The sequence below is a fragment of the Triturus cristatus genome, chromosome 4_1 (assembly GCF_964204655.1).
Source record: "Triturus cristatus chromosome 4_1, aTriCri1.1, whole genome shotgun sequence".
Taxonomy (NCBI): Eukaryota; Metazoa; Chordata; class Amphibia; order Caudata; family Salamandridae; genus Triturus; species Triturus cristatus.
In genome coordinates this window covers 617853008-617997186 of record NC_140585.1, presented here as the reverse complement: position 1 = coordinate 617997186, position 144179 = coordinate 617853008, and positions in this window count along the sequence as shown.

The following is a 144179-nucleotide window of genomic DNA, read 5'->3' as shown; positions in this document are numbered from 1 at the left end:
GTACTACTTTTGGCCATTGCAGCTGTCCAGAGGCCCAGCTAAGACTACACGGAACAAACCGTGTTTCCAGTATTGCAATTAACTCTCAGCGGTGCTTGTAGCCTGTTAGCACTTAGCAGGCCCGCACTGAGGAGGAATGTATTGCTTTGTTGCAGTTAGAGCCTTTTAACAGCGAAAGCTGTAAAAACAATGCCAGAGGATTAATAATTCCCTATCCAGGAATTGAATTCAAGTAGCTGCAGGCACAAAAGGTGAATTTGATGCTGTTCCCAAATACGGAAGTTTTAATCCGAATGATTATGGAAGTCGGACGAACATGCAAGAACTGGTGAGCTGAGAGCATGAAGATTCATAAATATGAGCTCACAAAAACGAATTTCTGTACTCATGCACTTTTCTTGTATATCCAAGCCTTGCTTCGCTGACTTTCCCAGAAAACGTGCATACTGGCACCTTTGCCCAGCTGATTGCAGCCTCCTTTGGTAAAATCAGCCATTAGTTCTTTTTAGCCCATCATGTACTCCCAGAAAAGATATCAACTGTCAAATAAACAAGCATTTACAATGCAACAGGTCTCGCATTTGTAAATTTTAGAGCTATCGTACACTAAAACTACGGACCCAAATCACTCCATTCCAATGCTCGCAAGACTCCAAGATTACATCAGGTGTGATAATGTAATGTTAGCACGTATTTGTTATCTTAGCTCATCCTGCTATCCTTACACACTTGGAATATATTATGACATTTATTCAGAATTAATAAGGGCAGAAGTTACAACTAAAAAAACTGCCTGCAGCACTGAGCCCATATACACTATAAGACGAGCATATTTTCAAATACAAATGCTGAGTTTTAAGCACGACGGCGTGCTTGTCTACAAAATCAGGAATTTTCACGCTCGCTGCTAACATTAGCTGCAATAGTAATTACGACCCAAATCACTCCATTCCAATGCTCGCAAAACTCGCAGATTACATCAGGTGTGATAGTATAATGTCAGCACGTAATTGTTATCTCAGCTCATCCTGCTATCCTTACACACTTGGAATATAATGTGACATTTATTGAGAATTAATAAGGGCACAAGTTACAACTAAAAAAACTGCCTGCAGCACTGAGCCCATATACACTATAAGACAAACATATTTTCAAATACAAATGCTGAGTTTTAAGCACGACGGCGTGCTTGTCTACAAAATCAGAAATTTTCACGCTCGCTGCTAACATCAGCTGCGATAGTAATTACGAGCCAAATCACTCCATTCCAATGCCGCAAAATAAAGACAGCTAAACCCTTCTAGTAAAATAAATACAACGACCTAAATAGCAGTACAACTCTTCCCGAAAAATAAATTAAAACAAAATAAATAGCAGAAATGGACCATCGTACACTAAAACTACGGACCCAAATAACTATATTCCAATGCTCGCAAAACTCGCAGATTACATCAGGTGTGATAGTATAATGTCAGCACGTAATTGTTATCTCAGCTCATCCTGCTATCCATACACACTTGGAATATAATGTGACATTTATTGAGAATTAATAAGGGCAGAAGTTACAACTAAAAAAACTGCCTGCAGCACTGAGCCCATATACACTATAAGACGAGCATATTTTCAAATACAAATGCTGAGTTTTAAGCACGACGGCGTGCTTGCCTACAAAATCATGAATTTTCACGCTCGCTGCTAACATCAGCTGCGATAGTAATTACGACCCAAATCACTCCATTCCAATGCTCGCAAAACTCGCAGATTACATCAGGTGTGATAGTATAATGTCAGCACGTAATTGTTATCTCAGCTCATCCTGCTATCCTTACACACTTGGAATATAATGTGACATTTATTGAGAATTAATAAGGGCAGAAGTTACAACTAAAAAAAATGCCTGCAGCACTGAGCCCATATACACTATAAGACAAGCATAGTTTCAAATACAAATGTTTAGTTTTATGCACGACGGCGTGCTTGTCTACAAAATGATGAATTTTCACGCTCACTGCTAACATCAGCTGCGATAGTATAGTTACAGCACGAAATTGTAACATGAAATCATCCTGCCGTCTTTACATACTTAGAACATGGGATGAGATTCGAGAGGGATTAATAAAGTTAGAGCTTGCAAGTATAAAACACCCGAAAACAGTGAGCCCATGTGGTTACAACAACAAAATAGCACCAAAGGCTAAACTGATGTTCCTTATAACACGAGCACAGTTGTAAATAAGAAACGTTTGTTTTGGGCAAATGTATACCATTTTACACATCAACACGCTTCACGCTCGCTGCTGATATCAAGTATGATCGTATATTTACGGGACTTCATTCACACATCAAATCATCCTGCTATCCTTACGAAGTCAGTACATGGTGTGCCATTTGTTATATATTCATAAAGGCACAAGGGACAATTATAAAAGAGCCTGAAGCATTGCGCCCATGTACACTATTATTCAAGGGTTTCCTACCCGCATCCACGCTACGCGCACACAGCCACTTCGCAGTGCCCTTCAATTGGGAATAATGTGTGAAAAGGGTAAAAAAATCGGAAGACAGAAAGTCTGGTATGGTGTGAAGCGTCAACTTGTTTGTGGCAGCTAAAAAACGAAAGAAACCAGGCCAAGATAATTAAGTACATTGAGATGGGCAGTATAGATTGTAATCTCTTCGTTCCCAGCTTCAAAGACATGCAAATGAAGACACAGAGTGATGCGAAAGGTCTTTTCCATTCCAATGCCGCAAAGTGAAGACAGCCAAACTCCCGGGAAAATAAATAAAAATAAGCCCAAAAGCAGAAACGGACCATCGTACACTAAAATTACGACCCAAATCACTCCATTCCAATGCCGCAAAATAAAGACAGCTAAACCCTTCCAGTAAAATAAATACAACGACCTGAATAGCAGTACAACTCTTCCGGAAAAATAAATTAAAACAAAATAAATAGCAGAAACGGACCATCGCACACTAAAACTACGGACCCAAATCACTCCATTCCAATGCTCGCAAGACTCGCAGATTACAGCAGGTGTGATAGTGTAATGTCAGCACGTAATTGTGATCTCAGCTCATCCTGCTATCCTTACACACTTGGAATATAATGTGACATTTATTTCAAATTAATAAGAGCACAAGTTACAACTAAAAAAACTGCCTGCAGCACTGAGCCCATATACACTATAAGACGAGCATATTTTCAAATACAAATGCTGAGTTTTAAGCACGACGGCGTGCTTGCTTACAAAATCAGGAATTTTCACGCTCGCTGCTAACATCAGCTGCGATAGTAATTACTACCCAAATCACTCCATTCCAATGCTCGCAAAACTCGCAGATTACATCAGGTGTGATAGTATAATGTCAGCACGTAATTGTTATCTCAGCTCATCCTGCTATCCTTACACACTTGGAATATAATGTGACATTTATTGAGAATTAATAAGGGCAGAAGTTACAACTAAAAAAACTGCCTGCAGCACTGAGCACATATACACTATAAGACGAGCATATTTTCAAATACAAATGCTGAGTTTTAAGCACGACGGCGTGCTTGTCTACAAAATCACGAATTTTCACGCTCGCTGCTAACATCAGCTGCGATGGTAATTACGACCCAAATCACTCCATTCCAATGCTCGCAAAACTCGCAGATTACATCAGGTGTGATAGTATAATGTCGGCACGTAATTGTTATCTCAGCTCATCCTGCTATCCTTACACACTTGGAATATAATGTGAAATTTATTGAGAATTAATAAGGGCAGAAGTTACAACTAAAAAAAAATGCCTGCAGCACTGAGCCCATATACACTATAAGACAAGCATAGTTTCAAATACAAATGTTTAGTTTTATGCACGACGGCGTGCTTGTCTACAAAATGATGAATTTTCACGCTCACTGCTAACATCAGCTGCGATAGTATAGTTACAGCACGAAATTGTAACATGAAATCATCCTGCCGTCTTTACATACTTAGAACATGGGATGAGATTCGAGAGGGATTGATAAAGTTAGAGCTTGCAAGTATAAAACACCCGAAAACAGTGAGCCCATGTGGTTACAACAACAAAACAGCACCAAAGGCTAAAGTGATGTTCCTTATAACACAAGCACAGTTGTAAATAAGAAACGTTTGTTTTGGGCAAATGTATACCATTTTACACATCAACACGCTTCACGCTCGCTGCTGATATCAAGTATGATCGTATATTTACGGGACTTCATTCACACATCAAATCATCCTGCTATCCTTACGAAGTCAGTACATGGTGTGCCATTTGCTATATATTCATAAAGGCACAAGGGACAACTATAAAAGAGCCTGAAGCATTGCGCCCATGTACACTATTATTCAAGGGTTTCCTACCCGCATCCACGCTACGCGCACACAGCCACTTCGCAGTCCCCTTCAATTGGGAATAATGTGTGAAAAGGGTAAAAAAATCGGAAGACAGAAAGTCTGGTATGGTGTGAAGTGTCAGCTTGTTTGTGACAGCTGAGAACCGAAACCAGGCCAAGATAATTAAGTACATTGAGATGGGCAGTATAGATTATAATCTCTTCGTTCCCAGCTTCAAAGACATGCAAATGAAGACACAGAGTGATGCGAAAGGTCTTTTCCATTCTAATGCCGCAAAGTAAAAACAGCCAAACTCCCGGGAAAATAAATAAAAATAAGCCCAAAAGCAGAAACGGACCATCGTACACTAAAATTACGACCCAAATCACTCCATTCCAATGCCGCAAAATAAAGACAGCTAAACCCTTCCAGTAAAATAAATACAACGACCTGAATAGCAGTACAACTCTTCCGGAAAAATAAATTAAAACAAAATAAATAGCAGAAACGGACCATCGCACACTAAAACTACGGACCCAAATGACTCCATTCCAATGCTCGCAAGACTCGCAGATTACAGCAGGTGTGATAGTGTAATGTCAGCACGTAATTGTGATCTCAGCTCATCCTGCTATCCTTACACGCTTGGAATATAATGTGTCATTTATTTCAAATTAATAAGAGCACAAGTTACAACTAAAGAAACTGCCTGCAGCATTGAGCCCATATACACTATAAGACGAGCATATTTTCAAATACAAATGCTGAGTTTTAAGCACGACGGCGTGCTTGTCTACAAAATCAGGAATTTTCACGCTCGCTGCTAACATCAGCTGCGATAGTAATTACTACCCAAATCACTCCATTCCAATGCTCGCAAAACTCGCAGATTACATCAGATGTGATAGTATAATGTCAGCACGTAATTGTTATCTCAGCTCATCCTGCTATCCTTACACACTTGGAATAATATGTGTCATTTATTTCAAATTAATAAGGGCAGAAGTTACAACTAAAAAAACTGCCTGCAGCACTGAGCCCATATACACTATAAGACGAGCATATTTTCAAATACAAATGCTGAGTTTTAAGTACGACGGCGTGCTTGTCTACAAAATCAGGAATTTTCACGCTCGCTGCTAACATCAGCTGCGATAGTAATTACGAGCCAAATCACTCCAATCCAATGCCGCAAAATAAAGACAGCTAAACCCTTCTAGTAAAATAAATACAACGACCTAAATAGCAGTACAACTCTTCCGGAAAAATAAATTAAAACAAAATAAATAGCAGAAATGGACCATCGTACACTAAAACTACGGACCCAAATCACTCCATTCCAATGCTCGCAAGACTCCAAGATTACATCAGGTGTGATAATGTAATGTCAGCACGTATTTGTTATCTTAGCTCATCCTGCTATCCTTACACACTTGGAATATAATGTGACATTTAATAAGGGCAGAAGTTACAACTAAAAACACTGCCTGCAGCACTGAGCACATATACACTATAAGATGAGCATATTTTCAAATACAAATGCTGAGTTTTAAGCATGACGGCGTGCTTGTCTACAAAATCAGGAAATTTCACGCTCGCTGCTAACATCAGCTGCAATAGTAATTACGACCCAAATCACTCCATTCCAATGCTCGCAAAACTCCCAGATTACATCAGGTGTGATAGTATAATGTCAGCACGTAATTGTTATCTCAGCTCATCCTGCTATCCTTACACACTTGGAATATAATGTGACATTTATTGAGAATTAATAAGGGCACAAGTTACAACTAAAAAAGCTGCCTGCAGCAGTGAGCCCATATACACTATAAGACGAGCATATTTTCAAATACAAATGCTGAGTTTTAAGCACGACGGCGTGCTTCTCTACAAAATCAGGAATTTTCACGCTCGCTGCTAACATCAGCTGCGATAGTAATTACGAGCCAAATCACTCCATTCCAATGCCGCAAAATGAAGACAGCTAAACCCTTCTAGTAAAATAAATACAACGACCTAAATAGCAGTACAACTCTTCCGAAAAAATAAATTAAAACAAAATAAATAGCAGAAATGGACCATCGTACACTAAAACTACGGACCCAAATCACTCCATTCCAATGCTCGCAAAACTCCAAGATTACATCAGGTGTGATAGTGTAATGTCAGCACGTATTTGTTATCTTAGCTCATCCTGCTATGCTTACACACTTGGAGTATAATGTGACATTTATTCAGAATTAATACGGGCAGAAGTTAGAACTAAAAAAACTGCCTGCAGCACTGAGCCCATATACACTATAAGACGAGCATATTCCCAAATACAAATGCTGAGTTTTAAGCACGACGCCGTGCTTGTCTACAAAATCAGGAATTTTCACGCTCGCCGCTAACATCAGCTGCGATAGTAATTCTGACCCAAATCACTCCATCCCAATGCTCGCAAAACTCGCAGATTACATCAGGTGTGATAGTATAATGTCAGCACGTAATTGTTATCTCAGCTCATCCTGCCATCCTTACACACTTGGAATATAATGTGACATTTATTGATAATTAATAAGGGCAGAAGTTACAACTAAAAAAAACTGCCTGCTGCACTGAGCCCATATACACTATAAGACAAGCATATTTTCAAATACAAATGCTGAGTTTTAAGCACGACGGCGTGCTTGTCTACAAAATCAGGAAATTTCACGCTCGCTGCTAACATCAGCTGCAATAGTAAATACGACCCAAATCACTCCATTCCAATGCTCGCAAAACTCCCAGATTACATCAGGTGTGATAGTATAATGTCAGCACGTAATTGTTATCTCAGCTCATCCTGCTATCCTTACACACTTGGAATATAATGTGACATTTATTGAGAATTAATAAGGGCACAAGTTACAACTAAAAAAACTGCCTGCAGCAGTGAGCCCATATACACTATAAGACGAGCATATTTTCAAATACAAATGCTGAGTTTTAAGCACGACGGCGTGCTTCTCTACAAAATCAGGAATTTTCACGCTCGCTGCTAACATCAGCTGCGATAGTAATTACGAGCCAAATCACTCCATTCCAATGCCGCAAAATGAAGACAGCTAAACCCTTCTAGTAAAATAAATACAACGACCTAAATAGCAGTACAACTCTTCCGGAAAAATAAATTAAAACAAAATAAATAGCAGAAATGGACCATCGTACACTAAAACTACGGACCCAAATCACTCCATTCCAATGCTCTCAAAACTCCCAGATTACATCAGGTGTGATAGTGTAATGTCAGCACGTACTTGTTATCTTAGCTCATCCTGCTATACTTACACACTTGGAATATAATGTGACATTTATTCAGAATTAATACGGGCAGAAGTTACAACTAAAAAAACTGCCTGCAGCACTGAGCCCATATACACTATAAGACGAGCATATTCCCAAATACAAATGCTGAGTTTTAAGCACGACGCCGTGCTTGTCTACAAAATCAGGAATTTTCACGCTCGCTGCTAACATCAGCTGCAATAGTAATTACGACCCAAATCACTCCATTCCAATGCTCGCAAAACTCCCAGATTACATCAGGTGTGATAGTATAATGTCAGCACGTAATTGTTATCTCAGCTCATCCTGCTATCCTTACACACTTGGAATATAATGTGACATTTATTGAGAATTAATAAGGGCACAAGTTACAACTAAAAAAACTGCCTGCAGCAGTGAGCCCATATACACTATAAGACGAGCATATTTTCAAATACAAATGCTGAGTTTTAAGCACGACGGCGTGCTTCTCTACAAAATCAGGAATTTTCACGCTCGCTGCTAACATCAGCTGCGATAGTAATTACGAGCCAAATCACTCCATTCCAATGCCGCAAAATGAAGACAGCTAAACCCTTCTAGTAAAATAAATACAACGACCTAAATAGCAGTACAACTCTTCCGGAAAAATAAATTAAAACAAAATAAATAGCAGAAATGGACCATCGTACACTAAAACTACGGACCCAAATCACTCCATTCCAATGCTCGCAAAACTCCAAGATTACATCAGGTGTGATAGTGTAATGTCAGCACGTACTTGTTATCTTAGCTCATCCTGCTATACTTACACACTTGGAATATAATGTGACATTTATTCAGAATTAATACGGGCAGAAGTTACAACTAAAAAAACTGCCTGCAGCACTGAGCCCATATACACTATAAGACGAGCATATTCCCAAATACAAATGCTGAGTTTTAAGCACGACGCCGTGCTTGTCTACAAAATCAGGAATTTTCACGCTCGCTGCTAACATCAGCTGCGATAGTAATTCTGACCCAAATCACTCCATTCCAATGCACGCAAAACTCGCAGATTACATCAGGTGTGATAGTATAATGTCAGCACGTAATTGTTATCTCAGCTCATCCTGCTATCCTTACACACTTGGAATATAATGTGACATTTATTGAGAATTAATAAGGGCAGAAGTTACAACTAAAAAAACTGCCTGCAGCACTGAGCCCATATACACTATAAGACGAGCATATTTGCAAATACAAATGCTGAGTTTTAAGCACGACGCCGTGCTTGTCTACAAAATCAGGAATTTTCACGCTCGCTGCTAACATCAGCTGCGATAGTAATTACGACCCAAATCACTCCATTCCAATGCTCGCAAAACTCGCAGATTACATCAGGTGTGATAGTATAATGTCAGCACGTAATTGTTATCTCAGCTCATCCTGCTATCCTTACACACTTGGAATATAATGTGACATTTATTGAGAATTAATAAGGGCACAAGTTACAACTAAAAAAACTGCCTGCAGCAGTGAGCACATATACACAATAAGACGAGCATATTTTCAAATACAAATGCTGAGTTTTAAGCACAACGGCGTGCTTGTCTACAAAATCAGGAATTTGCACGCTCGCTGCTAACATCAGCTGCGATAGTAATTACGAGCCAAATCACTCCATTCCAATGCTCGCAAAACTGGCAGATTACAGCAGGTGTGATAGTATAATGTCAGCACGTAATTGTTATCTCAGCTCATCCTGCTATCCTTACACACTCGGAATATAATGTGACATTTATTGTGAATTAATAAGGGCAGAAGTTACAACTAAAAAAAATGCCTGCAGCACTGAGCCCATATACACTATAAAACAAGCATAGTTTCAAATACAAATGTTTAGTTTTATGCACGACGGCGTGCTTGTCTACAAAATGATGAATTTTCACGCTCACTGCTAACATCAGCTGCGATAGTATAGTTACAGCACGAAATTGTAACATGAAATCATCCTGCCGTCTTTACATACTTAGAACATGGGATGAGATTCGAGAGGGATTAATAAAGTTAGAGCTTGCAAGTATAAAACACCCGAAAACAGTGAGCCCATGTGGTTACAACAACAAAATAGCACCAAAGGCTAAACTGATGTTCCTTATAACACGAGCACAGTTGTAAATAAGAAACGTTTGTTTTGGGCAAATGTATACCATTTTACACATCAACACGCTTCACGCTCGCTGCTGATATCAAGTATGATCGTATATTTACGGGACTTCATTCACACATCAAATCATCCTGCTATCCTTACGAAGTCAGTACATGGTGTGCCATTTGCTATATATTCATAAAGGCACAAGGGACAATTATAAAAGAGCCTGAAGCATTGCGCCCATGTACACTATTATTCAAGGGTTTCCTACCCGCATCCACGCTACGCGCACACAGCCACTTCGCAGTCCCCTTCAATTGGGAATAATGTGTGAAAAGGGTAAAAAAATCGGAAGACAGAAAGTCTGGTATGGTGTGAAGTGTCAGCTTGTTTGTGGCAGCTGAGAACCGAAACCAGGCCAAGATAATGAAGTACATTAAAATGGGCAGTATAGATTGTAATCTCTTCGTTCCCAGCCTCAAAGAGATGCAAATGAAGACACAGAGTGATGCGAAAGGTCTTTTCCATTCAAATGCCACAAAGTAAAGACAGCCAAACTCCCGGGAAAATAAATCAAAACGCGCTAAATAGCAATGCAACTCTCCCGGGAAAATAAATAAACATAAGCAAAAAAGCAGAAAAAGGAACATCGTACACTAAAATTACGAGCCAAATCACTCCATTCCAATGCAGCAAAATAACACAGCTAAACCCTTCTAGTTACATAAGTAAAACGCGCTAAATAACAGTGTAATTGTTCTGAAAAAAAAAATGAAAACAAAATAAATAGCAGAAACGGACCATCGTACACTAAAAGTACGGAACCAATTCACTCCATTCCAATGCCTCAAAGAAAACACAGCTAATAAAACACGCTATGGACCCAATTCAAAGTAAACACAGCTATAATAATAAAACACGCTACTGACCCAATTCACTTCATTCCAATGCCTCAAACTAAACACAGCTAAACTCTTTCAGCAATAGCCACGAAAAGAAACAAAAGAGTTCCAACTGAAACACTTCATGCCACATAAAGCATGTTTACTGTAGTTAGGCGGTGCTGCGTGGGCGTTCTTAAAAAAGTAAAGGCTGATCGACAAAGGGCATTAGCCTGTCAGAAACCAACACACTAAAACAGACAAGCTCAGGAACCAATTACTGACAAAGAGCTGCAGTAGGCGGAGATTCAACACATTTACAAATTACTTAATGCCTCGGAGAGGCAGCGCATGCGCTGCCCTATGCGAGACCTAAAAACTAGCGCCACTTCCTAAAAGAGCTCGCAACAGGCGCCTCCTGCTTTTCATCTCAAATACGCTTTAATGAGAAGGTGAGGGCAGGCGCAGTTTAGAAAAGACACCCTTCGCTTTCCAAATGCACTCAAATTTGTACGGTTTTATAGCCTGGCTGCAGCACTCTTTGAAAAGAGTTGTCTAAAGTGATGTGAATGACAGCGGCAGTTGTTCGCAAATCAGCCATTCTCACAGCTTAGTTGAAAAGAGTTAGTAGAGTGCGTATGGTCTTTTCCACGTATCTGTTTAATTGCTTCCAGAACCGTGAGAGTGTATAAGATGTAAAACTGCATTAACAGTAGTAGTAGGCAGTAGTTGGCAGTGCAGTGGTAGATGCAATGTTTTTGTATTAAATTGATCCTTAGTCTTTGAGATTCGTCTGTGCTCAGGAGAGATGGCAACAGCAAGCGACCCCCACCTTTTGGTACACCCTTTTTTTTCTACTCTTAAAATACCGAGGGTAGATAGACTCCCAAACATGGGAGAGAAAGCGCTATGAAACCCAAACAAAGCCCCCAAGAATGAATACAATGTACCTGTATAGTGCCACAGCTACCCTGAAAGGGCGTCCTTTCGCTCTATACCGTAAAGGTAAGAAGGGAGAGACAACTCTACAGGAATAACCAAGTCTTAATCTTTTTACGATTCGGACTGTCAGGAATGAAGTGAGACCTGATGCCTGCAGGTTCTTTTCCTAAGAGTGCCTGGCGACACATACAGATAGCTCTAAGCCCTGAGCGCTTTTGCACTGGGAACCAGTGAAGAGACTGGTTTAGTCATATGGTAACGTGGAGGTATGCCTTCAGGAGCATGGCCATGCCGTTTTAGACCATCCAATCTCATTTTATAGCCCTATAGGCCAGGTGATCGAAGGGACTGGCATGTGCGGAATCTGTTTCTCAACACCACCCTTGTTTTTGGTGTACCTTTGCAGGACAGCTTCTTCCAAGTGCTTATGGCAACAACATGTAGATGAAAGGGGCTAGTCAGTCTGCAGGCCTGTAATCCAGGGGTGTCCAACTAAGGCTCATGTGCACTGGCTCTATGCTAGGCTTATGACAGCAGCAAGGAGAAGAATTGGGCTAGTCATTCTGCAGGTCTGTAAGCCAAGAGTATCCAACTTAGGTCTATGTGCCTTGGGTCCGTGCTGGGGCCATGACAGCATCAAGAAGAGGAAAGGGGCTAGTTATTCTGCAGGTCTGTTACCCAGTGGTGTCAATTTAGGCCCATATGCACTGAGTCCGTGACCAGCTTATGACAGCAGCAAAGAAGGGAAAGGGGCTATTCATTCTTCAGGTCTGTAAGCCAGGGGTGTCCAACTCAGGCCCATGTGCACTGGGTCATATCTCCTTTAGAGGCAGCAGCTTCGGGGAGGCCCTGTTTTGTGTCTGCTGCTTGGTAGACATGAAAATGTCTTCAGGGATATCTGGGGATCACCTGCTTTGGGCCATATTCTGAAGGGGTTTGTCTGCAGGTACTACAGCCTGGCTTTGTATGCCCCTTTCCTTCGTTGTACAGAAGGTGGAAGCATTTCCTGCTTCCCCAAATTCTGTAAGGTGATGAGAATGTGGGCTCTAGGCACAGGGGATATGCCAGATCCAAAAAAAGCGCAACGTGTCTGCTTCCAAACTATGGCGTTGGGTCGATCCCTTAGAGCAGATTCCAGCTCACTCACATTTTTGGGTGATCTCCACTTTGCTTTAGGTGAGGCTGTCTGTGAGTTTTGATAAACTCAGTAGGTGGGGCCAGTCGAGGAAGTGCGTGGGGCCAGTATAGGAAGTGGGTGTTGTCTCCTAAATAAAATTGAGCACCTGCACTCAATATTTTACAAATTAAGCACTGAAAAGGATAGTGGAAAGATGGAAGAAGGAAGAGTTTGCATTTATATAGCACTTGCTACCCTTGATCAGGTGTCGAATCGCCTTTCAGTGGGAAGCATGCTTCTCCAGAACCCTAACAGGATTAGTGGGAAATTAGTTTATGGAAATAAGATATTAATTTTAGCGGTGGACGTGAGTCTGTTAGTTGGATTGAAAAGGATAGTGGAGGGAAAGAATAGGGCAGGGTCTAGAAAGTGTTTTTTAGAGATCATACAAGTAGGAAGAGGCTTGGGATGAGTACAGGGGAGGTAGAGTGCAATCACTTTTATTTTGCAAACTTACATGTATGTTGTGTATAGATGTTTTTCATGATTTTGCAGCTTTTCCGTTGGGGGTGTTCTTAGGTGGAGCTGGTGTTTTGTTTTCTGTAGGATGAAAAACAAACGTGAGTTTCACTTTAATTTGTTATTATTTTCTAGACTTTGAGGTTATTAGGTTTATTTTTGCTTGCTATTTGGGTAAGTTTATACTTTTGTGTTAATCTGTAAATACTTACTTTATTATATCTTTTTGATGCTTCTTGAAAGTTGTTATTTAAGGCAGTTTATCACTGTTTACAGGCATCGTTTTTTTTTTTAGGAAGTCTATGTAAAAAGGTAGAAGTTGTAAAGTACATTACTAAATATTTGTTATTTAAGATTTTTGAGTTTAACAACAATTACGTCTTAGTGCAAATATAAGTTTAACTTACTTGGTTAAGTAGTTGTTGAAATGTATATGTTTTTTCTGTAATGGTTTAGTGAGAATTCCGGCAGAGTTTCCTCAACTTGTAGTGTTTCTCATTTTTGAAGTAGTTAGTTGTTTAACCCCTTCGCTGCGGCGCGAATTCCGCCGCAGCGCTGGGGGGGTTTGGGGGCAGCACGGTGGCGCGGTGCTCATGACGGAACCGCGCCGTCATGAGTCACGGGCGAGCTGTGCTCATGCCGGCGTGGTTCCGTCACGACTCCGCCCACTCTCTAATTCGCCCGCACAGGCGGGGAATTCGAGCCGCGTGGGAGGAGCGGCCGCTCCATGACGGAACCACGCCGTCATGAGCACACGGTGCCCGTGGCTCATGACGGCGTGGTTCCGTCAAGGGCACACAAGGGGTTAAATCAGTGTGCTTTTTATATTGTTCATTTCATTGTTTGTTTGGTTGTATTGGCTAAAGTTGGTTATAGATTTATTTCCTTAGTTGGTTCAGTTTTAGTTTGAATTCTTTTTGTTTGTTTGGTCCTTCTAAAGTAAACTCTAATGTAGGTATTATTTTTGTATTATAATATATAGTTTGCTACTTTTGAATATATGTTAATTATCTATCTATCTATCTATCTATCTATCTATCTATCTATCTATCTATCTATCTATCTATCTATCTATATACATACACAATATATATATATATATATATATTCACTGAAAAAACCATAGGTTTCACACACGTTATAGTTAGGAATTAGCATTTAAAAAACCTTGCAAATTCACTGAAAAAACCATAGGTTTCACACATGTTATAGTTAGCGGAAATTTTACTGATAAAAAACCAGTGAAATTCCCCCGTTATAGTTAGTGCAGGCAACTATAACTCACGCGACCGCAATCCTCTGCTGATGCTAATACTGTATTTAGACACTTATTTGCCCATGTCTTCTTCCATACATTTTTAGCTATACATATATTACAAATATTTTTTTTTCATAAAGACACATATGTCATCAGCAGAAGATTGCGGTCGCGTGAGTTATAGTTGCCTGCACTAACTATAACGGGGGAATTTCACTGGTTTTTTATCAGTAAAATTTCCGCTAACTATAACATGTGTGAAACCTATGGTTTTTTCAGTGAATTTGCAAGGTTTTTTAAATGCTAATTCCTAACTATAACGTGTGTGAAACCTATGGTTTTTTCAGTGAATTTGTACGGTTTTTTAAATGCTAAGTTACTTTACGCCATTCGTGGCGTGCGCGCCCACTTAACGCAGTTCGTTCCGTGCGCGCACGGTGCGCTTCGCGCACCGTGCGCGCACAGTGAGCACGCGGTGCGCGAAGCGCACCGCGCGCCCACTTTACGCAGTTAGTGCCGTGCACGCACGGTGGGCACGCGGTGCGATGACAAAGCAAGAAAGCACGTCAACAAATCTGTTTCTGCTTTCCTCCGTGACTATGGTATGGGTGCCATTTACCACAACAACTTGCGTTATGACATGCAAGACATTTATAGAGGAGATGGTGTGCACTTCAATGATGAAGGGAACAGAGTCTTCCTCTTGAACCTTAGACTCTGCATCGGTACTTACTTGTAGGTACCACTAAAAAATCATTTCATAAACACAACGGCTCTTTTTAGAGCCCCCTAATATCTAAACACTTAAATCTGATTTTCATTTTTTTTTTTTTTTTTTTTCTACCGTACGCTTACCGTAAGCTTACCGTACGCGTACCCCGTGATTTTTTTTAAAATCAATAAATGTTTTCTTTGTACTTTACAGTCCTTCTTTGACCCCCTCACAAATGTAAGGGGGTCTGTAACTCTCCTCATTGCCCCCTTTTCTTGTTTTCACTCTTTTTTTTCTGAGTGAAATACACAAAATGGCGGCCGCCGCTTCCTGGTTTCGGCCGATTCGAATGTTTACTAAGATCTAAGAGCCAATCAGAATCGCGCTCGCGCACGCCACCGTACGCTTACGGTAAGCGTACGGTAAGCGTACCGTAAGCGGGCTCAGATATATATATTGATTTAAAGGCTATTTTCTCAGAATCTACTGAACAGATTTACACCAAACCTACAAAAGGCACTTCCTTGACCTAGGGACTACCTCTCTGCCAAATTTCGAGTAATTCTGTTCAGCCGTTCGGGCTGTAGCTCGTTCTAAAGGTCCTATGGAAAAATGCATGGGGAAAACGCGTTTTGGGACCCCCCTTTTATCTCAGCCCCCGCTTGACGGATCCCCCGAGACTTTCAGGGTAGGAGCGGAGCGTAGCGCCCCACCTATTTTGAGAAATTCGCGAGGATTCATCGACCGGCGCCAAAGTTATTCAAAATAGAATGTTGCGGATTTCCTATGGAAAAGGGGTCCTAACTATAACTACCTACTGGCGACCGCCAGTAGGTAATATATATATATATATATATATATATAGATATATATATATATATATATATATATATATATTGTGTTGCTGTATTAAGGTTGTAATTTAAATGTTTCAACTTTATGATTATATTTGTTTGGGTTGTAGTGTTATCATTTTTTGTTACATATTTTTTGGGGTGAAAAGTAAATGTAATATATTTTTGTATAATTTAATTATGTGTATAAAATGTCTGGTTTTATCATAAAAGTGTTTTTTCATATATTTATTAGTGCTCGTTTAGTTATTTTGGCGATATTATTGTCATTCATGTTGTGTGTTTCGATATTTTTACATACATTTTTATTTAAAAGCTACGCTATTTTATTATCCGATATTTTAGATTTCGATATAGTATGTTTGTTCTTGAAATTTATGTTTTTACTAGTTAAGTATAGGAAGTCGATATTTTTGTGATTGATATTTCATTTCCAATATTTTTGTGTTTTGATATTGTATGCAGCGATATTATGTCAGTGATCCGTGGCCGGAAATAGGCACTATGGAAATTATGCAATGACATTCAGAGTCCACTCAAAGGAGGAGGTTAGTGTGATGTTGTTCCATATGAATAAAGCTTAAAAGTGAATTTACCTCGATTCTCAAAGTTTTTAGTGCTTCATTTATGGATCTACGTAGGTAGAAATGTAAAGTGAAAAACTAGCTATTAAGCAAAAGTGTACTGCATAGCAGAAGAGGATACAATGCAGAGGAGGTTGGGTGAAGATAGAGGGGACACAGGAAAGTGTAAAGCTAACGAGGGCTGGGGGAGAGAGCAAGATAGAGGCTGGAAGACAAGTGACTTGTACTACAGCAAGGGAGTAGTGTCGGGGTAAAGAGTTGAAGGAACCACACTCTCCAGATAAAACTGGTAATATGGGGGTAAAATGAATGAGATGACGCTTGAAGATTTTGGTCTTCATCGTTTTCCAAAGTGAAGGAGGGATGATGCTTGGCGGATTTTGACTGGTATTAGGTTTCATATATTTGGGTATAACAGCTTGATTGACACCTGGCTAGTTCCTTTCTGCATTTCCTGATCTCCGAGTGGAGATAATATTTTTTGGGCAGCCAGTCTTAGCCTTCCTGTGAATTGTACAGGAGTGTCAGCTTGACAGACAGCTATCAAATAGTGCTTTGGGTACAGGACTCATGGTTTTAAATGGAACTCTCTGCTGCTTTGTTGCCAATAGCACATTATCAGTAAGTGGTGTGTTCTCTCTATTTTAGTGAGGACTGCCATATAGTGACACCTTTTCAGTCAAGTCTACAGTTTTCACTGAATACTTACAAAGACACATTATGTTGTTTTCAAATTTCTGCATGATCCTTTAATGAGGTGAAAATCTTGAGATGGAAGTCTGCACACATGGACATTCATGCAAATATATGGTATTTCATTGAAGAAGAAACCAGTTTCATCCCAAAGAATCACAACAAAATGATTTGCTGTGCTTTTTTGCTGACACCTGGTCACAATAGGATTTAGGGAACTGAACTTCCAAACTTGGGGACCGATTAATCAAAATATCACGCAATGCAGCGCAGCAAGACATCTTACTATGCTGCGTTGCATGACAGGGAGAGGGCAGGAATGCACCATGCTTAACATTATATGGCACATTCATATCCTATCCTATCCTATCCTTGAGCCAGTGCACTATTTGTTGCCAAGTGCCAAAATGGGCACCCTTCCACCAATTGCAGGCAGGATTGTTTTCTTTCTATGTGGGCTGCAGCATATAGCACATGTAGAAAGAAGAAAAGACAAGGAGAAATAAACAAATTTCTCCTCATTATGCCTTCCGTGGGAAGGCGTAGCATTTAGATGCATTCCCAGGTCTACCATTCATAGTAAATCTGGGACTGCACCAAAATCCATGGGAGAATGCATGGGAACACCCACACTAGAAAACCTCCCTGGGGCAGAGTAACGCAAGGCAGGGACTTGCACTGCCTTCCGTTCCTCCAGATTTACCAAGCCATGCAGGGCCACGCAAGGTGGCTTTCCGTGTATTGGTAAATCTCACTCTAGGTTTTGCATCACTTGCGTCTCCTGGTGTGGCACAAGGGCAATGCAAAACCTTAGATAAATCTTCCCCTTGGTTGTTAGGAAGCACATAATTGAGACTTTCATTGGTAGTGGTTCCCAGAAATGTGGATTTCCAACCTTGAGAAAAAATACCATGGCCCAAAGTATTCTGAAAGTTAGTGGGGTTTGTTCTCTAAATGTTTTATTTATATATGGCAGCTACGGAGCAATAAGCTACCCATTGCTTGACAGCTAGTCTCTTCATTTTGTTGTTCTTTCAATAAATAGCCAGCTTTAGATCTTTTAAGCCAGTAGAGAACCAGTTATTATTCCTTCTATGACTAAGAGATCGTGTGCGCTTCCTAACTAGCAATGGATCATCTTGGATTGCGGAGCAAAATAATTTAGTAAACCATTAAGACTGCATTGAGAAGGGCATGAAGGGGTTTGGATAGGGACTTAAAGAGGCCTTAGGCAACTAAACCATAACCATATTTTTCTTTCAATTTGGTGAAAGAGCATTTCTGAGAATTCTATGAAATGTAGGTCTTCCAGGCAGGCTTACCTTAAAAGGAGCTCCATAAGGATCTTTCTATACAAAATAAATTGTTTTGGTAATTAAAGCTATATTGCTAACAGTAAAGATGGGGTCTAATTGATGACTGGCTGACTGTGTGGGCTGAGGGACTGGTGGCTTAATGCTGAAGATTTCTATATAATTTACGACATTAGGTGCAGAGGCTGTAGATGCTTCCTAACATAGGTTGTGGTCTCCCTGGAAGCCTAAATTGTCTTTGGTCAGTGCCTGTGTTGCAATTTCTTACCCAAGCTAGGAGTTTAGAGAGTGCCATGTTAGGGGGCTAATATATGAGGACAACATTTAAAATCACAGAACCTGTTTTAAATGATAGTTCAAATGTTGCATTGTTATTGTTTATTTGTGTCTCCTCTCCCTTGAAAAAGAAAATCACAGGTATGTTAATTTATTTCTTGAAATATTAGCTTTGCGATGAAGTCTGTGTTCAAATTCAACTTGCCAGCCCTTGTAAGTAGGGGGGGAGCTTTTTTATACAATCAGTGTATAACGTAGATAGAAGTTCTGCAAATGATTGCAAAATGACTACCCATACAAACAAGCTGGTACCTTAGTCCTTTTGCAAGAACTTTGAACACTCAAGCTTATTTAAGCATATCTGGCAATTTGATGAATTTATGTACTATAATACCTAACCAGAAGGTGCTTTTGAGTTGTAAAAATACTGGTGTCAGATGAATTTCATTTCACATGACTCATCCAGGAAGTGCATCATCAGAATCTGTGTCTCTCTAGTGTTCACACATGGAGCGCTCTCCAAGGGTTTATGCATGCCCACTTGACAGTCGTTAACTCAAAACACTGCTTACTATGCCATATGTGTTTGTCGACATATCACAATTCCATTTGTATAGACAACCATAAATGTAAAATTAATTCCAGAGGGACCTGACAGCACACTGATGCCATAACTGTGAATCATCTCCTGCAGGGTCACACCCACGGCCTCACATTGCATCTCCACCTTTCATGCCTTAGTATTGCTATCTTAGTTTAATACTAGAGCATATCACCAACAATACTTTAATATCGACTTCAGAATATCGTGCTGCCAAAATATTGCGGTCAAAATATTGAGGATCAAAATATAGAGAAAGTAAGTATGTATAGTTAACTCCACATATCAGTCAATAAATCATGAGTTGGTAAAACGCAACTACTCACCCGCAAGGGTCTCAAGGCACTGGAGGGGGCGGCTCCATTGAGTGCTGAGGTCATCCGAAGAGCCAGGTCTTGAGGTCCTTCCTCAACTGGAGCAGTGTGGGAGCTTGCCGGAGGGGGAGAGGGAGGTCGTTGCAGGTCTTGGCTGCAAGGTAGGAGAAGGACTTTCCTCCATTCTGGTCTTGTAGATGCGTGGAACGGTAGCCAGAGAGAGGTCGGCTGATCGGAGGTGTCTTTAGGGTGCGTGGAAGACGGGGCGCTTGTTCAGGTATTTTGGTTCGGTGTTGTAGAGGGCCTTGTATTCGTGAGTGAGGAGTTTTAAGGTTTTTCTTCTTTCAAAAGAGAGCTAGTGGAGATCGTGGAGGTGTTGGGTGAGGTGGCTGTAACAGGGGATGTCTAAGATCAGTCTGGCTGCGGCGTTGTGGACCATCTGGAGTTTGTGAAGTTGTTTTTTGTTTATTCGGGCATAGAGAGTGTTGCCGTAGTCAAGTCTGCTACTGATGAGAGCGTGTGTGACAGTTTTTCTGGATTCGGATGGGATCCATCTGAACGTCTTAAGGAGTATGTGGAGGGTGTTGAAGCAGGCCAAGGATACGGCGTTGATCTGGCGGTTCATTGTGAGGGATGAGACTAGTATGATGCCTAGGTTTTGTGCGTGGTCTGTTGGGGTGAGGGGGTTCCGAGGGTGGGGGACCACCAGGAGTTGCCCCATGTGGAGGGAGGGGAGCTAAGGATGAGGAATTCTGTCTTCTTGGAGTTGAGTTTCAGGCAGCTCTTCTTCCTCCAGGTGGTGACAGCTTTCATCTTTTCTTGGAAGCTGTGTCTGGTGATGTTGGGTTCATTGGTGAGGGAGAGGATAAGCTGGGCATCGTCGATGTAGGAGATGATGCTCAGCCTGTGGTTCCTAACAATGGTTGCAAAGGAGGCCATGTAGATGTTGAAGAGGGTGGGGCTCAGGGAGGATTACTGGGGCACTCCACAGTTGGTCTCTGTTGGTTCCGAGAGGTAGGGCGGGAGTCTTACTCGCTGAGTTCTGCAGGTGAGAAATTAGCATATCCAGTTGAGGGCCTTTCCACGGGTGCCGGCGTCGTGGAGCCTGGTGGCTAGTGTGCGGTGGGAGATGGTGTCAAAGGCAGACGAGAGGTCCAGGAAGATGAGGGCTGCTGTTTGGCCCTGGCTGAGGAGGGGGCAGATGTCGTTGGTGCTGTGGTTGCTGTGGAATCCGGATTGGGAGGTGTCCAGGACGTTGTTAGCTTCCATGAAGTTTGCTAGCTGGGTGTTAACGGCCTTTTCGATGACCTATATGTATCTTTATGACATATAACTTCAATGTGCATTGATGGGAAGTTAAGAATAGTAAATTTGTACTTATGTATATGCACATACCTTCTGAAATTTTTGTTCCCTATATTTTGGCCATAATATTGTGGTAGCACGATGTTTCTGTAGTAGATATTTTGACATGCAACCCATTAAAATGAATCAGTGGATTTATTTTCTACTTCTATTATATTCTGCCTTTTCAGCAAATATGCACCATTAATATGTGCTATTATGCTAATTTGTATGGCATGCATGACACCAGGGAGGAAATCATGGAGCCTAAGTAGGGCATGTTGGTCTGTCTGGGGCTTATTGAAACAGCAAAGTTTTAGTTTCTTATAGAACTTTAGGATAGAACTGGTTGCTCTGATGTGGAGGGGGAGATCGTTTGAGGCTTTGGGGGTGAGGTAGGAGAAGGCATGGTCCCCAGCTCTGGCTTCACAGATCTAGGGGTCAGAGGCAAGGAGGAAGGAGGCTGAGCAGAGGTGTCTGGCCAGTTTGTGAAACTGCATGTGGCTGCTGAGCTATGCTGGGCCTTGGTTGTGTAGGTGGGTGTGAAGTTTGAAGAAGATGCATTTGTGGATTGGGAGCCAGTGGAGGTTATTCAGGTGTTTGGATATGTGCTTGCAATGTGATAGTTTGAGAGTGAGTCTTGTGGCTAGGTTCTGTATGACTTGGAGTTGGGAGGTGATACTGACATAGAGGGTGTTTCTGTAATCCAGTCTGCTGATGACAAAATCCTGAGTGATGGACCTGCAGGTGACCAGCAGGAGCCATTGGAAGACTTTATTGAGTAGTTTGAGGGTGTTGAAGCAGGTGGATGCGACAGTGTCCATCAAGATTTGCCTGTCAATCTTGATTCCTAGGTTTTTGGCTAAGTAGGATGAGTGTGGAGTTTGTCCTAGCTCTGCTGGCCACCAGTCTGAAGATCAGTTTTATTGCTGTTGATTTTCAAGCAGTTGAGTCTCATCCAGTCTGTGAACTCAGACATGCACATGATGAAATTTACTTGGGTGTTCATGAGCTGGGTGTCACCGGCGTATGAGATGATGCTGAGTCAGTTTGCATGAATGATTTTGGAGAGAGGAGTCATAGAGATGTTGTAGAGTGTCGGGCTCATCAGGGAGCTTGAGGGATGCTGCAGATCAGGTTGGAGGCAGTGGATGAAAATGAGACTACACTGTCTTTTTGTGTGTGTCCTGAAAGGAAGGAGCTGATCCAACGATATACCAGTCCACTAATTCCAGTCTCATAGAAGTATTGGCTAAGGATGGGGTGGGAGATGGTGCCAAATGCTGCAGAGAGGTCTACTAGAATAGGTGCCACTGTGACCCCCTTGTCCATGATGAGTTTGATGTTGTTAGTGGCCACTATGAAGGCAGTCTCTGTACTATGGTTAAATCTGATTCCAAATTGGGAAGAGTCCAAAAGGTGGTTGGCATTAAGGTGGTTGGCTAGTTCGCTATGATTCTGACCATTTAGGGTTGGAGTGAGATGAGATCTGTAGTTTACCAATGTTATTGGATCCTTTAAGGGTTTCTTCAGTAAGTGTAGGATGGTGGTGTGTTGCCAAGAGTCAGGGAAGGTGGTGGCAGATAGAGAGGCTTTGAGAATGGGAATGAGGGCTGTGCAGATGAGCTCAAGTCCTTTGGGCAACATAAAGTGTGGACATGGATCCGAAGAGGCTCCGAGTCGCTAGAGCGCATAATGTTGGTGGTGTCTGGAGGAGGGATAGTTAGCCAGCAGGTCAGGGTGGATTCCATGGAGTTCATGACCTTAGAGAGGAGGATTTTGAGCGTGCAGGGGTCTGGTTGATTTTGTTGGTGAAGTACTGCAACGGGGAGGAGAGTTATTGTGTTGGGTGATGTGTGTGGAGTTGGTGGAATTGGATGTGAATTCCTTCACAAATCCAAAGATTTCTTTGAAGGTGTTGGAGCTGTTTTGGATCCGATCGGTGAAGGATAGGTGCTGTGTTGTTCCGTTTTGTTGGTGGTAAATACGAAGGACTGAACTGTAATTGTCTCTGTCAATGTTGTAATGTGGGATGTCACGGTCGTTCCTTCTGCTTGCAGGGACCCCTGGTGAGTCTAAGGTCTTCTCTGTACAAACTAGCCTGTGGATCTGTCCAGGATTTGGAGTAGGTTTTAATGGGAGCCTTGGAATGTGCACAGGTGATGATCCATGTGTTCAGGTTTGTGATGAAACAGGTGAGGTTTTGTGGTATAGGGATGTTGTGACTGAAGCTTAGTGATCCAGATGTCTTCGGGGATCTTGTTTAATTTGTGATGGGAGGTCTGAGTGCGATAGGTTCTAGGCTTATTGGGTAGGTGAAGGCTGAAACTGACGATGGAGTGGTCAGTCCAGGTGAGCAGGGTTGGCTTGCCAACTATGATAATGAGAAAGTTAGAGAAGATGGGGTTAAGGAGTTGTCCTGCTGCATGGGTTGGATCATTTACTCATTGGGTGAGCTCTAGCATACCTAATCTTCCAGAAAATTAGTGGTGTTGGTGTCAGCCTGGTCATCTAGGTGAAAGTTGAGGACGGCGAGTAGAATGAAGAAGCTGGATGCGGGTGCCAGAGGGGACCTGAGGTCCACGAGTGTGAAGTTGAAATTGGATTTTGGTTTGGAGGAGGGCTGGTAGATAAGGGCCCCTACCAGGGTGGTGGTGCTGGACATGCTGTTTAAGGGTTGTTGGCAAACTCCGCTACTCCAGCAGAGTTTGCAGAGTTTTACCAACTCCGTGCTCAACTGGGAATGTGGAGTTCAGCATAAACTCTGATTCTGGGGCATGGCAGAGTTTTCCCCTGCCACCCACCCCTAGCGAGGCCACCGCGGCTTACCTGGTGCGTTCTCACCATACTCGGGCTGTCCTCCTCCTCCTGGCTGTTTCCTCTCTTCCTCTCCAGTCTCGTCTGTGCAAAATGAAACCCCCTACGCTGTACGTCTTGGGAGAACTGCGCATGCACACATGTGCGCGCATGTGCAGTCCTCCTAAGACATACAGCGTAGGGGTTTTGTTTTGCACGGACAAGCCTAGAGAGGAGACAGCCAGGAGGAGGAGGACATGGCAAGAATAAACCATGTAAGCCAAGCAGGTGGCAGTCTGGGGGTCAGGAACCCTCCAGGTCATCTGCCTGCATCATGCTGCATCCAGTTGGGGGAGGGGAGTAGAATTCCAATGAGTTTTTTAGGCAAATCCGTGGAATTCCGTGTAGTGGCACTCCGCCAAATCCACTCACCCCTGGGTTTGAAAACCATGTGTTCTAGGTGGTCGCTGCTGTTGGCTGAGGTGCTAGACCAATTGTTTTCCTCTCTGTAGATGATAACAAGGCCTCCTTTGAGTTTGTTGGTTCTATCTTGTCTTCTGATCTTGTAGCCAGGTGGTCTGACCACTGCAATATCTGGCACTGATGCTGAGTTAAACCAGCTTTCGGGGAGAAATAGAACCTCCAGGAAGAGATTGTTCAGAAGGTCACAAGTCGCTATGACATGTCTGGTGATCGAGTGACTGTTGAGGAATAGGCAGGCAAGGGCGGGGTCTGTGTTGTATTTTGTGGTCTCTGGCTGGATGAGGTTGTGTGCGCAAGGAGCGGTGGCTAAAACAAAATCCAGGTTTAAGAATCAACTAGTGACCCTGCCGGCCTTGGGGCAGGTATATAGTCCAAGAATACAAAATTCTAATTAGCATAAATCTTGACGGCTGGTGAGGAAAGTTCGGGTAGTTGTGATTTCCCTTCAAAAAGTAACTGCAGGAGAGTCTCAGAACATATGCTTGATCTATGCATTGAGTGCAAGGCAAAAGAGACAGTTAGGGTTAGATGTGGGGTATATTTTACTTAGGCACGCTGAGGTTAAATAAGTGCATTGTAGTATGTTAAATTGAATTGTTAGACCTATCATCCTTAAGGTGGTTTTCTCCCAACTTTTTGCCTGCTTTCCTCCACTTTTAGCTGTATCCTTTTGTTTGTCTTTAGAGTCTGAGCACTTTACTCCTGCTAACCAGTGCTAAAGTGAATGTGCTTCTGCCCTAAACATAGTGACATTGATGTATACCTTAATGGCATATTTAGGTTACTTGTAAGCCCTGTGCAAAGTGGTATACCATATACCCAGAGTCTGCAATCTAAATGCTACTAGTGGGCCTGCAGCACTGATTGTGCCACCGACACAAGTAGCCTTTCAAACTTGTCTCAGGCCTGCCATTGCAAGGCTGTGTGTGCAGTTTACTGCACTGCGACTTGACATTTAAAACCACTTGCCAATCCTTAAACTCCCCTTTTATTACACATCGTTCATCCCTAAGGTAGGCCCTAGGTAACCCTAAGGACAAGGTGCTGTGCAAGCAAAAGGTAGGACATGTACTTTTAAGTTTTACATGTCCTGGTAGAGAAAAACAGCTAAATCAGTTTTCCACTACTTTGAGGCCTACTCCTATCATAAGTTAGAATTGGGAATTCCTGATCACTTTTAAACTGTAATTCCTGAATAGAAAGGAGTAGTTGCATCATGTTTCATATCTTTGGAATGGTAATGATAAATCCTCTTTAGTGGTAAAGTTGGATTTAAAATTACTATTTTAGGAATGCCACTTTTAGTAAGTGGACATTTCTCTATTCTTAGGTTAGCTCTGAGTGCCTGCAGCCTGTCACCAATACATGTCCTGGGGTGGATGACAGCTACACTTTGTGCATTCCCTCAAGACAGTCACACATACAGGAATGGTGGCTATGACAGAGGACTCATCTGCATTCATCTGAATTCTGATAGCCTTCCTGGGCAGGAAGGTGGAGAGGGAACTGATATTTACATCTGAATAGGCTGTGTCCTGTTCCCACACAAAGGGAGGATTACCCCATACAGATAGTCCGGCAGACACAGCTGGGATGAAACGGGACCTGTGCACTTCAAGGAGCTGCTTTGAAGTCATCCCCTCTTCAAAGGCACATTTAGGTACAAGTATTGGGGCTCTGACCATACCAAGAGAGTAAACTACAGGATGTGTGAAGAACTCTGTCACGAACAAGGACTGCTGTGTTACAAGAATTGCCCCTCTGCTGGACGGACTGTTCTGAGCTACTGCTTCACTGCTGTGCTGAGTAGTCCCTGCAGCTGCTGATCTCTGCCCTGATGAGGACAAGGACTGGACCCATCTCACTTGAACCTAGAGTGACTCCAAGGGCTTGCTGGCGGGCCTCCTGTTTTCTGAAGTCTCAGGGTCATAAAAGACACCTTGCAATTCTGCTGGTGGTGCTGGACTTTGCCATCTGCGTATCCTTCGCTTGCCCACTGTGGCCGGTGCAGGTAAGAGCGATGGGGCTGCGGGGCCAGATGGAGGGGGATTGCGACAGATGACGACGAGGGAAATTAATTATTTATTAAATTTTCCCTTGTAGTCGTCTGTCGAATCCCCCCCAATCTGGCCCCACTGCCCCTCTGCTCTTACCTGCACGGCCCGTGGCTGCTCTTGTCTGAGGTGCCCCCTCCAGTCGTGGGCCTCATAAGTGGATTTTTGCAGCATTGTGTACATCCAAGCCAATGCAGCAGCTACTTTGTAATGATCAGAACCGAAGCATCGCCCTTTGATTCCAGCACAGTGGCTGCTCGACAACAGCAGTTCTACAGCTGGTGCGGCTCGATGACAAGGTCTGCACGGCTCGATCACAATGCAGTGCCTGCATCATAATAAGGGTTCATCAATGAAGTTCCATCCACAGTGTGGATCGGTGCCGACGCTCGCCTCCATCAATGGATCGATGGCGATGTGGCGCCTCCTTGACTTCTCGCCTCAAGTCTTTGGCGTTGACGCTTTGCTCCATCCAAGGTATTTTGTTAGAGGCACCTGTCTGAGTCCTGTAACCGGCCTGCCCTTAATTTTGGTAGGCCTGAACTTTGGATTTACCTCGGCCTAGCGCGACCTCAAGTAACCTTTTAGCGTTAATGGCTTCTAAGCATTATTTTTGGTTTATTCAATAAAGATTCAGAAGTCCAGTTCTACTTATTGGATTTTTGTCATTTTGGTCTTGATTTTCCGTAAAATATTCCCTATTTTTCTAAACCGGTGTGGAGCCATTTTTGTGGTGTTTTCATTGTGTTAGTGTGTGTGATGCATACATACTTTACACATTGCCTCTTTAGATAAGCCTGATTTCTCTGTGCCAAGCTACCTGAGCGTGAGCACAAGTTATCTTTTAGAGTTTATCTAGCTTACCATGACTGGACTGGTGGTTCCTGCTTGGACATGCTGTATACCTCTGCCAATCAGAAACCCCATTTCTAACGTGAATATACTAGAATCTGGTGATATTTGAGATCTTGTGGGGATGGGAAAGTATTTTATCCCATTCTTTTTGTGTAAATATACACCCTATATCTACTTCCCACTGTGCACGTAGATTACCAATCAAGAGAACGGTCTCATTGGGAATTGCCCTAACCAGTCAGGAGATCAAATGTCAACCGGATCCTGTTGTATAGAAAGTATGATACAGTGAGTTGGTTTGGCGCGCCCTGTGATTTATATTTCAAATGTTATGAAGGGCCGTCAAAGGGCATCCTTGTGTCAGAAACTGACCAGCAGGCAGATCGAATTGTTTTTTTAAGTTCAAGAAAAGGTTTATTGAAAAGATTAATATGATCATAAAAACAATACTTCGTATAAGCAGTCATTTGTTAATGCATGAATACAAGAAGGTATAATAAAGAACAATAATGATATATAATACCCACTAAAATAGTAAAAGGATAATATAGAAGATGATATGAATATGGTCAAAGGTTCACAAGAATCGCAAATAACAGTACATGTCAAAAATACACAATTTTTAAAGATGTTATAGGAAATGATACATTAAGCATAATTCTAAACAAACAATAGGAGGTCAAGGAGGCTTGGTAACTTCTTGTTGTGAGGGAGCAGGTAAAGACGTTTTCTTCACGGTATCATCTAGAAATTGTGTGAGTGGGCCCCAGCGGTGTAATCATTTTGTAGCAAGAGAGATAGGATGAACATGTGCTGTATCAAGGTGATGATTGTGACATACAGCATACCACCAAGCTAAATAAGACAATTTAGAGGAGTTTTTCCAGTTTTGTGATATCTGCTGAAAAGCTACAGCTATTAACAAATCAATAAGTAGTAACTGGGACTGACCCCTTTTCCAGTCCTGTGTTATGCTGCCTAGGAAAATGTTTGTGAGGGAGAGGGGAATTGTGGTGTTAAAAATAGTGTTGATTTGGTGCCAGATCTGTTTCCAGATTATAAAAACGTGTGGACAGGTAAATAGCATATGAGAGAGATCAGCGTCAACCTGGGAAAATGTCCAGCATGTGTTGAGATTTGTGTTGTGTATTTTATTTAGGTATGCAGGGGTAAGAAACAATCTATTGTAAATAAAGAAAAGTGTTTGTGTTGTGCTGGCCGCTCTGGATGATTTCCTGAGTGTCGTCCAGATTCTGTTAAAAAAAGAAATAGGCCAATTCTTTCCCAGATCGGATTCCCATGAGAGTTCCACTTTGGTTTTGTCACGGATCTCAGGAGGTGCCAATAAATGGGAATAAATGGTGGACGCTTTGGGGTTTATGAGCAAAAGGTTATGTCATGGGAAAAGGGGTCAGGAGGGTGAGGATGGTGAAGATTTGAGTTTAGCTTAAGTTTCGAGTATTGCATTCTGTAAGGTCAAAAATGTAGTTTAAAGGAAGAAGGCAGATGATGAAGAGTTTGTAATTGCATAAATTGAATGGGTGAACCCTTATCTAAAAGTTGATGAACCCAGAGCAGACCTTTGTTTCTCCAAACCTTCCAGTATATAGGTGTCCTATTAAGAAGGATTTGTTTATTGTGCCTAACTGTGGAATTTAGAAAAGTGTCTAAATTATGTACAGCTAAGTGGGGTGCAGTGGATAGTAATTTACAGGATTGCTTAATTATGGGAGTAGAGAGCTTTTGTGGTTTGCGGGTAAAGGAAAGATATTCCTGAAAGGAGAAGGGAGCTAAAAATTAGGTCTCGAGATCAACCCAGTGAGGTTTATACTCAGATTGGTTAGTAATCCAATTCGATAATTGAAAGGCTTTATGATAATTAGAGAAATTGGGGAAATGGACGCCGCCTTCAGATTTTGGTCTTGCTAATTTCTGTAACGCCATTCTTGATTTTCTAGCATTCCATAAAAAAGAAGTCAAAATAAAATTAATCTTTTGAAAAAATTTAGATGGAATGGATAGTGGAATGTTAGAAAGGATATTCAAAACTATCGGAGTCAGCATCATTTTGATTGTGTCTAGACAACCCCACCAAGAGAGATGAAGGGGATGCCATCTTGCGATCAGTGTTTTAAGTTTGGCAGAATATTTGTCTTTGTTTAAACAGATAGATGTCTTTTTAGACGGAGAGAACCAAATGCCAAGATATTTTATATGTTTAGGGTTCCAAGTGAAGTTAGAGATCTTAAAATCATCCTTAAAGGTGTATTTGGTTAAGGGTAGTATCTCACATTTTCTCCTATTCAGTTTATAGCCAAATACCAATCCATAGGCCTCCACCTCTCCCATGAAAGCTGTGAGTGAATATTGTGGTTGGGAGAGAAAAACTAAAATATCGTCAGCATATGCTGCCAGTTTAATTTGTTGAGGATCTGAGACAAAACCTGTGATTAAGTGATTCTGGCGAATTCTTGACAGAAAGGGTTCTAAGGCCAAATTAAAAAGAAAGGGGGACAAGGGGAAACCTTGGAGTACTCCTCGTTTAAGATTGAAGTAGATGGAGATGAGGCCATTGGTGGAAATGGCAGCCTAGGGGCAGCCTTGGGGTCAGAAGGGCAATTAAAGAAGTGATTTTTGTTCCAAACCCAAACCATTTGAGAGTGTGGAAGATGGAAGGCCAGTATACCCTACCAAAGGATTTTTCTGCATCTAACGCGATTGCTGCCAAAGAGTCCGGGTAATGTGATGATTTAGATACAATGTCAAAGAATCGTGTATTGTCAGTGATACTGCGAACCTTGACAAAACCTGATTGTTCCTTTCCAAGCAGCATGAGAAGATGTGGTTCTAATCTTAGGGCTAGAGCTTTCGATTTTTTTTTTATAATCTAAGTTGACTAATGATATAGGTCTATAATTCTTACAATAACGTAGATCCTTATCAGCCTTCGGTATTAGACAGATCAAGGCTTCAGAAAAGGAGCCAGTGGAATTACGGGAAGTGATGAAGGAAGAAAGAAGAGTGTGCAAGTGTGGGAGTAATAGATGAACAAAATGTAAATAAAATTCCACTGTGAAACCGTCTGGGCCTAGGGCCTTGTCTTTTTTAAGAGTTTTTAAAGCATTTAACAATTCTGTTTGTGTAAGATCAGCTTCCAAAGAAGCTGAATCCAATTGGGGATTAGTATGTTTTTGAATTGTGGAGAAATATTTGGATATGTCTATATCTGAGGGTGTGTTTTCTGGTGTGTAAAGGGATTGATAGAAATGTACGAATTCTTGGAGTATTTCAGGGTCTTTGAGTTTCGGTGTTTGGCTATCGTCTATAATGGAATCAATATGAAGATTCTGTTGTTTAATCTTTAGGTAATTGGCTAGAAGTTTGCCCGATTTGTTTTGCCCACCATAATACTTCGCTGAGGATTTTAGTAAGTATAGGGAGGCCTGTTCAGCAGTGGATTCATTAAAGGCGATTTTTGCAGTGATGAGATCTTTAAGGGACTCCTTCCACTTGGAGGCATGGAAGGAGTGCTCAAGTTTTTTAATCTTAGCAAGAAGTGTGTTATGTAGTGAGCGGGAAACTTTATGTTTATTTGACACAAATCTAATGATGAAATCCCGGGCGGTGGCCTTAAGGGCGTCCCACACTGGGGACGATTCCGATAGCCGGTCGGACAGCTGTCCGTAGCCTTACCGTGCGACCGACACGTACCCGGAGCCGGTCCGTCCTTTAGAGCAAAGTACGATGCGCATAACTGCCAAAAACACGACCGACACGTAGGTTGTGATTCAAGCTCCATTCTCTGTCCGAGCCGTAACTCCTAACGCTGAACCGAGTCGCCCGGAAGCAGTATCCATAGCAGTTTTCGGCATGACAAGTACGATGCGTACTTCCTACGTGCCGGACGGGTCGTCACGTACAGCACGTCACAGCATCCGGAAAACAAGCATATCAGCTACGATTCGCGCCACAACTTAATACACAGCTATGAGACAGACCAGCTTGCAGCAGGTACGAGACGGAGCAACAAGCAGCGTGTACGACACGAACACATCATGAATCCCATCGCGCAGGTCATACCAGTGCTCTACATCTATGACCGGATCAGGAACAGACGCGGACGGCGCAGACGGTAAGTCAGACACCTACCACATAGACAAACAACACATACCCGCAAAATGGCACACACACATAGGGGATCCACATCCTGGCCACTAACAACAGCCCACCATAGGGGTTGTATGGCCAGCACCACTAACACCCCCACCCATAGGGCTCATTTTGCCCATCACTACTGCCACCCCCAGCCATAGGGCTTATGTTGCCCATCACTACAGCCACCCCCACCCATAGGGGACCTGTTGCCCATCACTCTTGCCACCCCCACTCACAGGGGACCTGTTGCCCATCACCCCTGCCATCCCCACCCATAGGGCTGATGTTGCCCATCACCCCTGCCATCCCCACTCACAGGGGACCTGTTGCCCATCACCCCTGCCACGCCCACCCATAGGGCTTATGTTGCCCATCACCCCTGCCACCCCCACTCACATGGGACCTGTTGTCCATCACCCCTGCCACCCCCACCCATAGGATGGGTGGTGCGCAACACATCCAACATACTCCAACATCAGGTATGTCCGCAAATTACATCCCCCCTAACATCATGTCAACATTGTGTAGTCTGTGACAAATGCCCACAACAGTGATTATGGCTACGAGCATACAATGTAAGTAACAGCACATGTGTGACCAACACATGAGTGTGACATACACAAGGCAAGCATCACCATAGCACTGTGGCAATGTAAAAAGAACACCTCCTCACTGTGTCGAACAGACGTTAAGTGGGGGCTTCCAAAATGCTGCAGATGTTGAGCATTGTGGTGATGGGGACTAAACCCACCTCATCACAGTGACCAAAAGGTAAGTGCCATCATGGTCAAAGCTGCAAATAACAAACAGCATCTATGATCCCTGCTCCCAACACATCAAACACTTCTGGGGCAAACTAGTGGTTGTGATCACAGAGATGCGGTGAGGCCAACAGTGCTGTGAAAACATAACACACTCTTGGCCATGTGCAGACAAGTACCACACATTCGGAGAGCGCGAAAATGTCAAAAATTCCGGTTTCCGCAGCTTGGCGATAATTTGTTTCTTGCTCGCGCTGTAAAATAATACATTCTCGCGCGCGCGCGATCGCCTTACCTGAATCCCTGCGTTCGCCGACAAGTTTTCTTGATCCGGTCGCGTTCTCCATGAGATGTTGTATTGTTTTTAGCCATTTGCGCTGTCTCGCGACAGTTCGTGCCCGCAGTGACGTCATGCGTCGCGCGATCACGTCTTTCTTCTCGCGATCATGCACCGCGAGACAACTCAAAACAAGATGGCCGCGCCCGCAAGCAACCACTTGGGTAAGTTGCCGACCCGCAACCATGCAGAAAATCTCGCGAACATGCCGGAAAAAAACTTCCGCATCTTCGCGATATTTCCGCTTGTTTGCGATAATTTTAAACATTTTTGCGATAATTTGCAAAAGTTAATTTCGCAAATTCCGCCCACCCCTAACAATGACACAACAGCAGAAGTGACCATCACCAAGCATGCACACATCTCGAAAATAGACAAACCAATCAAAACAACATGTGTAGACTGTAGGTGTCAGATCCCAAACTCACATTCCATGCCAGTAATGGCACCTAACAACCAGGATGAATGTGCACAATGATGTGATATGACTCACAGGGACAGCATGCAAAATCACAGAAACAGCATCCAGACAAAGGCCCACAACAGCAATACCAATGCACTGGTGCAGATGCACAGACACAAACAGGCAAACTCACACAGCATGTGTGTGTGTGTGTGTCACAGTATCCCCAGGCAACTACACAACACATGAGGGGGCTGAACCACAGTGACACAGATGTGGACACAGGGCCATGCAAAAGTAAACCATCATTGGGACACCCTCAGTGGGCAATCAGGAATTGGGAGATGAGAGGGAGCACAACAGACACATGTGACACAAGCTGGAATGAACACCAACTAACACTGCAAGAGACTGACACACAACACCACTACCCCCAGAGAACAGACATTGGGGTGACACAAGCATGCATGACAGCTCCACTGTGATGACAAAGGCAGATGTAGTACAAACTGGGAAACCCAGACACATGTCCTGTGCCACAAACGTACATCACACATACATGAACGCAAATCACACAGCATGGCCCCTCATCCATGGACAAACGGGAGGCAGGGGACCACCCATGCAAACATTCACATCAGTCCACCCTCAACACCACACACCCTGAACTGCAACAATGTGTATGTGTGAAGCCCACATGGACAGGTGACATTGCACATGCACCCATGACAAACACAGGAATGTTGGGAGGAACTAAGGTGCACAGACACATCACACAAAGACAGTTCACAACCCTGGGGAATGACAGACATACTGCACAGTATGTGGTACATGGCCATGACCTCAAAGCTCACGTAACCTTCAGAATCCCTGCCACAGTCCCAGGACAAGGCAGATGCCAAGGAAAACCACAAGGCACACATGCTGACACCTGCCAGCATCGCAGCCATGAACCCGACAAGTGAGAGCAGTCACACACACATACAAATGTCTCAAACACTGAAAACGACCACCTAGGACAACTACATGATTTAGCAAATAAACAGGTGCCTTGAGGAACCCTGACTGTGTCCCATCTGTGTCTGACAACATCATCACCACTCAGAACTGAAAACTCCCAATGATGATACACCAATTAACAGTAGTGTGTCATGCACCCACACATCTGGTAGCCCATTGGAAAAGTAGTGGGATGAACCCAGTACCACTCAGCAAGCATCAACAACAGGAACATATCAAGGGAACACTGTCTGTGTATGAACAGGGATGTGGACACACACACATGCTCATAAAAGACACACCATGGGCCCAGGCCATGTCACTGGACAACACACATACTTGAGGGGACCCAACTCCTGTGGGAGCCCAGCTGTGCCAAACATATTCACCGCAAGTCCCACTCATGTCTGCAGAACACTTGGTCAGTCAGCCATCAGTTACCACACAATGAAGGCTCTGGTCACAACAGCCTGGGTACGTGAGCCTCCCCTAAGTCATCTGCACATACCCAAAACATATGTCTAGCAAGTTGCACAGAGGCCCCAGTTGCTCCTATTACAATGATGCCCACACCTGTAGGTCCAGTGTTGATGAGCACAAAGTATGTGGAAGTGACAAATTGGACAATGTGAAGCACATCATATGTGCAGGGGTGCAAGCCACAGATGTGACCATGCAAATTAAATGCTCACAGAGAGATGTCCACAAATAGTAGATCCTGACACACCCAGGTAGCTGCAAAGGATGACATGGATACCCACCAGAATAGGATACATATCTCATGGACCACAGGGAGTACCTCACAGCAACTCATCAGAATTCAACATTGTAAACAAAGTATCACAGGTGCAAGGGCATGTTAAACATCATCAACATAATGTACAGCAAAATCTAGTTCCCAGGGAGAAAGACAAAAGCTTTATTCAGCATTTTAAAAGTTAAACGTCTGTGCAAACAAAAGGCCAATGGCCAGTCCATGTCCAAATGCCAAGGAGTGAAGTAGAGTGACAACTGTCACACGTTGCTTGCCTGCACTGCTAAGGACCGTGGTCATCCCCTCGGAGGGGCATACATGGGGCAGGCCAGGCACCACAGGGACAGGATCAGGGCGCAGCAGAAGGAGGCAGTGAAGAGGTGGGGGATGCAGGCGATACACTTGCAACTGCAGTGGAGCTGACTGAAGTGGTGAGTGCTGTCACAACTGTGGGGCACAAGTCAGATTGTGTGGGTGTCGGCACAACTCCAGTGGGCAGGTCAGATGGAGTGGATTGGCTGACCACTGCAGTGCCCAAGTCAGACGGGATGGTCGTGGACTCCAAAGCAGTGCCTTCATCCATGGGAGCGGAATGGGGGACAGGTGAGGTCCGCAGGGCAGGGGGGGACACACGGTCCCCACATCAGTGGCACTAACTGTCTGACCAGGTGTGGAGGAGCAAGTGCTAGGGGCGGATGGACTTAGCATTTTGGGTATGGTGTATCTGTGGGTGGGGGAACCCGGGGCAGGGAGTGGTGGGGGAACCTCTGGAGTGGTGGCCTGGGGGATGGAGGACGGAGACTTTGCCTTGGAGCTGCGTGGTGGCGGGGAGTCTTGCTCTTCTGGCGCCAGGGGGACTTCCGGGTGGGGTTCTCTGTCTGAGTGCGCCTGGGGGAGGGTATCCGGGTGTGAGGGGCACTCCCTTCTGTGTGTGGAGACTTCCGCTTCCCCTTGTAATCAGGATCTGCAGGGTCGGTGGGGGAAGAGGCCAAGGTCACAGAGGAAGAGCTTCTGGGGGTATGGGGTTGCAGGTGCGGCAAGGGAAGGTGGCTGGGAGGGAGAGGTCTCGGAGGACTACGGAGTGGTTGTGGATGACTGTGTGTGTGTCTGTGAGTGTGGAATCAGTCCCCTGCGCTTGCTTGTGTGCACGTCTAGACCTTGGTTTGGGGGTTTCTGTGCTTGGGACAGGTAGGGTGCTAGGAATTGTGGGTGGTGCAGGGGTAGGAGGGGTGCGGGACTGTTGGAGGAGGGACACTGCTGCCATCAGGGAGGAGGCCACGGACTGATTGGTCCTCTGTAGGTCAGACATGCCCGAGGAAATGCCCTCCATGAATGACACCAGTTGTGTCAACAGACCTGTGTGTGCTTGGAAGACCTTCAGCATCGGCGTCTGCCCTACATGCATCTGTCGAAGTAAGTCTACAGACTCCTCACTCAGGGCAGCAGGGGAAACAGGGGCAGGGGGTGCGGTGCCTGGCACAAAGGAGACATGCTCATGAACACGGGAGCCCACAGAGACCTCTGGGATGGGAGCTAATGGGAGGGGGGTGGTGGTGGCGGTGGCGGGGGCGGGGACAGCCTCACTAGCTGGGGTTTAGTGGCTGCTGACACACGCCTCCACAAGGGAGTCATCCTCAGAGCTGCTGTGGCACTCAGCTGGGGGTGATGGTGCTGACGACTCCTCTGTGTGGCTCCACTCGCCCTCCGTGATACTGGGTCCACACGACTCCTCTCCTTCTGTCCCTGTAAAGCTCTGTGGTCCATGGAGCGGTCCCCTCCTGTGGCCGTGGATGTATCTGGATAGGAATAGGAAGTAAGAGAACAACATCAGTCACCTGCACCGACTGCACACACCACAGTGAGTACATCACATCACAGGGCAAGCCCTGGCATCATCAGCTGAACACAGCTCAAAGTGCCAACACTGTTTAGGATAAGACAACTGTCATTCTCAACATCAACCATGGCACACATATCCCTCCTTGACTTTCACACATATGTCCGTTGCATGTTGGATGCTAACACCCCAATGTGCCAACATGCACCACCCACACATTAGTTGTACATGCAAGTGAACATGTTGGAGTATGTCACTATACATACAGCACATCTCTTGCTACTGACTCAGTACAGGTGTCCGGATGAAGGGATGGGCAGAGACTCATTTCACATGCTTGGGATGCATGCCAGCAACACACACTATGATGTACTCATGTCCTGATGGGCAATGCCACAATGGGGTGCATGGTGCACACTTGAACACAATGCAGGCTCACTCATAGCAAGTTAAATGCCATGGCACTGGGATGCCCTGAAAGTCAGTCAACACTGTCTCCTGTCACAGGGGCAGGGCATCCAGACAACAACAATATGCACTGACTCACAATCCTAGCTCAGGGGTAAAGCTAACTCTGCAGATGACCGGCACACTTTCCCATCCCATGCAAACAACATATCCAGGACCCAGAAGACCCCACATCATGCAAATAATACATATGAGTCTCAGCAAACACAAATCCCTGTACATTAACACATCACAGTCTGCCATGCATGTAACCCAGCTGCATGAAGGACACAGTTGCATACACCATTGTGCCCTGTCAGATGATCACACATCTATACGTCACACAGGTCTTGTCTCTCACAGTCACATCGCAGATGTCATGCTGACCCTCTGAATCATGGACACCCCAGTTGTACGTAGCAACAAGCCACACCCTAATGATACAGAGGCAGACACCTGAGGGCACATGTCACTAAGCACAACCTGCAATTTCATACACAGGAGTGGGATTACAGAGTGTTTCTAAATACCCTTGAGGGGGCATGACTGGCCAGGACTAAGTGAAACAGTGTTTGGCCCTGGACAGCAGTCAGGTGGCTAAGCAAGTGTGACGTACTTGATATACATACTCCTGAGGCCAAAAAATTGGAGTCCCCTGCTGCATGGGTTTGTTTGGAATACCCCAGCCACATGTTGCGAGTCAGACCAGCAATTGGTACAATCTCAAGGGCACACACAGATCACATGTCAGATCTCAGGCATTGTGTAAACAATTGACCCACCCATGAAACACACAACAGATTCACAGGAACTGATGCTGACCGGTACCTGAAGCATAGCTGACTGCAGGGACACAGTGCCCTAGTGACACAAGCAACAGACTGGAGGGGCCACACCTGTGGAACAGACGAGGAGGGTGCAACACACAAATGAGGGACCTGAGTTTGGGACTACAAGACCTACGTAATGTGGAAGTGTGACCAGGACAAAAGACTGTTATTTGCATGTCAGACATAGTACACAGATCAGACATGGACTCACCCCCTTCCTGCTGCTGTCTGGCCTTCAGCTGCCTATCCAGGTCCGGGAAGACCACCGCCAGGATACGGAGCATGTGGGGAGTCAGGGTCCGGTGTCCATCCCTCCTGCGTGGAGGTGAGAGCTTCAGCTGGACTCTAGCTATCCTCCGGGTCCAGCCCCGAAGGTCCTGCCACCTCTTCTGGCAGTTGCGGATCGGTGCTTGTAGACCCCCACAGAACGAACAGCCCGGGCGATGGCCAGCCAGATCTCCTGCTTCTGGTGGGCATCAACCTGTGAGGAGGACAAAGTGAAAAGTACATTAACACACATGCCCCCGATTTGTGCAGCATACATTTGGATATACATGTCATCATCACAAAGGGAAATAAATTACATAGGTAGTGCAACCATGGGGAAAGAAAAATCACATGCATGTCTGACATGTTAACAATGCCTGGATAGTTTAAGCTTGCAATAATGCACTTTAGCAGCAGGAAAACTAGTCATTACATGTACCTACACACTTTGGGGGATGAAAGTAGTCAGTGAGAATGCTTGCCACTGGTATACACACTGCTAGTACTGCTAGTCAGACAACATGTATAATTAGGAAGGCAGTGGACTGCACACTCACCTGCTCCCCTGGTTTCCCATAGAGCTTTCTGTACTCTGGAAGGAGCCCCTTCCAGCAGGGCCTGGTTCTCCACCTCAGTGAAGGCTGGGGCCCTCTCCAGAGTACGTGCCATAGCAGGAGCCAGAGGATGCAGAGACAGCATCAGTGGTAGCAGGGATGTGGTCCAGAAGCATGTAGTGAAGGCAAGTGAGCTCCCTGGGTGCCAGCCAGCCTTATATCTGTGCTGCAGAGGCAGACTCTGTGCCATGTGTCCCAAGTGATAGGTCCAACACGGTTGCATTCTAGGAATCTGGCCAATCCATTCAAAAGTACGACTCGTACACACCTTCCACATCGTTCAAATCTTCACCTTCATGGAACACTTGAAATTGCAACATTGTTGTAGGCATCCAATTGAATTTCCAGTGCACAACTCGTACAAGTTTTGAATCCGCATCCGTCTCCATGACAGTCCTGAGCCAATGAGTGCACCCGGCTCGTTCAACTGACTGTACAATGCGTATTTTGAATATACACATGCACCCGTCTCCATACGATGCAATGGCCAAGGCGTACGCCTGTCTCGGACCATGAATGTCCGATGCGTATGCGTGATAGTCATCCGCGTCGGACCTTACTGCAGTCAATGACAAAGCGTACGCACGGCTCGGACATGACCCATGCAATGCTTACGCAGTGTCAACCGCGTCAGATCTCATTGCATTCAATGACAAAGCATACGAACAGCTCGGACATGACCTGTGCAATGCGTACACATTGTCACCAGCGTCGGACCTCATTGCATTCAATGACAAAGCGTACGCACGGCTCGGACATGACCCGTGCAATGCGTATGCATTGTCACCCGCGTCGGACCTCATTGCATTCAATGACAAAGCATACGCACGGCTCGGACATGACCCGTGCAATGCGTATGCATTGTCACCCGCGTTGAACCTCATTAGTGTGACTATTATACGGATACAACACACATATACTGCCCAGGGACACCTGTGCACACCTACCACACTACAGGATTGGCCACACAGTGTCCCATGGCATGTAAGGCTGCATTACCTGGGTGTTTGGGGGGGCCACATCTGTTTTTTTGGCTGGCAATTTGTGCAGCCACTCCCAGGCTGTGCACGTGCACATGGGGGCAGAATCCTTTGTGTGTTGTGCACATTACCACTGTGGTGTGCAATTGGACAGTAATGGGCATGAGTCTCGGACACAGTGTCCTGTTGGATATGTTTAGGACAGGTCACATACACCCTTAGTCCTGGGGGTGATGCCATTTACGTCACAGTGAGACCTGTAGCCACAATACCGATGTGCACCCACAGTCTGTGTGCATGTTGTGTCTCAGATGTGTCTGATCAAATGTTACCAATGGGTGACAGTCTCCACATCCATGGGGTATATGCATCAACCTTGATGGGGTGTGTGTCTAAGAGACGTACATGTAGGGCCGGCAAGAACAACAGTGGCCACTACCAGTGGGACTTACGCTTGCCTTGTGGTGTGTACGTGCTACGCCATGTCCATTGCTGTGTTGATGTGGTAATACAGGGAGCCTGGGTTTCTGCATGGCAAAGATCTGTGATGCCTGGTAGATATGAGGCCTCAATTGTCACTGTGGTGTGTTTTTGGAAGGTTGCAGCGGCACATAGGTTGGGTGACACAGCCAGATGATTGGCCATTGCACTACATGGGACTCATGTGGACATGTGGAATTGAGATGTGAGGTGATGGTCTTGTAGGTGACATATGTGTCCATGACCAACAGCACACACCTCAGTACATTGTGTAATGTCATGAACTAGCATGTGATAGTGATCGTGGTCATGGCCACATGGGTGGATGAACTGACAATCTTCCTTTGTGCATCTCTGTACTGCAGGGCACCAGCTGTCTATCGTACGTTCCCAGACCTTGCAACCATGCAGGAACGTGACTGCATCAGACGGTACCGCTTCACCAGGCCACTGATTGCGGAGTTGGCGGAGCAGTTGGCGCCACATCTGCTACCTGGCCGGACATACCCTACAGCACTGACCCCAGAGGTGAAGGTGATGGCAGCCCTGCACTTCTTTGCTACTGGTACCTTCCAGTACACTGTGGCTACTGCTGGTGGGATGTTGCAAACGATGTTTAGTCGTACGCGATGTCTTGGAGGGGATGTTGCAATTCCTCGACCTGTGTATCAGGTTCCCGAGCCCAGCTGAACTCCCTGAAATAAAGAATGCCTTTTATACACTGGGGAGGATGCCGAACGTCATTGGATCTATTGATGGGACACATGTTGCCCTGATACCACCACAGGCACATGAGCAGGCATACCGGAACAGGAAGCCCTACCATTCGATCAATGCTCTGGTGGTCTGTCTCGCTGACATGTCGATCACACATGTGTGTGCATGGTTCCCTGGTTCTGCGCACGATGCCTACATTATGAGGAGTATTCGCATTGCAACGCTGATGTCACAGATGCCAGCTCAGCATGCCTGGCTTGTCGGTGTGTACTGACCGTTTCTCATTGTGTGTGTTTGTCAATGTTGTATTCCGCACTCTGACAAAACTCAGGTACTTGTTCATTTTTGTGTGTGTAGGTGACTCCGGATACCCCAACATGCCGTGGCTGCTGACACCCCTCAGGAACCCTGTGACACCAGCCGAGCTGCGCTACAATGAGGCACATGGTCAGAGCAAGAGGGTGATTGAGCGGACATTCGGCCTCCTGAAAAGCCGCTTTCGCTGCCTGGACAAGACGGGAGGGGCCCTCCCATATGAGCCTGCAAAGGTGTACAAAATAATCCTTGTCTGCTGCATGCTACACAACATGGCGGTGCGGAAGGAGGTGCCTCTCATCCAGGATGATGATGATGACGACCAACGTCCGGCACCTGTGGAGGATCCCGGCCTGGGCCAAGATTCCAGTGATGATGAAGATGATGGTGACATCCGCACCCAGCTCATCAACAACTTCTTATCCTGAATGTGAGTTTCCAGGGTTGTTATGTGAATGTATGGAGGTAGCCTGGAATGTGTTGTGCCTGCTCTGTTGCTGTCTGAATGTGTCTGTGTGCCACTTGACTGGATGCGTGCTGTGATGTGTCCATTCAGGTGGTGTGTACTCCACAATAGCATAGTACTGCTAACTAGTGTTTGTGTAGGTGTCTTGCAACATGTTTTGTGCATGTGTATTGCATTTCTCTCCTGTTCTTCTGTGCTTTTGACTGTATCTTGTCTGTCCTTCCCAGGGTACTTTGCCTGTTGTGTGGTCAACTCTGACCCCCAACACCCAGAAGCCAACACCAGCGTGGAAGTTGACAATTCCCATCAACTGATGTGCCACACATCCCTGGACTTCCATTCTCCAACACATTGGGAGCGGGTGTCCACTGTTACGTAGAATTACCGTGCAACTAGTGTGGAATAAACGTGTTGCTGATGTGTAATGAACCTGTGCTACGTTTTGTTATGTGCGTTGTCTGTCTTCCCACATCTGCGTGATATCTGCTTACCTCACCTGTGGACTTGTTAACACTGACTGGGCTTGGTGTTGTGTCTGTGCATGCCAATGTGTTTCAGGTCAACATCATTGTGTGTGATGAGTAACATGGCCATGGTGAGTACGTTTTGTGTTGCCATAGTGGTGTGTCTCCCTCACATGTGTCATATCCCCATGACTCACCTTACGTTGGCCACATTGTTGCAGTATTTGGCATGCACTGTGTTGTGTAGCAGATCGACATCTCCCTGAACATGACAAGTTGGAATCACAACAGAGGCAAGTATGGTGTACTGGTGAGTTTATTTTCAAGCATGTGTGAGGGAAGTGCACAGGATGGTGGGTGCTGTACAGTGGTTTGGGAATCCAAAGTTCACATTGGAGTTGGAAGTGCTGTTAGATGAAATGTCCAGAGTAAAGTCCACAGTCATTTTATACATTGGCCCAACATGAACCCTCCATGTCATGTGGGTGAGTTGTGTGCGATTGGACAAGGTGAACGGGTTGCGCACAAAGAACATTGTCCAGAACAGGTTTAGAGGCCCTGGGGGATGTGCTGGGACATCTGCCTCTCACATGTCCTTCTTCGGACGACCCCTCTTCTTCTGGGGGGGGGGATCCTCATGTGCAGGCCTCTGCGTTGCAGGGGACTCTCCGTCAGAGTCCTCCTCCCTCTCTGTGGCGCTGGCAGATGGTGTTGCGCCAGATGTTGTTGGCACACAGGGGGGTGTGGACAGGTTGGTGTTGATCTGGCGGAGGCATTGTAGTATGTCCCGATGCACTGCAGTGATGTCATCCCACTTGGCCTCCATGCGGGCATGGTGGGCGACCTGCTTGTGTTGCATGTCCTTGAGGATCCCCACTACCTGGCCAAATCCTCCGGTGCTATACTGGTACGCATCTAAGATACATGCCAGGTGGGGGTCATCATGCAGTCCAGACACCTCTGCAAGGTGCGCCCTGTGCCTCCCACCCCTCCCAGCACCCCTCTCTACACGGGCAGGACCAGCGGCAGGACGCACAAGTGACACTGGGACCCCTTGGGTGGTGTTGCTGGTGGTGTTGGCTGCAGCTTCCGGGGGGTCCTGTGTCGCTGTGGGTGTTGATTGTCCTTGATCTGTCCGTGTTGGCGGGGGTGCCCTGTCGGTGTCCAGATGCTGGAGGCGTGGGTACAGGGGGGGCAGATGTTGATGCTGCTGGTGCTGCATGATGGCTCAAACCGGAGGGGCCAGGTTGGTCGTCGTCATCCGAAGAGGACAGTGAGAGAGTCAGACCAGAGAGCTCAGTGTCTACCAGAGTCTGGGACTGGGTATCCTCATCATTTGGTGCTGGGTGCCCGGCACCACCTGTGTTTGGAAGAGACACACAATGTGATTTATGTTTCTACATGCATCGTTGGTTCACAAACATGACATTTTTTACTTTTCAAACTGATGCCTGCCTGTACACTGCTTTTTCCCAGCTTGTCACGGACAGAGTTTGATAATGTTGTTGGCCATTTCCCAGCATGGCCTTGTGCTCCCCACAACAGAGCCAAGTGTCAGACATCTTGTCAGTCCCTTCCCACTCCCTGTGAGGCGAGTATGGTTCAGTTTGATCTTGCTGGGCCATGTGGGTGGGTGTAGGTTGTCTGTGACTGCGAGTCCCATCATACTCTTGGCTACACCCCCCTTCCCGGCATGCCCATACTTTCTCCCTCTTGACTCTGCATCCCTGTGAGGGGGTGTGACAGCAATGGCAAGATGGTTGACTGTGAAGTCCTGATGTTTGTTGTTGGCCAGTTCCCAGCATGGCCTTGTGCTTCCCACAACAGAGCCCAATGTCAGGCAGCTTGGCAGTCCCTTCCCACTCCCTGTGAGGCGAGTATGGGTCAGTTTGATCTTTCTGTGCCATGTGGGTGGGTGTAGGTTGTCTGTGACTGCGAGTCCCATCATACTCCTGGCTACACCCCCCTTCCCAGCATGAACATACTTCTTCCCTCTTGACTCTGCTTCCCTGTGAGGTGTGTGACAGCAATGGCACGATGGCTGACTGTGAAGTCCTGATGTTTGTTGTTGGCCATTTCCCAGCATGGCCTTGTGCTCCCCACAACAGAGCCCAGTGTCAGACATCTTGTCAGTCCCTACCCACTCCCTGTGAGGCAAGTATGGTTCAGTTTGATCTTGCTGGGCCATGTGGGTGGGTGTAGGTTGTCTGTGACTGCGAGTCCCATCATACTCTTGGCTACACCCCCCTTCCCAGCATGCCCATACTTCCTCCCTCTTGACTCTGCTTCCCTGTGAGGGGGTGTTGCAGCAATGGCAAGATGGCTGACTGTAAAGTCCTGATGTTTGTGTTTGGCCATTTCCCAGCATGGCCTTGTTCTCCCCACAACAGAGCCCAGTGTCAGACATCTTGTCAGTCCCTACCCACTCCCTGTGAGGCAAGTATGGTTCAGTTTGATCTTGCTGGGCCATGTGGGTGGGTGTAGGTTGTCTGTGACTGCGAGTCCCATCATACTCTTGGCTACACCCCCCTCCCCAGCATGCCCATACTTCCTCCCTCTTGACTCTGCTTCCCTGTGAGGGGTTGTGACAGCAATGGCAAGATGGCTGACTGTGAAATCCTGGTGTTTGTTAGGCTACAAGTCCCAAGTGAGCCCCTGTGCTTCACACAGCAGCACCCAGTACGGGGTATCTTTTGCTGATATTTCAATGAGGTGTGTGTCAATGCATTGTACCTGGTGAGTTGTGTATGTTTGTGTTGAGGGGGGGTGTCTCCCCATGCTGATTAGTATGGTCAGAGCTGTCAGTGCTTCTTCCCATCATGAAATGTGCTTCCATTGTAGGGTGTGCAAGTTGTCTTTCAGGATGTCAGTCAGTGGTGTCCTGCTTCTGATTTGCACACAGGCCCTAGCAGGGCCTTGTGCTCCCCACAGCAGGACCCAGTGTCAGCCATCTTGTCAGTCATTTTCCACTCCCTGTGATGTGGGCATATTTCTGAGAGGTCTTGATGGGCCAATCATGAGGGAGAGCATTATCTGTGACTTCAGGCCCCATCATGCTTTTGTCTACACTCACTTCACCTGCATCCCCCCTATTCCTTCCTGATAGTCAGCTGCACTGTGAGGTGGTGTGTTTGTGGTGTCAAACTGTCTGGCAGGGTGTATTTGGCTGAGTGCCACTGGCTTGCTCTATTTGTTTGTAGGTTGGTGCATGTCATGACACAGTTCCCAGTCACTATGAGATGACAAGTATTGTGTTTGTCTGACTGGCATACACATCTTGGGCTGATTATCTATTGGTTAGTGTAGCTTTGCTTACGGTGCATGGTTTCACTGTCCCCTTGCCACACAATCTTGGGTATGTTGTTTGTGTACTCACCAGGCTCTGAGATGTCTGTTAGGTCATGGACGCTCTCTAGTGGTAGGATGTCCCGCACCTTCTCCTCCCAGGTCCTGAAGTAGGCTGGTTTGGCAGGAGAGCCACCGCCGGTGCACTGACTCAGGGCGTGATCTTTTTCGATGAGTTTCTTGACCCTCCTGCGCACGTCATACCACCTGTTCTGGATGTCATCCTTTGTGCGCCTTGCTGGTGCTTGGGCGTTCACCTTGTCCACAATCCTCGCCCACATCTTGGTTTTCTGTGAGATGGGGGTCCTTTGAACCAATGTACCAAACAAATGTGGCTCTACTCTGATGATCTCATCTACCAGCACTTCTAACTCACTTTCTGTGAACTTTGGATTCTTCTTTGGAGGCATGGTGATGGGTGGTGGTGGTGGTGAGGGATGTGTGTGTGAGGGTGCAAGTGATGGTGGGTTGGTGTTGGTTTTGCTGGGTGTATGTGTGTGTGCTTTTATATGAGGTGCTGATGGTGTGTGAGTTGTTTGATGGGTGAGTTGTGAGTGTGTCTGTGGTTGCTATGTACTGGTGTTTGCTGCTGGCTGTGTCTCCTGTTTACAAGGGATAATGGTAGTGATTGTAGTCCTTTATATAGTTGGAGTGGTGGGTGTGTCTTTGTCCCATGTTTTTATTTTGGTATTTATTGGCTTTGTCATTGCTTGTTTGGTCCTTTTTTTGTCTTTTTTCCTTTGTGTTTTGTAGGCATGAAGGAGACGTTTATGTGACGGAAACGGACGCTGCTGTTGCCTCGTGCGGGCTTCTCCACCTCGTTCACGCTGCCTGTCTTCTGTGTTTGGTACACGTCGTTCCCGGCGGTCTCTATTGCTTGTGTGCCGGGTTGTCTGTGCGTGTCAGTTGTGCGGCTTGTTCTCTGTACGAGTCGGTCTGGCTTTGCACGCATTGCATCGTATAGCGCAAATCGTACATCGCGGGTACCGGTCGGTCGGCTTCATTCCGGGTTCGTGTCGGTCAGTGATATTTGCGTCGGTTTTCCGTCCGGATCACTATTTTCCCTACGGTTCGGTCGTACGGCTTGTATTCCATACATGTCGGTTGTAATTCACATGCTTTGCATCGTACTGCACAGGTCGTACGGCGCTGGTCCGTTTCGGTCGGTGTTCGGTCCGGATCCGTGTCGGTCGGTTAGTTTTGCGGCCGGAATCGGAATCGGCCCCATTGTGTGAAAGGAGACATTATTCGTTAAATTAATGTGGAAAAACTCTTGAGCGAAAGAGACAAAATGTGAATTAAAATTAGGGTCAAGGAGTAAGGAATTATTGAAGCGCCATCTTTTTGGTATCGAGACAGGTGTATGATCCGAAATGAGAATAGGGCCTATGTCAGCAGAACGTAGGGATTTTGAAATGTTGCCTGAAATAAAAATATTGTCAATCCGAGATTGTGTTTGATGTGGAGGGGAAAATAAAGAGTATTCTCTTGTGGCTGGGATACAGAGGCGCCATGAGTCTAATAGGTTTCTCTGTTGAATAGTTTGTGTGAAAACTTTGTGTGGCGTGTTTGGGATAAAGAGGGATTTAGAATTTTTATCAATAAACGGGTCCATCACTTGGTTGCAGTCTCCTGCAAGAATAAAGTTTTCTGATGGGTATTTGAGCAATAACTGAGAAATAAGAGACCAAAACGTGGCATCTCCGTTAGTAGGGGCATAAATGTTAAGTAAAGGCAGAGGGGTCTTCCCCAGCAGGAGGTTAGTGAGAATCCATCTACCCTCTGTGTCGGATTCTTGAGTGACAAGCTTGGCATTCAGTGCTTTGTGACAAAGAGTTATAACCCCATTCCTTTTGTCATCTCCTGGCAAGAAAAAGACTTCACCAACCTAATTTCTTTTGAGTTTTAGTGATTCGCCTTCGGTGAGATGTGATTCTTGCAGTAACGCAATGTTAACATCTAATTTGGAAAGGTGGGATAAGACTCTGGCGCTTAATGGGGAAGTTCAAGCCTCTGACGTTCCATGTGACAATTTAAAAAAAAAATTGTGAAATGGAAGTAATAAAAACATAAGTGAACCAGTAAAATCCCGTATATTGTGAACAATGATAATTGTGAAAAATTCAACAATGAGAACTATAAAAAACATTGAATTAAACCTTATATTAGGTATGAAGATATTGAAAGTTAAAACCAATTGGGAGAAGCTGAAAAGGTAGGAAAGAGAAAGAAGAGGAAGAAGCAAGATTGGAAAAAGAGACATATGATAGAAACATGTTTGATAAAAAGAAAGAAGAGGGGGGGGCGGAGCTTGCCGGCATCAATGGTGGACGCGTGAGCGCCGCGCTCTCCGTCTCGACCCTCGCAAAATCCGCTTATCGATCCTGAACTGCTGAGCTGCCCGGCGCGCCTGACGGGGGAGACCCCCTGGACTCTGGAGGTGCGAGCTGCGGCCCTCCGCCGCCGCCGAATGAGCTGAACGGATCGCCTGAGGGAAGCGGAGGCAGGCGCGCCGGACTGGGCCGTCATCCCCGGGCTGTGGTGTGTGGCTACCCGGAGAGCGTGCGTCGACGTGCGGCCCTGCCGGGAGACGCTGATCCGGTCTCCCGGCGCTTCTGTCGAGGGGGCGGCGGCCTGAAGCGGCGGCAGTGAGGACGGCTCTGGGGAGCGCTGGAGGTCCGGGAGTCCCCACACGAGTAGCGGTGTGCCTGTGCTGCCCTGACCCTGGCCCGGACTGCAACCGATGGTGGTAACGACGCCTACATCGGCCCCAGAGACCACGACGGCGCGTGACCCCTGAGAGTTGGGGTACAGCGAGCGGCGGAGCCATCTGCTGTGGGCCCTGTGCATGGTCGCCGGGTGCGACGGGGCTGCGGAGACTGCCGGAGCGAAGCGGAACCTCGGCCACACGGGCGGTGCCCGTCGGGGTGCCCCCCCAGTGCCCGAAGGGAACCAGAGGAGGTGCTTGGGTGCATTAGACCGAGACGACGCCTGGGTGAGTGTTGCCTGCTTTGTTGGCCCCGGGGACGCGACGCCCAACTTGGACCAGTGGCGCCGGGGAGGCCCGTAAGAGGAGAGAGGGGGCCTCGGGTGCTGTCCGGAGGGGCGTGAGACGGGTCCACGGTCCTGCGTTGGTGCCTCGCAGTGCCACGACTCCGGACACGGGTGTGCATTGGGCGGTCGCCCTTGAAAAGAGCCCGGTGGTGCTATCCTGGTGCCCCATTGCTTCCCTGGGACCCCGGGGGTTCCGGTACTTGCCACGACACACTGACTGTGACGCGCAGACCTGGCGGCGCGGTGGCAGGGAGCCACCGACATGGGGAAAGGAGACAAAACGCAGCCCAAACTCACGTTTGACCCGCGCAAGCCCAAGGGAACCGCCAGCACGGGCAGGAGGCACCCGTCGGCGGCGCAGGCGCGGAGGGTGCGGCAGGAGCAGACATAAGGGAAATGCTGGTGACGATGGAGAAGGGCCTGCAGGGCAGCTTAACCGCAATTGATGCCAAATTGGATGCACTCACATACCGCATGGACCGCATGTCGGAGCGCGTTGATAAAATTTCGGAGAGACTGGACATGGCCGAGAGGAGGGTCTCGCAGGTGGAGGCAGCTCAGACGGAGTGGGACTCGGACCGCAAACAATTCAGCAAGCTGCTGCAGGTCATACAGGATAAGTCAGAGGACCTGGAGGCCCGTTCCCGAAGATCGAACATTCGTATCACGGGGGTGGCGGAATCGACCTCGTCCGGGAAGATGGAACTTTTTGTTGAAAAATTACTGCGTACCCTGCTGGGGGAGGATGTGTTCTCGCCCGTGTTTGTGGTTGAGCGAGCCCATAGATCGCTGGGCCCGCGCCCCAGGCCGGGAGCGCTGGCGAGGCCCATCATCGCGAAGCTCCTGAATTACAGGGACAGGGATGTGGCGCTGCGGATGGCCAGGGAAAAAGGCAAGCTGCGGTACGAGGGCATGGACATTTATATCTATCCAGACTTCACGGCAAAAGTCCAGGAGGAGAGACGTCAGTTCGCACCGTACAAACAACAGCTACGTGATCTTGGCCTGGACTATGCCATGCTCTATCCGGCGAGGCTAAGGATCAACAGGCAAGGACACTCGCACTTCTTCACGGACCCGAGGGAACTCCAGAAATCGCTGAAGGTATGGTCTCGGGAACGGCAGGGTAGTCCCAGGGTCCAGGGGACACTCCGGAGATGGCCTCGGGCCTGGATGGGCAGGACTAGTCACTGGTGGGAGGCCGGGCATAACATGCAAGCAGACTGTAGGCCTCATAGGCTGTACGCGGGACATGTACTGCCCTAGAGGTGATTGGGTCGCTTGGAACTGTACAGACACTTGCTGCTGATACACCGGTAGTTCGGGACTACGGGGTGCCCCTCCGGATGGGACTCTCCCTTTAGTGCCATGGACTGTGGGGCACTCTTCAGTCCCCTCGGATCTGTACTCATGGGACTCTGAGTATTGCGTTAGGCATGATGCGGGCTGGCCCGCATGCTGTGAGTAATGGAGCGGGAGCCCTAATGGGGCTCGCGTCAGAAGTTTGCCTGCTAGGGCTTGGGTCTGAGAAAGCCTGGGTGAGGGAGGGCCCGTGGGGCAGGCCTTTCGGGGCCATGTGCGCTGATCTGCCCGATAGTGGGGTTGACCTCGGGAGGGGGTTGTGGGGTACCCACTGACATCCTTGCAGGAGATGGGACGGCAGCTCGAGAAGCAGCAAGGCTACACGAGGGCGAGGCGGCTGAGGTGCGCTATTCTTTGGCTCGTTGCCAGGTTGTGATTGTTGCAGTGCTTGGTAACCTCGGCCCCAGCGCTATTGACTAGTTGGGCCCTTGTGGGGTCTGGTTCGGGGGATGTTTGAGGGGTGTGTTTGTTGGTTTGCGGGGTGGGAGGGTGGATGGGGGACCTGTCTGACCAGCTTGGGGAAGGTCAGCTGTGGGCGGGGGGGCGAGTTGGGACCGGGGCGGGGGGTTCGCACGCACTGTGGAGTGGTAGGTCGTTTGCTTTGTTGTTCTGTGTCTGACTTGAGTCGTCTGCGCATTGTCGGTGGGTGGCACTTTGCACTGGGACGATTGGGACGCACCCGCCGTAAGGCAGAGTATGAGTGATGGGAGACCCTAGTGAACTGTCTGGTGATAATGACACAGCGTCCCTTAGGGCGCTGACGTGGAATGTGTGGGGGTTGAATGATTTTCGAAAATTGAGGAAAGTGCTGAGTTTCCTGCGTAGGCACCACATTGATCTGGCGCTCCTCCAGGAGATGCACCTCCCACTCACGAGCCACATGCTTAACGCGCGAGGTTTGGCGGGTAACAGCGCTGCGGCGGGTTTCACCTCGCACTCCAGGGGTGTGATTACCTGGGTGAATCCCCGATCCCATTTGGCGCTGACGGTCCTAGAAGCAGACTCAGACGGGCGTTATCTGATAGTTCGGTGCGAAGGGAAGAGCCATGATTTAGTGGTAGTCAACGTGTATGGCCCCAACTACGACAACCCAGAGTTCTATGCGGCCTTGGCCGTCACTTGCCGTCGCTATACACACGCCCGCATGGTGTGGGGGGGTGACTTTAACTTCACGTTTGACCCAGCTCTGGACCGCTCCTCTGGGCCGGCGCGACGCCCGGCGCCTGCTGCCTTATGCATGCAGGCGGAGCTCACCAGACTCGATTTAGTGGATGCCTGGAGACAAGGACACCCAGGGAAGGGGGGATTTACGCACTACTCTGCATACCACGACGTCCACACTAGAATAGATTATTGGCTGATGTCGCGTTCGCTACTGGCCCTGGTCAGGGGCTGTGCGGTCCTCCCGCGCACGCTCTCAGATCACTCCCCGCTACTACTAATATTAGATACCTCGGTTAAACGTATCCCACCATACACATGGAGATTTCCGCCATACTCGCTCTTAGACGAGGTGTTCCGGGGTGACCTGGCAGAGGACATAGAGACCTTCTTCGACAACAACTTGGGCTCGGTCCAGAGTTTCCACACGGTCTGGGACTCGTTCAAAGCCTACGTCAGAGGCATGGCCATGGCCAAGCATTCTGGTGTCCTAAAATCTATACGGGGGAGCCTTAAGTCTATAGAGACTCAGCTAGCAACACTGGAGGAGAGCCGGCAGTCATCTGCGGACCCTGCGGTGGGGACCCTGATTCAAGAGTTGGTCGCGGAATATCACAGGGAGGCGGACAGGGAGGTGCAACATATGGGCAAGTATGCCACGGCCCGAGCGTACGGGGAGAGTGAGCGCCCGGGCTCACTGCTAGCGGGGATTCTGCGCAACAGCAGGAAGCCCCTGGTCATCGACGAGTTGGTTACGGGGGACGGCACGGTGGTCACTGGGTAGGAGGCGATCTGCGCCGAATTTAGGGACTACTACGCGGGGCTTTATACAGCCAAGTCCGCCCAGATGGAGGAGGAAATAGAGGATTACCTCAGTTATATCAAAATGCCCTTCCTGTCCGACTCTCAGAGGGAGTTCCTGGCGCTCCCCATACAGCAGGACGAACTCTTGGAGGCACTAGAGGGAATGAGGTCTGGCAGCGCCCCCGGGGGCCGATGGACTGACGGTGGCTTTTTATAAAGCATTCAAAGATAAGCTTCTCCCCCATTTGATCACCTTATTCGACGGCATATGCCAGGAAGGCTACATGCCAGACACTATGCGCGAAGCGCTTTTAGTCACTATTTTGAAACCGGGGAAGCCCCCTAACGTGTGTGGCTCATACCGGCCGCTCTCCCTCATCAATGTGGACGCAAAGTTGTACGCTAAGGTGCTGGCCACGCGTCTGGCGCTGCTGGTGCCGGAACTTGTGGCGCCGGAACAGGCGGGATTTATACCTGCCAGAAACCTAACATACAATATTCGCACGTTTCTGGGGACCATGCAACATGTGCGCCCAGAAAACAAGGCCTTGGCCATTTTCCTGGATATGGAAAAAGCGTTTGACTCGGTGGAGTGGCCCTTTATGGTACGGGTGTTACGTAAGATCGGATTGGGGGAGCCCTTTCTGCAGATGCTAGGAGCACTATATTATCAGCCCACGGCCAGGCTACGGTTGGGTGACTGGGTCACGGACGCCTTCCGGATCAGCAGAGGGACCAGGCAAGGCTGCCCTCTCTCCCCTCTCCTTTATGCCCTGGTGGCGGAACCCTTGGCGTGCGCTATCAGAGAGTACCATCGCTATGAGGGCATTAACTTTCCCACCTATCAAATTGGCATCTCCATGTATGCAGACGACACGCTGCTTTATGTCCGGGACCCGGAGACGAATCTCTCGTCAATACTGCGGGAAGTGGTCAGGTTCGGAGCGCTGTCCGGCCTCAAGGTGAACTGGAGCAAGTCACTGGCGTTCCCGTTGACGCCGGTTACGGTGCCTTTTCCAATGGACTACCCACTGCAATGGACTACGGACTCGGTTAGGTACCTGGGGATCCGGCTGCTTAAAGACCCTGAGGTGCTACTCAGAGAAAATTATGGAGTCGCGTACGCCAAGCTGGTGGAGGATGTGGAGTCGTGGAATCGACTGCCCCTATCCCTGCTGGGCAGAATAGCCATTATGAAAATGGTCATTTTACCGAGATTCCTGTTCCTCTTCACCAACATCCCCATCGTATTGTCTAAGGCTTTCTTTAAGCAGCTGACCCAAACTCTAATACAGTTGGCCTGGGGTGGCAAACAGCCTAGAGTACAATGGAAGGAGTTAACTCTTCCGTACGAACTGGGAGGGCTGGGGGCTCCTGACATGGAGAGATACTACAGGGTAGCACAGGCGGCGCACCTACATGCGTGGATACATGCCAGCGCTGATGTCCCACATGTTATCTTGGAGTGTCTGTTCGCTGATCCGCTCCCATTGCCTGCGGTCGTTTTTCAATCGGCGAGCCGCTCAGTGGGGCGACTGGACTCCCTCCAAGCCACGACTCATGCATGGCAGGCATTAATGAGGGCGCACGATTGCGCTCTTCTGTATTCCCCTCTGCTGCCGGTGGAATGGGTGCTTTGGCTCCCCCCACTGCGGGAGAGAGGAGTGGTACAGGCATTGGGCGCCTTGGGCATTACGCGGATGGAGGTCATTTTCGCGGATGGGGTTGCCAAGACATGGGACCAGCTTGGACTGGTGCATTCTGCCCACACGCTCCTGCAGCGCTTTCAGTTCCACAGGGTTCGCAGAGCTCTATCGGTCGCGCTAGGCCCGGGCATGGCAGAGCCCTCGGAGGTTCCGGAACTCACCTACATTATCAAAACGGTAGCGCCGCCTAAATTGATCTCGAATCTTAAAAGAATGGGAGACCGGCAACCGGCGCGTGTGTACACTACGGCGTGGCTAGCCTGGCAGGGTGACCTACAATTTTATTAGAGCTCACAGACGAGATGTGGAGGTACTGCTGCATCAGCACCAAGACGATATCACTCAACGGCCGGCACAGATTGGTGCACTTTAAGTACCTACAGAGGGTGTACTATACCCCGGAGCGATTGCATCGGTACGGGCTCAGAGCGTCTGCAGAGTGCGAACGATGCCATTTTCCGGTGGCGGACTTTATGCATATGGCTTGGCGCTGTCCTGGAATCGCTAAGTTTTGGGCTGAGGTGTTCATTGAGTTGAGCCGGGTCTTGGGCACCGAGATCGCCCCCGACCCAGCCTTGGCGCTGTTAGGGTACTCCCGGCCTCTCCCGGTGGCCTTGCGACGTTTAGTAGACATGGCGTTACTCATTGCTAGAAGGGTCGTTGCTGCCTGCTGGATGAGGGGGCCCCTTCCCACCAAGAAACGGTGGGCCAGGGATATGCTGTATTGCAGTACGCAGGCGGAGACGTATAGTGACCTGCTGCCGCCGAAAAGTCGTCCCAAGAATTTCTGGGGGTTATACAGAACGTACCTGTCGGCTGCGGCCCCGGAGCCGGCTGCCGGAGAGGCTGCCCAGGGGGAGGAGCTCGATGTACGTGCTAGTGCCGAGTGCGCCCCGACCCCTGATCCAGACTTGGGGTGACCGTGAGGAAGAGTGGTGCTGGCTTGTGAGATGGCAAGGACGATTGTCAGAGGGTTCTGCGAGAAGGTCTATAGTAGGACCCACAGGGTCATTGGGGCGGGGGCAACGTGAGAGTGATGGCGCGGTATAGATTGGAAAACTGACTGATAGTGGCGGAGTGTGGTGACTGGCAGAGCTGGGCTGACGTGACGGCGGACACACACAGATGGGGAAGAATGACCAGAGGAGACAGTGAACGTGCGATGGGAGGGTGGGGGGGTGGGGGCAGGGGATGTGAGTGGAGTGCATGGGAGTGTGGCTGGGTTAGCCAGTTCAGGCTGACAGTCTCTGATTCCCCGAGATGTCTACAGGCTTTTACATAGGCTGGCAGTGGCGTGGTTGCAATAAGCAGTCAGTCACTGAAGGATATATTTGTCACACGTTGGGCAACCGAGACGCCGCCGGTCCCCCGGTATGTCGGCTGAAAGGCTGTGTTAAATGCTAGTGGGGTGACCCACCCGTTTGGGCGGTGCCCAGTTATTGTCATGTGCACTGTGGGCAGCTGGCCCTGTGTATCTCCTACTTGCAAATAAAGGTTTTGGAACATTTAAAAAAAAAAAAAAGAAAGAAGAGGGAATAAAGGAGAAGGGGTAAAACTGTAAAGAAGAATATAAGAAAAAGGATCATATCGACATAAAAGTCAAAACAATGGAGGGATGGGGGGAGACCACATGGAACGATGACGTACCTGTACTCCATGAGGTAAGGCTGGGAAGACTTCAGGATATAAACAACATACAAAAGTAATAGGTCAGGCACATGAGGTAAGGTCCTGTGAGAAAAGAAACAAAATATGGTTAATCCGAACAGGATGGAGAATGAAATGACATATTGTGATATCCGACATTATAAGGTCATAACCTGAAATGGAAGAAGTTAATGAGAACAAACAAACCATTATACCATGACAGAATCTATTCTAAAAAATTCTGTAAGTAAAACAACATATTTAAAAGCTAAACCCTATTCAAGTGTATAACAGAAAAATAGCTATTTAATGCGAGTACTGGAAATGTCCATCTTTTCTGGGCATTGTGTATTAAGGAAACTCTTCAACTTTGTTGGATTCTCATAGGTCATGGTATTGTTGTTAAGAGTGACTTTGAACAAGCAGGGGTGAAATAATCTGAACCGTGCTCCAATAGAACGTAACGCTGGACGCATAGCAAGGAACTCTTTACGTCTATCTGCTGTGGATTTGGCATAGTCCTGTGAAAAAAACAATTGGTGACCTGAGAATGAAATACGCTTCAGGAGCCTGACTGCTGATAGTACTTTGAAGAGATCTGTATACTCAAGGAAATACAATATGACTCCTCTTAGTCTTTTCATACTTGAGGATGTTGAATGCAGTGAGCCCAATCTATGAGCATGTTGTAAATTGAGAGTAGTGTCCTCCGGTAAATTTAGTATGGACGGTAAAAAAAATTGAAAAAAGGAGATGGGATTCGACCCTTCTACGCCTTCCGATAAGCCATAAATGTGGAGGTTGTTACATCTGTTTCTGTTTTCAAGGTTTTCAATCTGTTTTTGCAAAGATGTAATTTGGGAATGAAGAGCGTCTACTTTGGTGTAGGATGCATTAACAGTTTCAACATTATGTTCAACCTTAGTGACTCTTTCTTCCAGTTTTTCCCAACCGTCAGTTCGAATTTGTATTTTGGAGTTTGTCTCTTCAACAAATGGTCGCAAAGCTCTAATTTCCTCCAAAAGAATATCCATGTAAACAGACAAAGATTGTTTCCGTGGAGACGGGGGATACTTTTTGAGACGCTTAGTTGTTACTTTATTTAGAGAAGAGGAACCATTAGCCATAGCTGAAGAAGCAGCTGTTTTGGGCGTTGGTGCTGGGGAATTCTCCATTTGAATGAAGTTTGCACGTGACTTTGAACGGATAATGAATCTACGATATGAGGATGCTTGCAGTCGAGATACTTTTTTTAACCTACCCATGCAATAGGAAGAGTTAAAGACTATACATAAGAGGTTGTGTAAAACTGCAAGATAGAACTTAAGTACGCAACTCCACTTAATAATAATAGAGAAAATACACTGCAATGGAAATTGTGTGCATTTGGCACGTGACAGGTTATTATAACACACATTTACCAAAAAGCATGAAAAGAGATATAAGAGTAGTAACTTTAGGCTTACTGAGCAGAAAGTGTGTGAAATGTAAGTCACCACAATTCATTACAGAAGCATGTCTACAGCAGAGCAAGCAACATAACATGCAAAACGTAATGCCATAGCCAAGAGACTCATTCTAAATAAATAACTGTTTGGTACATCCACATAACATTGCAGGCTCTGATAAAATCAACCGAGTGATGCAGAGTGTTTCACACAACCAGACTAGCAATTTAGAAATGAGGTTGCTAATATGCCTATTTAAAGCATATTAATGTAGAGGCTAGGCGAGTTGAAATAAGGCCACAATTCACTTTTCTTCGTAGCTCCTAGTGCCAAACAGCAATAGTCAGTAATCTGAAATCAATAAATCACTGCCCCCTTTGAAGAAACACAGCACGTGGTTTGAGCGATTTCCTCAGCGCGCAGGCAGCCTTGAAGTATCAGTTCCTGTTGTGTTTAGTCAGGGTGTAATAAGGACCAAAAAGGGGGTATTGCGCATTAAAATGAGGTGATAAATCATTGTAGCACTTAGCTTTGAAACTTTGCCTCACGCTGGTTAATTTCCTTGTCGACCTTAAATCCGTGCTGTCAGTGAAAACACAACACACGATAAAAAACGGTTCCCTCAGTGCGCGGACAGCAGTGAAGTGATGGTTACCAAAACATCAGTTGTAAGCGTAATGCATGTTAGAAGGGCAAAGCTTATCAGAAAAGAGCCAAACGTCCTTTCATCTGGAGGCGTTTACATTCCGACCTTCATTCATGCAACTTGTCGTACTTCAAGACACGGGTGGTGCGAGAGAATCCCTCAGACAGCCCCTTCTTCTCAGGCGAGTCACGGGAGTGTCGCCATCTTCCTCGGGCGCTAGCCACACTCCCCAGATCGAATTGTTTGACCAAAGAGTTGAATGGTAATAGTGGTCTATCCTGAAACAAGTACCCCATCAAATGAAGAACAGCACTGCCCAGGCTACAGCTGAGACAGCTGTGGCACTTTCTTTTAAATCCTTGTAAACTATGAAATGCAATCCCAGGGTTATAGCATTTGGAGGTGGATGAGAAGGTCAAAATTATTGTGTACTATGCATATCATTTTTGTGGGTTACGTATGGCATTAGGGTAAAAAGGTTTCTCAAACCAATTCTATAACACACCCCTGGGATGGGAACCCTACTTCCTGTAGCAGTATGTCGGCCAACCAGCGGAAGGGCCATTGGAGCTGAATCGCGAAATAATAATGTTCAAAGCCCGGGGTGCCCAGGCCTCCACAATCTGTCCGGAGCTTCAGTGTAGATAAGTCGACTCTATGCGCCGATTAGTTCAAATTAAATTCCACATCATGACATCAAATTTATGGAAAACACTCTTAGGCACAGGGAGAGGCAGCTTGAAGAAATAGCAAAGTAATCTCTGAAACATGACCATTTTCCTGAGGGACACTCACTGTGGGACTGACAAGGGTAGAGATTTCCAGAAATTAATTTGTGCCCTAGGTGAGGACATCTCTCAAAGTAGATTTCGATCAAACATGTCTTTATTTAAGTGGTAGATGTTCATGCTAAGATATTTAAAGGTTGAATCTTCCCATTTAATCTGATGTTCATTCACCACTATATTGTGCCAAGGACAAGCAGGATGTAATGGGAACATGTATCTGTTCACCAAATACACTTTATGGCCAGTGGCACTTCTGAAGAAATGAGTGCCTGCACTATAGGTGTCATTGCTTTTTGAATATCTTTGATGTACACTAGCATATCATTGGCATCTAATGACACAGCATGAATTTCATTATCCCAGGGATGCCCACTTCCCTTCCAAAGCAACATAGTTTTAGTGGTTGGAGCTCCATCACAAGTGCAAAGAATAAGGGGTAAAAGAAGCACCCCAGTCTAGTGCCTCATTTTATGTCAAAGTAATTAGAAATTAGTTGACCAGTTCTGACCCTGGCACAGGGTTGCAAGTATAACAGCAACATATTATTGCCAAGCCTTATGAGTAAGAGAATTGTGAACATATAATTCCAATCAAGCATGTCAAATGCCTTTTCCAGACCTAACACAAGGCAGATAGCAAGTGGACATTCAAGCGACCATTTCTCTAGTAAGTTGTGCAAATGACGTTTATTGAGGAAGGTGGATCTACTAGGGAAGAAATAATTTTGGTTGGGGTGGATCAACTCAGGTTAATCAGTAATAATCTCATTGCCAAAAGTTTACATAGTATTTTGTAATCTTTGTTAAGTATTGCTAGTGTTTGGTATGAAGTCATTTCTAGACCATTGCGGTACAGCTTGGGTAAAGAAACCAACAATGCCTCATGGTGGGCCTGGTCCGGTCTGCGCCATTTTTCCCAATCTTCCGTTGTTGTCGGAAAATGCCATGCCGATCGTGCGTCATCCTGCCTTTCCCCCTCTTCAGCCTTCCGGCATGTCCAAACATGCATCACGCCTGGGCCTGTCGACGTTGGCAGACTTTTATCCCGGCAACACATTCTATGCTCTCCCCGCCTCCTCTGGTCCTCTGGACACTCTCTTGTTTTATCAGCTACGTGCTATATACCGGGAGATTAATCCTTCGTTCCCTCAGCCTCCTCCCACGATGCCAGCCCTTGACTTCATATACACATCCCCGACACCACACAAACTTGTAACTAAACTATATGCCCTCACGTTGGCGTCCACTTCCGTCTCCACTGATCGGGCGTGCGTGGCGTGGGGAGTGGACCTGGGCGTGGAAATTGCCAGGCCGACTGGCTGTACTGCTGCAATCAGACGAGGAAACTGTCACCTAACTATCGACTCCGTCTTATTCATTTTAAGTATTTACATAGGCTATACCACACTCCTGCCCAGCTTCACAAACTAGGACTCTTACCCAGTGATGGTTGCATGTGCTGCGCTGCCCCTGCTGCGGATTTTCCCACTTAGCATGGCTATGCCCCAAGGTGTCAGACTTTTGGCGGGAGGTATGTGCCGCTATCTCCGAGATTGCCTCCGCGACAGTGCAGCCCGACCCTCCGCTCTGTCTGCTAGGCTTTGTAAAATTCTGCCCTGATGCTTCCCACCGCTTGATCGCAAGGCTGCTTGTGTTGGCTAGGCGTAGGGTGGCCATGTGCTGGGGTCGTCGACCAGTGCCTAAATTCGCTCATTGGCTTGAGGACGCCTCGAGATGTCAGACCTTGCTTTCGGAATTCTGGGACTTACTGCCTGCGAGATCTCGCCCAATAGAAATATGGGGTCCCTTGGTGACATATCTCCGTTCCCGAAGTCCCTTGAGTTGTGCTTCTTCCCCCGCGCTCCCTGCTGGCACTCCGCCCGCGGTGACTGCCGGTGCTGGTCAGTACTGGCTTCCCATATCCCTCCTTCTCCCCTTATTCGCTGCACTTGCCATCCTCATAGCTGTGGTGCCTCCATCCCCTTCTGTGAGACGTTTCTTTTATTGTCACACCAATAGTGCTAGATCTTTGTTTGCTGTATTTGGGGAATGTCTTTGCATTTGCAACAATGGACTCGGAATTCACTGTGTATGTCGATCTGATCTGACGCAAACTGTACTCTGACTGTTATGAACTTGTCAATAAAGGCATTAAAAAAAATAAAAAATTCCTCATGGTGAGCAATAATATCCCTTCCTGCAGAGAAGCATTATACAACTCGACCAGTCACAGAGCTCAGAGACCTATGTATGTTGTATAGAATTTGATAGGGACGATGTCCACACTAGAGTATTTGCAGGTTTTAAAATCCCGGATAGCCCCACAGATCTCTTGCTCCATCATGAGATTCACCAGGGATTCTATGCAATTGACAGGTACCCTGGGAAAAAACATCCCAGCCAGGATCTCACTAATGCCATAATGTGGGGGAAAAGCCTCAGGAGCATATAAAGTTCTATAGTAGGAAAGGAAGGAGGAGTGGATGTTGGCTTGTGGGAGATTATGATAGAAGGAGTGAGCCAGAGCCAGAGTCGAATGTAAGAGACAGGGGTTCTCGCTGTATCTTGTTTTATCAGCCAGGCAAGCAGTCTCCTTGATTTGCCTCCTTATTATGTGTTTTGGTCAAATGAGCTTTACAGTCCAGGCAATGAAGCCACACAATTAATTGTGTATGTTGTTTCCTGTCAACAGTGCAGTTTTAGCAGTGTCATCTGTGAGTGCATTACGTTCCAAAGTCCTGAGGGAAAGCTCAACCTTATCAAAATTGTATGTTATCGGCTGCCAAGGCCCTGTCAGAGTCTGTATACATTTCACCCTTATGACAGTTGTTTTGAGAGCATCCAATTCAATAAGTCTAGATGAAGCAGAACTGCTATTTCCAGCAAAATTATGTATAATAGCTTTTCAGATCTGCCCTCTGAATACAGAATCCTCCAAGGAAGTGACCTGCAGTCTCTAGGTAGGGACCAGGGGAATACGTCTGTCCCACAAAAGGTGTAACAGAAGAGAGTTATGATCAGATACAGTTTTTTCAAGGTATTCAGCACTAGAAACCACGAGCTGCAGTCCAGGAGGGCAAAGAAATTAATCCAGGTGGACGTGTCGATCATGCAGTGGGGAATAAAAGGAGTAGTCCCTAGTGACTGGATGGAGAGCTCTCCAAACGCCCACCAGGGATCAATGGGACAGCCACTGCAGCTGTAGTTCTGCATTGAGTTGTGTGTGGCCCAAAGGAGGGTAAGACCTATTTAAAAATGTCTCTAACATGCAATTGAAGTTCCCGTCTACAATCCAAGGAAGGTCAAACCACCGAAGGAGTAAGGCAGAGAGTTTCTCTGGAAACTGAGGTTGTCCAGCATTTGGGGAGTATACACTGCCAAGCAATATTGGTGACCCATCTAATAAGCCCTCAACAAAGAAATAATAAATATCTTCGTCCAGCACAATCTCAGTGAAGCTGAAGGGAACCGAAGGACAAACCCAAGTCAGCACTCCTGAGCATAACTGGAGTGTCCAGCAGCTTCTTCCATCACAATCTCAGTGGAAATGAAGGGAAATGAAGAACAAACCCAAGTCAACACTCTCAAATATAACCAGAGTGTTTAGAGCAGTAACGAAAGTCCCAACACATTTCTGAAATTCAGACCCCTCCCCTTGGCCAAGTGTGTCTCCTGCAGGAAGACGATGTGGGCCCCTGAGCAGCAGAAAGTTATGATTACCGTGTTGTTTTATAGTGGAATTCATGGCTCAGATATTCCAGAATAATAAGGTCAGGGTAGGTATGCAATGTGATGAAATGTAGAAGTAAGGGGAGGAGTAAGTGTGTCACCTTCCAATGGCGAATGTGCTGAAGGATACAACAAAGTGGCCATGAATTTACTCCTAATGGTTCCGAGGGCGCCCCAAACACAAGACAGCTTTTGGACCATGTCTGCTTGACTAAACATCCCAACTCTCACCCCCAGGGCCGCAGTGCAAGATCTGACCACCAAAACATTGAACCTAAATTGTTATAGGGTAACTGAGTTTTTGGGAATGTCTAGGTCCTGAGAGGAAAGGGGTAGTGGTAAAAAAAAGCAACCTCAAAGAGGGATTCTGGCTCAGATCGCTGCAAACCCAACTATTGTTACATAACCAGAGTAACAGACTGAATAATAAAGTAGGGAGGGAGTGGGATATAGATTGTGAGACATCTGCAGAGGGCTCCCCGTTCCAACCCCGAAGGCGGCAGTCCCACCCACTGAAGCTGATTTCACAGTGGAATACTATCGCACAGTTAAATAAACTGAAGTGTGCTTGTATTACAGAGATAGTACTCTAATGGGTCACTATAGTAGAAATGTCTAAAATTAACTATGGGAACCATACAATCACATGCAATAATGATAGTGAAGCCCCATAGGCTAATTACTTGGCATATTTTGAGGTCAACAGACAGAGAAGCACATCAATATATTAGAGTGGCTGAACTACTAAAAGGAAGATGAGCATGAATTAAATATTATGGTTTACATTTCTTCATTGTTAAATCACAGCATAGAACAGCAGCTTAATGGCCTGGTATTTTCAAACACAGAATGTTAAAACCACCTTCACTAAAAGATGCATTTTATCATTCTGAGTTCAGGCATACTAAACTCGAATTTCTACCATGTTCTCTGAGTCAGTTAAGATTATAAACATGTTATAATCTAACAACCCATTCTGGCCTATGGAGAACAGGTAGCCTTGCAATAGTGAAAAACGAAAATGGCTGCAATTCACTATTAGGACATGCCACACACATCAGGACATGTCCTACCTTATACTTACAATGCACCCTGCCCTTGGGCCTACCATAGGGGTGTCTGATATGAAGAAAAGGGAAGGTTTAGGGACTGGCAAGTTTGTGCACTTGCCCAGTCAGCATGACAGTACCAGACTGCACACAGGCTCTGCAATGGCAGACCTTAGACACATTTTACAAGGCTGCTTCTGTGGGTGGCACAACCAGTGCTGCAAACCCACCAGCAACATTTGGATTTACAAGCCCTGGGCACACTCAGTGCACTATACTAGGGTCTGTGTTCGACCGCATGGTCACAGGTTCAAATCCCGGAGGGTCCACTCAGCCTTTCATCCATCTGAGGTCGATAAAATGAGTACCATTGAGTTGGGTAACAACAAACATCTGTTATTCAGCGCCAAGATACCCGTAGTGGTGAACGTGCGCTTTACAAATACACGTGTTATGTTATACATTAATTTACAGTAGGGAGCACTTGTACTGTGGCACTGGACAGCAGTGGCACAGTGCCCAAAGCATCTAGCACCAGCAAAAACACATGAGGCAACAGCAAAAAATGGAAGGGAGACCCACGCCAATGGTGCCAGGTCTAACAGTCAGGTTGATAGCCTGCGATAAGTAGAAATTCAATTTAAATACGGCTGCCAGGCCGAATGCCATCAGCTCACCGAGGAACTCCGGTAAGGACGAAGATGGTGTCTCTAGGGTTGCCAAGACATCATCCGCATATAGGCTGACTGTTTGATGGTCCCCGCCAACTTTGATACCTTTTATCACTGGCCTATTCCGCACTCCGCAGGCCATTGGTTCCATGTATAAGGCAAAGAGCAGGGGCGACAAGGGGCACCCCTGCCTATTGCCCCTGCCAATAGGGAATGAGGTGGGGGAGTGGCCGTTGACCTGGACCACAGTTGGGCGGTCATAGGTGCTAAAGATCCATCCCCAGAATCGTTTGCCGAGGCCAAGAGGTTTTAAGGTGGCCTCGAGGCAGGGCCAGTGGACTCTGTCAAACGCCTTCTCAGTGTCTATGGCCAGTAACATCCTCTTCTGGTCTTTTCGCTAGGCCATGTCCATGAGATGAGGGACCCTCCTTGTGTTGTCGCTGCATTGTCATTGTGGGACGAATCCCGCTTGGTACGGGACTACGAGGCCCGGGAGTCTGGGATTGAGACGAGCTGCTAAGATGCCTGTAAAAAGTTTTAAGTTAACATTTAAGAGAGAGATCGACCTTTAGGAGGAACATTGGGGTATCGTTGATGGCAAAATAATTGATAATGACTCTAGAGATTTGGTCTATGTTTTCAGGGTGTTGCAAGAGACCCTCCCGCAGGCGTCTAGTTCTGGAGAAGGGGCCGGTTCGTGGGGCTGCTAGAGTAACCACCACCGCTGCGTGGTCGGACAGAGACTGGGGTTTGATACTGATTCCTTGAATTAGGGAGGTGAGTTCAGATGAGCCTAAAAAGTAGTCTAGCCTGGCATAGGTTTTGTGCGCAAAGGAGTAATATGCGTAATCTCAGGACTGCGTGTGAAAGGTTCTCCAAATGTCAGTTAGGCCCATGTCTTTCAGCCACTTCGCTCCCACCACCCCCGGGGCAAAGGGCTCCCGTTTGGCCATGTCTCTGTGCCGACCTGTATAGTTTGCTGTTAAATACCAAGCTTGGGTCCCCCTCCACTAAGATCATGTGATTCTGGGTCCCCAGATCCTCTGTCAACGCTTTTCGGAGGAAGGGCTCTTGCCCCTCGTTGGGAGAGTTAAGAGTGGCTACAGTAATGGAGTTGGAACCCACTTGTAGCAAGTAAGCTAACATCCTGCTTTTTATTTCGGCTTCATTGGGTCCCACATTACCCTGAAAGTGGCGAAAGATCAGGATGGCCACTCCGGCTGTTTTATTCAAACGGGATGAAAAATACTGATGGGGGAAGGTTTAGGAGCAGAGCCTATGTTCGTCTCTGGGAGGAGGTGCCTTTCCTGTAGCAAACAGATGTGCGCCCCGAATGCTCCAAGTATGAAAGGATAGAGCTTCTTTTCAAAGAATGATTGAGACCCTTAACATTAAGGATGGGAACCACTAATTGGTCCAACATTGGGTAGCACCATATAGTCCACCAAAGTGGACTCCCCCTAATCCCGGATAGGGTAAGCAGGCGGAAAAAAAATAGGAATCTCGTAGGTGAGGGTGACAGCATCAAGAACTCATATGAGCAGTCCCCGGGTCCACCAGAAAGAAATAGTAAGTCGCCCAACCAGTTGGCGTAAAAAAACAATAACATACAACCAACATGACGTACGTCAGGGTCCATGTCCCACAGTTCCATAGTGTATTCGTGAAGTGGGGTATCTGTGGGTGAGGACCCCTCCCTCCCCGCCCTGGCCCACCCATACCCAGCATGAGGACAGCATGAGAAGAAGGGAGGTGAGGAGGAGAAGAGAAGAAGAAAAGGGGAGCAGTAGAGAAAAAGCTAGCCCTTGCAGATTCATGGTGGTGCTAGTCTGGAAGGATCCCTGGCCAGCGATACTATGAGGGCCTGCCTCTATTTGGCCATTGTTTCTGGATCTGGGCAGTGTTCAGTCAAGGTAGATGTTGTGCCCTTCAAGCCTCAGGCTCTCCTGTCTTGATCATGGTCCTCGCCCTGTAAGTACTCGGTGAGCTTTCCTTAAGTTCCAGAATGTGGCACGCCTCCTCCAGTGAGCGGATTGTCTGCAATTTCCCTTTGTGGTGAAATACTAGGTGAAATGGGTGTCCCCATGAGTACTGTACCCCTGCCTCTCGAAGGTGGGTGGTGATTGGGCGAAAGGCTTTGCACTTCTGGAGTGTTATAGAAGCGAGGTCTTGATAACGGACCAGGTGGTGTTCCAGAAATTGTAGTGGGTGCTTATCTCTTGCCTGCTGGAGGATGCCCTCTTTCATGGACACACGTGGGTGACCGCTTGAGACCAACCTTATGCATTCTGTTCAGTTTAATGTACAGTTCTGGGGAGGCCTCCAATATTGACTTAAAGAGTTCTGTTACGAACGAGGAGATATCTGAGCCCTCTGTCCGGATTGGACGCCTCTTATATGGATGTTATTCCGGCATGATCTGTTCTCCAAATCTCCAAATCTTCAGTATGGGCTTGAAGGTCCAAGTGTTGATCTCTGAGGCAGGGGATTTCTTGTTGGAGTTGTTCTATTTCCTCCTCTCTGCCTGTCTCATGGACCTCCAAGGTAGAGACTCTGTCCCCCAGCCCATCCATGTTGCATCAGATATCTTTCAGCTCGAGTGTAAGCTCTTTCTTGAAGGATTGGAGATCCTTGCGTTGGCAGGCAAAAAATGACCCTAGATATGGGCGCGTGATCGGCTCCTCCAGGGCTCTGGCACTAGGAGCCCATTCGAGGATGTAGCTGGCATAAAGTCTCCCACCGGTCCCCCATGAGATGTTAGGAGCATGTCCTTGAGATTATGGTTTTCTTCCCCTTCCCAGAAGCCATACTTGGGGGTTATCAGAGAGCCCAAGCAGCAGGCCAGGCCGAGAGGTGTTGGAGTGTGAAGCAGGCCGTCTTCTCGTGTAGGCCCCATAGCCCCAAGTTGTCCAAGTATGCTCTCTACGTTGAGCCTGGCGCTCCGGATTTTAATGCTGGGGCCGGGTCGCACATCCAGACGGCCCCCTCCCGAGTCTGATGGGCCGGGGGCCGGTGTTTTAGCTTTCAGAGAGTTCCAGTATGGGCAGAGACAATGAGGTTCATCTCTTTCTCATGCATCAGTGTAGACTTTCTGTTAGACCTGGATGCGCAGTCATAAATTCGAGGTGATTCCTGGGGGTCAGGGTCCTGCTACGGATTCTGTGGCCTCCAGACAAAGGGGGAAGCGCCTGGGCAGCCGCTTATTTCCTGGGCCCCAGGGGTTGGAAACGGGGAGATGGCTGTGCTCTTTGACCCCCAGGGTCCTTGTTGGTTATGGTCTCTTGGGCTAGTTCCCAGGGTGTAGGTGCTACCCCTCTCTGCTGTCGGGCGGGCCCCCATCCTTCACTGGAGGTCAGGTCTCTACCCCAAGTGCCCGCCATCAAGAAGGGCCAGTGGGTGATCACAGGCTTCCCCCTGGTTCGTGCCTATCACATCAATGCCAGTCCGCCCCTCTCCAGGATCATGCTGCACTGGTCAAGGAGGAGGATTCCTGGTCCCTGGTGTGCAATGCCAGCCTCTGCTTCCCGATGCAGCCACACCTCAGGTAGGCCCACGCTCCGCTTCAGGTTGGGCTTCCAATTATTCTGCTGCTGTGGCTTGGCTTCAGCCAGTTGCGCTTGTTGGCGGGGGAGGGCCCCGGCTGGGGAGACTGTTTAGCTGCCGGCCCGCGCAAGGCTATGTAAGACAGGAGCCAGCACACCGGACTCCCAGATGTCTGCTGGCGTGTAGGCCATGGCACTTGCGGCACCGCTCGATCTCCCCTGATGGTCGGGGACAGCACGCCGAGGCCGCCGACTTCACCTGGATAGCTTCCCGGCAGTGCGGTGAGGCAGCAGTATGCTATGGGGTACTCATCCCCTCTGCTACGATATCCTGGGCAGATGGGCCCGGCGGAAGGGAGTGGAGAGAACTGAAGGAGACTCTCACCCGTCCGCCATCTTGGCTATGTGCCGGTATTAAATATTAAACATTCAAAGCCACCCTCCTCGCCAAAAACCAGTGAGAAAGTGGTTATACTAACTCATCGACAGCTTGAGGTGTTACAGTTGGAGGAATTACTGAGAACTGCTCAAGTGGGAGGTAGTCAAGCTCCACTCAGAAGAGGAAGAGAATTCAGTTTCTCCCACTTTGTTGACTACTTAAAGATCTCAGACCTGTGAAGTAATCATTAGCGCTGAGCTTCTCACCATCTTGGATTGGGTAGGAGATGGTGTATTTGATGTAGACTGATGTGAGGGGACCTGGCCGCGACAGTTACAGTGTCTCCTGGAAGAGTGGCATTGGGAGCGAGGAGTTTGGCCCAGTGCATTCTCCTGCTATTCAACCCAGTCCCAAGCATCCTCTGGAGTGGTGAAGGAGCATATTTGCCTTAATCTTTAGTTTTAGTCCTGGTTCTCCTAGTTATTATTCTTTTAGTCTGGCCCTCCTATCTCCCTTGCTCCTGGTACTCTTGGTGTTGATCGTCCTAGCCATGTTCCTTCTCCAGGTCCTGGTCTGATTCTCAGTCCTCTTGGCCCTGGTTTTCTTCCTCTGTCTGTTCCTATTCCAGCTGCTGTGATTCATGTGACGCATGTCTCATAGATGCAAAGTCTCAGAGCAAGCGGTGAGACACTTGGTCTATACCACTGGCCCATTCTGCTATGAAAGACCCACACACCCAAGAAGCTTGGATGGTGGTGTCGCTCTGTCCGTCTTTTATATAAAGATGTGTGTGTCTGTGGATCACAACAGATCTCCATCCATGCTTTAGTCATTTGAAACTTTGTTGTTGAATAAGATCTCCTGGGCCCTGATGTACTACAGGAGGTCTGGCTGCTGTTCTTCAATAAATACTTCAAGTTCATTTCGTTCATTGGAGTTTATTTGGACACTACAGCTGGTTTAACGAACCCATGTTTCTATAAGTTTACAGTAAAGGCTGCATGATTCAGCGCTCTTTGCAGTGTGGGTAAACAAAAAAGAAATGAAATGCACATAATCTAGCACGCCATAACCACTGGTTTAATTTAGCTCTACCTTGTGTTTTGTTTGAAGAGGCGGAGGGTTTTAAGAAGCTTTCCTGTCATTTTAACCAACATCAAACGTTTGTTCAAGTTTCTTAACTTTAGCTGGCACACAGACCTAACAACCTACGGATTCACATAGGCTTTAATGCTCAAAACGAATGAAAATTAATGTTTTCAAAATCAAAATATGCGTTTAAAAATCATGTAGAACATATGCAAAGTTCATGCATCACTTTACTGAGACGACATAGTACCCCCTACAGCACAGTTATGCACTACTAAATCTGAACATTAATCTCGTACAATTCTTTAGAGAATATAACTAGAGGCCATTATCTAATTATCTCACTTAATTGGCGGCGATATCAGTTTTTTGATAAACGAACTTTTAAGTTAAATGTCGTTTTTTCATTCGTTTGGAACAATTGTTTTGCAATTACTCCATTATCTGAAATGATTATGACGAGCTGCGTCATGCCGACAGACTTCCATGTCCACTCATAACTTAATAAGCCCACGCTTGTTCCAGTAACAGGGTCTATTGTTCAGGCAGCTGCTTACAGTGTATTGACTAGGACACAGTTCAGGAAAGGGGGCAGTGAAACTAAAGACCGCAGCGGGGTGGGGCCTTTATATGGTGCACCCAGAAACCCAGGCCTTTAGCTTGTTAGTTAACCCACGTCATCTAAATTTACAAATAGCATTAATTCGGGTCTTGATTTCTGAACCTGCAATGGAGTCCCGCGGTTAGAATGCATCAAACATTCAGATGTGTCATGCGGTGTAACTAAGACTGAATCTTATAACCATCAAATAAATGAGTGTAGTTTTTCCAAAATACCACCAGGTGGGGGAATGTGATAACAAATGTGCTAGTAAATCTAAGCACCCAAAACAATCGTTTACAAATGTTACTATACCAAAATCTATCATTTATTTAAGTGTTGCGGTACAAGAAGTTTAATAGCTGTTTTGTAACCATTGCCGTCTTCTCCTGCCTCTCGCCTCTGCATATGATTGAAATGGGGGCTCAATTTGTAACCGGTCTGGTTGTCTGTACCTAAAGACGCTGTAAGCAGATGAATTAGAAAAAGATACATTTTCATTGCCCCAGTTCAGGAAGGACCTTGAGACCTGGCTCTTCGGATGACCCCAGCACACTAGGAGCCGGCCCCCCTGCCCCAAGCGCCTTGAGACCTTCATGGGTGAGTAGTTGCGCTTTACCAACCCTAATTGATTGATACAATCTCAAATAATTAGTGCATTCAAAATATTGCATTATATTCAACAAATTACATTTTAAAACTTACATACACTTTCATCGCATTTAAACGAAAGAATAGCACATTTAATTTGCAAAAGTGACATTAAATTACCTTTCTGTATCTGCCGTACCTACACTTTCAGGGCAACAAAGCTTCTACCATTTTACTGAACAACTGTTATTCAGGTTTTCAACATTTACGCTGGAGAAGAAAAAGTGTAATACAGAACAAAATAAGGTACAGCATACTTTCCTGATATTGAGTTCTTGGAGGATCTGGGTTACATACCTATCAGTACAGTTTAAACAGGAACAGCCAAACACTCCACGAGAGTCTACTATTACAACTTGGTCCTCAAATGATATTGTTACTAAGATATTAGGATCAAGTTTGTATTTTATGGAATGCGGCATTAAGGTTGAGATTTGGACTAGTGTACAATATCCCCCGATTCCGACGGTAGTGGCCCTTAAGGCGGATAAGGGTGGAAAAACAGTTGAAAGTAAGAAGCCATATCCAGTACTTAGAGAAGCAGCTGGCCCATCGGTTAATCAATCTTGTAGTTCTGGTCTGTTGATTACCAATTCCCAGACAAGGGGTCGACTCTGTGAATGGCTACCAAAAAAATGTGCGAATGGAGGACTGGTCTTGGCTTCCAGCAACTTGGGCAATGGTGCCCCGAGGAGATAGTAATTGAATGTCCGCAGCTACGGATGCTAATGCAAAGCAAATAAGTATATGCTCCTGGAATGTTCATCGACTGATCCATCTACTGTCTGACCCCGATTGGATATTATTCTTAAATTCATTTACATTTTTATTATTTCAAGAAACATGGAGCCAACAAATTACTCCTTTTCTTGGATTTAATGACTATAGTATCCCGGCAGTGAGAATTAATAAATAAGGCCGTGCAAAATGTGGACTGACATGCTACACTACGGTTGACTTAAATTTAGTTGTGGATGTGGTGGACTTTAATCTGGGTTGGCTACAATGTCTTGTGGTAAACAATACTGATTCAAGTTTATTATTCTTAACATGTATGTTAGTGCCAGAAAAAATACGTCTACACAGTTGTATATCCTGTGAGATGTTTAAAGCACATTAAGAATCCAGCAACCAGATGCTGGCATAATAGTTTCAGGTGACTTTAATTTGCAACTAATTCGGATCTCTGGTGTAAACTGTAGGACTGACGGACTTGCAAAAGAATGTTGCGACATTATGTCTGAGGCTGGGTTCAGCCAGTTAAAAGAAAAATCTAGGTTCACTCATGTTTAAGAATTCCAAACAAAGATCAATTATTGATTATACATTTATATCAGACAACTTAAGACCAAATATGTCTGATTATATGGTAATCGCCCGTCCTGAAAGTGATCATAACCCTCAGGTTGTAAATTTTAACTTTTTTGTGAAGTGCCATTCTAAACCTAATGAACTTCTCAATATGGTACACTCTGCATATAATCTGAAGAGGTTGGTATGGCATTTAGCTAAAGAAGAGGAAATCACAAAAGCAGCTTAGGCATTAATTAAGGAATGTGAACAGGGGGTACAGGGAGATATGAATATTATTGGTGAATGGAACTTTATTACAGCGTCCCTTGTGGGGAACTTTGTAGCCCGCAAGGCTAGAAAAATTAATAACCATTTGAACCCTCAGAAAATATGGTCCTCCCCTAAGTTATTTAAGTTAAAGAAATCACTTAACAGAGCTGTTCGAGTGTAGTATGCTCATAGATTTCATCAGACCTATTCTGTATATAAAGAAAACTTGAAGGAACTCAAAAAGATTTATAAACAAGAAGTCTGGAAAGCGAAACTTAAATATCAATCTGGGCTTTGGGATAGTCTATTGTCCGCCTCAAAGCAAAATAATGCAAAAAAAACGTGGGCAGTTATTAACAAGCTTGAAAGGGGAGGCTGCATGGCTTTTTGTGTAAATAGATCATAAGCAAGTTGGGTAACTTTTATAGCTAATTTGTATGGCTCATCGGACCAGATGGTAAACCAACCAGACATGTGGTTTGGATATGAGCAAAATAGTATATTAACAATTAATTTTGGGAGTGGTGAGTGTCAGGGTTTGACTACCACAGCCCAACTCAATGATTCGAGTCTTGATCCAAACATTGATTTAGAAGTTTTTTGAGTTGTAATCAAGTATTGAACCTGTTAAGGGGGCTTCGTGAAAATGGTGCCCTTGGACCTAATGGGCTAGCTAATGCCCTGTTCCGTGCCAATGTTGACATGTGGGCTGGTATTTTGTATAATTTATTCAGGGAAGTGTTGACACTGGAGATTGTGCCAGAATCATGGCAAGGTAGCATATTGCAGCCCATTTATAAAAGCGGCCCGGTCGCCAATCCCGCCAATTATCGGTTAATTTAGTTGGCTGATGTTGATACAAAAGTGTTTGCTTCCATTCTGTTGATAGAATTGGTAAATTGGACAATGCAGGAAAGCATTATTCCATTTAATGAAACTGGTTTTCGGAAAGGTCAATCCACCAGTACTAACCTGTTAGCGCTAACATTACTTGCTGAGCGGGCTGTCTAAAACAAAAAAAATGTATATATTGCTTTTATTGATCTAAAGGCAGCCTTCAACTCTGTGCCACAAAACCTATTATGTAAATAATTGTTAGATCGGGGCATTCCAGGGAAACTGTTAAAGGCTATTATCCTTTTGTGTACTGATACTTGGGTTCAAGTCAAGTTGGATGATGGCAATTCCTTATCAAGGAAAATGAGAACATATAATGGTTTAAAGCAGGGCTGTGTTCTTGCTCCATGTCTTTTTAATTTATTTTTCTCAGCTTTTGGATGCTACTAATGGACATGTTCCTAGGATGGGGGGGGGGGGTACAAATCAGCTACCTCCAATATGCTGATGATACTATCCTCGTGAGTCATACTCCTATTGGCCTACAAAGGCTTATTACCGCCTTTGATGATTATAGACAACAGAATGACCTTGAACTGAATGTAAAAAAAACACAAAGTGAGGAAAATTGGTTTGGTTAAACAGAATTTATTTCATGGAAGGCCAGAGCAGGTCCAATTGAAGTTGTTAAGACGTATAGATACTTAGGGGTGGTGTTCGATGATCGAGTATCCTTCAAATTCCATTTTAAGGACCTAAGGGCCAAAACTGTGACCTTGATTCATGCTTTTAAATGTTAGAAAATCACTGACTTGTCAATTATATGACTTTATTCTTAAAGTAATTAAAGCTAAATTGCAACCAACCCTCATATATGGCTCACCCATTACTAGAGGAAAAGGTCCTGGATTTACTGGTTGTCAAGGTCTTCAAAGCAACTTTTGGGTTTGCCAATTCAGTGTGCCATGTGGGAATAAGATAAGAGTTTGGTCTCCAGAGACAGTGCCTGGTATCAAAGAGCTTTTCTGAAATGTATGGCCGCTTTGTCTTCATCAGCCCCTGCATCCTTAGGGAACATTTGCTGGTTAGAAATAGCTAAGTCTGCCTATGCTGCTAAATGGAGATTGTATATTTTAACCTCCCTACGAGATTTTGGTCTGCAAATTACACTGCAAGATCTGAAAATGCCTAATTATAAGTTCATCTTAAAAAACACTTATTAAAGCTGAATCGCTCAAGCTGGATAAAAATGCATTAGTAGAGAAAAATAATGCATGGTATGTGATTGATTCATACCAATCCCCACGCATTCAGCCGTATTTGACTGCTTTTTTCTCAGCAAAGATTAAAAATATGTTCTTAAGGTTATGTATGGGAATAAATCCAACAAAAGAGGGCACGCACTCATGGATCAAGCAGTGGACAGATTCGAATTGTAGACTATGTGGATGGCCACAAGAAACATTAGTACATAGTGTGCGTGTGCCCCAAGCTGATTAACCTTCGACGTACAGTTCTGAAATCACGTTTATTGAAGAGCGGGGTTAGATCAGCTTGTCAGGCTTTAATTATATCACTATCTGGCAAACCGATTCCGTTGTTATGTCAATTGGTAAAATTTTTAATGGCAGTTGAGAAATGTCTGATATAATAAGGGTGAGCTCCACTATTTTAATGGCTTTGGAACCTAATAGTTTCATTCTGTTTATATCCTGTATATCCTAGTGATTATGCTGCTAGGGTGCCAAATAGAAATGTAACAATAGAAGTTTCACTGTTACAGTAACATTTGATGCACTTTATCATTGTCTTAATATGATGGTCGTTGTAATTACTGCACGCTAGCACTTTAAAATGCAACTTCTGTAATATTCTGCTGTAGAAACGAATGAAGTATTTTTTAGTGTATTTTATATTTGTCGTTAGATACAGGGAATTAGTATGTTGTGCACGTTGTCACTTTAAAATGTAAAATGTGCAAAATTATGTTGTTGTAATTATTGATGTATGGTGATTTGATTTGATTATATTGGTATATTTTTAAATAGTATTTGTGGTACAGCTTTTTTATATTATGTGATGGGAAGATACTTTGATCGTAATGATTTTTTATTTATCAGTACAGTTTTTTAGGTCTCGCCCTGCTATCGCGTAAGCGATCGCAAAGCGAGACTATTGTAAGGGGCTTTTAAAAGTGCTCCCAAAAAGCAGATTGCATGGCTAGCACGCGCACAATCACGCGCATCGTGCCGCCATGCAATCCGTTTGGCAGCGCACTTCAAAGGGTCCGCTCTCCTGCCTGGAATGCGCTCCCCCGCCCCCGCCAAGCGCGCGCGCCACGCTCCGCCGGGCTTGTCTTGTTTTTCTTGTTTTGGACATTTCATGAAGTTTCATGGAAAAATATTCAGATTACTGCTGCTTCTTGGAGCTGGTTGTTTTTGTCTCATGCTTGTGTGTGGTGTTTTTATTTCACATCATATTTATTCGTTGGTTACTTTCAGCCTCACAATTCCAAAATGCCACATGTCGATAAAAAAAAAAAGCGGAAGAGGGATCTCCTTAGTCCTTGCCTCGGTGCCCACTCCGGGTCTAGGCCTGACCGACTCCATCACGCTTTATTGATAGGTTTTCCTTTGCTAAAAAAAGGTCAAGGCAGGTCATTCCTGCAGGATGTGAAATTCCTTATTAGCCTTTCAAATTGCGGTGGTGTCCTTGCTTTTTGTTTCGTCTGGCATTCCAGCGAATCAAATTTAATGGTTTACCATGCATGCATCGTCAAAGTAAGTCACGTTTTTTTATAAACAAAACACGGTTATTTAAAAAAAAAAAAAGTTTCCGCCTGTTGCCAGCAACGCGTTATTTGAATAGGGTGACCACGTCGGTATTAAAGCAAAAGAACCAGCTCGCGCCAAGTAGCCTTCGGTAAACCGAGGCAACACGCACACTTTTATTGTCAGTGTCTCTATAAAGGTGGACACTTTCACCTCGCAATCGAGGAATGATTTTGGCCTCGCGGCTTCACCTTTACTGCCCTTGATGGTGGGTTGAGGCGTTTGTTCATGCTTTGCGCCACACGGTAGCATTGGAACTTTAAGGCTAAAAACACCCAATTGTTAGGGACACAGACAACAAGCGGCTGCAATGTTGGTAAGGGGCCTATCGCCATTACAGGAACACCTCGTATATTCGGCCATTCTCACTGAAATGATTGGCTCTTGAACCCATAGAGCCTCACTGAAGCAATATGATGTTGTCCCTAACAGATTTGAACTTGTTAGATCATTTTTTTGTGTAATGTCGTACAGATTATGATTATGACCAGCCTGCATAACTTCAACCCCTGTGCAAACGTGTTTGCACCGGCCTGAATATCACATTGCGTCTACTGCTTGCAACAAGCATTGGCAAAGCCAATAGGTTTCGACTAGGCAAGAGGAATTGGCTTTGCTAATGTGTCTTTAGCCATGTTGTACAGCAGCTTGGCAGCTGTTAATCTTGGCTAAAAGCTAGTGGCGTTGAGGAGAGTCGTATGTAGTGTTGTAGAATGTAATGGCGAAGAATAGAGTTGTAGAGTGGCAAAGAGTGTTGTGTATTGGAGTGGCATAGTGTGGTGTCACGTACCGTCGCATACACTGGAGTGGCATAGAGTATGGTGGACTGGTCTAGAGTGCAGTAGCATTGAGTTGCAGTGGCATACAACGCATCATCGCAGAATGCAACGGCATCGATTAGAGTGGTCCATAGTAGAGTGCAGTGGCACAAAGTGGAGTGGCATAGTGTTAAATGATGCAGAGGGCAGTGGTGCGGAGTGGAGTTGGGTGGCATATAGTATAGTGACATAGAGTGGTGTGGTGCAGAGTAGAGTGCTGTAGAATGCAGTGGAGTAGCGTAGAGTTCAGTGACGGAGAGTGCAGTGTTGCCGAGAACAGTGTCAGAGTGCAGTGGTGTAGAGTGATGCAGAGTGTAGTGACATAGAGTGCAGTTGTGTAGAGTGCATTGGCTTAGTGCAGTGGTTAAGAGAGGAGAGTAGAGTGCAGTGGCGTAGAGTAGATTGTTTCAGAGTAGAGTGAAGTGGCATAGTGTAAAGTGGTGCAGGATCGAGTGTGTTGCATAGAGTGGTATAGAGTGTAATGGCGTAGTGAGAAGTGGCATAGAGTCCAGTGGTGCAGAGTAGATTAGAGTGGTGCACAGTGGATTGGCATAGAGTGCAGTGTCGCAGAGTGCATTGTTGCAGAGTGGCATAGACTACACTGGCGTAGAGTGGAGTTGTGCAGAGTAGATTGGTGTAGCCTAGACTGGAGTGGTCTAGAGTGCAGTGGTGAAGAGTAGATTGGGAAGAGTGCATTGGTATAGAGTATAGTGGTACAGGGTAGAGATGCATACCATGAAGTGACATAGAGTGCAGTGGCATAGAGTGGAGCGGTGTAAAGTGGAATGGTGCAGAATAGAGGGCAATGGCGTGGATTGGAGTGGTACAGAGTAGAGTGGAGTGGCGTAGAGTGGAGTATGCATGGTGTGGTAGCACACTGCCATTACAGATAACACATTTTCAATTTAAATGACCATTACATTTGCACAGACATAGTTTCCTAATAAAAGTAAAACTATACAGTGCACTAAGGAAAATGTGTAGAAAGTGCATCCCCTAGTGTAATGATTTGTTTTGATCATATTAAAGTATATGTTTCCAACTCACTTCAGAAATAACAAAAATGTACTTCATTTATGTTCCTAATTCTGATGTATACTGAAATATGGGAAACAGCCACTACAACGCAGCCGTTTCCATGCATAACTTAACCAAACATGCATTACAACGCATGCGTGGTTACCACGAATAGCCTTTACCACGCATACCTTTACTACGAGATGCGTAGTAAAGGCATGTGTGTTAAAGGCTAAAATTAAACAAGCATTGGCATAGCCAATAGGTCTCGCCTTTGGGACCTTATAAGTGTTTTGCCATGCAACAGTTGATGTTGTTGCACCAAGGATATTGTGCTGCATAACTAAATACTTATAAGGTCCCAAAAGCGAGACCTATTGGCTATGCCAATGCTTGTTAATAATATGAGATGTGAAGATGCTTTGATTGCAATGATTTTTATTAATCAAGCAAGAAAGATTATATTATTATTACTTACCTATGGGTGAATGAGTGGCTGAATTTATGCCAGGCTACAGCTTAGTGTGTATTATTGTGAAGATTAGGTTATAAAGATGCACAGAGGCAAGAAGGTCCCGTTTCTTATAGATTCATCCCAAGATAACAGGAGCCCATGCGAGTGCGTCCACCTGCAACTGCCCAAGCAGAAGCATTCAGAACTCACAAGGCGAGTGAGCAGTCACAGGCCATATGTTAAATCATTCCAAAGTTAAAGCATGCATAACAGTAATATCAAAACACAACCATTCCATGACACATGCAACAATGAGCTGACGGAAGGAAGGACTAATGCTATGTATACATCTATGCATCCTCTTCCCCCTTATAAAAACAAAAATACCTTGTACAGCAAGTATTCATTGAGAAAAAAGTCTGAACTTCACAGGTACAGCAATATTTCGTGACAACCTAGGGTACTGTGTTCATTGTGTAATGTAAAGTTCCTGCAGTGGTTTGAGATTGACTCCAATGAGTTTCTTGTACATCAACTGCACTGGCAGCTTGCATAATAGTGTATGAGTGTGAGTTAACAAGCTCCAAATCCTCAAGATGGACTGACTGAGAGAAACCCTCACATGTGGGAACTCTAACATTCCTGACCTCAGGAGGTCATCTCATTGACACAGCCCAATCTGGGATGTAACGCAAATCATCACACTGCAACTTTTTATTAGTCAAAAACCTTCTTGGTTGATTAGGTCACTAAACACTTCCTATTCTACCATCCCTTTTTATCCCAAAACAAATAACCTTTTGACACTTTCAATACCTGAACGGGTGATGACAAAATAGAAGCCCCCTTCTTGACCTTGATTGGGGCTTTTGATCATAACTCAATCTCCAATCCTAAAATCTTGATCTTTCACTTTGTGTTTGGAATCAAAACACATCTTTTGAAAATGTTGTTGTTGTGAAGTGGTATGGAAGATCTTCTGTCTGTCTGCACATGCGCAACAACCATATCTAGTGTTCAAGTCTTTGATCCAATCAGGACATATATTGGACATGGAATCCCTCTTTCGCATTAGATGGAAAGGAGAGATCCTGGTAGAAGAGTGTGGGGAAATTAAATAAGACTATAGTTTGCTTCTCAAAAACTCCTCTACAGGTGTGTTGATGACAAGAGCTGCTTGAATCCCCTCCTTCACAAACCTGTTCATTCGTTCCACAAGACCGTTAGAAGAAGGGGGATAAAAAGCCACTCTAAGATATTTGATATGATGAGATAGCATAAGGTTACTCATTTGTGCTGACATAAAGTGTGTCTCATTTACAGTCACCAGTTCTTTGGGAGTGCCCTCAGTATTGAAAGCCTTGCTCAGAAAATTGTGACTGCCATGGTGTTAAGTACTGCCGTAAATTCAAAGTAAACCCAATTCGAGTAATAGTCTAATAGTACAATAAGATACTTTTTGTCAGCAGGCAAAAGATCAAAGGGACCTCCGAAATCTAAGGCTACTTTGCTCCAAGGCTCATTTGGCATAGGCACAGCATGCAATGGGGTGTGACTAGTTTTCCAGTGTTATTACGACACAAAGCATGTTTGACATCCATCAATCCATTGCAACACATCCATTGAAGGCCACCAAAAGTATTGTTTTAGACTCCAGCATATCTTCTATGTTTGCCACAACACATTTTGCTTCATCTAGTGTATCGTCCTATAAGATAATTTGCAAAGGCATCCTGTAAAAGCAGTCAACCCTGACATTTCATCCCCTCGAAAAGTTTTTAATCACAAAATTGAATTGATGTAAACGAGACAAAGGTCTTACCAACCTTGCAGAGGCCTTGCCTGTTCCATTGCCTTTAAGAAGGTGTAACAGTGGTTTGTGGTCGGTGAATATCTCAAATTGCCTTTTCCTTTAAACTGTCTTAATTTTATAGGATGACAATACAAGAGCATTGACAATTAAGTGTTTATCCATCTGAAAAGCTTCATCAGAGATGGTTTCCCACTTAAATGGCATTCCCTTTTTGAGCAAAAAATATAGCGGTTGGACAACTTGAGCATATCCAGGCACCAACCTAGAGTCATATCTTTTGAAGGAGCAACCTCAGCAATGGCTTGAGTGAGAGAAAATGTGGGTTTAATCCCCATGGTAGTAATGGTGTGACCCAAGTAGTCCAAGTTATTTGTTAACAATTTACATTTGTCACGCCTAAGAGTGATCTCCACCACTTCTCAAAATTGTCTTGTGATCTGACACTGACTTGGAGAATATCAGGACATTGTCCTGATAAGTCTGGACACCATCAATCTAAGTCAATATTTGATCCATAAGCTTCTGAAAAATTCTTGCCACTGAGGCTAAGCCAAAGGGCAGTCTCAGAAACATATATGCCCCAAATGGAGTCAAAAAGGTGGTAAGATCACATGACTTTGGGACTAAAGGGGTCTGATGGTATGTTGGCTTTAAGTCCAGAAGGCTACAAATGTGGGCACCCCAATACTGGCAAGTAGGTCCTAAATCTTTGAGAGTGGGTGGCAGTCAACAACGGTATTCTTGTTGAGAGTGCATAAGGTAGCACACAAATGAATAGCTTTACTCTTTTTTCAGACTACTACAAAGGACTGACCCACTCCGAAGAATCTAAGGCTGTATTTTTTTTTTACGAAGTTTTATATAGTGCGAACTTGACCATATGGTATCGGGTATCAGAGCGCTTTACATAGCACCAGTTGCGTTACATGAGGACACATTAATTTTTGTTAGACACGGGGAGATTAAGTGATTTGCCCAGAATCACACGATGTTCAGCGTCATTCCAGAGACTCAAACCCAGTTCCCCAGTTTCGAGGTCGACTGCCCTAGCCGTTAGGCCAACTCCTCTCCCAACACTGTTATCACACCTTCCTGGACTAATTTGTTTAATAACTGCTTGAGACCGTCCCTTCTGCTGCGTGGAATCAATCTGACCTTATGAGCTGCAGGAATGGCATTCTGTTTAAGTTTAATTAAATGCTCAAACCAAGGTCAAACTGTATGTCATTTGCCTGTACAGGATTCTCTGAACCTGGAACCAGATTTAAACCCATCTGTGCTAATCCTGTCAATCCACAATATTTTTGCCTTCAACAGCAACATATATCTTAGTCTTGACATGCATACCCAAACATGACACATTCGCCATAAAATAGCTCAACATGTCAATTTCCTTACCTCCATAAGCTTTAGGTAAAATATCTGTTTGTTGTATCATAACCTTGGCCGACTGGTGCTGTGCATAGAGATGATCTGCGATTATGATAACAGGAGCACCAGAAATCACCATCCATGACTTAACAAAATGGGCCCTTAACTTTGTGACTCATTTGGGAAACATAATCAGTATCAATAGTCAAAACCCCTTTTGTGAAAATCATCCTGCATGCATTCATCATTACATTAAAATGTAATATATTTTTAACTTTTTTTCCTTACTGCACCAGTTTAGTTTTTAGCACTGGGTGGGGCGGGGTTGGGCTGTGTTACAGGGAGGAGTAGTTGATGCACCATAGGTGCGCACGACGGTTTGGCAGCCTGTCTTGGGCCGGCCAAACCGTCATACCCACTTTAGCATTTCTCCACCCCGCTGTACAAGACAAGAACTGTCCCATGCTCCCAATAACAATGCTGCTGTCATGCTGGTGATAGCAGCATCATGATTAGCTAGGGGAGTCTGGGAGCCTGTGTGCTTCCTGCATCCGTGCATAGTGGGCAGAAGGACGGATGAGCGGCAGCGGCTGGCAGGTAAGTGCATTTTTTTAACCACCCTGCCACCTCACCGCACTATTCAGTAACAGCTGCCACTGTTAGAATGTCGAATGCCAAAGGTAGAATCAGCATTGGGCAAGACTGTAATGCAGCTCAATCTAATCATCTGCTTATATCTGACTCTCAAATTAGAAATTAGAAGACAAGGTCTGTGCAAAAAGATCATATTGTGGGCAAAACATCTCTATAGAGGAAAAAAAAGCATTGCTAAATCTTAAAAATGATCACTCCATTGTCATCTGAGAGGCTGACAAGGGAGGAAATGTGGTTTTAATGAATAAATCGGACTCTATGGCTGAGATAGATAGACAATTGTCTGATATAACAATATATATTCATTTAGACCGTAACCCGCTACACACCACTAAGGAAACAGTACGGAACAAATTATTATATTGGAAGGATAGGTGTCTTGTTTCAGACACTGAATTCAGATATTTATACAATGACACTCCAACCGTTCCCTGCATTTATTGCTTACCCAAAATACACAAGGGGGGGTTTCCCACAGGGAGACCTATCATCTCAGGTATTGGGTCTCCTACGGAGAGGATTTCGGAATACATTGATACTTTCTTACACCCTCTAGTGGTAAACTTACCATCATTTATCAAAAATACATTAGATGTGTTGAACAAAATTTCTGATGTAGAATGGGTAGAGGGTCATTATTTAGTGACCCTTGATGTTTGTTCTTTTTACACGAGCATACCAGGGGATCTGGGATTAAAGGCAGTACAACATTTCTTGGATTCCAGACCAATACAGTTTTATGAACATACTGTAATGTTATTAGAACTCATTGAAATGGTCCTGAATAACAACATTTTTGTACATAATGGAGAATGGTATCGCCAAGTTAGAGGAGTGGCAATGGGGGCAAAATTTTCGCCTTCATTTGCCAACCTCTATATGGGCCATTTTGAATGGATTCACCTTTGGAATAAGGGTCCTAGTACCCTTATGGAAAATATACTGTTTTTAGGACGGTATATAGATGACATTCTACTGTTCTGGGCTGGGACAAATGAGACATTAGAAGAGTTTTTCCTTTATATTAATGACAATCCTTTCAATTTGACTTGTACGAAAGAACAGAGTACCTCTCGGATCAATTTTCTAGACATCACTAATGTAGTTGATAAGGACAGACTACAGTCTGTACCCTTCAGAAAAGTGACAGCATGCAATGCGACGCTTCACACCAATAGTGCACATCCTCCCTGACAAATAAGATCTATTCCATTGGGGGAGATGATAAGAACTAAAAGAAATTGTAGTGACACAGATAGACTGAATGAGGAGCTTAATGCTGTAGAGAAGTGATTCATGGCTAGAGGTTACAATAGTGCGGATATTAGAAGAGCACGTAATAAAATCAATAAGACAGACAGAGCACATCTATTAGCAGGACATTCTAGAAAGAAAAACAAAACACGCGCCAATAGGACTATTAGGTTCATTACACCATATTCCACCGTAAGCACTGAGTTGTTTAAAATATTGAACAAACATTGGCATTTGCTAATAGATGACAGAAACGTATATTGGGAGTAGTGGGACCCAAACCAAATATCGCATTTGAAAGAGATAAAACTTTGAGACAATTCTTATGTCCTAGCTTTATTCCAGCAACCACTAATAGCACCTGGTTATCAGGTGAACCTAAGGGTTTCTTCAAATGTGGTACCTGCAATGTCTATTGCTTTGCAATGAATAGAACTACGACCTTTAAATACAACACAGAAATAATCTATAGAGTGAATGAGTTTATTAATTGCAATACCAAATTTGTAATCTATTGTATCAGATGTATCTGTGGGAAAATATACATTGGGAGTACCATAAGACCATTAAAGGAGAGGATACAGGAACATATAAGGGCGATACGTAACAACAATGCCCAGTATCCTTTGGCCATTCATTTCAACACGATGCATAAGATGACAGAGATGGTCATCATAGGTTTTCATGGATTGGAAGTAGCGTTCCCAAATTTAAGAGGGGGCGATAGAACTACCAAACTACGTCAGATGGAATGTAAATGGATTATTACTTTAAGGGCGGTAGAACATGGAATTAACATTGACAAAGAGATGTTTGAATTTCTGTAATGTAACTCATTATCTTCAGATAGTCTTTGTCCCCATGGATCTATGGTGATGGGTAACAATCTAACATATCTCCTGTATACTAACATACTTGTTCTGTGCATTTGTTATTTCTCCATACTCACTAATGGGGTCTGGCTAATTATTATTAGCTATGACATTTTCTCACTAGATTGGATACATTTGGGATATTGGATATATATCAATATATGGTCTGCTGATTCTCAAACACCATATTGTTGTCTCTTGGTGTCATCACAGAATTATTCTTGTTAAGGATTGAGAAACATAAGGCGGCTGCTTTATGGTTATATCACAACATGGGCAGACTATATATGGACTGTTTTTCCACCTTTAGGTGCCGATTCCGATCGGGTAAAAAAGATTCCCGTACGACTCGTATCCGTATATTTTTACGTACGAATCGTACAAGTCCCGTCCCACCGGTGAAGTACGATTCGTACGTGAAAAATACATACGAATCGCATCGGGAAAAGGTCTACGAGACGTACCCGGACAGTTTTATGTACAAATCGTAAAACTGAAGTCCGAGCGCACAAGTACGATCCGTACCGCCCTTCCGAATACACAAGCGTATGTAAAACGTCCCGTACGGAGCGAACTCTGTACCACTCGTATCCCGGGTAAACTTGTGCCCGGGATAAGAGTCGTACAGCCCCCCCGTGTATGTCCGCACGTACCCCCGTATGTCAGCACCGTACCCCCGTATGTCAGCACCGTACCCCCCCGATGTCCGCACCGTACCCCAGCCCCGTACTGGGACGCACCGCACCCCAGCCCCGTACTTGTACGCACTGTACCCCAGCACCATACCCCAGCCCCGTACTTGTATGCACCGTACACCAGCACCGTACCCCAGCACCGTACTTGGATGCACTGTACCCCAGCACCGTACTTGTACGCACCGTACCCCAGCACCGTACCCCAGCCCCGTACTTGGACGCACCGTACCCCAGCACCGTACTTGTACGCACCGTACCCCAGCACCGTACCCCAGCCCCGTACTTGGACGCACCGTACCCCAGCACCGTACCCCAGCCCTGTAGTTGGATGCACCGTACCCCAGCACCGTACCCCAGCACCGTACTTGGATGCACCGTACCCCAGCCCGGTACTTGTACGCACTGTACCCCAGCACCGTACCCCAGCCCCGTACTTGGACGCACCGAAACCCAGCACCGTACCCCAGCCCCGTACTTGTATGCACCGTACCCCAGCACCGTACCCCAGCCCCATACTTGTACGCACCGTACCCCAGCCCCGTACCCCAGCCCCGTACTTGGATGTACCGTACCCCAGCACCGTACTTGTATGCACCATACGCCATCACCGTACCCCAGCCCCGTACTTGGACGCACCGTACCCCAGCACCATACCCCAGCCCCGTACTTGGACGCACCGTACCCCAGCACCGTACCCAAGCATCGCGTATGTACGGACCTTACAACAACATTGCATATGCGAGCACGGTACAACAACATCGCGTATGTACGCACCTTACATACGTGAAAACGACTCGTACTGAACCAGGACACTGTAAAACAGTACAAGGAGGGTCAATTTGACTCGCACAACACCACAAAACACGTCTACAGTAGAAACTACATCAAAATGACTGACCTGGCACATCCAAACAGGCAAACAGAGGCCCAAACTCACAACCACCTCTTATAACACACCCACCCAAATTTCAAACTCAGGCACACCCACAAATGGACCAATAAAAAGGGCCCACACACACAAACCATGAGCCTTTGCAACAGACTCACTGCAGCTACAGACACCCCAACAACTGCACCCATACACCTTAACACATACACCTTCATACAAACTCCTTCACACATACCCCCTCTTCACATTCCCACACACACCTTCACATTCACACCCACACACCCACAACCATCCACACCCTCACCCCACACCATGCCCACAGACAAGAATCCAAAGTTCACAAGGGAGGAGCTGGACATCCTTGTCAACGAAGTCATCAGAGTCGAGCCACAGCTCTTTGGAACATTGGTCAGACAGACCAGCATAGCCAAAAAATCACGCCTGTGGCAGAGGATCGTCGATAGGGGAATGCTGTTGCACCCATCAGAAGGACCAGGAATGAATGCCAAACCAGGTGGTACGATCTGCGGAGGGCAGTAAAGCGGAAAATGAACGAGGACTACGCCCAGAGCAACATCACTGGAGGTGGGCTGCCCCGCAGACCGGTACATTACCATCCCTGGGAGGAGAAGGTGATGGCCCTGCTTCCGCCGGTGGGAGTACACGGAGTCAAAGGAGTTGCAGAGCCTGGTGAGCACACAAACAACTTACGTAACATGGGGGTAATGGCATCCACACCCCAACTACACCAAATGCACGCAACTACTCCCAAGCCCTCACCGGACAAAACCACACTCAAAAACAACGCTCATGCCACTAACATGTGTATGCCCCATTCACAAAGCAAGGCCATGCCATGTCCCAGGCTACACGAAGCAAAAACCCAAGACTGGATGTCCGGGATGCTGGGAGGGTGGGGCTCACAAAACACATTGTTCAACTCAGAATCAGACACCATTGCCCTCAGCCCATATGGCCCAGGTACATACCCATGCACCATGCTCAATGCATAGGGACTGGCAAAGTACTGACAAGGTAGCTGACACTTGGCCCTGCTGTAGCCAGCACAAGGCCCTCCTGTGACCACTGTAAACTCAAACACTAACACCACAAGCTCAGATATCTAGGACAGGAACTCACACTCACTGTCATGGCAGCATGCTCCATGGGGGGACAGAAACATCACCTGGGAGACCCACTGACAAATCACACTACACCCACCAGCAGGCCCTGTCACACACACCCCTTACTCAAGCACACACACCCGGGGCAGGCAATGGATTTACCCACTCTCACAATGGACATGTGACACAACAAGATCAATCCATAGCCAAAGAAGCATCCAAGCCAAAAATCTACATGTCAAACACTCAGGAGAACATATCAATCTGTCCCCCGCAACATACCCATCCACAAGTGAACATTGAGGGGAATGCTAGGCACATACAACTACCTGGAGGAACGGTGCCAACTTGAATATGTATGAAACATGGATGTCGCATGAAACAGCATTAACATCGTCTCTCTCTCACACACAGGGCAACCTCATGGATCTACCCCCAACAATGGGGGGGAAGAATCACAGTCCCAGGCTCGGGAGGAACCTGATCCCACCTGCAGCGACGCCTCTCAACACTCCGCCGATGACCACAACCCACTTGCACCCTCTGGTCTCCAAGCCCCTGCAGCACCTGCTTCAGGTACATCTGTGCCAACCACCACCCCCATTCCTGCCACATCCCAGGAGACACGCAGGAGCCCTGCCCGCACTGAACAACTGAGCCAGTCTGACCTGGAGGGACAAGGTTCGCCGGGCATCCAGGAGGAGGCAGACAACCCCGCAACTGCCATCCCTCAGGGGTCCCGTAGGCCCGATGTGCCCACAATGGCAGGCCAGGCTTGTGTGGGCAGGGGTGGTGGGAGTGGAGGCAGGCGGAGGCGAGAACCTGACCAGCCAGCTGAAGGGACCGGTATGTCACACATACGCAACATCATGGACGCATACCGGCGTGACACCAGGGCCATCAGCCAGGTAGTGTAGACCCTCACAGAGATTAAGAACCAGCAGGCCGAGCAACACGCCAGTCAACAAGAACACCAAGGACGGATGGAGGCAAGACTGGCTGAGCTCCTGGCGGTGCAAACAGACATAAGACGTTCACTCCGTCGGATCGCCGACAACATGGGAAACCCTCCCTGTGCCACCAGCCGAAGACCACCACCAGCCACAGGGAGGGAGGAGGAGGAGGATTCGTCCGACGGCGCGTCCCAAACATCGTCAAGGCCTGCATCTGAGGGTCCCGCGAGGAAGGTGGGTCGTCCACGGAAAAGACCGTGAGAGGCAACAGACCATCCACATTTCCCAGGTCACCTGGCCTGGCACCTGGCCTTCATGCGCAACAGCATCACCTCATTCACTGACATTCTCTGCCACATGGACTTACTGGTCACAGTCTGACCAATGATGACAAACACTGTGTTCTGGACTCTGATGACTTCAAATTCCAAGGATCCCATCTCCCCCTGTGAACTTTGGATTCTAGGCACACTGTATAGCACCTATTTTTCCCCACAAAACACGCCCCCCACCGAGAATAAAACTAAATTTCTTTAATTAGATGTTGCAGTCATTTTGCATGAGTACACAACATACGTGTGGGGAAATGTCAAACTATGCCTGAGTGTTGAACTAACTCCAGCCATCCATACTCTGGGATCTGAGTCCGGTGCAGGACACACATGGGTCAGAATGTATCATGCAATACAGACATGGAGCACAATACTCACCCGTGATGGCCTCAAGCTGCTGAGGGGAGGCTTGCAATACTGTGCGGACAGACCAATTTGGAAGAGTATCATTAAGGCGTAGAGGTCATGGCTCATATGGAGGTTCCCGGGGAGGGAGTCCCAGATATGTTTGGCCAGGTGAGAGAACTATGTCCTGCATGCTGGAGTTCGGTGGATGTGAAGAATGGTGGCCAGGGAAGGTTGGATGCAAGGAGTTGGCCCAACGGGGTCTTGGATTACAGACGTCCAAGGTTGGTTTGGGGTCTGGGGTTGTGGACTGCATCCTGAGTGTGGGTGAGGAGTGTGAAGGTCATCCTGCAGCAGACAGTGATCCATTGCAGCTATCTCAGGTGGACGGTGATGTGGCTGGGGCGCTGGATGTTGAAGCTGAGGTGTGCAGATGCACCCTGGATGTGGACAACTTTTCCTGGAGTTTGGCTGTACTTGCTCCGTAGAGGGAGGGGCTGTAGTTGACACGGCTGGTGTCGTGGACCTGGGGGACGGTCTGTCTTGCCTTGGAGTGGATCTATCTGTGGATCATGGGCATTATGCAGAGGGTGTTGCAGCATGAGGTACAGATGCTGGTGAGTTGCATGGCAATTGTGAGCGACGAGTCCATGATGCACACCATCTTGTGTGCGTGGCCACTGGGTGCTGGTGCAGTGCCCTGGCGGGTGGGACACAAGGAGTTGACCCAGCTGTAAGGGGACAATCCTCAGATGTTTACCTCAGTCCTGTACAAGTCCAGCCTCAGGTGGCTGATGTTCAGCCATTCATCAACGGACCTCATCCCTTCTTGAAGGTTGGAACTGGCAATGGCTGTGTCTTTTGTGAGGGTGAAGAGCAGCTGGCTGTCAATGGCATACGAGATGATGAGGTTGTGTGCGCATGTGATGGTGGAGAGGGGGGTCCTGGACACATTGAAGATTGACACGCTGAGAGATGAGCCCTGGGCCATGTGCCAGATGACGCACTGTACTACATGCTGATGGCTCAGGTACATACCCATGCACCATGCTCAATGCATAGGGACTGGCAAAGTACTGACAAGGTAGCTGACACTTGGCCCTGCTGTAGCCAGCACAAGGCCCTCTTGTGACCACTGTAAACTCAAACACCAACACCACAAGCTCAGATATCTAGGACAGGAACTCACACTCACTGTCATGGCAGCATGCTCCATGGGGTGACAGAAACATCACCTGGGAGACCCACTGACAAATCACACTACACCCACCAGCAGGCCCTGTCACACACACCCCTTACTCAAGCACACACACCCGGGGCAGGCAATGGATTTACCCACTCTCACAATGGACATGTGACACAACAAGATCAATCCATAGCCAAAGAAGCATCCAAGCCAAAAATCTACATGTCAAACACTCAGGAGAACATATCAATCTGTCCCCCGCAACATATCCATCCACAAGTGAACATTGAGGGGAATGCTAGGCACATACAACTACCTGGAGGAACGGTGCCAACTTGAATATGTATGAAACATGGATGTCGCATGAAACAGCATTAACATCGTCTCTCTCTCACACACAGGGCAACCTCATGGATCTACCCCCAACAATGGGGGGGAAGAATCACAGTCCCAGGCTCGGGAGGAACCTGATCCCACCTGCAGCGACGCCTCTCAACACTCCGCGGATGACCCCAACCCACTTGGACCCTCTGGTGTCCAAGCCCCTGCAGCACCTGCTTCAGGTACATCTGTGCCAACCACCACCCCCATTCCTGCCACATCCCAGGAGACACCCAGGAGCCCTGCCCGCACTGAACAACTGAGCCAGTCTGACCTGGAGGGACAAGGTTCGCCGGGCACCCAGGATGAGGCAGACAACCCCGCAACTGCCATCCCTCAGGGGTCCCGTAGGCCCGATGTGCCCACAACGGCAGGCCAGGCTCGTGTGGGCAGGGGTGGTGGGAGTGGAGGCAGGCGGAGGCGAGAACCTGACCAGACAGCTGAAGGGACCGGTATGTCACACATACGCAACATCATGGACGCATACCGGCGTGACACCAGGGCCATCAGCCAGGTAGTGTAGACCCTCACAGAGATTAAGAACCAGCAGGCAGAGCAACACGCCAGTCAACAAGAACACCAAGGACGGATGGAGGCAAGACTGGCTGAGCTCCTGGCGGTGCAAACAGACATAAGACGTTCACTCCGTCGGATCGCCGACAACATGGGAAACCCTCCCTGTGCCACCAGGCGAAGACCACCACCAGCCACAGGGAGGGAGGAGGAGGAGGATTCGTCCGACGGCGCGTCCCAAACATCGTCAAGGCCTGCATCTGAGGGTCCCGCGAGGAAGGTGGGTCGTCCACGGAAAAGACCGTGAGAGGTAGCGGACCATCCACATCTCCCAGGTCACCTGGCCTGGCACCTGGCCTTCATGCGCAACAGCATCACCTCATTTACTGACATTCTCTGCCTCATGGACTTGCTGGTCACAGTCTGACCAATGATGACAAACACTGTGTTCTGGACTCTGATGACTTCAAATTCCAAGGATCCCATCTCCCCCTGTGAACTTTGGATTCTAGGCACACTGTATAGCACCTATTTTTCTCCACAAAACACGCCACCCACCGAGAAAAAAACTAAATTTCTTTAATTAGATGTTGCAGTCATTTTGCATGCGTACACAACATACGTGTGGGGAAATGTCAAACTATGACTGAGTGTTGAACTAACTCCAGCCATCCATACTCTGGGATCTGAGTCCGGTGCAGGACACACATGGGACAGAATGTATCATCCAATACAGACATGGAGCACAATACTCACCCGTGATGGCCTCAAGCTGCTGAGGGGGGGCTTGCAATACTGTGCGGACAGATCAATTTGGAAGAGTATCATTAAGGCGTAGAGGTCATGGCTCATATGGAGGTTCCCGGGGAGGGAGTCCCAGGTATGTTTGGCCAGGTGGGAGAACTTATGTCCTGCATGCTGGAGTTCGGTGGATGTGAAGAATGGTGGCCAGGGAAGGTTGGATGCAAGGAGTTGGCCCAACGGGGTCTTGGATGACAGACGTCCAAGGTTGGTTTGGGGTCTGGGGTTGTGGACTGCCACCTGAGTGTGGGTGAGGAGTGTGAAGGTCATCCTGCAGCAAACAGTGATCCATTGCAGCTATCTCAGGTGGACGGTGATGTGGCTGGGGCGCGGGATGTTGAAGCTGAGGTGTGCAGATGCACCCTGGATGTGGACAACTTTTCCTGGAGTTTGGCTGTACTTGCTCCATAGAGGGCGGGGCTGTAGTGGACACGGCTGGTGTCGTGGGCCTTGGGGACGGTCTGTCTTGCCTTGGAGTGGATCTATCTGTGGATCATGTGCATCATGCGGAGGGTGTTGCAGCATGAGGTACAGATGCTGGTGAGTTGCATGGCAATTGTGAGCGACGAGTCCATGATGCACACCATCTTGTGTGCGTGGCCACTGGGTGCTGGTGCGGTGCCCTGGTGGGTGGGACACGAGGAGTTGACCCAGCTGTAAGGGGACAATCCTCAAATGTTTACCTCAGTCCTGTACAAGTCCAGCCTCAGGCGGCTGATGTTCAGCCATTCATCAACGGACCTCATGCCTTCTTGGAGGTTGGAACTGGCAATGGCTGTGTCTTTGGTGAGGGTGAAGAGCAGCTGGCTGTCAATGGCATACGAGATGATGAGGTCGTGTGCGCATGTGATGGTGGAGAGGGGGGTCCTGGACACATTGAATTTTGACACGCTGAGAGATGAGCCCTGGGCCATGTGCCAGATGACGCCACTGTACTACATGCTGAAGGCTTGAGTCCCACTCCCATGGCCTTGCTGGTGAGCTACTTGGTGATTTCATCCTGGTCCATCCCCTGGATACCAGTGTTGGAGATGTGTGAGCTGACAGTGTGTGAGCACATCGTGTATAATGCTGTGGAGAGGTCAAGGGGGGTGGCCTCACCATTGTTGAGCAGGGCAAAGTTGTCGGTGTTGGTGGCAATGATGACGGTTGCAGTGGGGTGATTACTGTGGAAGACGGTCTTGTGCAGGTTGCCTGGAGCTCTGAAGTTTGTCAGTTGCTCGTTGACTGTCTTCCTGATGACAATTGCTGGCTAGGGAAGCACGGTGATGTTCCTTGAGAGCCAGCGTTCCTGCCGTCAACTGTCTAAAAAGGGCCTGGGTCATGCCTCTATCTACCATGGAATGTGGCTAACTCCAATGATACATACATGACGTGCTGGACGGGGGCTACAAGGATGGGAAATGATGTGGTTGAGATGTTGTGTGGCAAGGGGCTTGATGGAGTTCTCCAGGGGATGTTGCACATGAGCCGGGTGTTGTATCTGCTGATGATGGAAGTCCAAAACCTGAGGGGGGTTGGTCCCACGTATAATAGTGCGTCCTGCCTCTGTGTGCCAAGGCTTGCGTGTATGTCCATGAGCTTGCAGTGGTAGAAAGTTGCAAGGGATTGGCTCAGCCTTGCAGGGGTGGAGTGTCTTTTGGATGGAGAGCTGATGTCAGTGCACTCACGATGCTGATGAGCTCCTTGATGTCGTGCGGTTTTTTGGCCACGTTCCCATCTGAAGGATCTCCAATTGTCCTTGCTGATGATATGGTGATGGCTGTGTGTGCCGTTTTCCAGGGTTGTAAGGCCACTGATGGTTGTTTGCGTTGCAAGCTGTGCACAAGAGTCCTGCTAGACGTGTATGAGTCGAGTAGGTCTGCCTTGTCCCAGGTGGCTTAATTGTTGATGTGCGTCACAGGAAAGTCCGTCAACGTGGCTAGATTGTTGGATCAGTTGCTGATCCAGTGTGTGAGGTTGCAGGGTGTGGCGGTGGTGTTGGTTCCAGTGTCCCACACAGCATGTCTGGGTTGACTTACATCAAGCATCTTTGAGGGATTGGTAGCGGGGTGTGTGGCAGTGTGTTGCTCGTCGGAGACGTGGATGCTAATGTGGATGGACCAATGATGGATGCTGGTGTGGTTCTCATCCAGCCAGAAGTTCCTGGCCCACAGCCACATGTATCCTGTGGATGTGAGGGCGTGCGTGACTATGGACGTGTTGATGGCTTTGCAGAATTGTGGATGTAGGCCTGGAGATCTGTAGATGACTGTTACTCTGAGGGTTTGCAGGGGGTTTGTGCCAAACCGGATTTGTGACCCTGAGTGCGTACTTGGGAATAGATATCAATTCATCCCCCGGGATTGTTAGTGCCGTCCCTGCGGGTGCTCTTGTATCCGTCTGAGATGGCAATGAAGAAGTTGTGTGCTGAGGATGCTTTCATCCAGGTCACTGTCATGAAGGTGATGTGTGGGCCTGTTGTGTTGAGGAGGTAACAGAGTCCAATGGCGTGCTGGTGGACGGAGCCGGTGTGGAGTAGGAGGGACATGACCTGGTTGGTGTGACAGGGCCTGGAAGGCGGGGCAGCGCTGTGTAGGCAGTTGGAGTTGCACACTCAGCATGCGAAGGTGTCGTGTGTGCGCTTAGGGTATGCCTGAGAGCATGCGGTTGATTTTCGGTTGGACATTGCTTGGAGGGTGGCTGCAACATGAGACTGTTGTGTGATGTGTGTCATGCAAGGACATGAGGGTCGTGCAATGTGCACGTTGCATGCACTGATGGTCCTGCCTTTGGCACCGCGTGGCCGCAACAGTGGCCCAGACAAGCTGATGACAGCCTAATGAATGGGTGGAGGGAGGAAGGGAGGAGCATCTTGGAGGCATGTGGGTTGCAGAATCCGGGAACTTGGTGGGCCCTTGCCGCAGGGGCCGCAGCAGTAGGCGGCATGTACTGGAAACTAGGCCGAAAATAGCACACAAAGACAAGGATGTCAGAAAGGACAACTGCAACAGGCGTATGTAAAGGAAGGAGTATCAGGTTACTCATGGCTCACCCAGAGAAAATGGATGAACAATCACCAAAGATGACTGAGACAGGATCAGGAAACAGAAGGCCGAGCTGCGCACAGGAGACACACCCTCAGCAGGCGTTGACGGCCTGTTGGGGGGAGCAACCTGCCCAAATACATACACAACCATGGACTTCATGCACAATAGAGATTATAAGCCATGAAGAACTGCATGCATGTTGCCAAACTACACATACACTCATATGCACAATCTTTGACAACTATGCTAGAGATGACGCATGCAAAGTGGCAAGAGACCTGCATTGACAGAGATGAGGCACTTTGGAGGGTGAGGAACACCTTTATTACTCAGGCTCACACTAAGGGAAATGCATCAATATGAACAGACTCACAGGTCATTTGACTGAACATGTAGTACCTACGCTGGACACCCCCTTCACAACACAGATGTTGTAAATCCAAATGAACTGGCACACAAGTTAAGGGGATGAGCTAAACACCTCCTGCTGCACACGGAGAGGCTGCAATTCCCCATTGAGCCTGTTATGGGGATGTCCCACACTATGTCCACCCGTAGCATCCCGTATGTTTCAGAGGGAAGTTTTACACACATTGATGCCTTCAACAGAATCCAAAAACCATTACAGATGACTGTCACGAAGGCTGACTATCAATTCATGGGAGTCATGCTACATGTTATGTGCCCCATGGTGAGTCGACATGTATGCATGGTAACACAACATGCACAGAAGCAGTCCCCACACATTCCAAACACGTACCACCCCCAAAATGCCTTGCTGCAATCTTTACCCAAAATTACATTTCCCCATGTCCGTGCATGGAACGCTGATTCAGCACACGTTGCAATACTCATGAGGAATAGCAGGAGGACAACGATGACACGAGCTGACAACATGCGCAAGAACCTGGGAATGACAGACACACAAGAAGTCAGCTAAAATATTTTTCTCTGCATACATGGTCATTTACTAAACAGGAACAATGTTGTCCCCATGCTAATTTAAAAGAAAGTGTCTCTGCTAAAATGTGTAGAATGGCATCATCACTCGAGTGTCACATCAGAACACACATCTAAGTCACTTAGCATACAGTCAGCTGGACACATACATTGCAACACATGCCACCCAAGGCTATAAGCGTGCACACTCAGACCCAGTGACTCACCATTATGAGAAGAAGTTGCATATGAGCTGACTCCGGATATCCTCCTCCTCCTCCTCACTTGCCTCGTGACCAAGCCCTTCATCCTCCACGGGTGGATGTTCCATGCTCATCCTGTTCAGGATGAGTGGCACTGCCTTCTCCACTGCCATGTTGTGCAGCATGCAGCACACAAGGAAGATTTTGCAGACCTTCGCCGGTGCATATGGGTTGGACCTGCCTGTCTTGTGAAGGCACCGGAATCGGCTCTTCAGGAGGCCAAACGTCCTCTCAATCACTCGCCTGGTCTGCCCGTGTGCATTGTTGTACCGCTGATCTGCAGCTGATCTTGGGTTGCGGAGAGGCGTCATCAGCCATGGCATGTTGGGATAGCCAGAGTCCCCTACATGAAAACATCATGTAAATAAGTGGGTCAGGAGATGCCGTGAGAGCCAAAGATACCGCAACACACAGGACAAACAGAGTATACCCACCAACAAGACATGCTCATACGTTGTGCAGCCGCAGCATCATTTGTGGCACCCTGCTACGCCTCATGATGTAGGCATCGTGTGCTGACCCTGGAAAACGTGCACAGACATGGGAAATCAGCATGTTAGCAAGACACACCACGAGGGCATTTATAGAGTGGTAATGTTTACGGTTGCGATAGGCTACCTCCTGTGCCTGTGGTGGTACCAAAGCCACATGTGTCCCATCAATGGACCCAATGACATGGGGCATCCCTCCCAGGGCATAGAAATCACCCTTGACACCTGTCAACTCCTCAGGAGTCAGAAAATGGATGAATTCATCAAGGTGCTCCAACATGGCTGCCAAAACATCACACAGGACACGGCTGAACATTGTCTGTGACATGCCACCAACATCAGCTATGATGAATTGAAACTTACCTGTGGCAAAAAAATGTAAGGGTGCCATCACCTTCATCCTGGGGGTCAGCGCAGTAGGATACCTGTGTCGCGGTTGGAGGTGTGGTGCCAGCTTGGCGGTCAAGTCCTCAATCAACTGTTGAGTGAATCTGTAACATCGGATGCAGGCACGTTCCCTCATGGCACCCAAGTCTGGCATTGGTCGGTGGACAGGCGGTGTCCTGCAGAAAATTGTAATGAATAACGAAGATTGAGAGCATAACAACATCAATGTCAATGAACAGAGCACATGCTCAACTGCTACTACACATCTGCTAAATACAGAGTCTGGTCTGTGCAATACATCCAGGACACGTGTGCCAGCTTGGTGATACTCCTACGAAAAGCCAGATACACCCGTTGATTGGCAAGTCTACATGACATGCCCTGAAACGAGCTGGGGGCCAGTCTGAGTGAACAGCCAGAGACATCACAGGAGTGACATACATCCACATAGCTGCATTTAAAGGATGTCATCTCATACAGACAGCTGATGGCAAGCTAAACGCACAGGTCACAGGGAATGTCAAATGTACAGATCAAACACATTGCAATGAAGGGGTACACGTGAAAACAGAAAACACAGACATTGAGATGACGCAGATATGTCCTCATGTCAAAATATCATGTTCGATGCATACAGACCCTGCTTATGTGGGAATCCACATGTGGCTTGGTGTGCGTAGATGTGTGCCATGCCCATCTCCACACAGACACATGTTGGATGCAGCAACAGCAGATGTAGTTGACGGAACACTAACAACAAGCTCATGGGAACACATGACACACACATGACATAGTCACATCGGGGCACGCTGATCGAGAAATGTCAGTTGTTAGTGTTTCTGTCCCTGGCATCAGGGGACAGTTGTGGGTGGTGGTGACTGTGCCATACCAGTGATGCTGTGCTTGACACGTTTGTACAACAGGCACACATGTGCAAAGTGTGAAGGGGAAGTGTGCCACATAGTGCCCCATCACACATGACATGTGTTCACAGGTCATCACACATCAATTGTGCAACTACATGAGGAGACAAGTGCAATATCACTGACTGACACACCTAGGCCCTGCACATGAAAGTCTGCAATGACAATGATTTGATATACAGCCTTGTGCGAGTCGGAGACCTCCATTCCTTTCGTGTGCACCTCCTATCACCAGTGTAAGCGTGTGAAACGCACCGTACACACGCTCCGATAGCGTGTGTACAGTCCGTATCACTATTGTAGTGGTGCCGTAGGAGTATGCGTGGTATAGACCGTACACACGCTCTCAGAGCGTGTGTACGGTCCGTATCACTATAGTAGTGGTGCCGTAGGAGTACGCGTGGTACGGACCGTACACACGTCGTGTGTACGGTCCGTATCACTATAGTAGTGGTGCCGTAGGAGTACACGTGGTACGGACCGTACACACGCTCTGAGAGCGTGTGTACGGTCCATATCACTATAGTAGTGGTGCCGTAGGAGTACGCGTGGTACGGACCGTACACACGTCGTGTGTACGGTCCGTATCACTATAGTAGTGGTGCCATAGGAGTACGCATGGTACGGACCGTACACACGCTCTCAGAGCGTGTGTACGGTGCGTATCACTATTGTAGTGGTGCCGTAGGAGTACGCGTGGTATGGACAGTACACATGTTCTCAGAGCGTGTGTACGGTCCGTATCACTATAGTAGTGGTGCCGTAGCAGTACGCGTGGTACGGACCGTACACACACACGTACTCCTATGGCACCACTACAATAGTGATACGCACCGTACCCACGCTATGGATGTGTGAGTACGGTCCGTATCACTATTGTAGTGGTGCCGTAGGAGTACGCGTGGTACGGACCATACACACGCTCTCAGAGCGTGTGTACGGTCCGTATCAATATTGCAGTGGTGCCGTAGGAGTACGCGTGGTACGGACCGTACACACGCTCTGAGAGCGTGTGTACGGTCCGTATCACTATAGTAGTGGTGCCGTAAGAGTACGCGTGGTATGGACCGTACACACGTCGTGTGTACGGTCCGTATCACTATAGTAGTGGTGCCGTAGGAGTACGCGTGGTACGGACCGTACACATACGCGTACTCCTACGGCACCACTACTATAGTGATACGCACTGTACCCACGCTATGGATGTGGGAGTACGGTGCGTATCACTATTGTAGTGGTGCCGTACGTGTACGGGTACGTGTGAAACGCACCGTACATGTTTTTTGGATTCAAAAATTACATAGAGGACAAGTATTAGGCCCAAAAGGCATGCTGGTTGTCATGGATACAGAGATTTCAGTTGCAATGTGGCCATCATGTGGCCTTGAAAAGTCAGTTGGCCCAAAAATTGCAATGTTGCAAAGTGGTGTTTGCCTTGCTATGATGCTCAAAATTTGAACCATGCAAATTTGTGTCATTGCTGTATGTTTAAAGGGATTGGAGGAAACGTAGGATGCAAATGAGTCTGACCAATCACTCTGTACTCCTGTAAATGAAAGCCTCCAGCAAGACAGATATAAGTCAGCCAGAACCCATGAGAGGGCACTTGCCTGCACTACTTTCCTGTCAACCACACTGCTGCTGTCTGTGCATTGTCTGGCACCATGTCGCGGACTGTGGAGAGGGCCCAGCCATTCACACTTGAGGAGAATGAGGCATTGCTGAATGTCCTCCTCCCACAGTACCCCAGCCTGTATGGGAGACCAGGGGTGCAGGTGAGTGCTGACTCCACAACCTTTGACTGTGCACCTTTTTGTGACTGTCACTTCTGGCATTGTGTCCAGGTGTGACAGACATGCAATGTGGTTTTGAGTGGGTCCTAGGGGGGGTAAAGGCTTATGTCTCTCATGCAGAGCATGGTGTAGTTCCTGTGTGCACTCCTCACTTGCATTATGCTTACTGTGACATTCACTGCATAGTGCATGACACATTCAGCCTGGCAAATCCTTGGTGGCATTTTCTGGCTATTGTCCTGAGGTGATTCAGGGTTCCCCCCGGTGTGACAGGTGACTGTACCCACAGATGTGTATGAGTTGAGTGGAGCTGTGGTGAGAGTGTCCAAGTGATGTGTACGCCCTCCTGGACATTGATGTGTGTGAAGGTTCCTTGTCATGTGGGTGAGTGTCTATGCGAAGTGTTGCACTACAGCAGCATGGAGGAGGCAACAGCTCTACCCATCTGATGTGAGAAGTAAGCCGTGCTGTGTGTCTGACTTGCTGAGCTAGCCCAACACCTGTGACACCCCACAGGCAAGTGGCACATGTGCAGAGTGAGGTTTGTATCCGCTGTTGCCAATGGCAGGTGATTGATCTGTGCCTGTGTGTGTCTGTGTACTCTGCTTTGGTTGCGTCAGTGGCCTGGGGCATGTAACTGCTTTGAGGTGCTGTCCATCAGCCTGGTGTTGCATGTGATGCACAGTGTGTGCCATGATCAGGGAGTGTGTCGCACCCCTTCTGCCACCTGTGTACTTTCAATGCCATGTAGTGCAATGGGGCTTCCACGTAGGCCAATGTCTATATGAGAAAGATGCTAATCCTTGGAAGCATCTTATGCCCTGTTCAACATATCAAAGATGTTCAAATGTGTGTCTCTGACATGGAGCAGGTATAGTGATGTTGTCTCACTTTGTCATCCTCACAGGTAACTGCCTACGAGAAGGGGGGGATCTGGAAGGAGATCGTCAGGGCCCTGAGAATGGCGGGGGGTCGCAGTCGGCGCCTAGCCCAAGTCAGAAAATGATGGCAGGACATCCGGTGCTGGACCCGGCGGATCGCCCGGGTCCAGCTGGGGCTCTCACCTCCACGCCCCCACTATGGACGCCGACGCCTGACCACCCACATAATGCGTGTCCTGGCGGTGGTCTTCCCTGACCTGGATAGGCAGTTAGGGGAGAGACAGCAGCAAGGAGGGGGTAGGTACATACCTGTTTGTTGTGTTGTGTGTCCCCAGCTTTTGGAAGTGCTCTGTAGCCTGGATACACTGCCAGGGTTTATATATGCAGCGCATATTCTGTTCCCCAAAGTCAACCGGTGCTCTTATTCGTCCCTTCCCCTCCTTGACATGTGTCCCCTGGTCTGTGTGTAATCACAATTGCACATGGTCATCTAGGCTGCCAGTTAATCCAAGTGCACATTGCTTTCTGCATCATGTGGGAGGGTGGTCTGTGACATGTGTTGGTACCTTGCCTGTGCCCTGTCCTGTTCACTCAGTTGGGGGTCCATATTTGTTGGCACTGATGATGAGTCTCAACATGGGAGTGTGAGGTTTCAAATGAACACACTTGCAGCATGCATGTCAATGTTGTGGCCTCAGACATGATGTGCATGAGTGGGAGATATGCATAGTGCCAGGACGGTTGCTCATGTTACAGTCAGATCATTCCAGGAACAAGGAGCAGTGTGCCTACTACAGTCCCCTGAGACACCCTTGCCTCGTAATCATGTGTGTCATCCAACACTGTGTCCATTCTCAGTGTGTTCAGCATATGTTTGCCTCTTTGGCATTGTTCCCTGGCCTCATTTGTATTTATCCAAAGTGTGCTACATGTGTCCACTGGACAGGGAGACCCCATTTGGCTTGTGCATACTCACACTTGGCAGTGCCTGTGTGTCTATTCACAACTATCTGTCGATGGTTGTTTGTCACAAATATGTTTTGGCAGTCTCACGAGGTGATGTGGAGTACATTTGGGAATTCTTGCAGCATATTTTGTAAACCCTGATTAAGAGGTGTCACTTCCTGATCTGTCTCAATAACATTGTCTCGGGTATGGGGAATTTGTGCGGGCGAAGCCTACATGGCCAGACCTTATGTCTCCTTGCCAGGTCTGACCTGTGTGTGATAATTGGCTGGACAGAGACTCAACGTGCAGTGACCCGGTGATGTTGTGCAGGGTTTAATGTTTGTGCTTTGCAGCATGTATCAATTGTTTAAATACATGATTCTTGCTCATACATTTTTGACACCAGTGTGTGGTCCAGATGCTACGTAGTTTGGTGTTTGTGTGCTGACATCTGTGTGGACATTCTGGCTTGCCATGAGGGTGTCTCCTCAGTGCAGGTATACCTTCTTACGACACAATTGCAGGCCCATTAGCTTATGTATTGTCCTGGGTTTGGACATGTGTGCCACTCCACATGACAGGCAGTGGGTCAGATGTGTTGCCAACTGTGTCATCAGGTAACGGAAGGCCATGTGACAACTGACATAATTCAAGTTGTTAGTCAAAAGGTATTGTACCTTGGCACTCACAACACTTGTCAACAGGTCTTAATGTTTTAAATGCTTTAGTTTGATGTTTAGTTGTTAAGAACAATAATGTGCCTGCATAACAGATGTCTCCCAAGGAAGTGCACAACAAACCACTTTTACACTTTCAGGGAACACGCTGGCACATTTTAAAAGAAGGTACTGTTCTAATGAGACTGTTTTTCAGATTATACATATACATGTTCCCCCAGTGTTGTGGAATTTGGGTAAGTCCTTGGTTGTTGGTGATACCAACTTACGATTGTCAAGTCATCAAGACCTCCGTGGGCCCATGTATGTACTTTCTGCAACACCATTTCTTTCTAACAGTGGCTTCTTTAAAGAAGGCTGCCAGCTTCTTCAATCACTGGGTAAATGTAGTTTTGTGTGCACCTCCTTGGGAGCCATCTTTTATGGAGGCACATGTGTGTTCTGTTCACAAAATGGCACATTCCCACATTCTGACCATGTCGATTGTGTAAAGTATTGTGATTCCCAAGGGACCAACATTTTTCCGTTTTGTTTTCCTAAGTACTTACAGGTCTCGGAGTGTGGGGACACCTTTGGTATTGAGGTGTGTTACTTTGCCTTGGGTGCACCACTACTGTTTCTTTCTTGGTAAACAAGAGGAGGCATGACTTCATTGTATTGCTGTGCTCACTTGTTCCCAGACACTAGCTCCTCAGTGTATTTCTCATTCAAGTTTTGGGCTGGTGTGTCCTATTTTTCCTTGTGTCCAAGTGGCATGGTGGGTCTAACAACTGGGGAGTACAGGGCTTACATATGTGCGGAGTAATCTAGCTGTTACTCATGATGCATTGCCTGATATGCACTGTGACCTATTGGTTTTGTACTCATGTGTCAGATGTATACAGGTGACTGATGTTTTTCTGTATCTTCACCTTGCCCACAGCATCATCATTGGAAACTGAGGGAGACACCTGCACCGACCTGGATGAGGGACCCAGCACCAGTGCCACCAGTGCTGGCGAGTCTGCGGGAGCCAGTGGCATGGAGGGTGAGGGGAGTCAGTCGGAGGACCTGTCTGGTGGCGATTCCAACTACGACGCAGACGGGTCTGAGGCTGACCTCATCAAGGGGGCGGAGGCTGCTACAACACCTGGCAGCAGCCCAACATCTGTCCCTGCCTCCTCCATTCCCATCACCGCCCTCCCAGTTGCTCCGGTCCCTTCTGTCCGTGCAGGGCCCCACCATGTCTCCTTTGGGACAGGCACCGCACCCCCTGCCCCTGTCACCCCTGCTGCCCTCAGTGCAGAGTCTGTGGACATACTGCGGCAGTTGCAGGTTGGGCAGGCATCGGTGCTGACTGTCCTCCATGGCCACACCACACTGCTGACACAGATGGTGTCGTTCATGGAGGGCATGTCAGCAACGATGTCTGTACAACGCAGGTTTCTGCGGTCCAAGGACTCTTCCCTGATGGCAGCAGTGAGTCTCCTGCAGTGCTTCGTCCCCCCCTACCCCAGCCCCATCCACACTTCCCTCTCCCATACCTGTCCCATGCACACCCAGACATTCCCAAGCACGCACCCCACCAGACACAGGCAGCACACCACCAAGTAAGGGCAAGTGCACACCTCCTGGCACGCACACTCAGGGGGATGTAGGCATACCCACTGGGTCTGGGGCAAAAAGATATGCATGCAGCCACAGTCTGAGTCCGCAGGCCTCACAACCCAGTCCCTCCAAAAGCACTCCCCTTGGCTCCCCTGTCAAACTGTCACCCAAAGAGCTCTACATGGGTGGGCTGGCCCTCACCCCCACTGTAACACCACCCCGCAAGCGGGCGAGGAAGTCCCCGGGCAGGGTAGTTGAGTCCCCCCCTGTCCACCCCCTCCCCCAAGAGCGCTGCACCCCATCCCTCGGCCACCCCCCCTCCGTTGGCCCTGGGGTTTCTTCCGGTGCAGGGGTTACCCTGGACGCCCTGGCAGCAGTGTGCAGCGCCGAGCTCACCTCCACCTTTGGTGCTGCCCCACCCCCTGTGATGGAGACGTCCACCCCTGTCCCAAGGAGTGTTCCTTCCTCTGTCACACCTGACATCTTCCATGCAAAGAGTTGCACAATTGTTGTGCTGACCTGTGTCTACATTTCCTTTGTTGGTGACGGATCCCTTCAACTATGGCCATGCCTTCTCAGCAATGTCTCCAGCTGCATCGTCTGTGCCATCCTTGCTAGTCACTGTACTTGTGTATTGAGTATGTTGAAATGCCTTCATGGAGAAATTCTCCCTTTTCAGCACTATGCATGTGTGTACTGCCGGCCTAGCACACATATGGTACTTGTTCTGCAGGGTATTTGGGTACCTGACTCATAATTGTGGGCATTGTATCTGTGGGAACTCCACCCTATTCCTTCCATGAGAGACAACGTCTTGGTGGCTGGCCCAGCACCTGTACATTCCTATCAGTCCTGGGATGTGCGTGACAGTGTGTGTTCCCTTTGGCTCTCTTAGTTTAGCAGGCAGTGATATAACTATACAGTCTTGTGGCATGATCTCAGTGTGTGTATTGTGCTGCATCCGCCAGGGGTGGGTATGCATGTGTTATTTGTCCTCACACCCACATTTGGTGTGTCATGCAGTGGGGGAAAGACATCCATCCTCCTGGGAGTGGGACACTGCTGTCAGTGATGTGTTATTATGGCACTATCATCATTGTCCAAAGTTAGGGATGCATACATACACCCATGGAGTTGTGGTCATCTGATAATGATGTACACCCCCCCATGTCTCTGTCCACTGCTGGGAGTCCTCTGCACCCACCCCCTTGTCTCTGTCCACTGCTGGGAGTCCTCTGCACCCACCCCCATGTCTCTGTTCACTGCTGGGAGTCCTCTGCACCCACCCCCATGTCTCTGTCCACTGCTGGGAGTCCTCTGCACTCACCCCTGTCATGTCTGTCCACTGCTGGTAGTGATACGCACCCACCCCCATGTCTCTGTCCACTGCTGGGAGTGATATGCACCCACCCCCATGTCTCTGTCCACTGCTGGGAGTCCTCTGCACCCACCCATATATGTCTGTCCACTGCTGGGAGTCCTCTGCACCCACCCCCATGTTTCTGTCCACTGCTGGGAGTCCTCTGCACCCACCCCCATGTCTCTGTCCACTGCTGGTAGGGATATGTACCCACCCCCATGTCTCTGTCCACTGCTGGGAGTCCTCTGCACCCACCCCTCACATGTCTGTCCACTGCTGGGAATCCTAGGCAGCCACCCACCCACCCCCTTGGTGCAGTACACTGCTGTCCTGGGCCTACACACCAATATAAATGTAATATGCTGCACCAGGCCGTAGGCTGACATTCGTGGTGTGTGTACGCCTTGTATCCCAAATGTACTGGTGCCGTAGGGGTACATGTGATACGGACAGTACCCCCGCATTCATAGGGTGTGTATGGTCCGTACCACGCGTACCCCTACGGCACCACTACAAAAGGGATACGGACCGTACACACGCTCTCAGACCGTGTGTACGGTCCGTACCACACGTACCCCTACGGCACCACTACAATAGTGATACGGACCTTACACACGCTCTCAGAGCGTGTGTACGGTCCGTACCACGCGTACCCCTACGGCACCACGACTATAGTGATACGGACCGAACACACACTCTGAGAGCGTGTGTACGGTCCGTACCACGCGTACCCCCACGGCACCACTACTATAGTGCCACGGACCGTACCCACGCTATGGATGTGTGAGTACGGTGCGTATCACTATTGTAGTGTTGCCATCGGGGTACATGTACACGTCCACTTCCGTTGTTGCGGGACGCAGGGATTGGTGGACATGCCCCCCGGAGTGACCAGACCCTGGAGGTAATGTATGTCCTCACTATTGTAGGTTTTTATTTGGGTAGGGGGTATGTTTCCTGCCCCTCACCCCCCCTTGGCCCCTGGGTGTTGTTCTCACCTTCTGCGGCGTGTGCGTCGGGTTCGGTGCACCAGGTCGTAGGCTAAGAGGGCCTGGATTTTAACAACACAAAAGTCCACGGGTCTACTACAGTCTACCTGAAACACGAAAACAACAAACCAGCAAGATCAGACATGAAGAAGTCCTTCTAAAAGGGACCGAGTCCCATCACCCACCGAAGTGGCATGCTTCATCATCTGGGACCTCCCTTAACCACACCTGGTGCAGTTAAAGAGCTACGACTCCTTTATTTACTATAAAAAGGAGGAGCTCAAGGATGTTTTGATTGATGTAACATGAAGGATAAAAATCTCCTGGTGAAAAAGGCTGCCAGTAGTGTGGTGAAGCTAAGTGCAGTGTGTGAATTAGAAAAAGTGGTTTAAAATTGATTACCAATACAAAAATATTTTTATTCAATATCCAGTGGTATCAAAATAAAAAATCAGAAATATTGGAGGAAACCGTGTACGCAAATGTTATAGGAACACGTCCTCAAAGGTCTACAGGTTTCAGCCAACTTGTGTCTAAACAAAATGACAGTGGCTGGGGTGATGACACGTAGGATGGGGTCCATAGCAGTCCGTTGCGTACCGGGGCTCCGTTTTCGCGTTGGATAGCTGTGCGGAGTGACGTAGGGACGAATCGTACTTGCTGGTCCGTAAAACGCTGCCTGACTCCGTACGGACATTGCGTACGCGCTGTCCAGGATCAGACTCGTAGGTATATTTTAGCCGTACAGTGTTTTGTACGAATCGTACGGAAATGCAATATCTGTACGAATCGTGCTTGCTGGATTGTACGGTGGATTTCCCGGCTATGAGTCATACGTAGAATACGCTCCGTACGACGATTCGTACCCGGGTTTTACAGGATTGGAATCGGCACTTTAGTAGAGGACAAGCTACAGGCTGCTGCTAATTTTTATTTGTAGCTATTGCATGATATACATCTATTCGGTGTTTTTACCAGTGAAAATCATAGTCTGCAACTGGTATCTCTAATTTGGAAATGGGTAGATATTAACAACTTTAAAAGAATTATTTTAAATCACATGTTCTAGAATTGATGATGGAAATGGATTCAAATATGACTGCCATCATTCTGACATCTTTGTGAAAAGGATCTCACCCAGTTTGGGTGTCGCACTTTGACAAATGGTTTTTAATCAGACAAATATAAATCAATAAGTAAATAACTATAATATCATGATAAAACGTAAAACTCTTCCTTTGAATCATGCGGTAATGGCCGCTATATTTAAGCAGCTCAATATTAAGTCGACATTAGTCCTTTCTTTGTGACTATTATTCTATAAGCATCTCTGCACACTTGATGGTGTTAATAAAAGATGCAACTGGGATTCTTAATTTAAAAGACACACTCTAACCACTCTAAATTGAAATTTGTAATTTGGGATATCTATGGAAACAGATCGCAAGAAGATCGTTATGATTTCAATATTTTTGTGATTTAATTATATTGGTTTAAGATTGGTGACTACGTATTATATATTGGGAAATTGTTTTAAAATATAAAATAAAATGACCAGAGGTCAAAATAATATAGATCAAATTTTATTAAAAGAAGTTATAAGTGGGAATTATACGGAAGCGTTTCGTTTTACTATGTCAATATGGCAGCTGTATATGAAGCAACTCAATAGCGAGATAAAACTAGTCCTTCCTCCATGATGACTATCTCGTGAACATCCCTTCTTAAACGTAATGGCGGGATGTAATAGACGCAAACGCTGAAATGAGAGGACGATAAGCTGTCGGACGTTTGGACAGCAGGTGAGTGCTTCATCACAGAATAGTGGTCTTTGGACGGCATCTGATTTATTTGCATTACTGCTAGTTATGTGTGACTATGTGCGGGCGTTGCGTCTTGGCTTTAGATGCGTGGCCACACGTTTATTGCTTTTGAATTAGGTGCATCGTGAAATAAACTGCGTGGTATAGTCCCTCTTTTGCGACATTTGGCTATAATCGCCGGCGGTACTGAAGAATTTTAATTTTGCTTTCGACTATGACATACATTTATATGCGTTTTAGCATATGCTATATAATCTCGGAGTGGTTGTGTGAATAGGAATACTAGATAGGCAACTAGTATATGACATTTGGAATACTTACAGACCAGTGCTCTATTTTTATTTAAACATTGAGGACGCAACATGGTCCTGGTTTGGATGATCCTTATATTTGAGAAAACTTGGAAATTACAATATTAGATTGAAGGTGTTTGGATCGACGAACACGCTACTGATTGATTACATTGTGGTAAGAGTTGTTGTTTATACATGTTGTGGCACATGCCAATATAGTGGCTTTAGACTTCTATTTTTTGCGGTTTCCTATGAAGGATTTTTGCTTTGATTGTACTTAATTTGTACTCATGTGGATTTATTTGCAGAATCCTTTAGACAGGCTTACAGTTAAATTTTGATGTCTTTTACAAAAGATCTACTGTCCATTTAGAAGAGATAATGACTTGGGAGGTGAGATTTAATTTTCTCACTATTGAGAATTATCATTATAAGTGCGTTTTTATATATATTTTCACCAAATCCAAAGGTATATTTTTCTTGGGTGACTATGTAATTAATCTATGTCACAACGTTCGGTGTAGTTTAAACCCTGAAATCTGAGTTTATGGTTTGTGGGTGTGATCTTTCTATGGTGATGGATTTTGTCACGGGTGTCCCCAAATGATTTTACTTTTGTAAATTTGTCAATAAAGTTGTAATCACTTTTTATAATATATGTGAATATATAATTAAGAAAAGATTGCTGATTGTTCTATATAATATTTCAGCCTTGAAAAAGACCTGCGGGCGAAACACGCGTCGGCTGCTGTGTGAATTGACATCTCGACGAGCAATTGGACTATTATTTGTAGTCTTTTGTGTCTTGCACAGTTTGATGGACATGGTCATTTAAGTGAAAATATTGTTACATTGATTAAGATTACAGAATTTTGTGAGTTTACTCTGGTGTGCTACAGTGCCTATAAGGTGGATATCTGACTCTCTAATAACTTCCCTCCAATGTAAAATCAAAAATCTGGAATCCCGCAACAGAATATGCAATCGTAGAATGTTCGGCCTCCTGGAGGGTACAGAAAACAAGGCCCTATCGGTGGTCTTTTTTTCTGGAATCGTGGATCCCAGCAACACTCAGCATCATATTTGCTAAAGACTTTGAGCTTGAACGTGCCTACTGGATTCCCACCTTAAAATCCAAGAACACTACAGCTCTGCATGGTTTAATTTTTAAACCATCAACCTTTTAAACTTATATTGGCAAATATGAACAAAATCAAATTGCGCTCAGGGGAAGGCACCGGAATTTCCATTTCCCAAGACTTTGCCAGGGACACTGTCACCAGAAGAGAGGCTTTCTGGCACTCAGGAAATCACTATCAGAAAGATCGATTCAACACTCCTTTGCTGGGCCAACAAAAGTTAAGATCGTTTAGAAAGGTCAAACCCATGTCCTTCTCAGATCATGTCAATCTGGTGACTTTCTTTGGAAATACTTTTGAGCCACTTAAGAATGACTGTCATGTTAATCCCAGCCAGTCCCCACATGGTCCTGGGCAGTGCTTAATTTGTAAAAAAATAAGTGCCAGGGCCCTCATCAGGAGGCTGCTGCCGCCTACACCACAAATTGCCCCTGCTAGCGCTACCAATGACAGTACCAAACTAGCTACTAACCATCACACTCCTACAAGTGTGACAGTTCAGACTATTCAAGGCCTCCAAAGCTATAAGATTAGCAGGGGCAGCAGGTATCAGTCATTTTTAACGTATATTGAATTAGTACACAACTGTTGTTGTCCTCACCCTATATCAGGCAAACAGACCACCTGTGGCAGACTATCATGAGTGCCGGTGCTGCCAATTAAGAGCTGGTGCTGAGCACCGGAAATCGATGGCTCAAATTAAACAATGGTACCGGGGTGTATCTTACGATCTAACTGGTGACAGCTATTATCACAGTGATAAACCCCTTACTCTCAGGGTATATACTCAATGTGTCATGGACTGCTCGTGGGCTCAGCTTGCTGCCACCATCACCCTGTCCCCTCATCCTGGTGTGCCATGTGGCAAGCAACACTTCCAGGGGTCACAATGGTAATGGTCTTGCTAGCGCCTACTCACTGCCATTTAATTGGGCTCCTCCAACATGTTTAGATCAACCGTTCCCATGTGAAGCTGGCCGCCATCCTCACAGACTAAGTAAAGATGACCACCATCTTTTGACTCTAGGTTAAGATGGCTGCCATCCTCGTGTCATGGCAGGGTTTCGGAACTCTCGGCGGCCATCTTTCTTCCTAATCTACTTGCAGCACGTGAGTACCCAGAAGGACGGAACCTCCGATGCTGTTCAGCAAATCTGATGAGCGAGCCAAGGGCTCTCTGGGCGAGACGATTCCTTCCTGTCTCGGTGACATTGCAACTTGCCATTCACCTCGGTGTAGGAAAAGAAACAGTAGGAAATACCTTGAATCTTCTTGATGAGGTACTCTTGGAGTGCAACCCAGAACTACTCTTGGGGGCATACATTGTGGCAGATACTCTCTGATTGTGTGAACTACAATACAATGTATTCTAGGACTCTGTCTTTTGAGACTCAGAGTGAAGCAACTCTGAGTGGGTTACGAATTAAGTTTGGTTACTGACAATGTATTGAATTTTGAGCGCACATTTGCATGCAAATCATATTGTACATCGGTGCGCACTATTTACAGGCTGTGATGAAGGGTGTGCTGTCATTAACCATGATGTAATCTCAGGCCTGGGTATTTATGTTTTCTGATTGCATAACTTCTGAATCTAAGGAGAAGCCAAGCCAAGCCAAAATGTAGTCTAGGTGTGAAGTGCTTCATGTGCTGTGTTGAAAGAGGTGTGACAACTAACTGTGATGGCATCACAATCATCTATGCTTTATGATTACTGATTATATAATGATTAATTATATTTCAGTCTAGTGTGTTTTGTTATTACTTAATACATATCTCCTAGAGCTAAGTAGAGGCTAGGCTCTCAGAACATAGTAAAGGTTTGGTGTCTACATGTATTTCCTTTACATGTCTCCTTCCCCCAGTACACTTCCTAATTTCACTACCGCTTGTCTAGCAACTCTGATACTCTGTGGAATACCAGCCAGAGTCGGAGCTGCTGGAAGGTGGGCTTCCAGGAGATGCTGCTCCTGATGATCACCTGGTTGTGACAAAATGTTTTGTTTGATATACTTGTGTTAGACTTGGCATCCTTGGCATGGTTTCCCCTGAATTTTTGCCTCTACCTCCTGCATTTTTGACTGTGTAATGGATTTCTGTTTTTGCTGACTTAGATGCTTTGGGCACTTTGCCACTGCTGATCAGTGTCAAAGTGCTAGTGCTCCCTGTGGGAATCATGATTATGATTGGTTATCCATGATTGGCATATTTGATTTACTGGTAAGTCACTAATAAAGTGCACAGAGTGGGCCAGGGCCTGTAAACCAGAGGCTACTAGTGGGTCGGCAGCACTGGTTGTGCCACCCACATGAGTTGCCCTGTAAATGTGTCTTAGACCTACCACTGTGGTGTCCGCAAGCACAGTTTTAAACTGGCATGTTGACCTGGCAGTGCACCCACTTGCCAGGCCATAACCTTCTCTTTTCTTATGTATAAGGAACTCCTCAGGTAGGCCCAAGGTACCCCCATGGGCAGGGTGCGGTGTATGGTAAAGGTAAGGCATATACTGGTGTGTTTTACATGTCCAGATAGTGAAATACTGTGTATTTCATTTTTCACTATTAAAAGGCTGTCTATCCCATAGGTTAACATGGGAACTGCACTGTAACATCTTACAAGTGTAACTTTCCATTGGGACAAGATAGAGAAATGGAGTTTAGGCTCTCTGAACGCAGAATTTACTAACACAACTTTTAGTAAAGGTGGTCTTTAAATTGTGTGTTTGAAAATGCCCCGTTTAGAAAGTAGGCATTTTCTTGCTCAACCATCCTGTGTGCCTCTGCCTGTTTGTGTATTCACTGTCTGGTTTTGGAGTGACAAGAGCTGGGGATGTGCATTCACTCTAGACAGTCACAAGGGGGGGGTTGAGGTATGTCCTACCTTTCCTTGGTGAATCCTGGCTGGGCTGAGTAGACCTGGTCTACATTTAGAACAGTGGGAGGAGTTTCACTAGCACCTGAATAGGCTGTGTCTCCTTGGCACAATGCTGTCTCCACCTCCTATAGGGAAGCTGGGCCAGAGAGGACAGAACTGGTTTGGACTGGGCACAGAGATGTTTGCCACAAAGAGAACAAAGAGAACATCGGATATAAGTATTGAACCTTAAACCCCAGTGAATTAGATCACTTCTGGACTCAAGAGGGACCTCTGCCAAGGAGAAGAGCTGGAGAGCTGTAAGGATGAGTACTGCCCCTTTGCTGTGTGTGCTTTTGTCATAAAAACCCACCCCTTTCCCGTGCTCCTGCACTCCGTAAAGATCTGTAAGATAACATGATAACAAATGTATGGTATTTTTAGACTATGTGACTGAAGAATTTATAACACTATTCTGTGAGTTATTAATGTATACTTGGAATTGTGTATTTAAGTTTGTGTTTTCTTACAAATGATTTTCTTGGGTGTGCTTAATTGCGGAATGAAATTGTGATGCTTAATTGCGGAACAAACTTGTTTTAACTGTGGCATAGACGCACTTGGTTTCTCCCCGCAGGCCGCCTGAGAGTTTTGCTGTTATGCTGCTGAGTTTTAGACCGCTTATGGAAACGGTCTGGGGGAAAGGCGCCAAGGCGCATTGCACGCAAGGCGGGTCAGTGCGCGTTGACGCTAGGGCGCGGCTGATTATAAAAGCCGCGCCCAAACTTCTAGAAGGCGCTTTGCCTTCTCTTTGTTTTTGCAACAAAGAGCGTCCGGAGCTCCTGGTGAATTCCCGAACTTACCTGCTAGCGTGACAGCGAGGATTCAACTTGGATGCTACGAAGCCTCTTCTTTCTTCATGGCAGAAAGGACCTGCAAGACAAAGAAAAGGAGATAAGTACATAATTAAAGTCCCGGCACCCATCGCAAGAAAGGTTAATTTAATCCGGACATAACAATTTTTGGAACAACTGAAAGAAGACATTTTTTTGAATTCATAACTAGATATTTGAGTATTGTTTAATTAAGGTGACATCGAAGGTGTAGTGTTAAATTGTTGAAAACAAGACAACGGTATGTTCTATTCCCTATCTTCCCTATCTTCATGTTTAAAGGGCTTCAAAGGTTCATGAGGGGAAATCAGAAGAACTCAAGATTTTAAAAGAAAAGTAAGAGAAAGAGAAGCGTTTATGAAGAATGAGATGTGGTTTAACTAATTAGGTTATAACAAATAAGGTTAAATATTTTTTTTATATTTCAGCTCGTCTTCACTACACCTCCTCTTCACTACACGTTAGACGATCTTCTAGAGACAACCAATTACCTCCACAACTTCAGAAGTCATCACAAGAAATACTGGACGTAGGCCAACAACAAAACTGATCGCAGGTAGGCGATGATAGAGATTCCTATAATTAATGATAGATTAGTGTAATGAAGAATTTAGAGTACTAGTGTATAAAGGGAATTTTCAATCAAAAGTCTAATAGACTTTTACTTGTTGCCTCGCAGGTCGACAGTAAGAAACCTACCGCGTCCAGTACCCCGGCCCTCCTCCCTAATCTCTAAAACTGAGTCTTGTAATATATCGTTTTACAAGATTTAGGTTAGATATTTTGGAAGTTGGTCCCTTGCATCCCTGCGAAATTATACTACGTCTCTACCAAGAACAAGGTCAGGTAAGGGACGACGTAGTCCCTTGTCAGCTTTGCTTGGTTGGCCTGCAGTTGCTGCTTCTGCCAAGGAGAGGACAAAGACTGGAACTTTGTGGTGAACCTGCTTGAATAAGAATTTCCAAGGACTTGTGTGTGCTTGCATCCTGTTCTGAAGTCTCATGGCCACAAAGACTGCACCTGCACCAACTGACCAGAACCTTGAATCCTCTGTGGACTCCTGCATTCAAAAGGTCACCAATTCCAGGCCTTGGGCTCTGAGAATTTTTTTGTTGGTGCTGCAGAGCAAGAAAAACAACTTAGACGCCGTCAGCGATGCTGTAAGTGATGCCGCGACCTGCAATGAGGCCGGGGGCACCGCTCATAAAGTGCATGACGCACAGCCCCGCCTGCACCGCAGCTCCAATGCCCTTTGATGCTTGCTGACGCCTGCAGTTATCGGCCATCCTGACACCAGCTCTCACACCAATGCCATCACTGCCAGTGCCAGCATCCCGTTATTGCGTAGCCAATAACCGACGAGGGTGACTTCACTAACTCTTCGGCGTTACATCGCCTCACCGGAACCAATGCCTCATCGCCAACACAGCTTAACTTCCCCTGTCCTGGATTCAACACCTCTTCTCCTCACGGACTGGACGCCTTGCCTCCCCCATGGCAGAAAGGAGCTGGATTTACCTTGGCGCTGATGCTTTGCCTACATGATGCCGTGAATTGTCTGTTGACTGCGTTTCCAAAGGACTGTTGTTTGGGGGTCCGTTGACTCCATGCCCGACTTGCGCACCTCATGGTCGGCACCGTACTTTGGATTTGTGAATGTCATGATGTTTTAATAGCCCCAAGTGGAGCTACATTGTTTCTACAATGTTATTTTTGAAGTAACAGTTCTGAAAGTCATATTTTGAATTGTCTGTGTAGGATCTTTGATGTTTTGATCTTGTTTGGTTTAGATAAAGGTACTAAACTGGTCTGGTGTCTATTTGTGGTGTTTTCACTGTGTTACTGTGTGTTTGGGGTACAAATACTTTACACATTGCCTTTGGGATAAGCCTGTCTGCTCCTGCCAAGCTAGCAAGGGGGTGAGCAGGGGTTATCTAAAGTGTGTAATTCCCTTACCCTGACTAGCAGGAAGGTTCCCTACTTGGACACAGGTGCATACCTCTGCCAATTAGAGACCTCTATTTCTAACAACTTGTCTACACAGCTGGCTCAGTTTATGACGTGACGAGACATATGCTGGTAATGGTGTTATTCATGATGTTGTTGATGATGATATTGGGATCAATTTTAGTTGGTTAGGATATTAGTTATGTTTTTAGTCATTACATCAGCTTTACCATATTTAATACTTGTATAGAGAGTTTTCTGAGTACTTCACAGCTCTCCACAGCTACATGTTCACGTGGTTCTTCTGAGTTCCTCGCAGTAGCGCCACCTACTGAATGGTCTACTTGTTCATTGGTATTTATCAGCGTACGGTTATTGGAATAACATCCATTATAGCTGTATGGCCCATAGTCTCGCTTAGCTCACCTAGTCGCACTTACTGATGTGCGTTAATATTTCTGTTTTGCTTAATGATAATATAAAGCATTTTCCTTTGCAGGCACTAGACATAATGTGATAGGGAATGGTTCACCAACTATTTGTTATGAACTCTGATTTCACAAAATAGTATATTGTTTTGCATTCACTGTCAAAGTGCTTAGTGTTTGATTACATTGCAGAGAGCTTATTGCAGCCACCCATCTCATACTTCAAGTGTGTTAGTAGCAGCAGCGTATGTAGGTGTACACTCCTTCACACTGCTAAATCTCCTCCTAAGCCGTAACTAGACCTAGCGATGCCATTTAGTATTTACAGTCCTGTCCTGTCTAGTCATAAATGCTCTTTATACTCTTTGGTTAGATGTTGTGGTTATATTCCACAGGCCAATCTTGTCTTTGGAGTCCTATATTCTGTCTGGTTTCTTATTCCTTCTTTTGTCAGGTGTAGGGGCTCTCTCTTTCTTGCTCTGTTTGTGTGAGATACCCGCAGCCCTATACATTCCACTTAGTCTCATTGAAGATTATACCCCTAGTTTTAGGGTAAAGTTTGAGTTTGGTTATTTAATATTTTTCCTATCTCCTCTCTTCCCACTCTGTCTTCATCTCTTACTAACTGAAGAAACATGTGAGTCCTCCCCATGTCATGTCATGAGGGTTTGCTATTTACTGCACCTGACAGTAAATGGAGGTTTCTCACTAAAATGCCTGCTCAATATACAACAGCTTTGAAAGTCATCTCCCTCAATACCAAAGGACTTTATCACTCATAGAAGCACAGACAGGTTTCTGGATATTGCCACTCCCTTATGGGTGACTTGGTCTTACTCCAAGAAACCAAGATTGGCTACAAAGAGGCACTACCTATGCTTAATGGTTGGGTGTCTGATCTATCCTGTTCTGTGGCAATCTATCTCCTGCAAGATACTTTTTCTTCGTCCAGTGAGCCTATCATGATCTCTGACCATGCTGTCATTTCAGTCTCCCTTCAGATCCTCCCCACTCAAACTAAAGAGCATATATGGTGTATGAATACTGAGATTCTTGTAGAAGAATCAGACGTGTTAGAGCTGCATAAGGAATTACCTTTGTTTTTACATGATAACAGAATATGCTGTCTCTTCACCCGTTATACTTTGGAACACGCTGAAGTGTTTCTTCAGGGGCCAAGTGATAAGCTGCATGGCTAGGAGAAATAAAGAAATCAAATCCTCTTTGGATAAGCTAGCAGCTGCAGCTAGCAGCTGATATTAAAGCTTAAGAAACCCTATACAGGCACTCTAATGAATTGTTAGCTATAGCCTCACTACAATGCCCTAAGTACGAGTACAATACATCATTAGTAAATGCACATATTTATGGGTTCATGCCCAGAAAGGCAAAACAAATCTATTTCAATAAGGCAGGTAAATCCCGAGCAGACTATTTGAAATTTAAAATAAATTCCTCTAAAATCTAGACCACCAAAGTAAATTAAGGACAAAAACGGAGGATATTCTCAAAGTTTTCCAGACATTCAAAGCTAGGCTGTATACCCCTTCTATAACCATTCCTTAGGAGACATTCCTAAATTTCTCCAAAGACTCCCAATGAAAGCCGTGGCCAGGAAATCTTACCCTTAATAGACCAATTGAGAGGAATGAAATTCAAAATGCGATTAAGCTCATCCCATCTGGTAAAGCCCCTTGTTCGGATAGTCTACCCAATTATTTTTACTAAACATTTGTTGCCACAATTATGGACCTGTTGGAATTTGCTCAAAACCACTTTGACTCGACTGTTTTGGAGACCACTATAGTGGTTATGCCAAAGTAGGGGAAGAATCACTCTGACGCTAAGAATTTCAGACCAATCTCGCTAATAAGTATGGAGACCAAAATCTATGATAAAATACTTGACACACAGTTTGCACCTTTGATCACCAAATGATTCCATGCAACTCAGATGGGCTTTATTAAGGGCTGATTAGCTTGTGACAGCATTTGCATGTTCTGCTATATCATTGAAAAAAACATCTATCCCACATTCCCCCGCTGCAGCAGCAGTCATAGCGCTGGTTGGGGAGAAAGTCTTTGCTAAGGTTTCCTGCCCGTACTTAGAAGCCACATTATATATATGTAGCCTAGCTGACCTTTAGAATAAAATGGTCATGTCCCTGTACGCTAAAACTTCGTCTAGAAATAAAATCAATGGAGCCTTTTCTGCTCCTTTGACCTTACAACAAGGTTGCCTGCTCTTCTCTTTGTTATTCATTCTAGCCATAGATTCCCTGCTGTTAATGCTAAACTAATCAAATTAAATGCCTGGCCTAAAATCTGGATACTCAGTTTTCAGAATGGCTGCTTAGGCAGAAGATATAGTAATCTTTACAGAACCCCAGACATACCTATACCTGCTATTATAAATATTATCAATAAGTTCCCCAGCTTCTCTGGCTACTCATTGAACAAGGATAAAATTGAAGTATTACCCTTAAATATACACTGTGACCCTTCCTGTGTTGGAAATTCAAACTTCCAGTGGCAATCCAAATACATCAACTATTTAGGCATTTGGTTTTGCAAGAACCTTTCAGAATTCATAGCACAATGAAGTAGAAATGATTTTAAAAAATGATGAACCTTTTAGTGGGGCAGAAAAGAAACTCTAAAGATGATGGTGACCTCATTAGTTAATTTCCAGAATGCTCTCTATTCACTTCCTGCAAAAAAAAATCCAACCTTTGATAAAAATTACTTCTGACTTTCTTTGGTGTAAGAAGAAAGCAAAAATAAGTTTTAAAAAGCTATGGGTTCACTTCAAAGGTGGCAGCAACCTTCGCAATTGGTTCATCAAAATGCCTGCTTGGCTTAGCATTGAACAACATAATAGCCACCCCTTTCCCTTGGTGGCAAATTTGACTATGTACCATCACTGTTTTTTACATCCTAATAAGATCTTTAAAAACACAATTACAGCTCTCATCAAAGTGGATAGAGCTCTAATATAAAGAAATCTTACTCCATATCATTATGGAATAATAAGAAACATCAGACTACAATCTCCCCATGATTGGTCTGAACTGGGCTAACAAAGGTATGTCCCTAGTGACAGATCTCTTCGCAGATTCAAAACCTTTAACGTTTGCTGTTCTCCAAGAGAAACATGGGGTCTCCAACTTAGATTTTTTATGATTTCTTAAATATCAAAAGAAGGTTTAAAAATTAGGAGCCCCTCTAAAAACAACTCTTTTTTCCTCCCTTACACAGATCTAATCTGGGGGTCACGTAGCATTCAAGACTCATACATTATTAGGTAACACTGCTTCCCAATGGTACTACCACTTTCAGACCAAGTGCTTGTCATATTCCTCTGATAAAGACAAATTACTGAGACTGGTCAAAAATCCTATCTGGTCTGAAATCTGTCCCCTCTTACTTCAAAACAAACGTATCCCTTCACTAATACAAACAAAACATTTTGAATCACTTATACTTTACTGGACCCCTGACAGACTCTTTATACTAAATCAAATAGGCTCTATAACCTGCTGGTCATGCAAATGGTATGCTGCGACCCAGAGCATATTTGTTTCATGTGCATGTTTGACTTCTTTTTGAGAAGACATTACTTCCCAACAGCATAAACTTTTCAACACTCCTATATAATTGGATTTTGCAGCACTTATACTTGGCCCAAATGCATCTGTAACTCAAATTGAGCTCCCAACCTCCGACCATGCTCTTCTCAACTTACTTATCACAATTTCCCTGAAGGTCATCCTTCTAGATTGGAAGTCCGCTAACAATGTATCCTTTCACACATGGTGGGCATGGTTCACCTACCTCAGGAGCACACACACTGTCCAATCAAAGTGCACTGGCAATCCCATTACACCACAGTGTATATATATATATATATTTTCTTTTTGTAGATTTATATAGTGCAAACTCGACCCAAAGGTATTGGAGCGCTTTACATGAGCACCGGTTACGTTACACATTCAGGCACGGGGAGATTAAGTGATTTGCCCAGAATCACAGGAGGTGGACGCGACCCCGAGGCTCGAACCCTGGTTTCCAGCACCAAAGTCGTCAGTCTAGCCGACGGACCACATCCTTTCCATTAGATGCTTTCATACATAACTGCCACTGAGGAGCTCAGACAGACTCTGGATGGATGGGGGAGTGCTACACTGATCCTCCTGAACTTATCATCAGCATTTGATATGGTTAACCACGAGCTGCTGATGAATCGTCTAGCTTCTCTCGGGATTAGGGATAATGCGCTCTCCCTGCTTTGTTCCTTTCTGTCTGAGCGGTCTCAAGAGGTAGCTTGTTTTGAGAGACTATGTTTCACCCTCCTTTCCATTACCTTATGGCATCCCTCAGGGAGCTTCCCTGAGTCCAACGCTATTCAATCTCTATGTCATTCCCCTGGCTAAATTGATTCAAAGCTATGGCTTTGTGGTAGTATCGTACGCAGACAATACGCAGATAATAGTATCTGTGAATGGTTCGTCTAGCTCTACAGCCATCAAATTCCATGACTGTATGAGTCACATAGGAAAATGGATGACAGACACCTGTCTAAAGCTAATCTCCTCCAAGACTGAGGTTCTTTTATTTGGAGACAAACCCTCTATTTGGATGGATAGCTGATGGCCTGTCCGACTTGGCCCTCTGCCAAAGCTGGCATGTAAAGCCAAAAAATGAGGACTTATCTCCAACACAAAATTATCTTTTGAAGCACATACTAATTACATCACTTCCACCTTTTTCTTCAGCCTCAAACTTTTGAGAAAAGTACTCCCCTCAATCCCTATGGATCTTAGAAAAACCGTGGTATCCGCACTCATATCATCTAGATTGCATTACTGCAATGATCTTTTACCAGCACTTCAAAACGCAGTATCCAAAAGCTACAGATTTCACAAAATCCAGCGGCAAGAGTGCTCCTAGTAATCACCAGATATGATTCTGCTTCCAAAGCCCTGTCCCAACTGCACTGGCTGCTGGTGGCAAAACGGATCCAGTTTAAATCGCTCTGCATAGCTTTTAAAGCTCTGAACAAACTGGGGCCAGAGAAGAGGGAAAGTTTTCTCGTGCCATACACTTCAGCAAGATCCCTTAGGTCAGCTGAGCATAGAAACCTCATTGTCCCTAGAGTAAGCAGGGACAAGTGGAGTGGCAGGAGTCTCACCGTTACTACGACCAAACTCTGGAATTCTCTGCCAACTTCACTAAAAAAAAAGAAAACCAATCTGCTGAAATTTAGAAAGGGCCTAAAAACCTGGCTTTTTAAAGTGTGAGTCCTAATCAATTCCATCCAGATCTGTATGTTTGAGAGCAGCGCCTAGACACCGTATTAGTCGCGCTTTATAAATTTATCATCACAATATGTAGTAGTTTTAACTATCCCTTTATGGTCTGATATCCTGATCTACCCTTCGGGTTTAGAGTTGAACATGACATGTTCTCCATTAATTCACATGGCTTCCTACTGTTGTCGTGTAGTTCCTATGAAAACGTATACAGGATCTGTGCGTTCGGACAACATACACTGGTGTCAGACTGATTCTAATTACCCTCACCGGGTATATTGGCCTTCTGTATCAGCTAGTTCACAGTGCCACTAGAGTCTCCTCTTACCAAGGAGAGAATAGTTCTTGGCAACCATCGAACATGACAACCCTGATCCCTCAGGACCGTGGAAACAGTGTACTACTTTTCGCTCAGTCTGGCCGTTTTTCAATAAGCATTTATTTAACAGTTGTTATTCTAGTGTACAGAAGATGAGCTGTAACAACCATTAGACAGTAACAGATATAAATGATTAGAAGCACTATGAAAGTAAAAGGATGATAGAGTTCTACCATCTTGGAATAATCATGAATACATACAAGTATATGAAATACATGATAATAAAAGTGTGTACTCCGATGATGCCTCCCTAACTAGATGCACCTAAGTGTACCTAGCATGTGTATAGGTGTTAAGCCAAGAATCCCTCTAGGATAAAGTCAACCCCATTACCTGGATTGAGAGACTATGGGACCCTGTCCTGGTCTCGGGTTGGACACCCCGCAAGGGATGTTTAGATCACTGCGAGCTGGAATATCTGCATTCAGGAACCTCAGCGTCTTTGGTCAGTGTGTCAGCCGGGAAGTCCTGGTTTCCTCTGCCTGTCTTAGCAAGATGTGATGTATATATACCCATAGGTCTCCCTGCGGGTTCTACCTTGCTGTATTACTTTGTTGGACTTAGGATGACATCGGGAATGAATTTTGTACATAGATATTATACAGGAGATGGTAGTCCTGCTTCGCTTCCAAGAATCATCATGTTAGCGCCGGGACGCCCCTGTTTGGGGTAACTGTCGCGCTTTTTAAGCTGCTGTATTATTGTTATTATAATGTATGAGGCTTTTACCAGGGAACATCCTGTGTTCTGTGTGAAGAGTCGTATCTAGGTAAAAGTTCAGTCCCTAAGAACCGTTATGTATGTAATGAAGGGGCGAATATAAGAGAAGGGTTATGATTTTACCCGAGCCTATATTAGGGTACCTATATGGAATATAACACCCAGTCCTCATCCGACTGGACGACATAATTCAAATTCTAAATGTACTACAAAGTTGACTAGGCACTGGTATGCAAATAACTATAGTAAAACAAACAGTTGTGCTAATAAAATGTTTCAATATTCTAAAAAATCTTTTTAAAAAATGGAACAAAGAAAATTGTCACTCAAGCCATAGCTCTAATATGTCCAAATGTATAGTTCGAACTGCTACAAGCATCTGAAAGCCATGCATATCCATGAAAAGTGTCAATTTGTTTTGAGTTCAAATTTTAGTTTGTTCCAAAAAGCCGAATTTCTTCCAGCACACAAGCCAATTGTTTATGTGTCCTGGCTGGCAGACACAACATCACTGTTGGCTGCATTTGCAGATGACGATCCCTGTAACACCTCGCAGATTACGTCAATTGAGCACGGATGATCTTTCGGACTGCCTGCAGCCGATGCTGGGGCAGCCTGTGTGCTGTCCAAAGACTGGGTGTCAGTAGAGGAGCCGGTATCCATTCCGACAGGAGCTGTGACTACCTGTGGAGGCTCTAGGAATGCTGCCATCAACATTTGAATATGCTGGGGACACTGCAGAACATGGGCCATTATCGGGTCCAGTAGAGCATCAACGTCCGATTGCGCATATGATGAGAGTGTCAGACAGAGATTCAACACGCATTTTTATCAGCAAAACAGGCATCGGAGGACAGGTAAGATGGAGTCCATCTAGACTGGTCTAAATGACAAGAACCAAAATGCACTTAGTTCAACAGCATCACCTACCAATCTTGCTGACCTCCAAGAATTCACCATCCTGTTGGGAAAACATGGTGGCAGGCTGTCGCCGGTCCCGCGAGCTCACGGACCGTAGATGTGTAGAAGCGGAGTAAAGCGGAGTGAAGGGGGAAAGCAGCAAGAAGACGCTTTAAATATATATATATGATTAAGTGAGCTTACTGTTGAGCCTAACTCTTGAAGATAACGGCCTTCTGAAGTCCTGATAGAGCCCTGATGGGATTGGAGGTGATAAGGCAGCAGCGGGAGACCTGGAAGAGTACAGCGGCTTCCTTGCAGCGGACGCGTGCAGGTACGATACAGCACAGCAGCACAAGTTGGCGGTTTTTGGGGAGTGGATGTGACCACAGGAGTGCAGGGGAACAGCACTAAAGGAGGAGTGAGGAAGGCGACGTTCCAGGCACAAGTAAGGTGGTAAAAGAGAGATTGTGGGAACACAGTATACCCCTACGGGAGCGTTACCAGGTGCCATTGAGGCTAATGGAAAAAGACTCCCAGCCTAAGGTACCTCCAGTAGAAACCATTAGAGGGGGAGGCAAGTCTGATATTGAGCAGACTGGGCTGAGGCCAAGCACTCTGAGTGCAGCAAGCGCTATTAACGTACCGGGCCCTGGGGAGAGTACCCACATTAACGCGCCAGCTGGAAGTGGGGCGTTGGTTAAAAATAGATACAAATTGCGGTCAGCACTAGAGGATAAAAGCAAGGATGGGAGAACAAGGAAGCAGGCTGCTCGGCAAACTGTCATGGTCTCCCCAAAGAGAAAAGTGCTGAGAACAGGGGGAAAGCCGAAGCGTTGTGGCCCTAAGGCCGTACGATCATTGGCTAAACCCTCACCATCCCTCAGCTTCTACTTTAAGATAATGGAGCAGGTTATTACTGCACAGGGGGTAAGGAGTAAGGTGGGAGATAAGATGCCTTTGATAACTCAGCCCGCACCACTCCATTTGGAAAATCGTTTCTCTCTTTTGACTAAGGACCTTCAGGCTGAGGGTGCAAACTTAAGTACAAATTCAGAGCCAAGCCTAGATTTAAGTCCTGATTCCAGTACTAGTCAGAGTGCCGAGGCATTTGCTGTGGAGGATTCAAGCTTTAGACATAATAGCAGCCAAGTCGCAGGGGGGACAATGAACCAATTGGAAAAAATTATTTTGAGTCTGCGGCAGGATATCTTTAAGAAATTTGAAATCTCTGAAAGCAATCAAAAAGATATTCAAGAGAAATGCGAGGCCCCGGAATAGAAACTTGATGACATTGTTCAACGCACTGGAATGTTGGAGGGGGAGGTCAGGGAACTGTCTGCAACAGTTTTGGAGAACTCCAGAGATATAAAAGAACTGAAAGAGCTGAATAAATCTCTACATGAAGACCTGGAAAGGCTTGAAATACAGGCTAGACGAAATAACCTGAGAGTCTTAAACATCCCGGAGGGCTCTGAAAATGGGGACATTAAGACCTTTATTTGCAAGTTACTGAGGGAAGGAATTCTCTATGAGAGGCAGGACCTTGATTTGGAGAAAGAGATCCAAAGAGTCCACAGGGACCCCTTCAAGTTAAACCCTGCAAGAAAGTCACCTAGGAAAATTTTGATCAATTTTCTAACGTATGCCGTGAAGGAGCTGATATTAGGTCGGGCCCTGAAAGAAGGTTCCTTGAAGCATGGGGATTTTAATTATCAAGTAAGGTCTGACCTAGGCAGAAGAACCACTCAAAAGCAATGGGAGCTAGGCACCAGAATGAACAAACTGAGGAGTAAAGGTGCCCAGGTACAGATGAATTTCCCAGTGATGCTTAAAATTTTGTGGAGAAATAAGATGTTTAATATAAGTAGCCTGGGGAGGTCAATTCCTTCATAGAAAAGATGGAGGGATGAGTCTTTGAGTTTATAGTCTGTAAATATTTGTAAGGGGTTTCAGTCCAGTGTAAATAGGACAGGATAGGTGTTAATATAGAATCAGTATAAGTAGTGAAGTTGAGCTTTCCCCTTTTTCTCTTTATAGGTATATGTGGTATCACTCTATGGGGGTCACAAAGGGCGGACTATCTCGCCCAGGGAGAAACAAGGGGGTTTTCCAGGGAGGTAGGGTGGTAGGTCACAGGGTATGGTGAGCATAGGGAAAAAAACAAAAAATGTGTCCTCTTTCTACTGTCTTTAAATTTAGTCAAGATTATGTATGGCTTCCTTTGGTGTGGGAGGTTTAATCGAGGGTGTATATTCGAGAAGGCAAAGATAATGAAGATAATGAAGAAGATGAATAGGGGCAGAGACTGGGAGTTTAAAGAATGAGTAGGTTACATTCTGTAAATTTTTTAACATGGAATGTTAATGGATTGAGATCTAGGAGGAAAGTGGCTCAGGTAGCAGAACATCTTAAAAACAGTGAGGTGTAAATTATTCTGCTTCAAGAGACTCATTTGGAACGGTGGGAATGTGGTTTATGTTTTAATAAATTACGATGGGTCCAAGAGGTAGTGTGCTCAGACCAGAGAGGGAATACCAGAGGAGTGGCTCTTATCATTAGAAATGATTCAGGAATAAGATTAATTAAATATGAATCAAACTTTTCTGGTAGATGGCTGGTCGCTTCCCTCGGGCTCCAAGGTAGGCCGGTAGTATGTGCAGTATACTGTGGTCCAAACAATGATAACCCGCATGCTTTAATGAAATTGGAATCATGTTTACTAGAAACATCAGCACCAATTGTATTGGGTGGAGACTTTATTCTAGTTTTGAATAAGGAGTTGGACCGGATGTCAAGAGTTAAGTATATCAGTACCCCTAAAACATCCGTCAGGCTGAAAAGTATGATGGTTGAGCTCAATTTGGTCGATATTTGGCGTAAAAAGATGGGGTCTGTAAGGGGTTTTACTTTTCATAGTAAAAAATATCACCACCATTCACGGATTGATTACTTTTTGGTAGCTCAGGAGCTATATTATGAAGTAGAGGCAGTATCCCATACAAATCAAAAAGTAGGGCAAAGAAGGTGGGGGCTGGACAGGACTATCTTACTGGATGAGGAGATGACACTTAGCCTAGCGGAAAGAACGGTTGACTTCTTCCGGATTAATGAGGGTTCAACAAAACGTAGTATAGTTTGGGATGCTTTTAAAGCATATACAAGGGGAATATTAAAATCCATAATGATCAGTAAAAAACGTAAGGTAAAGCAGGAAGATGAGAACCAAATAAGAGAAATTAAGGCTAGAGAAAGTGATCTCCAGAAGGCCTTGATGGAAGGATCGGATTGAGTACCCTTGCTTAGTAAAGAACCGGAGGGGCTCCAGGCAAAATATCAGGCACAGTTAGATAAGGGGATACTAGATAAATGGAAAGTTAGTAAGCTCCAGCACTGCGCATCTGGGGAAAGGTGCAGTTCATTGCTAGCCTGGAAGGCAAGAACAGATAGGGCCAGGAACACAATACAGAATCTGATTGGTAGAGAGTCAGGGGAATTAATGCACTCCAATGTGGAAATTAGCAAGGAAACTCAAAGCTATATGAGTAGTCTTTACAGTGAGGATATGCAACCTATGGGGGATTGTATAGAGGCATGGTTAAAAAAGACTGAGCTTCCAAAACTCTCCATCGAACAAAGGAACGGGTTAGAGCGTGAGATCTCTGAAGAAGAGATTAAGATGCAGTGCAGGAGTATGGCCAGGGGTAAGGCAGCTGGGCCAGATGGGCTTCCGATTGAGCTGTATACATGTATTATAGAGAAAATAGCCCCTACGTTAAAAGATCTATTCAATGAGATATATATTAATGGGGAGATGGTCCCTAGCTCTTGGCTGGAGGCCACGATAACCTTGATAGCTAAACCGAACAGAGATCCACAAAAAGTGGAGTCATATCGACCAATATCTCTTTTAAACGCGGACTATAATATCTTTTCAGGGATTCTTGCATCTAGAGTGGGAAAGGTTATAAAGGGAGTCATTCATCCTGATCAAAAAGGATTTATTCTGGGGAGGCAGTTGAATGATCTCACGTTATTGATGATGTGGGCTATTGATCTGGCTCAGGACCAAAACCTACCCTTGACCATAGTAGCTGTGGATGCAGCCAAAGCTTTTGATCATGTGTGCTGAGCGTATCTTTGGAAAGCACTAAGTAGTTTTGGCTTTCCACAGAATATTGTGAAAACTATACAAAACCTTTACTATCTTCCTAGAGCTAAAGTGCTAGTTAATGGAGAGTTGTCAGACTGGTTTTCTATTTCGAGGGGCACCAGACAAGGCTGCCCCTTGTCCCCTTTCCTTTTCAAATTATATATAGAGCCCTTTGCTAGTCTGATCAGGCAAGATCATACCATCATACCTTTTAAATCTGGTGGGTTTAAGGCTAAATTGGCCTTATATGCGGATGATTTGAATTTATACACTATTAACCCACATGAGTCTATTCCTAATTTGATGGAAAAGGCAGAGAGGTTTGGTTTAATTTCCGGATATAAGATAAACGCAGAAAAAACTGAAATAATGGAGTGGAATCAGAGTACGAGGAGCTCGGGGCTAGATCCCAAATACGGTATTTAGGAATACAGATTACGCAGAAACTAGAGGAGGTTCCTAAAACAAACTGGAAGAAAATCAGCCGGGAGATTGGAAATTTGTTGTTAGAATGGGCTAACTTACCATTAAACATCTATGGTTGGGTGAACCTTATAAAAATGATTATCCTACCCAAAGTCACTTTTCTTTTCAATTTGATTCCATTAACCTTTCAAAAAGAGGACATAGCAAAACTTCAGGGAATAATTGGGAGTTTTATTTGGGCTTCAAAGGGTCCGAGGATAGCATGAAAGAAGTTGAGGAGGAGGCTAGAGGTAGGGGGGTTGGTGTTACCTGATTTATGGACCTATCGTCATGCCTTCCAGTTTAAGAATTTACGTATGTTAGCGAATAAGCCGGACGTATCATCAATGGGCATGCTTTTTGAGGCAATGTTGGCCGATGTTACTCAAGGTCAACATCATTTTCTCTTTAAGTATGGAGACCCGAAATTCTTTCAAAAAGTGAGGCTGAAGATTCTGAGGTCTGCCCTAAGAACGTGGGTCTATCTGCGGAAAAGGCTGGGAGTCCCTCACTATTCAACATAGGCACCAATCTGGGAGTCCCCAGGAACCCCATAATGCCTGAAAGATCAACTGAGTCAGCCCTTAAAATCTGTAGGGCTACACTATTAGGCAGATCTTAAATCAGGATCAAGTCTAGTGAGTTGGAAAGTTCTAAGCAACCTCACAAGGGGACAGTTGACAAGATTCAAGTATTACCAAATACGTTCTTGGTGGGCAACTCAGGACTGCGCAGATGAAGAAGACGACTTGAGACTCAACCAGGTTATGAGAACTGATTGATGGGCAAATTAAGTCTCATATTGGTATTGAGTTTTACTGGAGGCAGATGATAGCATGGAAAGTGAAATCCCAAACTTATGGGCAGATGAGTTTGGGGATAATGACGTGAAGCAACTTTGGCTTGATTCCTTTTCCATTTTACGATCAGTTGTAAAACCTGCCTCGCTTAAACATAACCACCTTTTTACTAGCTATAGGGTGTATTTGTCTCCAGCAAAACTATAAAAAATAACAAGTAACATTTACTAGTACCCAAGATGTAGGCTTCCTATAGCAGATGATCTACATGTTTTCCTGTGGTGCCCGAAGATCGCCTCTTATTGGACTTCGATATGTGATTTTGTTGGTGAGGTCATTGGTAACTAGATTAAGGTAACCCTAAGCCTTATATTTTTTGGAATATGTCAAGAGGTTGCTGTTTGGACAAACTCACTTACAGCAAAGTTTATTTTCTATGTGTCTCTACTGGCGAGGCGAGAGATCTGTAGGCTCTGGAAAGCAGAAAATCCTCCATCCTTTGCAGAGTTCCTCAGAAGTATTATTTATACGAGTCTGTCTGATATGGCGTGAGACCCTAGGAGTCAGGATAAGATCTGGACAAAATTGATTGATTGGAGAGAGAAAGAGAGCGGGTCCAATGTTTAAGCCAAATATGCTGTGGGTCCTGGCCTTTCCTTGATTGATGGTCCCCTGTCGTTACAACAAAGGAGTTGGAGTGGAAACAGCAGTGTCCTTGCGTGGATGGGCTCTGTTTTTTCCTTGGTTTCTATGGGATAGGAACAATCCTAGCGATAGAGTTGCCAGAATGAGGACAAAAAAAGGAAAAAAAAGATGCACTGAGTTCTCTCAGGTGAGGTATGCCCAGATGTTGTACCATGCGATCATGGTGCTTACGCTCCTTGTGTACTTTTTCCATCTCCTTGGTGACTGGGACGTCCATTGTGTAGCAGAAAATGACAATCAGGATACCTGCTATTAGAAACAGGATTAACGGAAGTCCTCCAAAAATGCTTCAGAATACGGAGTGTATAAAGTTTGGTATCACCCCGAGAACCCTCTGAAAGGTGCTTAACAGCCCTGAACCTATGTTCTTAAATAGGTGGACGATACCCATCGTATCAGACATGTTAAAGATACGATTTACCATTCCTGTGAAATGGAAGAGGCAGTTCGTACATATGAGTGTCTGTATATCGGCTGATGACCTTGCGATCCTGAGATCAAAAGTCTCTCGAGCGGAGGTTAAGGGCACAGTCTTCTGTAGAAGCATGGCTTTTATTCTGCTCAAAGTATCAAACCTTATTAAAGAAACATTTAGTGAAGGCCATAACGGTGCCTCCCTGATTGTATATGTTGGTGGAAACAATACTTGCATACAGCAGGTAACCCTGGAGCTCAGGGTTACCAGATATGCGATGCCCGGAAGCATCTCACAAAAATCTTGATCGTTCAGCATCAAGTAATTCCCATTTGAAAGTAGCCTGAACACTGGAGTAATCCTGTCTGCCGGGGCACCCCTCAAGTGACAGGATAAGTTAGCTACTGAACCATTACAGGCCTGTGCAGCACTATATCCTGGCATATGAGAGATCCACTCAAAGCATTCTCACAGTTTGTACCACTTAGAAACACTTCTAGATCCCCACTCCTGCATCAAAATCTGTACGGTAATTCCCAAGATTCCTTTATGAATTCCCCACCTATTTCTTCATATCTGCCTGCCTGCTGTTGTTCTAGGCAATACTGAAATTGGAATGTTGTGACCAGTAGAGTGATATGGCCATTGATTAACCATTCTGTGGACGGTGATTCTGCCCCTGTAAAAGCTCATCTGTCCAGCTTTTCAATAAGTAGCATTGTATATTTTGGTCCCCTTTGTGCTATTTTTGTCTGTTTTTCTGTCAGACTGTATGCGGAAAACAGAGACGTACTGTTGATAAAACACCAGGGCACACAGCCTGCACGCAAAGATTGCAGCACCCAGCTAAATAACATAATAGAACGCAATTGTGATTGCCCGTGCTGTAGTATGGACAAATCTTGTTCTAGAACATCAATAGCAGAAGGTACAATGTTGCCCAGTGAATATATCCTGGAAGTTAACCTGGTCATACCATTGTTAACTTCGGCTAAGGCTTTCTCTAAGTTAATCCTATCAATTTCTCATAACCTCTCCGCAGCTTCTTGTTGGGGGATTTTCCAGATTTCGTTATAGGCAGCATAATAGAAACGTTTTTGACGTGGCTTTTCTGGGATCCAATAAAAAATCCCGTAGGTCCACAGCCTCTGTAAGTAAGGATAAGTGTTGATTCACCTGTGTGAGTGTTGAAGCTTTTAGCCAATCAAGGCATAACTTCCCAACACTGTATGACATCACTACCACTTGATGTTCTGTACATAGTGTGGATCTGGCCTGTGGATACTAAACCCTTTGGTTGTACCTTTAAATCTTTCCTGACATCTATTAGTGTCTGTGGGCCAAACCATCCCTCCCTTCCAATTGGAGTCTGATCTATTATATTGCATGATGTCATCTAGCATAATCCCTTCTTGTGATGTAAGGTTACCCTCAGTATGTGATGGTGTTGGAATCCGAGGTGCGTTCAACTCCTTATTCTTGGCTATTCCAAGACAGGTAGTTTGTTGCACAGTATCATTCAGAAACATAATCTGCTGAGGAATGAGGCAAGTTGTAAATAGCGCTTCTGCTCCCAGTATCTAGAACCCCAGACTGATTTTGTTACTATTCTGTTTTTCTATAAGTCAAAACCTTGTTCAGACAACTGGGTAATAAAGGAAGCAGAGTAAATCTTTTTGGTGTTTGTCAACATATTTTTCTGTGCTGATGTCGGTATAACCTTATTAGAATATGAGGCTGGGTCTGACATGGTAAATCTGGAAAATTTCTGTGCAAACGTTTTTGAACTGCTTTTTGGCGGTGTTGAGCAATGTTCCCATTGGTGGTATGTGAAAATATTTATGGGTTTTAGCAGATTTGTACAAAAAATGATGACCATAATGTTGATAGCAATACATTGTGCTGAAATCTGATGTGTCTTCCAACATTTCATTATTAGAAAAAGCAGCAGATTGTTCTAAATCAGACAACATATTATTCACAGTTTCATAATCTCAATCATCAGAGAATATACTGGAGGTAATGATATAATTTAAGGATATTTTAAATAAATGTGGTATTTTAAAAAGTTCGGTCGGGCCAAATATATCGTAATCAACCTTGTCCCACACTATACCATTGGTATAGGAACTGCTGTAATGTTCACTGATGACAAGTCTCTTTGTTCACGATGTGATGAGAGATGAGGTTTCAGAATCATATTAACTTTTGATGCTGCAGATCTTTGTCTAAGATAAATTCCATTAATGAGCATGCTAAAAACAGTTACTAAGCCTATCTAGAAAAGACAAAAAAGTATCCCGTTGGTTACCCAAAGTTCTATCCAAGGTGATATCAGGTATGTTTGTTGAAGAAAAATGAAAAAGTCTTTAATTTGCTGGTGACTGGTTTTTTTGGGCTGGCAACGTTTCAGGTTCACTTGGATCCAATGAAAACGTATTGAAGTCGATGAAATAGCCAGATGCAGTTTGATCTATTTTCGGTAGTTCTTCAAGTTTTGTTGAACTTGTAGATGGCTCTTGTTGAGGTATGTTGATGTAGACATCAGTGTTTGGTCGAATAGAAATTTGTCTTTCATTTTGATTTTGAATTTGAGTTTGAACTTCATTTTCAAGAGGAATGAGTTCCATGGCATTATTGCATAGTCCATCATTCCGTGCTGGGGACTCTTCAAACATGATGAGTCTTTCGGTTTGAACTTCATGTATAGTAGCGAGAGGAGGGCGTTGGCTACTCAGGAGTCCTCGAGGCCTACTATTCAGTATCGGCCACATAGTGTGGCTTTATCAGGTCAATGGAGACAAATCTTTTCTCCTTTTTCCCGGCAAGAGGTGGCAGAAGTACAGTTCTTGTTCCTTCAATGGCCAGGACAGGTACAGGCTTTCTGTATGATGGTCCAAATTAGTTTTGTCCGCTATTTTTTCTCTGACCAGATCCCCGACTTTAGGGACCCAGACAGGTCTTGCCGTGACTGACTTGACTTTCCCAGTGGCGGTCCGCTTTACCTGGACATTGCTTTGTAGTACCCTGGATTCATTCAGATCCTGTAAAACAGCCAAACGTTTATGGATGTCAAAAGGTTTTTCATCTGCCACTGTGCCTTCACAATCAAGATCAGGTACCCACATTATCGTCCCAAATGGGACCTCATAAGGAGTGACACCCCCTAGAGAACTTCTTGGCATGTTGTTCAAGGCTCTTTGTGCTCCATATAAATGTTGACACAACTACCACCCAAACCTAATACTCTAACTGTTAAAGATTGCTTTAAGTCCCGTTTTTTCCTCTCCACAACCGAATTTCCCTCTGGATGGTACAGAGAGGAGTACCGCAATGCAACACCAAAACCTCCCATGGCTTCCTTGTAAGCCCGAGAGAAAAACATGGGGCCACGTCCATAGGGATCTCGAGCAGGAATCCACTGCAACCATGATATACCATGTAAGCCCCATCTGTTTGTAAGGGGGCGCAGTGGTCCAAATAAACACACGCAAGTGGTTTGTCTGATATTAATAATGGTGTCTGCGCTGGACATGTTATGGTGGAGCCTTTTATCTGCTGGCAGATTTTGCATTTCAAGACATATTCTTTAGTCTATTTTATTAATCCTGGCCACCAACAGCATTGTTTCAGCAAGGAAACAGTTGCCGTAACCCCTGTATGCGCGGAACCCAAACCCTTGTGTGCAGCTAATATTAAGCCTAATCTGCGGTATTACACTATCCCACACTCCAGGAATCTGAGCAAATGGAACGTTGTTTGCATCTGACCTATAGGATTACTTGAGTGGAAATCTTTTCGGAAGTGCTGATTTATTGTGTGTAGCAATAATTGCAACCATAATCTCACCGTCTATTCTCATTTTTGAATGAGTGATCGCAGCTACCGAAGCCGTGCGTACAGATCTCTTTGCGGCTTTATCAGCCAATGAATTCCCTTCAACGTGAATGCCATCACGTTGATGACTCAGTGTGTGTATCACGTGAGCTATCAGTAATTTGTTTTTCAACTCCACTACCTGTTCCCATAGCGTTTTGTGCTTAATTGTGTCCCTTTTTGCATCTTTGAACTTGTTTTGACCCCAGTGGTGTAAGTACTCATTGTACGACTGTACACAATAAAATTAATCACACATAATTAGTGCAGGGAATTCTCGATCTGTATTTACTAGTGCCAGTAAGAGAGCTTTTAAATCTGCTAGCTGCGCGTGTAATCTCCTCGAGATTGTATTTTTGTACAACTTGGATGAAATTTGCCATTCTGCATGCATCCTTTAACGATTGCGCATGCAGTCCTGTATGGTTGTTTATTTCCAATGGCCGGCTGAGCAGATCCATCAGTGTAAATTATGTATTCATACTGATCTGGAGGCATTATTTCATTCGGGAGAGGATATTCTTGTTTGTATTGCAGGAATGCTTGTGTTTTTAGACTTGGGTCGTACCTGTATTCTACGTCTGTTGCAGTGAGAGAATTAGCCCATTGTATCCATCTCAGATGTAAGCTTTTGCGTTAGGAATACTTGCCTTTGTCGCAGCCTCTAAGGCTGGCACTGGAGTCACAACAATTATTAATTTCCCCTGAGCCAGTGCTCTTTCTCTCACTACAGCAGTCTGTACTGCTGTCAGGATTATTTATGTTGATGCAAAACGCATCTCAGCATTTGTGTACAAATGTGACTTGTATGCTATTGGTACTGTTTTGTTTTCATTGAATGTTAGGTAGGTATACCCTGATTGACCCGCAACTATACGGATCACCAGGTTGCGGACATTCATCGGTGTTTTTAAATGTTTAGACGCTATCATGTCCGCTTGTAGGGAACGTAGGATTCTATATGTTCCTGTGTCCATGTGCCTAACTGAAAAATCAGGTCTTATTACATAGTTCTGCCAAAGTTCAGGAATCCCAGTATTGATTGCAAATTTTTCAATGATTTTGGAGATTGGAGTAGCGTGAATTTTTCTAAAAAGTTAGCTGCTAAGCTTTTTCCTTTACTTGAGAGCTCATATCCCACAAATAGGGCATTGAGGTGGGCTCTCTTTGATTTCTTAAAATTCAATTTATATCCGTCTGAGGCGATTCCCAATATTATGGTATTCACTCAGGTCAAGTGTTCCTCCACTTGACCTGACAAGTCAGGCTCCTCCGAAAAGGTGCCAGCTTCTTCAATGACAGTGTCAATGTACTTTTGTGTGCACTGCCTTGTGAAACATATTGCATGCAGGCACATCAGTGTTCTTTTCACGAAATAGCCAATTGGCACATTCCAAACATGTAGATTGGTTAACGTATTGTGAGTCCCAAGGTACCAACATTTGTTCAATTTGTGTTCCAAGGGACTTACAGGTCTCTGAGTGTGGTGACACCTTGAGTATTGAGGTGTGTTAGTTTACCTTGAGTGCACCACTCAAGTTTATTTCAGGCTAAACAAGAGGTGTCATGACTTCATTGTATTGCTGTGCTCACCGGTTCACAGGTACTAGCTTCTCAGTGTATTGCTCATTCAAGTTGTGGCCTTTTGTGTATTTAGTTTCCTGGTGTCAAAGTGGCATGGTGGGTCTACCAACTGGGCAGTACAGGGCTTACATATGTGCGGAGTAATCTAGCTGTTACTCATGATGCATTGCACTGTGACCAATTGTTCTTGTGCTCATGTGTCAGATGTATACAGGTGACTGATGCTTTCTGGTTTCTTCTCCTTGCCCACAGCATCATCATCCACAAGCGAGGGAGACACCTGCATGGACCTTGAGGAGGGACCCAGCGACAGTGCCACCAGTGCTGTGGAGTCAGCAGGAGACAGTGGCACGGAGGGCGAGGGGAGTCAGTCGGAGGACCTGTCCGGAGGCGAGAGCATGTACGACACCGACGGGTCCCAGGCTGACATCCTTGAGGAGGCCGAGGATGCAACAACATCTGGCAGCATCCCACCATCTGTACCCGCCTCCTCCATTGCCATCTCCGCCCTCCCAGTTGCTCCCGTCCCTTCTGTCCGTGCAAGGTCCCACCGTGTCTCCTTCGGACCAGGCACCGCAGCCCCTGGCCCTCTCACCCCTGCTGCCCTCAGTGAAGAGTCTGTGAACACACTGTGGCAGTTGCAGGTTGGTCAGGCATCGATGCTGCATGTCCTCCATGAACACACTAGACTGCTCACACAGTTAGTGTCATTCGTGGAGGGCATGTCATCAACGATGACTGAGCAACGCAGGTTTCTGCGGTCCATGGACTCTTCACTGACGGAAGCAGTGTCTCTCCTGCGGCGCTCCGTCCCCCCCCACCCCAGACCCATCCACATTGCCCTCTCCCATGCCTGACCAAAGCACACACAGACAGTCACAGGCACACACCCCAACAGACACATCCAGCACACCCCCAACTAAGGCACAGCGCACACCTCCAGGCACGCACACTCAGGGGGATGTAGTCACACCCACAGGGTCCGGGGGCAAACGGCAGACACGCAGCCACAGTCAGAGTCCGCAGTCCTCACGACCCGCTTCCTCCAAATCCACTCCCCTTAGCTCCCCTGCCAAACTGTCACCCAAAGAGACCTGCTTGGCTAGTCTGTCCCTCAGCCCCACTGTGACACCACCCGCAAGCGGTTGAGGAAGTCTCCGGCCAGGGGAGTTGAGTCCTCCCCATGTCCACCACCTCCCCCAAGAGCGCTGCACCCCATCCCTCGGACACCCCCCCTCCGTTGGCCCTGGTGTTTCTTCCGGTGCAGGGGTTCCTCTGGACGCCCTGGCAGCAGTGTGCAGTGAGCTGCTCACCACCACCTTTGGCACTGCCCCACCCCTTGTGGTGGATACGTCCAGCCCTGCACCCACCACACCTACCCAACCCACTCCTGTCCCTGCGGTGCCTGGTACTCCCACTGATGATGCCCCCCCCCCGGTCTACAAACCTTCAGGTTACTTTGTGCAGGCAAGGTAGGGGTGGACACAGTCGCATACCTCCACCCTTGGACTCGAACTATGGACTGGCCATTGGCCTTTGTAAATAGTGTCTTCTTACAATTTTTTTTGGGTGTGCTGAATAAAGCCTTTTCATTTAGTTTCAACACTATTGCATTTCAGGTACTTGATGTTGGTGATGAGGCCCATGAAGTTGGTGTTCTGGTAATGTGATAGGGTTCTGAGAAATGTTTTAGTATGATGGTCATGAGGTGGACCATGGTATCTGTGTGCCATCACATTGTCTGGGAAAATTTTAATTGGTAGTGTGTGTTCCTTTGGATTGTGAGACATTGTCCCAAGGAGTGTTCCTTCCTCTGTGGCACCTGACATGTTCCCTGCAAACAGTTGCACAATTGTTGTGCTGACCTGTGTCAACATATCCTTTGTTGGTGACGGATCCCTTCAACAATGGCCATGCATGCTCACCGAAGTCTCCTGCTGAATCGTCTGTGCCATCCTTGCCAATCACTGTACTTGTGTTTTGTGTATGTAGGAATGGCATCAGGGACCAATTGCCCCTTTTCAGCACTATGCATGTGTGTAATCACGGCCTAACACACAAATGGCATGTGTAATGCAGGGTATTTGGGCACCTGACTCACAATTGTGGGCATTGTATCTAGTCGCAGTGAACCCTATTACTTCCATGAGAGACAACATCTGGGTGGCTGGAGCAGCACCTGGACATTCCTATCACTCCTGTGATGTGCGTGACAGTGTGTGTTCCCTTTGGCTAACTTATTTTAGTATGCATTTCCATGACTATACAGTCTGTTGGCATGAAATCAGGGTGTGTATTGTGGGGCATCCGCCATGGGTGGGTATGCATGTGTTGTATGTCCTCACACCCACATGTGGTCCGTCATGCAGTGTGTGAATGACATCCATCCTCCTGGGTGTGGGGCACTGCTGGGAGTCCTCTGCACCCACCCCTCATATGTCTGTCCACTACTGGGAGTCCTCTGCACCCACCCCTCATATCTCTGTCCACTGCTGGTAGTGATATGCACCCACCCCTCATATGTCTGTCCACTGCTGGGAGTCCTCTGCACCCACCCCCATATCTCTGTCCACTGTTGGGAGTCCTCTGCACCCACCCCTCATATCGCTGTCCACTGCTGGTAGTGATATGCACCCACCCCTCATATGTCTGGACACTGCTGGGAGTCCTCTGCACCCACTCCCATATCTCTGTCCACTGCTGGTAGTGATATGCACCCACCCCTCATATGTCTGGACACTGCTGGGAGTCCTCTGCACCCACCCCCATTTCTTTGTCCACTGCTGGTAGTGATATGCACCCACCCCTCATATGTCTGGACACTGCTGGGAGTCCTCTGCACCCACCCCTCATATGTCTGGACACTGCTGGTAGTGATATACACCCACCCCTCATATGTCTGTCCACTGCTGAGAGTCCTCTGCACCCACCCCTCATATGTCTGTCCACTGCTGGTAGTGATATGCACCCACCCCTCATATGTCTGTCCACTGCTGGGAGTCCTCTGCACCCACCCCCATATCTCTGTCCACTGCTGGTAGTGATATGCACCCACCCCTCATATGTCTGGACACTGCTGGAAGTCCTCTGCACCCACCCCTCATATGTCCGGACACTGCTGGTAGTGATATGCACCCACCCCTCATATGCCTGTCCACTGCTGGGAGTCCTCTGCACCCACCCCTCATATATCTGTTCACTGCTGGTAGTGATATGCACCCACCCCTCATATCTCTGTCCACTGCTGGTAGTGATATGCACCCACCCCTCATATGTCTGGACACTGCTGGGAGTCCTCTGCACCCACCCCTCATATGTCTGTCCACTGCTGGGAGTCCTCTGCACCCACCCCTCATATGTCTGTCCACTGCTGGGAGTGCTCTGCACCCACCCCTCATATGTCTGTCCACTGCTGGTAGTGATATGCACCCACCCCTCATATGTCTGGACACTGCTGGGAGTCCTCTGCACCCACCCCCATATCTCTGTCCACTGCTGGTAGTGATATGCACCCACCCCTCATATGTCTGGACACTGCTGGGAGTCCTGTGCACCCACCCCTCATATGTCAATCCACTGCTGGTGGTGATATGCACCCACCCCTCATATGTCTGTCCACTGCAGGTAGTGATATGCACCCACCCCTCATATGTCTGTCCACTGCTGGGCGTCCTCTGCACCCACCCCCATATCTCTGTCCACTGCTGGTAGTGATATGCACCTACCCCTCATATGTCTGGACACTGCTGGGAGTCCTGTGCACCCACCCCTCATATGTCTGTCCACTGCTGGGAGTCCTCTGCACCCACCCCTCATATGTCTGTCCACTGCTGGGAGTCCTCTGTACCCACCCCTCATATGTCTGTCCACTGCTGGTAGTGATATTCACCCACCCCTCATATGTCTGTCCACTGCTGGTAGTGATATGCACCCACCCCTCATATGTCTGTCCACTTCTGGGAGTCCTCTGCACACACCCCCATATCTCTGTCCACTGCTGGTAGTGATATGCACCCACCCCTCATATGTCTGGACATTGCTGGGAGTCCTGTGCACCCACCCCTCATATGTCTGTCCACTGCTGGGAGTCCTCTGCACCCACCCCTCATATGTCTGTCCACTGCTGGTAGTGATATGCACCCACCCCTCATATGTCTGTCCACTGCTGGGAGTCCTCTGCACCCACCCCTCATATGTCTGTCCACTGCTGGGAGTCCTCTGCACCCAGCCCTCATATGTCTGTCCACTGCTGGTTGTGATATGCACCCACCCCTCATATGTCTGTCCACTGCTGGTAGTGATCTGCACCCACCCCTCATATGTCTGGCCACTGCTGGGCGTCCTCGGCACCCACCCCTTATATGTCTGGGCACTGCTGGGAGTCCTCTGCACCCACCCCCATTTCTCTGTCCACTGCTGGTAGTGATATGCACCCACCCCTCATATGTCTGGACACTGCTGGGAGTCCTCTGCACCCACCCCACATATGCCTGTCCGCTGCTGGGAGTCCTCTGCACCCACCCCTCATATGTCTGTCCACAGTTGGGAGTCCTCTGCACCCACCCCTCATATGTCTGTCCACTGCTGGTAGTGATATGCACCCACCCCTCATATGTCTGTCCACTGCTGGTAATGATATGCGACAACACCCCTCATATGTCTGTCCACTGCTGGTAGTGATATGCACCCACCCCTCATATGTCTGTCCACTGCTGGGAGGCCTCTGCACCCACCCCCATATGTCTGTCCACTGCTGGGAGTCCTCTGCAACCACCCCTCATATCTCTGTCCACTGCTGGTAGTGATATGCACCCACCCCTCATATGTCTGTCCACTGCTGGGAGTCCTCTGCACCCACCCCTCATATGTCTGGGCACTGCTGGGAGTCCTCTGCACCCACCCCCATTTCTCTGTCCACTGCTAGTAGTGATATTCACCCACCCCTCATATGTCTGGACACTGCTGGGAGTCCTCTGCACCCACCCCTCATATGTCTGTCCACTGTTGGTAGTGATATGCACCCACCCCTCATATGTCTGTCCACTGCTGGGAGTCCTCTGCACTCACCCCCATATCTCTGTCCACTGCTGGGAGTCCTCTGCACCCACCCCTCATATGTCTGTCCACTGCTGGTAGTGATATGCACCCACCCCTCATATGTCTGTCCACTGCTGGTAATGATATGCACCCTCCCCTCATATGTCTGTCCACTGCTGGTAGTGATATGCACCCACCCCTCATATGTCTGTCCACTGCTGGGAGGCCTCTGCACCCACCCCCATATGTCTGTCCACTGCTGGGAGTCCTCTGCACCCACCCCTCATATCTCTGTCCACTGCTGGTAGTGATATGCACCCACCCCTCATATGTCTGTCCACTGCTGGGAGTCCTCTGCACCCACCCCTCATATGTCTGTCCACTGCTGGGAGTCCTCTGCACCCAGCCCTCATATGTCTGTCCACTGCTGGTAGTGATATGCACCCACCCCTCATATGTCTGTCCACTGCTGGTAGTGATCTGCACCCACCCCTCATATGTCTGGCCACTGCTGGGCGTCCTCTGCACCCACCCCTTATATGTCTGGGCGCTGCTGGGAGTCCTCTGCACCCACCCCCATTTCTCTGTCCACTGCTGGTAGTGATATGCACCCACCCCTCATATGTCTGGACACTGCTGGGAGTCCTCTGCACCCACCCCTCCTATGCCTGTCCACTGCTGGGAGTCCTCTGCACCCACCCCTCATATGTCTGTCCACAGTTGGGAGTCCTCTGCACACACCCCTCATATGTCTGTCCACTGCTGGTAGTGATATGCACCCACCCCTCATATGTCTGTCCACTGCTGGTAATGATATGCACCCTCCCCTCATATGTCTGTCCACTGCTGGTAGTGATATGCACCCACCCCTCATATGTCTGTCCACTGCTGGGAGGCCTCTGCACCCACCCCCATATGTCTGTCCACTGCTGGGAGTCCTCTGCACCCACCCCTCATATCTCTGTCCACTGCTGGTAGTGATATGCACCCACCCCTCATATGTCTGTCCACTGCTGGGAGTCCTCTGCACCCACCCCTCATATGTCTGTCCACTGCTGGGAGTCCTCTGTACCCACCCCCATTTCTCTGTCCACTGCTGGTAGTGATGTGCACCCACCCCTCATATGTCTGTCCACTGCTGGGAGTCCATTGCACCCACCCCTCATATGTCTGTCCACTGCTGGGAGTCCTCTGCACCCAGCCCTCATATGTCTGTCCACTGCTGGTAGTGATATGCACCCACCCCTCATATGTCTGTCCACTGCTGGTAGTGATATGCACCCACCCCTCATATGTCTGTCCACTGCTGGTAGTGATCTGCACCCACCCCTCATATGTCTGGGCACTGCTGGGAGTCCTCTGCACCCACCCCCATATCTCTGTCCACTGCTGGTAGTGATATGCACCCACCCCTCATATGTCTGTCCACTGCTGGTAGTGATATGCACCCACCCCTCATATGTCTTTGCACTGCTGGGAGGCCTCTGCACCCACCCACGCACCCCCTTGGAGCTGTACACTGCTGGCCAGGACCTACACACACAACAATATGAAGGTAACATGCTGGGCCAGTCCTCTATGTCCACATTCCTGGCGTGTGTACGCCTCGTATCCAAATTTTCCTGCTGCCGTAACGGGGTACGTGTGGTACGGACCGTACCCACGCATGTATGCGTGGGTACGGTCCGTACCTGAGTACTCATGGGGCCCTAGGGGTACGCACCGTACCCACGAATGTATGCGTGGGTACGGTCCATACCTGAGTACTCATGGGGCCGTAGGGGTACGCACCGTACCCACGCATTCATGCATGGGTACGGTCCGTTCCACTGTTGTCATGGGGCCGTAGGGGTACATGTGGTACGCACCGTACCCACACATTCATTCGCGGGTACGGTCTGTACCACTGTTGTCATAGCGCCGTAGGGGTACGTGTGGTACGCACCGTATCCACGCATTCATGCGTGGATACGGTCCGTACCACTGTTGTCATGGTGCCGTAGGGGTACGTGTGGTACGCACCGTACCCACGCATTCATGCGTGGGTACGGTCCATACAACTGTTGTCATGGTGCCGTAGGGGTACTGTGATATGCACCGTCCACTTCCGTTGTTGCGGTACGCAGGGGTTGCTGGCCACGCCCCCCAAGTGACCAGACCCTGGTGGTAATGTGTGGCCTCCATAGGGTTTGTGTGTGCGTATCGGGTATGTTTCCTGGCCCTCACCCCCCTGGCCCCTGAGTGTTGTTCTCACCTTCTGCAGCATGTGCGTCGGGTGCGGTGCACCAGGTCGTAGGCCAAGAAGACCGGGATGACATGTACGATGGGGTTCATGGCTGTACGTCGCGTAGCGGGGCTCCGTGGCGTAGGGTTCTGCTCTCCTGGCTGTTTTTCACTCACGTAGTCACAGCGAGGTACGTAGTGACGTCGGTACGAATCGTACTTGCTGGGCCGGAAAACGCTGCTGAAATACATGCGGACGTCGCGTACAAGCAGTTCCGGATCGGAATCGTGGGTATTTTTTTGCTGTATGGTCTTTTGTACGATTCGTACAGAAAAAGGCTTTCTGTACGAATCGTACTTCCTAGGTTGTAGAATGAGTTTACCTGGTACGAGTCGTATGGAGAAAACGCTCCGTACGACTATTCGCACAGCCTTTTTCCATGATTGGAATCGGTCCCTCAATATTTTGACTGAATACCACTTCTGGCACCTGTGGTCATTGCATGTAGTCTCCTAGTGAAGACTTTTTCCTGCACACAATGCACCAGGTTTTGTGAAAGAAAACAGATACTCTGGATAGTGCATAGATGTCTAACATGCATTGAATGCAAACATAGCCAACAAATATTCGAAATAAGTAAGGCAATTGCCTAATCAATGGACCAGAGCTTCCCCTCTGATCAGACGGAGAATGAAATCAATGCATTTAGGAGCTACCTTTATATATTTTTTATCAATACAAGTGAATGGAAGTGGGAACATGAGGTTTCTGTTTCTGAAACGCAGATAGTCACTAATGAGGAGGTGCAAGGTTCTTCTAGTGAGAAGGATGTGAGAAGGCCTTAGGAAGGCTAGACATGTTTCACCAGAAAAAGGCTGCCTCTACTACTTTTTGAAATCCTCGCTTCGATGTGCCAACTTCATAATGAAGCTACTCTTACTTGAAAGGTTTAGTTAAAAGTGCAAAGCACAACAAGGAATAATAACATGGAAACGAGTTTAAAATATGTGTCAGTGTGCAATAATGTTAGGGCTTTAGTGGACTTCCTGCAGCTACAAAAACTAAATCACAATTAATAAAATACCTACTTGCACATTATGGTTCATATGTGAATTCACATTCTTGTAGTATATAAACAATTTTTAAGGCATACATGTGTATGAAATCACATTCTCAGTGCTCAACAGACATTGTAGTTGTGGCATATACATGAATGCTTTCTGGTCTAGAACAGTGGCACCCCTTATTTCTGAAGGTAAGAAAGTTTCTGGAAACTTACTGATCATTCGCTTCACTGGACGCTGAGGGCCCGATTCACAGAACTAGCTTACGACAAAATCCTAAACTTACTACTCATGGTATTCACAGAATGCACTTACGACTGTCCTAAGTTTACGTACGCACTCGGGCCGGAATTTCCGCATCCGGAGTGTAAGCTCTGCACCCGGAGTGTAAGCTCCACACTCGGAGTGGAATTTCCACCATCGGGCCGGAATCTCCACTTCTGAGCCGGAATAACCACAATCTGGTGTTAATTGACTATATCTGATGCATTGTGGGTATTCCAGCCTGGAAGTGGAGATTCAGGCCCGATGGTGGAAATTCCGCTCCAGGTGTGGAGCTTGCACTCAGCGGAGCTTACATTCCGGGTGCGGAAATTCCGGCCCGAGTGTGGACGTAAACTTAGGACATTCGTTAGTGCATTTTGTGAATACCATGAGTAGTAAGTTTAGGATTTTGTCGTAAGTTAGTTCTGTGAATCGGTCCCTGTGTAACCAACCATACTAAAGATAGGTTATGATCATGCCAGTTGGTCATAGCAAGAGAACAAACTAGAAAACTATGCTTCCCTCCCAAACAAACATGGCACGCCACTGAAAGGGGCACACTTAGGGGGATACAGATGTTAAACACAAGAAGGGGAGTTGGAATCTCCTTTGTGAGACATACTAAAGGATGTATGTGAGAGATGGATGGCCCGTGAACAGAAGACTGATACTGTTGTTATAGTCCTTAACCTGGGACAGGTAGGCTTCAGTAATATCATAGAGACAATAGGTGAGGATGAGAAGAAGACTTATGAAGTGAAAACCTTCCAAAGTATGGTGTCCAGATTGCATCCATCAGCCAGCAACTGTCTGCTGTGAATGAAGATGCTGAGACCCGAACCAGATGCAATAATATTTGTATTGTGGGCATCTCAAGATGTGTGGAGCGACAATGCATAGAATTATTGGTGGTTGACTCAATCATGAAACTCCAGTGGTTAAAGATTCTGTTGGTCTTCTTATTTTAGTACAAAGGGCACACTTAAGGGCCGATTCCGATGTCCGTCTGTCCGACATTGGTCAGGAGCCGTAACCGACCGACCTGCTGTCGTCGGTTACGGTCCTGCTATTACGATGCGACCGAACAGGGTTCGGTCGCACTCGTATACAAGACAATGCAGGCATGCATTCAGAGTGGAATGCATGCCTGCATCCTTGAAAGCAGGGGTGCAGTTCATCCCTGCACCCTGTGGGCGGCACCCCAAGGTGCCTGCCAACGGGTGCAGGGATCCACAAAGGGGCACCCCAGGTGCCCCCAGGCTGCCACTCGGCAGCCTCGCACCCATGGGGCCCTACTGGGGGCCCCCAAAGACAGTTTCCGACTGCCTTTTCATGCCGGAAAAACCGGCACGAAAAGGCAGTGAAAAAATGCCATCGTACTCCCTCGGTTGCAAAGAGACGGCCAAGGGAGTACTGGGAGATTTCCGGACGCGGACGGGCTCTCCGAGCCTGTCGTCTGCAATCTGGAAATCCGTGTTGGATTCCTTTCCGACCGAGCCCATCGGAATGGCTCGGTCGAAAATAAATCCGCCCAACATGATCCGAATCAGTCGGAAGGGCTCCGACCACCTTCCGAGCGGAATCGGAATCGGCCCCAAAGTGTCTATGCCCCCACCCAAGTAAAGCGCATGTTCCAGGACAATAGTTGCACACATCCTTAGCTTCTGAGCCAGAGTGGCAATTCTGCATACAGCAATGACGCATGATTCCCTGATGAATGAGCAGCGGCGGAACCTAAACAATGGTGGAGAAGCGTTGCCCCACTGGCTCAGAGCCAGAAGCTGAAAAATAAAACAATATTTTATTATCGTTTTAATTTTCAGCTGCTGGCTGAGCCAGCCTGTGCAGGGAGGGGCGAACCAGGCCATGGGGGGAGTGGTAGGTGCACTTTTAAGTGTGCATGTCAGTCTTAAGCCGGCCAGACTGACATGTGCACTTAGGTTTCTCCAACCCAGCTGTATTGTACAGCGGGGTTGGAGAAACAGCACAGACTCCCTGTGCCTGAGCGAGCATTAATCTAGCCCGCTCAGGCCAATTACCACGCTGCTTTCATGCTTGAGAGCAGCACA